This window comes from Podarcis vaucheri (genome assembly GCF_965113315.1).
Source record: "Podarcis vaucheri genome assembly, chromosome: 13".
NCBI lineage: Eukaryota > Metazoa > Chordata > Lepidosauria > Squamata > Lacertidae > Podarcis > Podarcis vaucheri.
The window spans coordinates 13,555,754-13,699,932 of NC_138751.1; the positions used below are offsets into that span (position 1 = coordinate 13,555,754).

At 43.0% G+C, this 144,179-nt stretch overlaps 10 protein-coding genes across 12 annotated transcripts; 2 read left to right on the top strand and 8 right to left on the bottom strand.

Annotated features, from left to right (window-relative positions):
* Positions 1 to 884: 884 nt before the first annotated feature.
* On the bottom strand, positions 885 to 1,838 carry LOC309516481 (olfactory receptor 4K3-like; the record flags this gene model as incomplete). The annotated part of the gene is made up of 1 exon (XM_082195247.1): positions 885 to 1,838. The coding sequence occupies one exon, from the start codon at positions 1,836 to 1,838 to the stop codon at positions 885 to 887; it is 954 nt and encodes a 317-aa protein (XP_082051373.1).
* A 28,572-nt stretch (positions 1,839 to 30,410) lies between these two features.
* Positions 30,411 to 31,352, bottom strand: LOC309516887 (olfactory receptor 4N2-like; the record flags this gene model as incomplete). Its single annotated transcript, XM_082195843.1, has 1 exon — positions 30,411 to 31,352. One exon carries the CDS (start codon positions 31,350 to 31,352, stop codon positions 30,411 to 30,413), a length of 942 nt encoding a protein of 313 aa, XP_082051969.1.
* Positions 31,353 to 40,751: 9,399 nt separating this feature from the next.
* Positions 40,752 to 42,217, bottom strand: LOC309516882 (olfactory receptor 4N5-like). The gene has a single exon (XM_082195838.1). The coding sequence runs from the start codon at positions 41,747 to 41,749 to the stop codon at positions 40,799 to 40,801; it is 951 nt and encodes a 316-aa protein (XP_082051964.1). The 5' UTR covers positions 41,750 to 42,217; the 3' UTR covers positions 40,752 to 40,798.
* Positions 42,218 to 44,284: 2,067 nt separating this feature from the next.
* On the bottom strand, positions 44,285 to 45,199 carry LOC309516899 (olfactory receptor 4N2-like; the record flags this gene model as incomplete). Its single annotated transcript, XM_082195857.1, has 1 exon — positions 44,285 to 45,199. One exon carries the CDS (start codon positions 45,197 to 45,199, stop codon positions 44,285 to 44,287), a length of 915 nt encoding a protein of 304 aa, XP_082051983.1.
* A 6,540-nt stretch (positions 45,200 to 51,739) lies between these two features.
* On the bottom strand, positions 51,740 to 52,746 carry LOC309516894 (olfactory receptor 4N5-like; the record flags this gene model as incomplete). The annotated part of the gene is made up of 1 exon (XM_082195849.1): positions 51,740 to 52,746. One exon carries the CDS (start codon positions 52,744 to 52,746, stop codon positions 51,823 to 51,825), a length of 924 nt encoding a protein of 307 aa, XP_082051975.1. The 3' UTR covers positions 51,740 to 51,822.
* A 3,828-nt stretch (positions 52,747 to 56,574) lies between these two features.
* LOC309516884 (olfactory receptor 4Q2-like) lies at positions 56,575 to 57,651 on the bottom strand (the record flags this gene model as incomplete). The annotated part of the gene is made up of 1 exon (XM_082195840.1): positions 56,575 to 57,651. One exon carries the CDS (start codon positions 57,649 to 57,651, stop codon positions 56,707 to 56,709), a length of 945 nt encoding a protein of 314 aa, XP_082051966.1. The 3' UTR covers positions 56,575 to 56,706.
* An 8,097-nt stretch (positions 57,652 to 65,748) lies between these two features.
* Positions 65,749 to 100,572, bottom strand: LOC309516482 (olfactory receptor 4K3-like; the record flags this gene model as incomplete). Its single annotated transcript, XM_082195248.1, has 3 exons — positions 65,749 to 66,000; positions 78,318 to 79,257; positions 99,659 to 100,572. 3 exons carry the CDS (start codon positions 100,570 to 100,572, stop codon positions 65,989 to 65,991), a joined length of 1,866 nt encoding a protein of 621 aa, XP_082051374.1. The 3' UTR covers positions 65,749 to 65,988.
* LOC309516910 (olfactory receptor 4M1-like) lies at positions 90,546 to 93,379 on the bottom strand. Of its 3 annotated transcripts, XR_014213064.1 has the most exons (3): positions 92,418 to 93,379; positions 92,122 to 92,236; positions 90,546 to 90,716 (listed from the first exon to the last, which is right to left on the bottom strand). XR_014213064.1 is itself a non-coding variant. In XM_082195867.1 (2 exons), the coding sequence occupies exons 1-2, from the start codon at positions 93,160 to 93,162 to the stop codon at positions 90,688 to 90,690; spliced, it is 774 nt and encodes a 257-aa protein (XP_082051993.1). In that variant the 5' UTR covers positions 93,163 to 93,379; the 3' UTR covers positions 90,546 to 90,687. The 3 variants fall into 3 exon arrangements, 2 of the variants coding, with proteins under 2 accessions (XP_082051993.1, XP_082051994.1); XM_082195867.1 differs by lacking the exon at positions 92,122 to 92,236; XM_082195868.1 differs by lacking the exon at positions 90,546 to 90,716 and having other exon boundaries at positions 91,956 to 92,236.
* Positions 100,573 to 103,987: 3,415 nt separating the features above from the next.
* Positions 103,988 to 112,734, top strand: LOC309516483 (vomeronasal type-2 receptor 26-like; the record flags this gene model as incomplete). Its single annotated transcript, XM_082195249.1, has 6 exons — positions 103,988 to 104,040; positions 105,335 to 105,626; positions 106,470 to 107,327; positions 108,805 to 109,029; positions 110,448 to 110,574; positions 111,818 to 112,734. The coding sequence occupies 6 exons, from the start codon at positions 103,988 to 103,990 to the stop codon at positions 112,732 to 112,734; spliced, it is 2,472 nt and encodes an 823-aa protein (XP_082051375.1).
* An 8,397-nt stretch (positions 112,735 to 121,131) lies between these two features.
* LOC309516484 (olfactory receptor 4Q3-like) lies at positions 121,132 to 128,973 on the top strand (the record flags this gene model as incomplete). The annotated part of the gene is made up of 3 exons (XM_082195250.1): positions 121,132 to 121,224; positions 122,191 to 122,521; positions 127,994 to 128,973. 3 exons carry the CDS (start codon positions 121,132 to 121,134, stop codon positions 128,971 to 128,973), a joined length of 1,404 nt encoding a protein of 467 aa, XP_082051376.1.
* Between the last annotated feature and the right edge of the window lie 15,206 nt (positions 128,974 to 144,179).

Genomic DNA, 144,179 nt, shown 5'->3' on the forward strand with positions numbered 1-144,179 from the left:
AATGTGGGTGAGCCTTCGGTTAGCAAGAAATGAAACCTGAGAACTCAGAGTCTCTGTGTCACTAGAGTCAGCAGGCAGGATAGAGACCCAGCTCAGCATGTAGAGAGAAGGAGCTCCCAGCATGTTGGAGGAGAAGCTAAATTTCGCAATTGTGAACCAGCATGTTGCTTAAGATCACTCTCTCTGGGGAGAGAAACTGGACGTAATAGAACCATCTATAGTAGAAGTGGGGCTTTTTTCAGGGGGAACTCACAGCAACTCTGTTCCAGCACCTCTCTGAGGGGCGCCATTGCCATTCTAAGAGAATAAAGGAAGTGTTCATTGTGAGTTCCAGCACCTCTTTTTCTAGAAAAAACACTGAGTAGTAGCCACTGATAGCCCTATCCTCCATAGATATGTCTAATCCACTAAAGATACCCAAGTTGATGGTCATCCCATATGGTCATAATTTCCATTGTTCAGTTGTGTGATGCACAAAGAAATGCATCCTTTTCCGCTCCACTGGTAGATTCTGCGTTCTAGAATTAAAAGGGGAGGGAAATGTCTATCTACTTTCTCTACACCAGGCATGTCCAAAGTCTGTTTCGGGGCCCTAATCTGGCCCACTGGTTGGTTTAATCTTGCTCCTGTGGCAATTTATTTCCTGGGGTAAATCCTAAAAAAACCCTCAACAACTTCAATCCTAAAAAAAGGTTAACACCTTTGGTCGGCCCTTTGGTCAGCCCTCACGGCCCTTCACTTCATCAAATCTGGCCCTCTTTGAAAAAAAGTTTGGACACCACTGCTCTACACTGTGTATAAATGCAAGTAATTAAGTAACTAGTGATTTGAGACTCCATAGTGACAGCCTAAATCCAGTGCTAGAGGAGACCATATCAAGCTGCTTAATGGTGGGGATGGCTCTGAGTGGAGACCTGTCCGGAAAGCCTAGACAACAGACTTCCAAGGGCAGCCTTCATCTCCTTGTTCTTCAAAGCATAGATAGTTGGGTTCAGCAAAGGGGTGATAAAAAGGGAAACAATGTCGAGCACTTTATCAATCATGAGCATGGTGGATGGACAGAGGTAAATAAACATTATTGGCCCAAAGTACATGGTGACCACAATCAGGTGAGAGGTACATGTGGAGGCAGCCTTGGTGCTCCTTTCAGAGGCGCTCCTGGAGTGGATCGTGTAGAGAATGAAACCATATGAGAGAAGCAGGCCAGTGAAACACACCAGTGACATAATGCCACTGTTGGTGACCATCATGACTTCCAGGGGGTAGGTGTCAGTGCAGGCCAACTTGATGACCAAGGGGAGGTCACAGAAGAAGCTGTCCACTTGATTGGGTCCACAAAAAGGCGCATTAATGATGAAACCCAGTTGCACAGTGGCATGGAGGAACCCACCGGCCCAGGAAGCAAGCCCAAGCCCCACACAATGGTGCCGGTTCATGAGTGTGGCATAACGGAGAGGATGGGCAATGGCCACATACCGGTCATAGGCCATGGCTATAAGCAGGAGCATCTCACTGCCTGCAAAGAGATGGAGAAAAAAGATTTGTGCCATGCAGCCATGGAAGGAAATGACATGGTGTTCGGAAAGGAAATCAAAGAAATTTGGAATGGCAAAAGAGGGCAAGCAGAGGTCCAGGAAAGCCAGTTGACCCAGCAGAAAAAACATAGGTGAATCTGAAAGGTGGTGATCGCTGAAAATTGCTGAGAGGATAAGAATGTTGGTGAAGACACTAGCCATGTAGAGGACGAGGAAGAAGAGAAATATGGAAAGTTGGACTTCCCAGGTTTCAGAGAGGCCCAGCAGGATAAATTCGGTCACCATTGTCTGGTTTGCCTCCATCATCCACTTCTTGCATATCACTGTGAAAATCGGGAAGTGAGAAAGAAGATGGTAATAAGATACTTCCATCAGAGTCTTAAATCAGTGAAGAGGAGCATCCTTTTGTCAGTTTCTGTTATTCTTGACTGTGTCCTGAGACTACAGTCATAGCGGATCATATGTTATCATAGGAATATAGTGAGTCAGACTGTTGCTCCATCTTACTCAGCAACAACTGCCCAAGGGATAGGGAACCTGTAGCCCTTAGACCACAATGGCTGAGACTGATGGGAACTGTAACCCAAAGGGCCGTAGGTTGCCTGTATTTATGATTTACACCCCTACCTCCCACCCCCACCCCTTTTAGGAAGGCAGCAAGCTGCCTTATATTGATCATTGGTCCATTTAGCTCAGTTATAGTCTGCAGTAACTGGCAGTGTTTCTTCAGGGTTTTAGACACAAGAAAATTCACATGTTGGGCACTGGATCTGTGATGTTCTGAATACAAAGCAGATTCTTTGCCTCTGAGCTATGATCCTTCCCCATCTTATCAGCTCCTCTAAAATATACTGCCCATTTCCCCACGTTTTATATAGACACATGCAGCTGAAGTCACCAACTATCAGTCCTCCTAAGAAGTAGACCACTTTGCAAAATGCAATGTAATAAGCGTCTTCAGAGCTGCTGCAAAAGGAGATTGCAGGAGATTCTAAGGAGAAGTTATCATCCATTGATTAGTATGAAGAAAGCACAATCAGCTTTGTGTCCTCTCACACCTTTTTTATTTAGCAGCAGCTCCACCACCAGAGACTGCATCTCCGGACTCCTTTTATAGACACAAGGAGTAGTCTGAATGTATCCCTTTGTCTATCTTCATTACTTAATTGTATCTATGAATGCTGTGTTGTTTAAAGGCTTATCTTAAAGTGGAATGCCTCTCCTCTTTTCATGTCTGCCTAAAACCATCCTAGTCCTTGGTTTCACCCCACCCCCCTCACCTCTTTTTCAGGAAATGTGGGCTGGTGGGCTGATGTTCCTCTTCCTTACCCATTCTATTCTTAGTGACTCTCAGATAGGTCTAACAATTTCTGTAAATGTTAATGGAAGAGAAGGGAAGATAAGAGAATGTTACAATGAGGAGTGCTTCACTGTCCCACTTAGCCATCTCTTCTTCCTGTAAACTCCATTGTAGTCTCGCTCTTCTAGCTCACCATCTTTCCACCCCCACCTTGAAAATAGCAAGAGGCAGTTAGCTTTCTGTGACCACTGTACATGAGCACAAGAGCACTCTTCTCTGCTGTGGATTCCAGCAACTGGTATTCAGAAGCATACTGCCTCCCACCATGGAAGGTAGAGTTTGGCCATCATGACCAGTAGCCATTGATGGCATTGTCCTTCATAAATCTGTCTAATCCTTTTTTAGAGCTATCCACATTGCTGACCATTGCTACTTCCTGAATTACTTTCCTTCATCCATCCTGAATGATCATTCAGTTTCATTGGTGTTTACTGTTTTTTTATATATGCTGTAAGGTTCACAGAGTCGCTGGGGTGTCACAGCTGGATGGGCGGGATTATTATTATTATTATTTCCTGAAAGAATTTTGTTTTCACTTTTGATGACCTTGGGGTTCCACTGAGGATGCTGACCCTTCCCTTTCATTTCTCAGCGGTCCTGTTTTCGCTACATCCCTTTTGGTGCCAAGATCACTATTAGACAGGACCACAGATGTTGCAGCCATGATATTCCATTATGCAAAGTAAAAAGAACCTGCTAGAGAGCTCATGGGTAGCTTGTGAGATTTATTGCTTCAGCATATTGTAATGTTCAGTAATAATGAATTGCACAAATGCACACAAACACACAGACTTTGTAAACCACATTGAGATCTTTTTTATGATCAAGTAGTATATAAATAGATGTCTCAGTGACTTCCACCCATTGCATCATGTTTAGAGTACCAGCTGTAGGGATTCTGGAAGAATTATTAATAGGTGTTCAGCGAGATGATCACGGTGTGATCTGGAATAGCAGTTCTAATTCATCAAATTATTATATTTTGCTTAGCAAGGAATATCACTTCCCTACCCTCATTATTCCAAAAGCATGCTGAGACTGAACAATTCCAGATCAGGCTGTAGCCATCTAGTGGAATGTTCTGTCTTCTGACAGTGGTCAACCAGACACCTATGGGAAACCCACAAAAAAATACATGCGTGTAATAGCCCTCTCCTGCTGCCTTTTCCCAGCATTTAGAAGCATGCCACCTGTTTCTGGAGGCATTATATATAGTCTTCAGTGTTCTGGGTGGACAATTACATCCTAATAATGCTGACCAGTAGCCATATTACCCCTATCACCAATCTACCCACCAAAAGGCATGTGGGGTGCTGGAGATAGAGAGGGGAGATTAGCAGATGAAACTGCAGGAGAGCTTTGTATTACTACAAAGTAATACTTTGCAGAATTTTGCACTTGCCTTTCGGAGAAATCTAATGCATCCTCAACTGGGTTTTTACTCACCTGCAAATCCGAGCAGAAGTGTCTTGATGTTTTCTTGATGTTGGAGGAGACCCCTGACTAGCTCAGAATCAGCGTGAACCTATTTGATCCAGTTTCTTCTTCTGCCTGTGAGTGGTGTGGGGCTGTGAATAGCTGTGTGGATGATATAGCTGTTTGAGAAGCAGGACGAAGAGCAAATTAACAGTCCATGGAATGTGTAGGATTAATTGCTCATTCTTTTTGAAAGGAGGCTGCTGAGGCTGGTGCCTTATCTGCTCCTAGGGAGCTAGTGGGAAAGGTAATGCTTTGTCACTGTGGCAAATGTTACATGATGTCCCTCAAGGGTGCATGGTGCTGGTTTAAGTTCTGGCTTGTTTCCCTTGGTAAATGGCAAAGGATCAAAGAAGATGGGAAGAGAGAACGATGCGATTTTCTACTCCTTTCTTGAATACATGATTTCACCAACTCCACCAATAGAATCATTTCAAACTGTTCCACTCTGGGTGGAAGGAAGGATAGGATTCCAAGTGAATAACAAGATTAACAAGATTTCTGAGAGGTAGATCTTTGTGTGAATCAAATGGTCCTTGCCTGAAAAATGTACCTAAACAGTTCTCAATCCAGAAATTCACAAGACAGACAATTTAAAAAACATATTTTTATTACACCGGGGAGGGAGAAAACGAGGTTTCAGTCACAATGGTCTAATCAATGCAATGGAATACCTCCATGAGTCCATTTTAATTCTAATTTCCTGATACATTTGTACTCCTCAATCTGAAGAAATAAAGGGCCCTTTCCAAGTGGAGAAGAAAGTAGTGAACTGTAACACTTAGCTATAGAAACCACAAGAAATTAGAATAGATGTCATTGAACTATCTCAGGACTGGAGATGTGTTCCTGTTCTGTGTATGCGTGTAAGTTGAAGTCAGTAGTCAAGACCAGGAACTCTGAGTCTTCTGGACTCATAAAACTGCCCTTGCAATTGTTTTGAGTTTCAGGACTGAAGGACACCCCTGTCTGAAACCCCGGGTAGCCATAGCCAGCTGGTTTAGACAATACTGTGGAGATGGACTAATGGTCTGATTCAATATAAGGTAGGTTCCTGCCTTCCTATGAAGAAGGTGTGGGATAACCAGCCTCATGTAACCAACATGCTTAAGTCTAATTGATGCATGAAGGGGTTAAAACCATAAAGTAAGCTGTCCTGCCAGGTTTAACTAGAGTCACTCACCATCACCTTTGTAGGAAAGGTTATCAAGCCCCTTGTTCTGCTTTCATTCCACCATGTGAACCCTACTAGTAAAGAGGTCTGAGTTCAAGAAGGACACTGGCATCAATAGGAGTATAGCATCTAGATCAAGGGAAGTAGTAGTGCCACTGTATTCTGCTCTGGTCAGACCTCACCTGGAGTACTGTGTCCAGTTCTGGGCACCACAGTTCAAGAAGGACACTGACAAACTGGAACGTGTCCAGAGGAGGGCAACCAAAATGGTTAAAGGCCTGGAAATGATGCCTTATGAAGAACGGCTAAGGGAGCTGGGCATGTTTAGCCTGGAGAAGAGGAGGTTAAGGGGTGATATGATAGCCATGTTCTAATATATAAAAGGATGTCACATAGAGGAGGAAGAAAGGTTGTTTTCTGCTGCTCCAGAGAAGCGGACACAGAGCAATGGATCCAAACTACAAGAAAGAAGATTCCACCTAAACATTAGGAAGAACTTCCTGACAGTAAGAGCTGTTCGACAGTGGAATTTGCTGCCAAGGAGTGTGGTGGAGTCTCCTACTTTGGAGGTCTTTAAGCAGAGGCTTGACAACCATATGTCAGGAGTGCTCTGATGGTGTTTCCTGCTTGGCAGGGGGTTGGACTCGATGGCCCTTGTGGTCTCTTCCAACTCTATGATTCTATGATTCTATGGTTGTACCAAACTCAGACCACATGGCTTAAACAATATATATACAAATGATTTATATACAAATGATTAAAAAACACTCACCACTTTGAAACCTAAGTTTTAATGCCCATGTTTTCAGACTGCTGTATGGACAAGCACATGAACTTGACCTTTGAAGTGTTTGTAAGCAAACCATGTGTAACTTAACAAATGTGTGGACTCTTTCTATGCTGAGGGAAGATGGAAACTTTGGGAGCAACTCAAAAGGGGACATTTAAAAAGTCTAACAGGCTATATCACCACATTTTACTTTGCTGCATATCTTGTGATTTTAAAACTCTGTTGGGATTCTCTAACCAATGAGTATTTGCCCCAAACCTAGATGACTGAGGAATACAGTGAGATAAAACACAAGCTGAACAACTCTGTATGTGGTTTATAAAAGTTCATTAACAGTAATAAATGTCATTTCAGCACATTCTAATACATGGGATTCTAAATATCTCCAATGCCAAAATAATAATGACATACGCAACTAAATAACTCAAACCCAAACAGTCCAAATACTTCTAAAATAAGTCTGTAAGAACAACTCTACATGTGTATACTTGTGCTGGTGCGATCCAGACGGAACTCCAACAATGGTGTTAACATTCTTGTGTGATTCACCTCATGTTCAACATATTGGTAATTACCATAGAATTTTCTGGATACTGCAGGTAATGTAGCTATCATCAGCAGTAGCCATTGATAGCCTTATCATCCAGGATTTTTTCTAATGCATTTCATAGAATCATAGAATCATAGAATCATAGAATCATAGAGTTGGAAGAGACCACAAGGGCCATCGAGTCCAACCCCCTGCCAAGCAGGAAACACCATCAGAGCACTCCTGACATATGGTTGTCAAGCCTCTGCTTAAAGACCTCCAAAGTAGGAGACTCCACCACACTCCTTGGCAGCAAATTCCACTGTCGAACAGCTCTTACTGTCAGGAAGTTCTTCCTAATGTTTAGGTGGAATCTTCTTTCTTGTAGTTTGGATCCATTGCTCCGTGTCCGCTTCTCCGGAGCAGCAGAAAACAACCTTTCTCCCTCCTCTATGTGACATCCTTTTATATATTTGAACATGGCTATCATATCACCCCTTAACCTCCTCTTCTGCAGGCTAAACATGCCCAGCTCCCTTAGCCGTTCCTCATAAGGCATCGTTTCCAGGCCTTTGACCATTTTGGTTGCCCTCCTCTGGACACGTTCCAGTTTGTCAGTGTCCTTCTTGAATTGTGGTGCCCAGAACTGGACACAGTACTCCAGGTGTGGTCTGACCAGAGCAGAATACAGTGGCACTATTACTTCCCTTGATCTAGATGCTATACTCCTATTGATGCAGCCCAGAATTGCATTGGCTTTTTTAGCTGCCGCGTCACACTGTTGGCTCATGTCAAGTTTGTGGTCAACCAAGACTCCTAGATCCTTTTCACATGTACTGCTCTCAAGCCAGGTGTCACCCATCTTGTATTTGTGCCTCTCATTTTTTTTGCCCAAGTGCAATACTTTACATTTCTCCCTGTTAAAATTCATCTTGTTTATTTTTGCCCAGTTCTCTAATCTGTCAAGGTCGTTTTGAAGTGTGATCCTGTCCTCTGGGGTGTTAGCCACCCCTCCCAGTTTGGTGTCATCTGCAAATTTGATCAGGATGCCCTTGAGTCCATCCTCCAAGTCGTTGATAAAGATGTTGAATAAGACCGGGCCCAAGACAGAACCCTGTGGCACCCCACTAGTCACTCTTCTCCAGGATGAAGAGGAACCATTGATGAGCACCCTTTGGGTTCGGTCAGTCAGCCAGTTACAAATCCACTGAGTGGTAGCATAGTCAAGACCGCATTTTACCAGCTTCTTTACAAGCATATCATGGGGCACCTTGTCAAATGCCTTGCTGAAATCAAGGTAGGCTACATCCACTGCGTTCCCTTCATCTACCAGGCTTGTAATTCTGTCAAAAAATGAGATCAGGTTAGTCTGACATGACTTATTTTTCAGAAATCCATGCTGACTATTGGTGATCACAGCATTCCTTTCTAGGTGCTCACAGACTGTTTGCTTAATGATCTGCTCCAGAATCTTCCCTGCTATTGATGTCAGACTGACTGGGCGGTAATTATTTGGGTCCTCTCTTTTCCCCTTTTTGAAAATAGGGACAACATTTGCCCTCCTCCAGTCTACCGGGACTTCGCCTGTTCTCCAGGAATTCTCAAAGATGACTGCCAGTGGTTCTGAGATCACATCTGCCAGTTCTTTTAATACTCTTGGATGCAGTTCATCTGGCCCTGGAGACTTGAATACATCTAAACTAGCCAAATATTCTTGTACTATCTCCTTAGTTATTCTGGGCTGTGTTTCCTTTACTGAATCATTTGCTCCAAATTCTTCAGGTCGGGCATTGTTTTCTTTATCGGAGAAGACTGAGGCAAAGAAGGCATTGAGTAGTTCAGCCCTTTCTGTGTCCCCTGTTTGCATTTCACCATCTTCTCCTCTGAGTGACCCCACAGTTTCTTTGTTCTTCCTTTTGCTACGAACATACCCATAAAAGCCTTTTTTGTTGCTTTTAACCTCTCTAGCAAGCCTGAGTTCATTCTGTGCTTTAGCTTTTCTGACTTTGTGTCTACATGTGCTGGCTATTTGTTTGAATTCCTCTTTGGTGGTTTCCCCCCTTTTCCATTTTTTTGTACACATCCTTTTTTAATCTTAATTCAGTTAAAAGTTCTTTAGATAGCCACCCTGGCTTCTTTAGGCACCTTCCATGTTTCCGTCTCATTGGTATTGCCTGACGTTGTGCTTTTAGTATCTCCCTCTTAACAAACTCCCAGCCATCATGAACTCCCTTTCCTTTTAGTATTGTTGTCCATGGGATCTCACCCAGCACTTCCCTAAGTTTTATGAAGTCGGCTTTCTTAAAGTCAAGAAATTGAGTCCTAGTATGCTTGGCTGCTCCTTTCCGCTGTATAGTAAACTTCAGAAGAGCATGATCACTCGCGCCTAATGATCCTTCCACTTCTACCCCACTAACCAGGTCATCAACATTGGTTAGGACCAGATCTAAAATGGCTGTTCCTCTTGTTGCTTCTCCCACTTTCTGGACAATGAAGTTGTCTGCAAGGCCAGTGAGGAATCTGTTTGACCTTATGCTCTTGGCTGAGTTTGACATCCAACAAATATCCGGGTAATTGAAGTCCCCCATTACTACTATCTCCCTTCCTTTTGCATGCTTGGCCATCTGTTCCAGGAAGGCATCATCTATGTCCTCCGTTTGGCTTGGGGATCTATAGTAAACTCCCACAATGAGGTCTCTGTTATTCTTCTCTCCCTTAATTTTGACCCAAATGCTCTCACTTTGGCTTTGAGGATCTAAATCTTGGATCTCTTCACAGGTATACACATCCCTGACATATAACGCCACTCCTCCTCCTTTCTTGTCTGGTCTGTTTCTCTGAAATAGATTGTATCCCCCCATTATTACATTCCAATCGTGGGACTTATCCCACCAGGTTTCAGTGATGCCTATTATGTCATATTTAGTTTGCTGTACCAAGAGCTCAAGCTCATCTTGTTTATTTCCCATGCTTTGCGCATTAGTGTACAGACATTGAAGTCCATTAATCATTCCCCCGTGTCTCTTATTTAAGGATTTTTTCCTCCCACCACTAGGTCCGTGTGCTGTTTTCTCCATTTGGTCTATGACATTTGGATGATCATCTTCATTAATTGATAGGCTCCTACCTTCAGGAGCACTGTCTCCCTCCCCCACATTAGTCAGTTTAAAGCCCTCCTGATGAGGTTTCTGAGATTTTTGGCAAAAACATTTCTCCCAACCGTTGTGAGGTGCAGCCCATCACTTGCCAGAAGTCCATCTTCAAGAAACTGCAGTCCGTGATCTAAGAATCCAAACCGTTCCTGTTTACACCATTTGCGAAGCCAGCTGTTCACTTCCACTATTTTCCCCTCTCTCCCTGGGCCACGTCGTTCAACTGGGAGGACAGATGAGATGACAATTTGTGCATTTAGTTGCTTCAATTTCCTGCCGAGAGCCTCGTAGTCTCTTTTGATCTTCTGGAGGCTATTGCTTGCAGTGTCATTGGTTCCCACATGAACCAAGAGGAAGGGGTATTTGTCAGTGGGTTTTATGATTCCTTGCAGTCGTTCAGTTACATCTTGGATCTTAGCCCCGGGGAGACAGCACACTTCCCGAGACATCTTGTCAGGCCCACAGATCACTGCTTCTGTTCCCCTCAGTAGGGAATCCCCTATCACCACTACACGCCTCCTCTTGGGTTTGGTCGGGGTTCTTCCGTGAGCTGTCCGTTCCAAGGTCGCCTGCACATTCCCTGAGGACTGACTTTGCTGCTCGTCTTCATATACCTGATCGACTGTAATGAGGGAGAGATCCTCAAATGGAGTCTGCTCTTCGTCTTCCATGCTAGGGGAGAGGACCTCAAAGCGATTGTGTATTTCTAAGCAATCAGAGTGAACCCTGGGCCTCCTACTTCTTTGAGTCACGTTTCTCCATATATCATTTAAGGCATCCAAAGTGGTGGCCATCCCTTTTTTTTATAATAGTTTTTTTATTGCTTTTTTCCAGGTTAAAAATACATCATCAATGACACAACAAAAGCGATTTTACAGAAAAAAGAAGAGATTATAGAAAGAAAGAAAAAACATTCACTTTTTCAAATCAATTTTCATGATCAACCGGACTTCCCCACGTCCTCCGTCCCCTGCTTTCTTTGCAATAAAAATAAACAGCAAATTAATACCTTATTTTGAATGTTTTTGTGTTTTCATTTAGTTATATAATCTACAATTTATATTTTTCTAAATCAGAACTTAATTTCCATCATTTACCAATCTCAATACTGAAGCATGTTTTTCCCGAAAGCTTAGCAAATTCTCAACATTCATATAACTTATAATGTTTTTGTAAATAATCCTTAAATTTTTTCCAGTCCTCTTCCACTGCCTCTTCTCCCAGATCTCGGATTCTGCCTGTCATTTCGGCTAATTCCATGTAGTCGATCAGCTGCGAATGCCATTCTTCCAGCGTGGGTAACTCCTGTGCCTTCCAATATTTGGCTATAAGGATTCTTGCTGCTGTAGTTGCATATAAAAAGAAGGTTCTATCTTTTTTTAACACTCTCTGGCCCACAATGCCCAGGAGGAAGGCCTCTGGTTTCTTATGAAAGGTGTATTTAAACACCTTTTTCAACTCATTGTAAATCATTTCCCAAAAAGCCTTCACCCTCGTGCATGTCCACCAGAGGTGAAAAAATGTTCCTTCAGCCTCCTTGCATTTCCAACATTTATTATCAGACAAAATCTTTGCCAGTTTGACTGGGGTCATGTACCACCTGTATACCATTTTCATAATGTTTTCTTTTAAGGCACTACATGCCGTGAATTTCATACCGGTGGTCCACAACCTTTCCCAGTCTTCAGACATAATGTTGTACCCAATGTCTTGTGCCCATTTTATCATAGCTGATTTAACTGTCTCATCTTGAGTATTCCATTTAAGCAACAAGTTATACATTCTTGAAAGCACTTTCGTCTTAGGTTCAAGTAGTTCTGTCTCTAGTTTTGATTTTTCCACCTGGAAACCAATTTTTTTGTCCTTTTTGAAAATCTCTAAAATTTGGGCATAATGAAACCAGTCTCGCACCTTTCCTTTCAATTTTTCGAAACTCTGCAACCTCCAAGTATCACCATCTCTTTCTATTATCTCACAGTATTTTGCCCAGCCACTCTCCATATTACGTAGTTTTATGGCCTTAGCCTCCGTCGGTGATAACCACCTCAGGGTCTTACTTTCAAGTAAGTCCTTGTATTTAGTCCAGACAATGAATAGAGCTTTCCTGACAATATGGTTTTTAAACAATTTATGAGACTTTGCCTTGTCGTACCACAAGTATGCATGCCACCCAAAAGCATTACTATGCCCTTCCAGATCTAGGACATCAGTGTTTTCTAACAGAAACCAATCTTTCATCCAGCAGAAGGATGCAGCTTCATAATACAGTCTTAAGTCCGGCAGGGCAAACCCCCCTCTTTCCTTTGCATCTGTTAATATCTTAAATTTTATTCGGGGCTTTTTGCCCTGCCAGACAAACTTCGTGATATCCCTCTGCCACTTTCCAAAACATTCCACTCTGTCCACGATCTGAAGGGTTTGAAACAAAAACAACATTCTTGGCAATACATTCATCTTTACTGCTGCAATTCTTCCCGACAAGGAAAGTTTCAATCTTGACCAAATTTCTAAGTCCTTTTTAATTTCCGACCAGCATTTTTCATAATTATCCTTAAATAAATTCAAATTTCTCCCAGTCAAGTTAACCCCCAGGTATTTCACTTTTGTAAACACATTTAATTCTGTTTCCTTCTGAAACCCATCTATTTCTAAAGGTGTCAAGTTTTTTGCCAAAACCTTAGTTTTTTGTTTGTTCAACTTGAATCCCGCCACCCGACCAAATTCAGAAATTAGTTCTAAAGCTCTTTTTGTACTGGTTTCTGGCTCCTGTAATGTCAAAACCAAATCATCTGCAAAGGCCTTAAGTTTGTATTGTTTTTCTCCGACCTGTATTCCTTCCACCAGCCGATCCCTCCTGATCAAGTTCAGCAACACCTCCAGGACAGAAATAAATAGCAAGGGTGATAGGGGGCACCCCTGTCGTGTCCCTTTTTCAATTTTAAACTCCTCTGTCACCACACCATTTACTATCAATTTAGCCTTTTGTTCTGAATAGATTACTTCGATACCATTTTGAAACGCCCCTCCCACTCCCATCCCTTCCAAATTTTTCTTCATAAATTTCCAAGATATATTGTCAAAGGCCTTCTCTGCGTCTATAAAAATCAAGACTGCTCTCGTGTTCATATTTGTCTGTAGTAACTCCAAAACGTCAATAATGTTCCTAGTGTTGTCAGACAAATGTCTACCAGGGAGAAAGCTGGCTTGGTCCTTATGAATTACTTCATTCAAGACTTTTTTCAGTCTGTTTGCTAAGATGTCAGAAAAAAAATTTGTAATCCACATTTAGGAGTGAGATAGGACGATAATTCTTGAGTTGAGTCTTTTCAGATTCCAATTTTGGTATCAGAGTAATAAATGCTTCTTTCCACGATTCTGGTGCCCCCTTCCCTTCCATAATCTGATTACATACCTCCATTAATGGCTGTGTCAAATATTCCGTCAGTGTCTTATAATATTTGGAGGTAAGTCCGTCTGGGCCTGGGGATTTGCCTGTTTGCATGTTCTGAATGGCTCTTTCAATTTCCTGTTGTGTTATTTTATAGTTCAGGGCTGTTTGTTTATCTTGTGTTAACTTTTGGAGGCCATAGCGTTTTAAGAAGTTATTTATTTCAGTCTCTGCTTGTGGTCCTTGGGTATACAGTTTTTTAAAGTATCTCTGGAAACACTTTCTAATTTCTTCTGGTTTCTGAATACATTCTCCTTCGACCTCCAGATTGGTAACAAAGTTCAATTTTTGTCTCTTTTTCAGCTGCCATGCCAGCAGCTTCCCACATTTATTTGCCGATTCAAATGATCTTTGTTTCATCTGTTTAATTTTCCATTCAATTTCTTGATTTATCAATTTCGTATATTGTGCTTGGTAGAATTTTATTTCTCTTAAAACTTCTTTTGATTTTGGATTTAGTCTCAGCTTTTTTTCTCCATCTCTTATTTTGTCCAAAATCTTGTCCTTTTTACCATTCCAGAGTTTCTTCTTAATAGTGTTCTGTTGTATCAGGAACCCTCTCATAACAGCTTTGCTCGCGTCCCAGATTGTTTTCTTTTCCACCGAAGTTTTCAAATTTATTTCGAAATAGTCTTTCAACGTCTTTTGGGCCTTCTTCACGATCTCCTGATCTCTAAACAAATAGTCATTCATTCTCCATCTGAAGGATCCGGCTGGTGTGAGTCTCAAGTCCATTTTCAAAGCATTATGGTCGGAGCAAGTTTTAGGGCAGATCTCTATTTTTTTTGTCTTAGGTGCCAGTCCTCTAGATGTCCAGATTTGGTCGATTCTTGTCCATGACAGATGGGCCTCAGAAAAGAATGTTCCCTCCATACCTAGAGGGTTCTTTGTCCTCCAAACATCAATCAAATCCATATTGTCTGTGAGTTCAAAAAAGGTCTTTGGAAGTCTGCCGTCCTTGTTCAAATTTTGGTTTTGTGACTTATCCATGTAGGTAGAGACTACCCCATTCATATCTCCCATCAAAATGATGTTGGTATAGTCAATATGGTCCAGCATTGTCTCATGCAGCCTCTTATAAAATTCCGATTTCCCATCGTTTGGTGCATATATTCCAACTATCAAAAAATTTTCTCCTTGTGATTGTATTTCAATCGCCAAAATTCTTCCTTGTTCATCTTTAAACACCAATTTTGGTGCCAGGTTCTCCTTAGCATAGATCACTACTCCTCTTTTTTTCACCTTGTCTGATGAAATAAACTCTTGGCCTAGTCTCTTGTTGATTAACACTCTCCTGTGGAGCCTAGACACATGAGTTTCTTGAAGGCAAATGACGTCCAATTGTTCTTTTCTTAGTATATGAAAAATCTTTTTCCTTTTTTCGGGAGAATTCGCACCATTAATGTTCCAACTAAGAAGCTGCAGAGACATCCTGGGTCAATTTATTTGTCAGTGGGGGTGTCTCCTTTATCTTCTTTACCTGGAGGTGGAACCAAGTTGAGGCCAAAGGAAGGAGGTGGCCAGGCTCCTGCTACTCCTTTCCGAAGGTCCTCCCCGTGATCGTTCAGGAACTTTTCTTGCTCCTCTGCTGTTCTGATTCTTACCTTCCTCCCTTTCAAGGTAAAAGATAGTCCTTGAGGGAATTCCCACCTATAAGGGATTTTATTGTTTCTCAATAAGCTTGCTAGGTCTTTGTATGTAGTTCTTAAATCCAAAAGCTGTTTTGGTATGTCTCTGAAGATTTCTGCCGTCTTTCCCTGAATCACCAATGAATTTTTAAAGTGCAGGCTGAGTATGTTATCTTTTTCTTGCTTGGATCTCAAAATGATCAAGCAATCTCTTGGTTTATCCTTCTTGACCACTCTTCCTAATCTAAAGGCGGTGACGATTTTAAAGTCCTTCTCTTCTGCCAATCCCCAGAATTTGGATATTTCTGTTGTCAAGAAGCCAATCAAGTCCTCTTTTTCTGATTCTGGGATATTTCTCAGCCTGAGATTGCTTTCCCTGTTTTTCAATTCTGCCAGGGACAGGTATGCTTGCTGTTCAGTAACCTGTCTACTCAGTGGTCTCACCTCCCCTCTTAATTCCTCTATCCTCTTTTTATTTCCGTCTGCTTTTGTGTTTACTTCTTCAACTAATTTTTGGTTTTCTGTTGTAGTCTTTTTAATATTACCTATTGCCTGTGTATTCTTAGTGACCTGGTCTGTCAATTTATTAATAGAGGCTGTCACCTGGTCAAATTTAGCAGATTGTTCATCAAATCTAGCTGCTTGTTCATCAGCTTTCTTATTCAATGCTGCCAGTTGGTCCAATATTTCTTTAGAGACAGGGTCTAACCCTCCAGCAGCCATCTCCCCAAGAGGTGGCTGTATAGGTTGTCCTACTTGCAGACCTGTCACAATTGGAACAGACGATCTACGTGGCTGTACAGGCAAAGTTGTTTGCAAGAGTTCAGTTTGTTTTGCTTTCTTTCCAGCCCTTGTTTTTGGTGCTCCACTCATTCCACAGCTGTCCCTGGATCAAGGTCAAATTGTAAATCCCATGGGAAACAATCCAAAAAAAAGTAAACATCCAGATATAAAAAACCAGCAGTTCTCAGAGACAAATAATTCTACAATCCAGTAGGGGGAGCTCCCCAAAAAAATTAGGAAAGAAGGATAAAGAGTTTCCACCATTAAGTTCCCACAAAAAAAGAATTAGATAACGTCCAGAACAGGGGGGGAACCCTCCATTCAATTTTAACTGCAGAGAATAAAAGTTCTTAACAAAGGTGCATGCAACAGTTCCTTTTTTTTCCCAAGTACAAAGTAGCCCAATATAGCTTTATATTTTATATACAGTTACCGCAGTCCGATGCTACTTGTATCCAGGCAGATCGAGAGCCAGGTTTCGTAACTTTGTAATCCACAGGTAAATAGAAAGAGGGACCACAGTCTTTATCCACTTACAAAGCTGTTATAACTTTTTTTGAGTTTTAGACAGTCTAGACCGAATTTGCAAAGTAAATTCCAGCTTCTTTTAACCTCCTTTCAATGCTTCCGCTTTAGAAGAGTCTTTGCTCGACACTTTAAACAGAGCCGGAAGACTGACTTCCTTTTTAGCGTCTCCCGCTTTCAGCCAGATTTCACCAAATTGAATTCAAATAGAGCCTCGAGTTTCTTACTCACGAGTAAGTTGTTTCAGTTCAGTTGTTTGAGGAAGAAAGGTCAGCGCTGATCAGCAGCAGCCGCGCGGCTTCACTTCCGCGGAAAGAGCGATGGATTCACAGCACCGCTACCCCCTCCACGTTCCGATACCCCTTACGGGGTCTCTTCTGCGTTTCCGAGGTCGCTTCTGGTGCCCGCCGAACCCCACGGCCACAGGCTCACTCTACCCGTGGTTTCTCTAAGTGGGTCGTCGCTGTGCCGCAGCGCACGACCCTTTTCCGCGGAGCCCCTCTTCAGCAACTGAAGAGGACCGCCATTGCTGAGCGCGCCGCCTCCGGAAGCCGACCCAAAGTGGTGGCCATCCCTTGTAGTAGCAAAATCTATTGTTCAATTGGTTGCTGTGCCAAGAAGCACTTCCTTTCCTCATTGATCAGATAAGCCCAAGTTCTACAATTACAGGAGAAGGAGAGAAAAAATGGACCCTATACACTTTCTCCACATCATGTATAAATGCAACAGGAACAGTAAAATAAACAACTAAAACAATTTACTGCTCTGTTGTGACAATCAAAATCAGTTGCTAGAGGTGGCTGCCTCAAGCTGCCTAACAGTAGGGCCATCAATGAGTGGAAACCTGCCCAGAAAGCCTTGCCAACAGATTTCCAAGGGCAGCCTTCATCTCCTTGTTCTTCAAAGCATAGATAGTTGGGTTCAGCAAGGGGGTGACAGACATGTAGAAGACAGAGAGCACTTTATCAATCATGAACCGGGCATACGGACGCAGGTAAATAAACATAATGGGCCCAAAGTACATGGTGACCACAATGAGATGAGAGGTACATGTGGAAGCAGCCTTGGTGCTCCTTTCAGATGCCCCCCGAGAGCGGATTGTGTAGAGAATGAATCCGTAGGAGAGAAGTAAGCCAACAAAAGTCACCAGTGACATAATGCCACTGTTGGTGATCATCATGACTTCCAGGGGGTAGGTGTCAGTGCAGGCCAACGTGATGATCAAGGGGAGGTCACAGAAGAAACTGTCCACCTGATTGGGCCCACAGAAAGGTGCATTAATGATAAAACCCAATTGCACAGTGGCATGTAGGAGCCCACAAGCCCAGGAGGCTAGCACAAGCCCCATGCAATGCCACCGGCTCATAAGTGAGGTATAACGGAGAGGATGGGCAATGGCCACATACCGGTCATAGGCCATGGCTATCAGCAGGAGCATCTCACTGCCTGCAAAGAGATGGAGAAAGAAGATTTGTGCCATGCAGCCATGGAAGGAAATGGCATGGTGTTCGGAAAGAAAATCAAAGAGATTTGGGGTGGAAAAGGAAGACATGCAAAGGTCCAGGAAAGCCAGGTTACCCAGAAGAAAGAACATGGGTGAGTCTGAAAGATGGTGATCCTTGAAAATTGCTGAGAGGATGAGAATGTTGGTGAATAATGTAGCCATGTAGAGGAGAAGGAATAAAACAAATAAGAAGATTTGGACTTCCCAGGTTTCAGAGAGGCCCAGCAGGAGGAACTCAGTCACCATTGTCTGGTTTGTTGACATTCCTTACAGTACTTGCGTATCACTGTGAAAATTTGGAAGGGAGAAAGGAGACAATAATGAGATACTTCCATCGCAGTCTTCGGTTAAATCAGCAAAGGGTGTGCCTTTGTATCATCTGACATTATTCTTGACTGAGTCCTGGGATTCCTAGCCTAGTGCTTCATGCATTATCCCAGGAACATATGTAGGTGACTTATAATGAGTCAGACCATCACTTCATCTAGCTCACTATTGTCTTCACAAGGGATGGGGAACCTGTAGCTCTTCAGATGTTGGTGTTATTCACCTCACATCATCATCCCAAAAACTGAGCATGCTGGCTGGAGCTGATGGGAGTTGGAGTCCCGCCCCCTGAGAGGCCTACCTTTTAAGATGAGAGCAAGCTGCCTTATTTCAAGTCAGATCATTGGTCCATTTAACTCAGTATAGTCTGTAGTAACTTGCTGTAGTACTTCAGGGTTTTTGACAAAGGAAGAATGCTGGAGATTGAACCTTGAACTTTCTACAGCTGAGCTATGACCCTTCATCTTATCAGCTCATCTAAAATACATTGCCCTTGTGTCCATAGTTTCATGTATGCACCCCAATTCCCTAATTACCCATCTTCCTAAGAAGCAGACCACTTTCCAAAAAAACTGTAAACAGAGGGAACTTGCTGGAACTCAGTTCTGGCACCTCACAGGTGTGTTCCAGAACAATGACAATGGGTGTCATTGCCATTCTAAGAGAAAGAGTGAGTTCATGGTGAATTCCAGCACCTCTTTTTCTAGAAAAATAGCACTGCCTGGAGCACAATCCCTTTGGGTTCTTTAGATCTGGTGCAGCAGAGATTAGGGGATATTCTAAGAAGAAGTCACCATTCAGAGAAAACTGTGGAGAAGAAAGCATAAGCCGCATGGTGACCTCCACAGCTCTTTACTTAGCGGCAGCTCCACCACCAGGGTGTGTGGCAGTGACTACATGTTAGGATTTTAGTTGTCACCCTCCACCTCTTTTTTAAGAGAAATGTGAGCTGGTGAGCTGAAGCCCTGGTCTTTCTCTTCCTCACCCATTCCATGGTTCCTTGCACATGAAGTGTAAGTAGAGTTACAACAATCACCCTGTTCTCACAGTGGCCAACCAAATTCCTGCGGGAAACCTGTAAGCAGAACCTGAGCACAAGAGCATTCTCCCCTGTCGTGGCTTCCAGCAACTAGTATGAAGAAGCATATTGACTCTGACCATGGAGGCAGACGATAGCCATCATGACTTGCAGCCTCTGATAGCCCTGTCCTCCATGAATGCATCGAATGCTCTTTTAAAGCCATCCAAGCCGGTGGCCATCATGGCCTCCAGAAGTACGTTATTTCATCTGTTTCCCCTTTCAGCTTCATTGGCGCTTCCCTATTTTATTTGTGGCACTTCTGTTAACCTTGGGGTTCCATTGAGGATGCTGATACACTCTTCTTCCTCAGCAGCCCTGTTTGGGCTACAGCGCTGTTGGTGCCAAGATCACTATTAGACAGCATTACAGATGTTACAACTATTGTGTTCTGCTGCTCGAAGTAAGAAGAACTAGCTAGGCCGGTCATACCCTAGGAGTTATTGTCTCAGAATATTGTGATATTCAGTAAGAATAGAATAGACTAGAAGAGAAGGTAATAAAACTTATATTCACACACACACACACACACACGTATCTCAATGACTTCTATCCATGACACCATGTTCAGAGGCAGAAACAAACTGGCAGAATCATTAACAGGTTCAGATGCATTATCATGTCTTATTTTGTTATTCTCTTACAAAGGAGCATCTTGTTAGGCACTGTCGGAAAACGGAGTCCTCATCTAGATGGTCACGTTTTCCAATATTTCTCTAAATGTTAATTTTCACATTATCTTTGAGTTTTCATACATTGCAAAAGGGACTTTCAGACCTACACTAGAATATGGCACAAACTTTAATGCTAATTTCTATGTTATTTGCTGCCAAGGGAAAAATAAATCATTGGAAATAGTATTGAAATAAGTGCTAAACCTAGGCTATATTTCTCTATAATTTTGGAAGTGGATTTTGCATCATTTGAAAGCTCAAATGTAATGTGAAAAATAACACTTAGGGAACTGTTGGGAAAGTGGAATAAACATGCATATACAAGCCACAGTCTGATCTGGAATGGTAGCTCTGATTTCTTAAGATCTTATATTTCGCTTTGCAGGGAGCACCAGTTCCCTAACCTCAGGATTCCAACAACATGCCGGACCCAAACCATTATTGATCAGGCTGTGCCCATATAACTGAGTGCTTTGCCTTCTGATGGCACCTATGGGAAACCCACAAAAAGGACATGAATGTAATAAGCCCTCTCCCGCTGCTGTTCCCCAGGAATCAGAGGCATGTCACCCCTGTACTCAATGTAATATATATTCTCTAGTCTTCTAGATGAATGAGTATGTCGTAACAATGCTGACCAGTTCCCACATTGCCCCATATTCCATCAGTAATTCAACCACCAAAAGGCATGTGGGGTGCTGGAGTTGGAAATGAGAAGTTTAGGTGACAGAAACTGCTGAAGAGCTCCTTGAAGGAGTCTGCAATGTGTCGTTCTTCCCAAAGGCACCTGCCTTTGGACAAATCTAACACCCCCTCAAATGGTCTATATCACCCACCTGCAAACCCCAGCAGAGATTCTTTGAAGTTTTCTGGAGCAACTTCTTCTCTTCAGCTCAGCATCAGCATGGAGCTGTTTGATTCAGTTTCGTCTTCTGCCTATGAGTGGTGTGCGGATGAGTTATCTATGTGGATGTGATCTCTGCTTGAAAGGCAGGCTAAAGAGCAAATCAAGAGACAGTGGTATGTGTGTGTAATTAATTGCTCATCCCCCCCGGGGGCTGCTTTAGTTGGTGCCTTATCTGTTCTTACAGAGCGGGGGGGGGGGAGTAATACTTTTGTCACTAAAGCAAGATTTACGCAGCTGCCCTCAAGGATGCATTGTGCATTGGCTTGACTTCAGGTCTGGTTTTCTGGGTAGATGGTAAGAGGTAAAAAGGGGGGATAAATAGGGGTGTGATTTTCTTTCCCTGTCCCAAATGTGTGTGATTTTACCACCTATCCCAATGGAATGATATCCACCTCTAATTAGGGGAGGAGCTTCTTTTTCATTAATGCTAATGCCCCTATAGCAACGGCATCAATTTCTATATCCTCAAGTGTTGTCCACTGGTTTCACTTACTTGATGACATTGACTTGTCTTGAGAGACAATGGAAGGGTGTGACATCTGGGCTAAAGTCAATCAATCAGAGGCATTGTGTGGTGTGGAGCTCCGGGGTGGCTTCTCTGACCCCAGATTTCTGAGGGGGTGCATCCCAGTAGCCCTACAACAGGCTCCCTTGCCAAGGCTCCCTTTCAGAACCACAGGGAGATGAGCTGTGCATGGGCTGGGCCTTCAGGTCTGTGCTGGCACTGCTTCCCCCTCATGGCTGGTGATGGGAGGCCTCCCACTTGACGTCCAAAAAGACTCCTGGCTCTTCCACTTCTGCACCAGCAAGATCACTCAAGAAGACATGTTAAATTCTTCTCACTCATTCTCTTTCCTCTTCCTCTCTTTCCTCCCCTCCCTCCAATCCCACCATTGTCTCTTTCTTGTTTCAGTTTGATCACTGCCTTCCTGGTCACAATCACCTCTCAGTCAAGCCAAGACAAGCCAGCTGGCTAAATCAATTGTGGGTAGCCAATCAGTCTTAAGTTCTTAGTAAACTAGGGACTTGTTACCCACTGCATGTGAAGACATCTGCAGATTGAGCGGATGAGAGCAATAATGGGTCCAGTGGGTCAAGAAGGTAATTTCTAAATTTGCTGTAGAGGGAAATAAGGGGCAGACCTGGAAAGGTAGCCCACCCAGGAAGGGGTGGAAGGTTTACAGGGTTTTCAGTAGACAACAAGATCAGCAATAAGATTTTTGTTTATACTTTCCCCCTTCTATTTTCTTTTTCTGTTACAAAATTGTACACATATAAATAATAAAACATGACATGACTGACAAAAAATAGGTAGGTAAAAAATAAATTATGGTGCAGGTAAAAAATAAATTATAGTACATAATGATGACGTGATTACAGTAAACCAGTGCAATGGATTTTTCAATAAATCAATTTGGTAAACACAGAAAAATAGGAGTGAGCTAAGGATTATTGCCTGCACCATCAAGTTATGTCTCTGCTCCTTCACAGGGAGAGTAATCCCCCCCCCAAAGGAAGCAGTCTCCCATCCATCCTGTCTAGGGAACCACCTACTAACAGTACCTCTGTCTTATCTGGATTGAGGTTCAGCTTACTGGCTCTCATCCAGTCTATTACCAAAGCCAGACACTGGTCTAGCACATCAACTGCCACACCTGTAGATGTAAAGGAGAATAGAATATTTATTAAAACATCAATAAATACTGATTGGATTAAAAACAATATTCAGGACCTCCTGATAAGATGATGCCCTGGCATAGTAAATAAGGGGTGTGCTGGTCTTTCCGGTACCCTGGTCCCCAAGCTGCATAGGTCTTTGTGTACCAGTGGCTGGTCAAGCTATTTTGGTAGCTGAGGTAGAAAATCAAAGAAATCCTAGGGTGGCACACAGCACCCCATTTGACCTGAGGCTACCCAGAGAACATCTGGTCTACATCCAGGCACAAATCAGTTTAGGGGTGGGTGGAGCTAATGTTGAATGAGGTTTCTTAAAAAGACTTTAAAAAACTTAGCTTCCCCACCCATCAGCTGTGTGCTGTGTAAGGAAGCACTTCATTTTCAGCTCCACTGTATGAGCCCGGGTTCTAGACTAAGGAGAAGAAACTTCTCTCTAACTGCTTTCTCCACCCCATGTTTAAATGCAAGAAGATCAGTAAATTAAATTTGTTGCTCTTTCGTGACACCCAAATTCAATTTCAAGAATTGCCTTCTGCTGCCTAGTGGTAGGTTCATCCCTAAGTGGAGACCTGTGCAGAAATATTTGCCAACAGACTGCCAATGACAGCCTTCATCTGTCATTGGCAGTCTGTTGTTTCCTGCTTGGCAGGGGGTTGGACTCGATGGCCCTTGTGGTCTCTTCCAACTCTATGATTCTATGATTTCTTTGTTTTTTAATGCATAGATACTTGGGTTCTCCACACTGTGAGCAGTAAATTCAATAACTATTGATTTTGCCTCTTTTGTGACAACCAAAATAAGCTGCCCGAGGTGGCCATCTCATGCTGACTAATGATAGGGCTGGCCTTGAGTGGAAACCTTCCCAGAAAGCCTTGCCAGCAGGCTTCCCATAGCAACCTTCATCTCCTTGTTCTTCAAAGCATAGATAGTTGGGTTCAGCAAGGGGGTGAAACAGGTGTAGAAGATGCAGAGCACTTTATCAGCCATGAATTGACTGTATGGCTGCAGGTAAATAACAATACAGGGCCCAAAGTACATGGTGACCACAATGAGGTGAGAGGTACATGTGGAAGCAGTCTTTGTGGTCCTTTTAGAGTGGTGCATGGAACAGATGGTATGAAGAATGAATCCATACGAGAGAAGCAGAGCAATGAAAGACACCAGTGACAAAATGCCACTGTTGGTGACCATCATGACCTCCAGGGGGTAGATGTCAGTGCAGGCCAACTTGATGACAAAGGGGAGGTCACAGAAGAAATTGTGCACAAGATTGGGCCCACAGAAAGGTGCCTTAATTGTAAAAACCAATTGCACAGTGGTGTGGAGGAGCCCACCAGTCCAGCAGGCTAGCACAAGCCCCATGCAATGCCGCCGATTCATGAGTGTGGCATAATGGAGAGGATGGGAGATGGCCACGTACCGGTCAATTGCCATGGCTACCAGCAGGAGCATCTCACTGCCTCCAAAGAGATGAAGAAAAAAGATTTGTGCCATGCAGCCATGGAAGGAAATGACATGGTGTTGGGCAAGGAAATCAAAAAGAGATCTTGGAGTGGCAAAGGAGGACAGGCAGAGGTCCAGGAAAGCCAAATGAGCCAGGAGAAAGAACATGGGTGAGTCTGAAAGATGGCGACATCTGAAAATAGCTGAGAGGGTGAGAATGTTGATGAAGAAAGTAGCCATGTAGAGGAGGAGGAAGAAGACAAAGAAGACCAATTGGACCTCCCAAGTTTCAGAGAGGCCTAGCAGGACAAACTCAGTCACCATTGTCTGGTTTCCCCATGCCATTGTCTTCTTGCAAATCACTGTAAAAACTGGAAAGGGAGAAAAAGGTGGTAATGAGATACTTCCATTATAGCCTTAGCAAAGGGTATAGCTATGTGTCAGCTGCCATTACAGTGGTACCTCGGGTTAAGAACCTAATTCATTCTGGAGGTCCGTTCTTAACCTGAAACTGTTCTTAACCTGAGGTACCACTTTAGCTAATGGGGCCTCCTGCTGCCACCGTGCCACTGCCACACAATTTCTGTTCTCATCCTGAAGCAAAGTTCTTAACCCGAGGTACTATTTCTGGGTTAGCGGAGTCTGTAACCTGAAGCGTCTGTAACCTGAAGTGTCTGTAATCTGAGGTATCACTGTATTCTTGACTAGGTCCTGGGACCCCAATCCTAATTGTTCATACATTAGTCATAGGAAGATGACATATACTAAGTCCATTCCTCTATCCAACTCAGTATTATCTGTACCAGGAGTTGAGAACTTGTGGCCCTACAGAGTCCAGCTCCTTGCCCGTGACCATTGTCCAAGCTAGCTGGAGCTGATGGGAGTGGGAGCTCAACAGATCTCTGAAGGGCTGTAGTGCACACACACACCTCTTTTAGGGAAACAGCAAGCTGAGTCAGACTATATTGAGTCAGACTATTAGTTCATATAGCTCAGTATAGTTTACACTGACTGGCAGTGGTTTTTCAGAGTTTTAGAGGATAAAATTCACGCTCCTACTTGGACTGAACCTGGGACCTTCTAAATGGAAAGCAGATGCTCTACTAGTGGGCTATGAACCTTCCCCATCAATGCAGCTCCTCTAAAATATATTGTCCTCCTTCAACACACACACACACACACACACACACACACACACACACACACACCATCTTTCCAACTATCTATCTTCCTAAGAAGCAGACCACTTTCCAAAATACAATCTAAATTTGTGGAATATCTGAAGAACTACCCATTTGGGTACTCCAGTTCTGCTGCAGAAGGAGATTCCAAGGAGAATTTACCACAGAGAAGAGCCCATGGAGAAGAAATAAGTAGCTGCATTGTGCCCTTACACAGTGGTTTCATTTAGCATCAGCTCCACTGGCAGGGTGTTTGACTGAGACTGCATCACAGGACTGTGCACACACACAAAGGTCGATATGATAGATCCATTGTCTATCTTCATTACGGAAGTGTATCCACTTCTTTTTTGTTGTGCAAAGACTTAACTTAATATTGTGTGTTGCTCTGATTGAATTATTAATAGGTCAGATGCATTAGCTTCCCCTATTTTGTGATTCCTTTCCAAAGTAACATCTGGTTAGTCACCATAAGAAGACAAAGTGCTCAGCTTGATGTCACAAGCTGAAATCACACTGCAGTTTATTCCATTTTCCCATTTCGCGAACTGTTAATTTCTACATTCACATGATGCAAATATCACTTCCAGAACTATAGTACCATTTAGTCCTAGTTTCCATGTTATTCCTTTCCAGAAAAAAATCATTTGCAAATAATAATAATAATAATAATAATAATAATAATAATAATAATAATAATTTATTATTTATACCCCGCCCATCTGGCTGGGCTTCCCCAGCCACTCTGGGCGGCTTCCAAAAGAATATTAAAATACTATAATACATCAAACATTAAAAGCTTCCCGAAACAGGGCTGCCTAATATGGAAATGAGCACTAAATATTCACTATATTCCCCTATAGTTCTTGAAGTGGCTTTTATGTCATGTGAAAGCTCTAATTACATGCAGAAATTAACAGGGAAACATCAGGAAAATTGAATAAACTGCCATGGGTATGTAGCTGCTTTCTGATGTAGAATGACAGTTCTAATTTCTCAAATGTAACACAAGTGCAGTAGACCTCTCCCACAGCTGTTCCCTAGGATTTAGAGGCCCATCATATCAGAAACTGGGTATAGTTTGTAGTCTTCAGTGTTCTGGGTGGACAATTACACGATAATAATGCTGACCAGTCCTCACACTACTCAGCAATCTATCCACCAAAAGGCATTTGGAGTGCTGGAGTTAGAGAATGGGAAAGAGAAGATTAGTTGATGGAAATGGCTGGAGAGCTTCTTGGAGATGTTTGCAATATGTCATTCTTCCCATTGTTTCACACCTGCCTTCTGGAAAAATGCAATACATCCTCAAGTGGTTTCTCACCCACCTCCAAAATCCAACAGAAATTCCTTGAGGTTGCTACAGCAACTTCTTCTGTCCTGATCAGCATCAGCATTGAGCTGCTTGATCCAGTTCCTTCTTCTGCCTGTGACTGGTATGGGGATGACAATATCTATGTGTATGATATATCTGCTTGACTGCATTAGTTGGTGTGTTATCTGCTCCAATGGTGCTAGAGAAGAAACAATACTTTGTCACTAAGGGATGTGATACACAGCTGTCCTCAGGGGTGCATCACTTGTTGGTTTGACTTCTCATTTGGTTTCTTGGGTAAGTGGCAAGGGATCAAAAACAGGGTAATCTCCAAACTGTGCGTGTGCACTCAACCAATTGAATGATCTCCAATTCTATTAATCTTCAAAGAAGGAAGGAAGGTTGTATATGATATTAATATTATCAAGACATTTTGTGGCTATATCATTACCCAGGTGCTCAGGTAATCTGGCAACCCTGTTACATATGTCACTAGGAACATGCATGTACCCATGTACCCAAAACACAGACCTCTGAGTGGTAGATCAAATGTTCACTGCTCTGAAAATGTGCCTAGCCTTAAACCATTTGGTCTGTGGGGAAATGGGGAATCATTGTTGCCCTTCCATTAAATCTATATCAACAAATACTAGACCACTACATTTAAATGATTCCATGTTCTGCCTCCAGAATCTTACCTTGAAGATCTATGTAGATCAGAGTTTTGTTTACCCAAGAGTATGGTTATTTTTGAAGGAGATAAAAAGGTGTAATTCCAGATCCACACATTTTACACAGTCAAGGCATCTATAAGCCATTTGACATTCCAATGTCATTTTGATGCTTTGAAATAATATGCCAATTTATCTTTATCCTTAATGGGGACTCTGGCTACATACACACTATACCTTTAAAGTACATTCAAAGCACATTGTTTCCCACAAATAATTTGGGGCACTGTTACTCCTCACAGTTACAGCTCTCAGTAAAGCCTCTCCTCCTCCCGGAGAGGAGGGGTTGTGATCTGTAGCCGTTCCCGCACTTCGCAGGGGGCGTTCCGGCCCCTGCTTGCCGTCATTGCTACTTCGCCATGCTTCCCGGTCAGTCTTCCAATTGGAGGGAAGCTCGGGGGTGGGGTTTAGCTGCTCAAATGCAGCCACAGCAGCTCTTTCCCCTCATTGCGCTGCCAGGTTTCAACGGGTCACCCACCCACCCACCCTTCCCTTTAGTTCATCGCTTCGTGCTTGACCTTACTATGGACCTCTGGTTGGTCGTCTTGGTTGCCCAAGGGGCCTGTAGGAATTTTTACCCAATTGGCAAATTGGTACCGGCCACTTGGTTTTTCGCCTACCTCGTAGCAAATCGTCACAACTTTCTGGTATTCACGGTTAGGCATTGGAATATGTTGTTGGTGTATGGAAGGGCAGGGTGTGGCCATCGCCTACCCCTTCACTTTATGGGTATTCCGTTAAAAGAATCTGGCGGTCGTGGATCCTGTCTGATGCCCTGCTGGTGGCTGGGGGCCATGGCACGACCCCCGGTGACATCAGGGGAGAGCTTACAGTTGTATTTGCATCAACAGGCTCCCCTTACTGGTGGTTAACCCTTGTTAGACTCACCCAACCCTGAGGGGGTGGAGTCAAGCTCTGCTGTTTATCCAATGCCTAAGCCAATACCTCTCGCATGCTGTAATCAATAAAGTTGTGACCTTTTCTAGCCCATTAACCTAATATACTGTGTCCTTGTGTCTTTCTTATCCCCAAGCAAGGGGTGTGTGTGTGTCCTCGAATCACAACTTATTCCCTGTTCTACAGGGCCCATTATTCATTGAGGGGAGAAATGTGCTTTAAATGTACTTTAAAAAATATATGGTGCACATATCCTCAGTGACCAGCTTGTAACTGTTATGGAAAAATTAATGAAATATCACTTTTACCAGTAAAACCTGAGCTGAGAACAGAGCAATACAACAGCCATGTTTAACCCCTAGTGAGCATCGAGACTCCTCCAGCCACATAGCAGGAAATCCTTCCCGAGGTTCCCCTCTGGATTAACAAGTATTGATAACTATCCCCACAGACTTGCCCAAAGAGCAGCTATCTCTGTATGAATGCAACAGGTTCTTGATAATGGATTCTGGAGTCAATGTATTCACTATTTCAAAGGGTATCTCAAACTGGTTTGGAAAAGGCAAATAGCAGGTATTGCAGGCATCTTAGTTAACAGACTCGTAAATATGCTGGAGAAACATGAACTCTGAGCATGACCTGATTTACAGGTACAACCCTTTTTGTGCTATTTAAAGCTGCCATTTGGGGGGTAGCTTTTCTCTTACAAGGGTGGGTACTATCTGAGGGTTAAAAAATTGTAACATGTTTTTGTTCTGAGCTTCTTGTCCATCTCCTTGCATGGACAGTGGGAGACTGCTTGGAAACAGAACAATAATGATCAACAGCTTGCCTTGCTTTCTTTGTTTTATCTCTGACTAACATAGCTGAAGTGCACTTCAACACCCCTGCCTTGTGGCAAAACTGTGGGCCCAAGATCTTGCTCATATCACACTTCTGTGGCAGCATGGGCTTACACATGAGTTAACACATAATGTATGTGTGATCAGGGATGCGTGAGTGAGGACAAAATGCTTTTGATTGTTGAAGATCTAGCCCTGAAACCTGAGAAAATAATAACTAACATCTGAACACTGTGAGGAAGGAAAGAAAAAAGAACGAATTCCTTATTCTTCCTCTGGGGTAAAGGGCAGTGAAAAGGGTCACATTCTTTTCCTCTTTGGGAAGAACAAAATACTTCCCTGCTCATCTAAAGGCCTTGGCACACAGACACTGGAAGCTGCCATAGTAAGAGCTCCAGAGACTCAAGGCAGAGACACCCCAGCTATTAGTCTTAAGGGAGCTCATTAAAAAAGTTTGCATTGTGCATCAAAGAGAGTGAGAGTGCAGGTGACCTCTGGGATGGGAATGGAAATGGTGAAGCAGTAGGCCTTGATCTGGGCCCCAGTCCAACAACCATTTATCCAAGGAATAAGGCAGAAGAGCGTGTCCATGGAGAAAAATTCACAACCATTTGTGCACTGTTTCAACTAGCCATGCCTTATTTCAGGATAATCCATTCTTCCCCCTTTCCACTCAAAAAGGAATTCAGAATCCCTTGGCTGGTGAACATGCTCAGTACTTATTCAGCGGGGGTTGGGGTTGGGGGGGGGGCTGCCTTCCCCTAGGACTATTTTGCATTTTATAGTTGTACTTTTGCAAATGTGGCGGTTCTCCCAGCCTGATGATGATGGTGTAAAAACTAGAATTAAACTTGAATGCAAAGCTCACATTTCTTCAGGTTTAAAGTACATACTGTAGCTTCCTGGGAGCTCTAGTTCCACCTCACAGATCTACAGTTCCTATCATCCATAACAAACTACAGTTCTCAGGATTCTTCGGAGGAAGTCATGTGCTGTAGATGTGTGCTGAACGTGCTTTAAATGTATTGTCTGAATCTATATTCTCAGTTAGGGTTGCTATGTCTCCTCTTTTTCCAGGCCATGTGCTCTTTTTTAGGGGTAAAGTTTCTGTCCAAATGGATTTTTTAAATTTGCAAAAATGTCTTTGGCTATAATTTCTGCATGAGACATAGACTTAACTGGTGCTTGAAGACTTGCTTTCCTCTTCTGTCCCCCTGAGCAATGTATCACAGCTTCTACAGCCTACATATAGCAGAGGTATTTAAAATAAGAGTTGTTCTAGAGTCCTTTTCTTTGCTCTTCAAAACATGTACTGTTAATCTACTGTCGTCTTTGGAATTCACTAAGCAAAGGGTTTGTAAGAAATCTAATGAATAATGATTAAGTGCAAAGAAGCATAAGAATAAAAGCAAATATAGCAATGCTATGCCATAGTTATCTTTCACTTGTCTGGAAATTTTGTATTTTTTTCAGCAGTTTCCACATAGCAACTTTGATCTCCCTGTTCCTCAGTGTGTAGATCATGGGGTTCATCACAGGGAAGATCACTGTGTGGAAAAAGGCCACCACCTTGTCAAACGGGTGGTCATGGAAAGGACGGCAATAGATATAGATAGCTGGGCCAAACATAATGAAGATAATGATGATGTGGGTCATGCATGTAGAGGAGGCTTTGTTCTTCCCTTGGCTTGAGCCCTTCCTCAACTTGACAAGGAGGGCCACATAAGAGATGAGGAGGAAGATGAAACATCCAGTAGTGACCAGACCACTGTTAACAAACATGACAAACTCTAATGTATTAGTGTTGGTGCAAGCCAGCTTGATGATCTGGGTTATGTCACAAAAGAAGTTGTCCAACTCATTGGGGCCACAAAAAGGCAGTGGGGCAATGAGAATGACCTGGATTATGGAGTGTATGAAACCTGCAGCCCATGCACACACCAGCATAGTCCAGCAAACCACCCTGGTCACCACAGTGACATAGTGCATTGGGTGGCAGATGGCCACATAGCGATCCACAGCCATGGAAATAAGGAGAATGATCTCTGCCCCACCGAGGAAATGAATGAAGAAAAGCTGAGCCATGCAGTCTCTGTAGGAGATGGTTCTGCAGCCAGCCAAGAAGTTGGCTATGATCTTCGGAGTTGTGACACAGCTGTAGCAGATGTCCATGAAGGCCAGGTTGGCCAAGAAGAAAAACATGGGGGATCCCAAATGGGGGTCATGCCTAATTGTCATAATGATGAGGACATTTCCAGGTAGGATGATGGCATAGAAGAGCAGGAGTAGGGTACAGAAAAACAGCTGCACCAACCAGACCTCTGATATTCCCTGGAGAACAAACTCGACCACTACTGCATGAGTCCCATTTTCCATCCTTGCAGATTATAGCCTTGAAGTGGAACAATGATGAAGACATTAAATAGAAAACAATCACAGAATTCCACCCCCCTCACTTGTATGCATTCCTCTACATGCAGCCAGTTAGTACGCTGGCCAAGAAAAGATGAACCTTCTAAGCTATGTCTGGATCAACTCAATTTTGCACAGAGAAGTGTAGGTGTTGTGGCACATCTCTGTGGGATGTCATTTATGGAAAAAGAATGGGTGAGTTGGCAGATAAGGAGACCTATACAATCTGTTTTAGAACTTCCAAAATTTTATGCTTCTTATAACTCCAGAACATATTTTAAAAATAGAGAGAGTTTTGGATCATTAGATCAGGGTTAGGGAACCTGTGGTCCTCCATATGTTGTTAGTCTACAACTTCCATCAGCCATGTTGTCAGTGAATGACAGGCGTTGTAGTTCAGAAACATCAGGAAGAGCAAAGGTTAACTAATGTGGGATCCATAAACTATATGCTCTTTCCTGGCTGTTGGTAAAATTTATTCTCCTCTCTGCAAATGAGCCTTCACCTTCCTCAAAGCTCCATCATACGTGCCCTTAATTCTTAAACCTGATCATGTTTGTGTATTGCCAAGCAACACTATTTATATAAATCAGCAAGTGATGGCAGCAAGACACTAGTAACACAGACAAAACCATAAATTAACATAGACAAAACCACAAAGTTGCCACCCACTTCAAATGTTCCCACATCCTCTCAAGGTCTAGATGTGGTAATGAAAGAGTGTGTTCCTTGGCCTTACTCACAGGTACTCCAGTGGTGCGGTTGATTATTCTTTTGTGTGCTCCACCCAGGTGCAAAAGTTGAGAGTGTTGCAAGTTATACCATTCCAGCAACTGCCAGCAGGAAGCTCTGATCAATTCCCCCCCAAATTGGGTGTGTTGCGGTACTCCAAGCAGCAGGGAGCAGGAAAAAGGCTCATGTCGATCCATTTGGTCTCTGCAGCTTTAGCTCATAAATACAGCAGGTCAGGATCACTCTTGTGTGATTCCAGCACCCATCTGTGATTCCTGTCCACAGAAATGGACAAACCTTCTTAGTAGTGATTTCAGCCAGAAACAAGTGTGTGATTTCAGTCAACAGGAACTACAGCACAAGGATCTCTATGGCATAACTTAGCAAATCTAGCATTTGAAACAAGGACAGTCCAGCTCTTAGACACCCTGCATCAATACGACCTAACAACAGCCAATGGGCTCCTCATTATAAGGGAAGAAAATGATCCCTGGTTTCCTTCCTGATCAGATCTTCACTCTTGTATGCTTATGCTCTGGGTAACCTAGAAATGGATAGATCTGTTGATTTTTCTCTGCTGCTCATTTTCCCAGTATTAAATTCACTCCCCCAATTTCCACACCAGTACGTGAACTCTCCTTAAAAAAAGTTCACATGAAAATTTGTACACATTTTTCTATGTATTTCTCCCACTTTTCACATTTATGCATGTATTCTCCCCCCTCCAATATCTATGCTTTCTTTTGTTTAAAAACGAGGTGCCAATACTCATATACTGTATGGGTGAAAGTGTTGTGGGTGCTTGTCCAGAAAGTCCTTGTCCAGAAGGGAATGTGCCTGTTCCTTGAAGGGCTATAGTGGCAGAAAGAATGGAGCCAAAAAAACAGTTCACCTCATTCCTCCCCCAGTGACCCAACCTACCTACCTTCCTCTTTAGTTGTGACTAGTGAGAAGGAGAAGAAGGGGCAAGAAGAGCTGCAGAAGAACAAGGAAGGATAAGGAAAGGGCTGTAGAATGGAGAGAATGCTGCCTATTACCAGTCCCCAATTGCCCTGGCTAATTTTCTGGCAGTCCTTGAGGCACCACTAGGCTCCCTCATCCATCTCCATGGCTATATGGCCTCTGGCCCTAGGAGAGCCAAAAGTGGGGAGAAGTTGTTGCCTGTTCAAGGACATCCAGGGTCCTTAGGAGCAGCTCCTTCCATTGCCTCCCAAGGACCTTATTAAAAAGTTAGCACTAAGAACTTTATTAAAAAGTCAGCTTTGAAGCTTCAGCTGCCAGGACTTCAAAGTACAATGCAGGGATGTTTGGAATTCCTATAAATTATCAGTTTTTGGAGGTTCGGAAGTAGCATGGGGCTGTTTAAAACTCGTGCTGCACTTTGAATCTTCAGGCAATATGCTGACAAAGCAGACCCTCAACAGGATTGAACCCCACTGTTCCACCCATCAGGTGATGTCACCCAATTACATCAGATGATGGACAGGTGGGTGTGGTTTGCAGAATATGGCCTCATGAGTCATCTTGGACTCCCTGGAGGGGCAAGACTGACCCATGGGACAGAGGTTTCCTATCCCCGAGCTAACATTTGCCCAACAACACTAGAGACTGAATAATCCCTGGCTTTGCTGACATGATTGTGATAGCATTTTAACTAAACTGGGAGTGGGTGCCAGCCAACAAAATGGCTGGGGCATGTTCCACAGGGGGGGAAGCACTGGGACAACCAATCTCAGTGATCACAGGTAGGAGGAGGAGTTACGCTAAGACCAGACCATGTTGTTACAGAGGAGGCAGGTTTAGTTGTTGTTTGAGGACTATCCCTGCCTCCAGGTCTGGTCCTGACTGGATGGATACTAGAATCAGCAAGGGATACCCACATGACCTGAAGGTGCTGCTGTGCAATGCCAGGTCAATGATTCATAAGACCACTGCTATCCATGACTTGATCATGGATGGAGGACTTGACCTGGCATGTGTAACAGAGACTTGGTTGGATGAAGCAGATGGGCCTGTCCTTGCCACTGCTTGTCCACCAGGTTTCTCTTACGCACAGCAACCCAGGCCTTGTGGGCGGGGAGGGGGGGTTGCAGTGATTTTTAGGAAGTCATTCGTCTGCACCAGGTGTCCTATTGGGAAGACCCAGTTCTCTGAGTGCATGTTCTGGAAGTTGGGCAATAGGAGCAGTACAGGATTCCTTTTGGTGTACCGACCTTCCCGCTGCACCAAGGATTCCCTGCCCGAGCTGCTTCAGGTCATGGCGGATGTTCTCCTGGAGACACCTAGTTTGGTTGTCCTAGGGGATTTTAATATCCATGCCAACACGACCTTACAAGGGGCCGCTCGGGACTTCGTGGAAAACATGGCCTCCATGGGGCTGTCCCTAAATACGTCTGGCCCAACCCATAGCCGCGGACACGCCTTGGACCTGGTGTTTAACTCTATGGATGTTGGTGATCTGCCACTGAGTAAAAGCGAAACGAAAGAAGTGCCATGGTCAGATCACTTCCTGGTGCAACTGGACTTCTCCGTGACCCATCCCCTCTGCAGGGAGGTGGGACCGATTCGGATGGTCCACCCCACCATTTAATGGATCCAAATGGTATCCAGAGCGTGGTAGGGGATGCTTTATCCCATGTTGATGGCCTTTCAGCTGATTCCCTGGTGGCCCGCTGGAATGTGGAGTTAACCAGGGCTATTGACTGTTTGGCTCCGAAGCACCCTCTCCAATTGCATGGAGCCCGGACAGCCCCGTGGTTTTCCACAGATCTGAGGGCAATGAAACAATCATTGAGATGGCTAGAGCACCGGTGGCGGATAACTCATTCTGAAGCTGACCAGACACGGGTTAGAGCTCAATGTCGAGCCTACCAAGTGGTGGTAGCGATGGCGAAGAAGACTTTCTTCACCGCCTCTATTGCATCTGCAGAAAACAGCAGCAGGAGACTTTTTCAGGTGGTTCACAATTTAGCCGAACCACCTGCTATCGGGGCCCAGTACGGGCCACATGATCTCCTCCAATGATTTCGCAAAGTTTTTTTTGCAGATAAAGTCGCTCAGATTCGGGAAGAAGTAGACTCCACCGTGGGAGCAGGGCTGGGGCGGGAGAGTGCTAGAGAGTGCGAGAGTCCTGTCTAGTCAAGTTGCGTGGGATCAATTCCAATCTGTTACCTCCGAGGATGTGGACAGGCTGCTTGGACGAGTGAAACCAACCACCTGTCTCCTTGATCCTTGTCCATCCTTGCTTATAAAAGCTAGCCAGGAAGGGCTGGGCGATGGGCTTCATAGGATGGTGAATAAACAGCCCTGTTTAGGGAAGCTTTTCATGTTTGATGTATTGCAGTTGTCAGGGGTTCAGGAGCAGCGGCGCAGGAAAGGGAGGAAACAGAGAGCAAGGGGGAGGAGTCCGAAGGAAAGATGAGTGATGACAACGACCCGAGATCTCCGAGTCTTTCCAGTGAATCGGAAGATTCACAGAAAGGAGCGCCAGTGGTCAGAGCAAGGGGGGGCCTAGGGGGACACCCCAGGAAGAAGGGACCAGAGGGGACTCAGAGAGCAGCAGTTGGAAATCGGGGCCAGCGTCCCCAACAGAGCGCAGTGGGGAGGAAGGGCGCCAGGTATCGGGATCCAGCAGCTCGCCGCAGGCGGGGGGGGGGCATGAGTCAGGAGTGGCCACACCTCCATCGGGGACCGAAGAAACGGTCAAGAGGAAGGTGGAAGGTTGGGCGCGTGCGCCAAGTTCAAATGCACAGGAAGGCGGCACAGTAAGCAGCCCGGATAGGGAGCCAGATCCTAAAGCCCACCGCAAGGAGACAGAAGGGTCCGGGGGGTCAGCGTCAGAAGAGTCCAGGAAGGAAGAGACCCCGGGGGGCAGAGGGACCCAGAGAAGGAAGGAAAGACGGAAGAGGTGGAGTAAGGCTAGGGTATTAAGTTGGTGTACAGGAGGCGGAGACTCAGACGGAGCTTCGCCGGTCTAGCTTCTAAGACGTAGAGCTGCACGCTGCGGCTTGAAAATGGAAACTGTAACTCAATAAAGACTTTTATACAGTATTGCCGGCTAGCGTGGTCCTCTGTGAGCTGGGATCTGGAAGCAGCTCTGACAGTAAGCTCCGTCTCCCAGTTTTGGCACCTAAGGCTTCGCAGCGTGAGTAGGCGCAGCGAGGGGAGAAGATTGGTGCCTCTTCGCGAGCTCATGAAAGTCAGACGAGATGACTACAGAACAGCAGATAGCGAACCTGCAAAATGCAGTGACGCAACTAAACGCCGAGATACTCGCTTCCAAGAAGAGGGAGTAGAATACCTGCTCGCCAGAGAGGGCACCCCAGCCAGTGCCAACAGCTGGGTGCGGGGCTACGCTTTGGACGAACCTCTGCTCAAGGACGAGTTTCATGCCCTCTTTCCACACAGGCCCATGCCAGCCGACTTTTTCGACGACTGGCTTTTCACACCCACGCTTTCAGCCAGCACGTTCCAGGGGTTCGACTCGGACGAGGAACCCACGCTGGGCACACATTCCCCAGGAGGGTCACCCTCGGGATCTGCCTCAGAACCCTCGTATTGGTGGGATGATCGACCAGAGGAGCAGTGGTGCAGGAAGTGGCTGGAGGGTCCCGGGCGAGCGACGTACCCAGGAGAAACCGAGGGAGAGACTGACTTGGACGTGTTTGGGGAGGACGTTGGTTTCGAGCACGGCGGCACAGAGATGGAAGCAGAGGTGATCGACGTCGACGAGCGCAAGGAGGAAGAACCGGACTTCTCCAGTTGGATGCACGCCACGGGAAGTGAACTGTATCTGGCATTCACCCCCATAACAATGGCGCACCCAGCATCCACACCTGAAGGAGGGGAGGGGGGAAGGGGGGGCTTCGAGGGGGGGATGGATGTCAGGGGTTCAGGAGCAGAGGCGCAGGAAAGGGAGGAAACAGAGAGCGAGGGGGAGGAGTCCGAAGGAAAGATGAGTGATGACAACGACCCGAGATCTCCGAGTCTTTCCAGTGAATTGGAAGATTCACAGAAAGGAGCGCCAGTGGTCAGAGCAAGGGGGGGCCTAGGGGGACACCCCAGGAAGAAGGGACCAGAGGGGACTCAGAGAGCAGCAGTTGGAAATCGGGGCCAGCGTCCCCAACAGAGCGCAGTGGGGAGGAAGGGCGCCAGGTATCGGGATCCGGCAGCTCGCCGGAGGCGGGGGGGCATGAGTCAGGAGTGGCCACACCTCCATCGGGGACCGAAGAAACGGTCAAGAGGAAGGTGGAAGGTTGGGCGTGCACGCCAAGTTCAAATGCACAGGAAGGCGGCACAGTAAGCAGCCCGGATAGGGAGCCACGTCCTAAAGCCCGCCGCAAGGAGACAGAAGGGTCCGGGGGGTCAGCGTCAGAAGAGTCCAGGAAGGAAGAGACCCCGGGGGGCAGAGGGACCCAGAGAAGGAAGGAAAGACAGAAGAGGTGGAGTAAGGCTAGGGTATTAAGTTGGTGTACAGGAGGCGGAGACTCAGACGGAGCTTCGCCGGTCTAGCTTCTAAGACGTAGAGCTGCACGCTGCGGCTTGAAAATGGAAACTAACTCAATAAAGACTTTTATACAGTATTGCCGGCTAGCGTGGTCCTCTGTGAGCTGGATCTGGAAGCAGCTCTGACAGCAGTGTTTTAATATTTTTTTTGGAAGCTGCCCAGAGTGGCTGGGGAAGCCCAGCCAGATGGGTGGGGTATAAATAATAAATTATTATTATTATTTTATTACAGTGGTGCCCCGCAAGACGAATGCCTCGCAAGACGGAAAACTCGCTAGACGAAAGAGTTTTCCGTTTTGGAGGTGCTTCGCAAAACGAATTTCCTATGGGCTTGCTTCGCAAGACGACAATGTCTTGCGAGTTCCTGCTGGTTTTTTCCCCTTTTCCCACCCTTTTTCTAAGCCGCTAAGCCGCTTATCAGCTGATCCGATCAGCAGATAAGCCGCTAAAAGCCGCTAAAAGCCGCTAAAAGCCGCTAATAGTGCTAATCCGCTAATCCTTCAATAGGCTTGCTTCGCAAGACGAAAAAACCGCTAGACGAAGAGAATCACAGAATGGATTCTTTTCGTCTTGCGAGGCACCACTGTGTTGTTGTTGTTGTTGTTGTTGTTGTTGTTGTTGTTGTTGTTGTTGTTATAAACAATCTCTTCCTTTGGTAGACATGATTGTTGCATTACTGTTAATTTCTCTCATCTACTTTTGATCAGCTTACTGCAACCTGGGCCAGATTTTGGTCTGATGAGGCCCTAAGCTACTGAAGGTAATGGGGCCCTTTATATGTCTAGCTGTCCTTTATCAACAAGAAATTGTTGCTGTTTTTTGTGTTGAATATATGCTATATGGTAATTTATGGACCTAATAGGTCCATACACAACACAAAACACTGTTCCTGTATGTAGGTTTTATTTTATTTGTTTTTTTATCTTATATTTTGGAAATGTACATCCAGGTTTTTTCCTTTACATTTTTTGAGAGCCCCAAGAGAGTGGGGCCCTAAACTATAGCTTGTTTAGCTTATACGTAAATCCAGCACTGACTGCAACTGTTAGCTGGATTGTCACTCTTTGACTCCTGCCTTTCTTGATGACTCTGCTTTTGCTTGATGGGCTCTGAAATCCAGTCAGGCCTGCTCTGGATCCTTATCAGCAGTGAAGAAATTTGCTCTTTTCCACATTGGCAGAATGCATTACCCCAGTTATGAGCTGGCACTGCAACATGTTCATATAGAATCAGAATAATCTTTATTTGCATCAGCCACTAGCCAAAGCAATAAAATAAAATGTACTGAAGATAGAGGTAAAAGCTTAACAATAAAAAATACATTTGGGGGGTTTACATCAATAATCAAATAACCCATCTTATTCTAATTGCCATATCTTATGTAGCCATATCTTACAAGGAAGTTGTGTGATTGGTTATTTAGATTAGTGCTGCCTAATTTGGCTTTGTGGTGCTGTTAAATAGTAAAATATGACTGGCTACTGTCATGAAATTCTACTCAATATCACCCAGAGCAGAACTCCAATGTATAGTTAGCAGAGTAAAACCTTAAACAAGTTGTCGGATTCCCAGTAAATAGACAAGAGGCAAGAGGCAATTGTATTTCATCCAGCAGAGCTTTACTGCTACTGAAGGCAAATGAGCATAATGGTCACAAATCCAATACATTCAGGACTGGCACTGTCCATAAGAACTCCAGTTGCAGCAGACTTAACTTAAACTTATAATAAATTATAATAAGTCTAAACCTTAACACTAAGCATACTATGTACAGAACACCACACCAGAAGGAAAGAAAGACAGCAAGGACAGTGAAACCCAGGCCCAGCATCTCTGAAGGAATAACCCAAACATCGTGAACCTTCTGCTTGTTTCTTTCACACAGAGAAGCTTCCAGAAACCATCTTGAATTAATTAGAATAGGAAAGATCTCTACATATCAGATCAATACTTTCTGTACTAAGAAATGCAAACTCACAGCTATATGGTATAAGGATATCAGGGCATTCAATATAGGTAGATCATGAGTTTGGATTGCACAGAAATCTATCAGTTTTTTGTTTTCTGTGCAATTTTAATAATACAGGGTTCCTCTATAGGAGGCTTAGGCACATGAACCCTAAATATGTCACTGGACACCAACTCCCATCAGCTTCAGCCAGCATGGCCGTTGGTCAGGAATGATGGGAGCTGGAGTCCAGCAATGTCTCGAGGGTCACAACGTACCCACCTCTGCTGCATAGATTACACTTGAATATTCTTAGAATGTCTAATGATTGGAACAAAAATGGATAAACTTTACTCTTCTGATAACTTATTACAAATACTCATCATTATTTGGAGAATGTTCTCAACATTTCCAACACTTGTAAGAGTGTGTAAGTAGGAAGATGTGAAGGAAACAAATGTGCTTCAAGTGTTTCCTGATAGTTTTGTACTGTATTTGGGAGAAAATGTATTTTACAAAGCATAAATTGTATTGTTAACTTGTTAACTGCCTTTAAAAGTGTGTGTGTGTGTGAGAGAGAGAAATGTGAGGTGGGGGTGTCTTGCTGTCATTTTGTTGCCTGAGAACATGGGAGTGTGAAGACTTCAAGCAGGCTCTGTCCGGAAAAAAATGGACTAACGATTTATGCATTGCTATGAAAGTCTGTATTTTTGGAGCAAGAAGACCAAACCCTCTCTTGGGCTCAAGGGAGAGAAATAAATTGTATTGAACTCAGTATATAAATAATACAGCTTGTTCAGTTGTTGCCACCCTGACAAGTAAAGATTCATCTTCAATTTTTGTTTAAGGAGTCTATTTTACCACAAAGGTTTGGGGGTGAAACTGCAGCACAAATCTGAATGACTCAAAAATAGCTAACATTTTCCAGCATGAAGACTGGTTTTGGCAAGTTATTCAAAAGTTATTAAAAATATGTGCTATCTTTACTACACAGTTAATTGGACTACAGTGTTGAAAATCCATTTCATTCACTTATATCACTTTATTTCATAGAAATACTTCATTTCAAATCAACCCTTAAAATTTACCTTTGATGATATGCACTCACTATAAAGACACTACTGTGTTACTACAACATTAATCCAAGAAACTGGGATGGTAAAGTAAAATAGAACATAAAGTGATCACTGAAGCACTACACTCTATTTTCCTTTCCGATATCTGCCTAAATTTTATACTTCATCATCAGTCTCCACATAGCAACTTTGATCTCCTTGTTCCTTAGTGTGTAGATTGTGGGGTTCATCAAAGGGAAGACCACAGTGTGGAAAAAAGCCACTATCTTGTCAAAGGGGAAATCTTGGAAGGGACGGCAGTAGATGTAGATAGCCGGACCAAACATGATGAAGACAATGATGATGTGGGTGATGCACGTAGAGGAGGCTTTGCTCTTCCCTTGACCAGAGCCTGTCCTCACCTTGACCAGCAAAGCCCCATATGAAATAAGGAGGAGGATGAAACATCCAGTAGTAACCAGACCACTGTTAACAAACATGACAAATTCTAATGCATAAGTGTTGGTGCAAGCCAGCTTGATGATCTGGGTGATGTCACAAAAGAAATTGTCCAGTTCATTGGGGCCACAGAAAGGAAGTGGTATGATGAGAATCACCTGGATTATAGAATGTATGAATCCTCCTGCCCATGAACCTGCAACTAACATCCAGCAAACCACTCTGGTCATCACAGTGGCATAGTGCAGTGGGTGGCAGATGGCTACATACCGATCCACAGCCATGGCAATAAGGAGGTTGATCTCGGCCCCACCCAGAAAATGAATGAAGAAAAGCTGCGCAATGCAGCCCCTGTAGGAGATGGTTCTGCAGCCAGCCAAGGCGTTGGCTATCATCTTTGGAGGGGTGACACAGCTGTAGCAGATGTCCATCAAAGCCAAATTGGCCAAGAAGAAAAACATGGGGGATCCCAGATGGGAATAATTCAAAATGGTCACAATGATAAGGATGTTCCCAGGTAGGATGATGACATAGAAGAGCAGGAGGAGACAACAGAGGAACAGCTGCAGCTCCCAGATCTGTGATAATCCCTGGAGAACAAACTCTGTCACTACTGTAGAGTTCAGTTCCATCTCCACTACTGTATGGTTCCATTGTTCCATTTTTAGAGTGCATAGCTCTGCAGTCAAATAATGATGAAGATATTAAACAGGAAAAATCTGCAAGGTGGGTTTCCCCTCTCCACCCTTTCATCTCAAGGTTATATAAACAGTGCATACAGCCCATTGATTGGCTGGTTTGTAAGAAACCAGTGGTCCAGTTATCGTTTGGGTATCTTGTCCAGCTATTGCTTTTTCAAAAGGCAAATGAAAAGTCAATTTCAAATGAAAAGAAGTTTATCATACTGGTATAGTTTTCAAAGTGCCAGGAATAGGTGCACTTTCTTGACTAAAGCTTGGTAATCTCTTTTTTTACCAAACATATATTTCCTCTAATAAACACTGGCTTCCGTGTTTTCCTAAACCCAGAGTCTCAGTGTGATTATATCTGGGGTAAAGCATGCTCCTCCAAGAGGGGTTCAGTATTCAGTTCAGCTTCGGCTGAGCATTCACCTCCACATTCCAACAACATAATCTGGGACCATTGTCCATACTGTCTGGGCCTTGATGCAGCCCAGCAACACCAAAAGGACCACAGGTTTTCCTTCCCTGTTCTAGTGAAAGAATTGCAAGGAGGGATATTCTCTACTGGTTATTGGCTGAAATAAAAAAATGAGAAAAATAGAGCGGTGAAATTTCTATTTAATAAGCATCAGTTTGAGGCTCATCTGTGCATTTCATATTTTAGTGCTCTTTCACTTGCTGCCCAACTTAATGCAGTAGAAATAATGTTATGATTGGCTACTAATGTCCTCCTTGTTAGGCTACTGGTGTGCTAATAGTTTAGGCTGAGTGCTCAGTATGTAACGAACTCTCTCTCTCCTCTGGGCAATATATATGAGTTATATACATCTTTTGAATTAGATACCCATCAGATCAGGAAGAGATAAGAAATATCCAGCTGTGGGCAGAAGTGGGTAGAGAGAACGAGCAAAAATATTTGATTAGAGAGATCCTGTGCTTATAGTGCCTAAATGGAGTTAAGAGAGTACAGAAGTTGTTCTCTGAAGATTTATTGCCTGCTTTAGGAGCGCCTGCTTGCTTCCATCATTCTTTGCTTGGATATTTGTAAATAAAGCAAATATGCTGAACCTTCCATTCCATGTATAAATAATGGGACTGAATAATCATAGGAAATAGATACACATACATAAAGGTTCTCTCTCAGATACCCACATTATGGACCTGTGAAGTAGAAAATATGCAGACACATGAGTTTTCCAGAAGAGGGACCTCAAAATATTGCCTTTCTTTTTCTGAACCCCAGTCCCTCCAAGAGAAAAGGCATGATTGTTCTTCTCACATTAAAATGGGTTCAAGTTTTAGACTATCTTTTGCAACATAGAAAACAATGAATGTATGTTTCCTTTTAAACTACTAATGAGAGAAAAAACAGTTTAGATAAAGAATATAAGAACATAGGAACATAAAGAACATAGGAAGCTGTCTTATACTGAGTGAGACCATTCGTCTATCTAGCTTGGTATTATCTGCACTGACTGGCAGTTGCTCTCCAGGATTTTAGACAGGAGTCTTCCCTACCTGGAGAACCCAGGGATTGACTCTGTGGCCTCTGTACCACTTCACTATTGGTAGCAGACAGAATTCAGAACCTTGCCCATCCCATCAAAGACCTTGTGGCTAAAGGAGTGAATACAGTCACTTCAGCTCCCTCACCCTATTCCTTTATCGCTCCTCTTGCTTTCTTGTAGAAGGAAGGAAGGAAGGAAGGAAGGAAGGAAGGGGTATGATGGGAGACAGAGAAGGCTGAAGTGTGAAGATGTAGCTGTCACTTACCCCCTGCTTCCACCAAGTGTATGACAGCCCTTGAGGCAGCGGCAGGTCTGCTCATCCTCCCATGCTATATTACTTCTGGCCCTGGGAGAGCTGAAGGTGAGGAGGTGTGTATCAAAGGATAAGCTGGGCTCTTGGGTACAACCCTTCCACAGGCTCCCAAGGGCCTTATTATAAACCAAACTTCTTTTTCATTTATTTCCAATGCTTCAAGGCTACTTCAAGGATGTTGATTGGAAGCTTGTGGCTGACAACCCCATTTTGCAATCCTAACTACACTTATTGGGAAGTAAATATATTTGCATAAACATGCTTAGGAAAGTATGATAAGGTGGGGGTGTCATGATGATTTTTGGGGGGGCAGTACACAGGCTATGGATTTTCTCTTCTGCTACATTCCTCAAAGGAGACACATATTTGAGAACAATGACCAAAACACCAGGAGTTCTATTGCTTTTATTTTGTTTTTGTTTTTATATAAAGGTTTTGCTTTCTCGGTGAAAAATGGGTGTTTTTTATTTGGAAATATTTATATATGATTTTATATTAATATGATTTTTGTCATGTTAATACCATGGTTCATCCAAGGAACACGAAACAGTATTCATGTTCCCCAATGTACATTCATTGGAGTGTCAGAAAGCGATGATGTCTACCCTATTTGCATAAGATCTACACATCCATGAGAACCCTGTGCCCCATTAATCTTGGGAAGAGGGACTGATGGTGAAATCACTAATTTCTTTATTTCTTCATCAGTTTCCACATAGCAACTTTTATCTCCTTGTTCCTCAGTGTATAGATCATGGGGTTCATCAGAGGGAAGACCATGGTGTGGAAAAAGGCCACCACCTTGTCAAAGGGATAGTCCTGGAAGGGATGGCAGTTGATGTAGATGGCTGGACCAAACATAATGCAGGCGATGATGATGTGGGTGATGCATGTAGAGGAGGCTTTGTTCTTCCCATGGCTTGAGCTTGTCCTCACCTTTATTAGCAGGGCCCCATAAGAGATGAGGAGGAGGATGAAACATGCAGCACTTACCAGGCCACTGCTAACAAACATGAAAAATTCTAATGTGTAAGTGTTGGTGCAAGCCAGCCTAATGAACTGGGCGACATCACAGAAGTAGTTGTCGAGCTCATTGGGGCCACAGAATGGCAGAGGGATGATGAGAATGACCTGGATTATGGAGTGCAGGAATCCTCCAACCCATGAACATACCAGCATACCCCAGCAGACTACTTGGGTCACCATAGTAGCATAGCGCAGTGGCTGGCAGATGGCCACATACCGGTCGATGGCCATGGCAATGAGAAGGAACATCTCAGCTGCACCAAGAAAATGAATGAAAAAAATCTGAGTGATACATCCCTGGTATGATATAGTCCTGCGGCCAGAGAATATGTTAGCCATGAGCTTTGGTGGGGTGACACAGCTGTAGCAGATGTCCAAGAAGGCCAAGTTGGCTAAGAAGAAAAACATGGGGGATCCCAGATGGGGGTCCTTACAGATTGTCACAATGATGACAAAGTTTGCAGGTAGGATGATGATGTAGAAGAGCAGGAGAAGAACACAAAGGAACAGCTGCATCTCCCAGAGCTGTGACAACCCCTGGATAACAAACTCTTTCACCACAGTGTGATTCCCATTTTCCATCCTTGCATATGTAGTCCTGCAAAACAATTATATTCGGATTGTTAAACAATAAATGATTGCAATCCCACTGCCCCCATTTATACTTCTTATTATAAATGCAACCAATTGGTAGGCCGGCCAGGAGCAGATCAAACTAACTCATGGGTTCATGTTACATTCAGTTCTGTGGCTTTTGCGCAGAGAAATGATGATTGCCTAACAGCACTGTATGGGATAGATGTCTCAGTGATATGTGCTCCAGCTGGACTAGATGGCTATAATATGTTCAGAAAACTAAACCCAGGAGATGAGTCACATGGACTCCTGAGCAATTAGAACATGATGTCACTGATAGTGAAGAGGAGAAATTCAATTCAGTGTGCAGTTAAAGCCAAATTGACCACATTAGCACTTTCAGAAACAATAAACCACAATACAACTATTGTTTGAAACATGCACTTATATGAATGGATTGAGCCTGGGGCCTTCTGAAGTGCAAAACAGATTACCACTGAGTTATGGCCCATTTCCAAATCTAAGGATAACAAGACTGAGATTCATTGCTGCTGCTGCTGCTGCTCCTGCTGCTTCTGGACCCTATTCCTTCCTTCCTCCAACCACAGAGATTCTCAAGACCATGATAGAATGATCAGATCTGACTGAAAAACTTTTGCTGCCTGAAATGAGGAATAAGATCTGGCTTCCTCAACCTCGGCCCTCCAGATGTTTTGAGACTACAATTCTCATAAACCCTAACCACTGGTCCTGCTAGCTAGGGATCATGGGAGTTGTAGGCCAAAAACATCTGGAGGGCTGAGGCTGAGGAAGCCTGAATAAGATGGTGCCCCCACCCCATAATACCACACTCAGCTGCTGACAAAACTGGCAGCTTAGCATTGCTTTGATACCAGAGAATCCTCAACTACACATCAACTACAACTAGCTTAGGATGCAAAGGGAAGACCATATGGAACACACAGTTCTGTCCTCCACATTTCCCACCCTCCAGCATTTGCCACCTGAGGCAGCTTCTTCAATTTGTCTAAATGGTAGTGCTGGCCACACATGCAGAGCTCAGGGACTAGGGAAAGAAGGATTTGTCATTTTCAGTTTCTTGGTTTCTCATTTTTCCTATCTTAAATTCAGTTTCCCACATTTCAACATCAGTTTGATATTTGTTTAGAAAAAGAGTCCTAATCAAAATCAATCAGCATTTTAATACAAATTCATTCTAGTTTTTGCATTGAAAGTAATGGCTGTCCCCTTAAAGCAAGAACAGGGAGCCCCTAGTCCTCTAGATATTGCTGGACCACAACTGTCACCATCCCTGACCACTTGCCGTGGTACCTGGAGCTGGTGAGAGCTGAACAACAGCTGGAGGGCTGCAGCTTAGTCAACTCTGCCATAAAGGCTTGAGGCATCCAGAAAAAAGCAGCCACCATGCCACCCATCCTGATCCTCCACCAGACCCCTCCTCCGTGTTCTCTTTACTTCCTTAGTAGTGATTAGCAAGGAAGATAAGAACATAAGAAGGGTCTGCAGGATGAGGCCAGTGGCCCCAGCATCTTCTTCTCAGTGTGGCCCACCAGATGCCAGCAAGCAGGACAACTGGTATCCAAATTAAAACAAATGATCAATAGAGGAGCAAGGGAGGAAAACTAAAGCCATGCAAAAAGACAATGTAAAAAAGAGCAGAGATGAGACAAACACTTACCCTTTGATCCCTTTCAATTTGCAGACAGCCCTTCTGGCAGAAGAAATCTTCCTCATCCTCATACTTATATTGCCTATGGAAGAAGTGCATCCAAGGATATACTGAGCCCAGAAGAAACACCTTCCAGTGATCCCAGAGGACCTCATTAAAAAGGTTAGCAATTTCTTTTATTTCAGTGGTGCTTCAAGGATATTGATAATCAGCATGAGGTTTGAGAACCCCATTTTCTAGTCACTTCCCCATTTAATTGTTTATTTTTTTTATTAAACCTCAACACAGGGTAAATAACAGCTCTCCTTTTTTGTACATGAATTAATTATATGATACATATATGGCTATGGACTATGGGTAGTAATAACACAGTTTTGTTAAATGATTATTTTTTAAATATTTTTATTAATTTTCTCAGTAACAAACATCACAAAAAATAAACATCAAGAAAGGACAGGTCAATCTGCCTCAGTATTGTCCAAACTGACCTGCTCGTATCATAATGCAGTGTTGTTGGAAATAAAATTGTCTCTGCAGGGGTCTTACAGATTAATAATAATAATAATAATAATAATAATAATAATAATAATAATAATAAATTATTTATATCCCGCCCTCCCCAGCCAAAGCCGGGCTCAGGGTGGCTAACAACAATAAAATAATACAAGATTCTAAAATCATTTCATTATAAAATTAATTCAAATCAAATTGATGGCAACCATTGGGCTAGAGTTCTGTGAAGATTGCCAAAGGAGGGAGTCAGGCTGTGCCTTGACCAAATGCTTGATGGAACAGCTCTGTCTTGCAGTCCCTGTGGAAAGATGTCAAGTCCTGCAGGGCCCTAGTCTCTTGTGGCAGAGCATTCCACCAGATCGGAGCCACAGCCGAAAAAGCCCTGGCTCTGGTTGAGGCCAGCCTAACCTCTCTGTGGCCTGGGACCTCCAAGATGTTTTTGTTTGAAGATCGTAAGTTCCTCTGTGGGACATACCAGGAGAGGCGGTCTCGTAGGTATGAGGGTCCTAGGCCGTATAGGGCTTTGAAGGTTAAAACCAGCACCTTAAACCTGATGCTGTACTCCACTGGGAGCCAGTGCAGCTGGTATAGCACCGGGTAAATGTGATCTCACAGCGAGGACCCCGTAAGGAGTCTCGCTGCAGTATTCTGCACCCGCTGGAGTTTCTGGGTCAGTCTCAAGGGCAGCCCCACGTGGAGCGAGTTACAATAATCCAGTCTGGAGGTGACCGTCACGTGGATCACAGTGGCTAGGTCAGGGCGAGAGAGGTAAGGAGCCAACTGCTTAGCTTGGTGGAGATGAAAAAATGCCGCCTTTGTTATAGCTTCAACCTGCGCCTCCATGAAAAGGGAGGTGTTGAAGATTACACACAAACTCTTAACGGACGGTGCTGGCACTAATTACGCCCCCACAAGAGATGGGAGTTGCCCCCCCAATCCCATATTGTCCCGACCCAGCCAAAGGACCTCTGTCTTCGAAGGATTTAACTTCAACTGGCTCCCATGTAGCCATCCAGCCACAGCTTCCAAACATCTGATCAGTGTGTCTGGGGGCGAGTCAGGATGGCCATGCATCAACAGATAGAGTTGGGTGTCATCAGCATACTGATGGCAGCCCAACCCAAAACTCCAGACAAGCTGGGCGTGGGGGCGCATAAAGATGTTGAAAAGCATCAGGGAGAGTATCGCACCCTGAGGCACTCCACACACCAGGGAGTAGCGCGATGACAGTTCCCCCCCCCAAGCGCCACCCTCTGTCCCCGACCAAAGATAAACAAGTGCAGCCATTGAAAGACTGTGCCCTGGATCCCCACGTCAGCAAGGCTGTGGTCCAGGAGTTCGTGATCGGCCATGTCGAAGGCTGCTGACAGGTCTAGAAGAATCAGCAGCCCCGACCCACCTCGATCCAGCTGCCTGCGGAGATCAAGAATGAACGATGATTTATTGAGCAATGAGCAGATGATTAGGAAGTCCCAAAAGACTCTAAAGGATTACTTTGAGACAAATGTTAATTCTGAGATGGAAATAAGAGTCGTTTGGGATGCAAGTAAGGCAGTAATGAGAGGATTCCTCATACAACAAAGTTTGATCAAGAAAAGGATACAGAATGAGAAAAAAGACAATATTCTTTCTCAATTAAAAGATAAAGATAAGAACTTGAGATCTAATCCGAAGAACCAGCAGATTCAAAAGGAAATTAAAGCACTACAGATCCAATACTCCCAGATTATAAATCAGGAAATAGAATGGGGGGGGGGAATGATGAGACAGAGAAACTTTGAATTGGCAAATAAATGTGGAAAATTGCTGGCTTGGCAGTTAAAAAAGAGACAAAAACAAAGTACTATTACTAATATTGTATCAGAAGGAAAGTCTATGGAGAATCCTGCAGAGATAAGATGTTTTAAGAAATACTATAAACAACTGCATAAAAATGGAAAAGAAGATAATGGTAAAATCGAACAATTTATCCAAGTACATGGATTGCCAAAAATTCCCGAAAATAAAAAGATCCTACTTAATGGACTGATCACAAGACAAGAGGTTGAGAATGCAATAAATCAGATGCAGCTTGGTAAAACACCAAGGCCAGATGGTTTGTCAGCAAAATACTATAAAACTTTTAAAGACTGGCTTATTCAGCCATTGATGGACATATACAATAAGATATTAGAGGAGACAAAGCACCTCAAACCTGGAAGACTTTATAACCCTGATTCCAAAACCAGACCAAAATAATCATAATCACCACCTATTTGCAGCATTTGTAGATTTTAAAGAAGCCTTTGACTCCATCTCAAGACCCCGACTCTGGGACAAACTCCAACAAATCATCCATAGACCGACGTCTCCTGCTATTAATATCCAAACTGTATAACAACACACGACTTCGTATAAGATGTAGCCAAGAAGGTCAACTCTCTAATTCCATTAGAACAACAAAGGGAGTTAAACAAGGATGCATCTTGGCCCCCTTTTTGTTCAACATCTATATAAACTCCCTAACAGACCACCTACAAGAAGCGGATATACACGCCCCAAAATTAGCAGATAAAAAACTGCCTATCCTACTCTATGCAGATGATGCGGTTATACTGTCCCAGACTCAGAAGGGCCTTAAAAGAGCTCTTAACAGCTTATCACAATATTGTAGAGAAGAGAAACTAGTAGTGAACTATCAAAAAACAAAAATCATGGTCTTCTCTAACAAAAGAAAAATATATAGATGGAAATTAGACAATTGGGAGATTGAAGAAGTGACATGCTTTAAATACCTAGGAGTTATATTCCAAGCATCAAGGAAGAAGACTGCCCACATAAATTACAGTTACAGATAAGTAGCCTTGTTGGTCTGCCATAGTCAAAATAAAAAAATTCCTTCCAGTAGCACCTTAAAGACCAACTAAGTTAGTTCTTGGTATGAGCTTTCGTGTGCATGCACACTTCTTCAGATACACTGCAGATACACTACACTACATACATGCATACGAAAGCTCATACCAAGAACTAACTTAGTTGTTCTTTAAGGTGCTACTGGAAGGAATTTTTTTATTTTCACATAAATTACAGTTCCGCTACAGCACAAAAAAGTACAACAGCAATTCTAAGATACCATCGTACAATGGGAGGAAATTTTATTCCTGCCACAATTAAACTATTCGCTGCAAAACCAACAGCACAAATGCTATACGGCACACCACTCGTCTCCCTCTCCAATCTAGACCCATACGAAAAGATACAATCAGGTTTCCTTAGATCACTCCTACAAACACCTAAATGCGTCCCAAACGCCGCCCTACGACTGGAAGCGGGCTTGTACAGCATCAAAACCAAAGTATGGATAAGAACCTTATGCACTTGGCTAAGACTGAACAACTCGCCGGTTGGACTACTTTCCCTGATGCTTCTTGACAAATTCCAATCTAGTTGGTTGAAGGGCACTCTCAGAAAATTGGCCACATACGGTCTCTCCCCAGAGTATTTATTAAGTTTAGAAAGGGGAAGGGCCAAGAATATAATCAAAGAAAGACTCAGGGACATTGAAGCCCAAAATGACTTTAGTCAACTTCCGATAACTCATAAACTCCTATTCGATTCCCAAAGCCCCCATCTAGCAAACTATCTTAAAGTTCTACATAATGCCAAACACCGATGGGCATTTTCCAGGGCCCGCTTTAACGCTCTCCTTTCAGCTCTTCTAGAGGAAAGATACAACAAAATACCGATCGAACAAAGATTATGTCCCTGTAACAGCAACGAAATAGAAACCGTCGGGCATGTTATCTTATATTGCCGATTATATCGAGACTCAAGAAAAGAGCTGATCGAGCCGATTCTGAGGAAAATACCTCGTAGTACAGACGACACCTATATCAGACACCTCTTAGCTGACAAAGAACCCAAAATCTACAGGCCTGTGGCGAAGTACTGTTACATCGCAACAAGAATAAGACAAGCAATGATGTCAGCAACGGAGTTCAAATTGCAAACATCGAAGGAACAATAATAAACAGTAGTGATATTTGAATTGAATCCTCAAAACCTTAAAAGTCGAAACCTGGTCATAAACATAAGTACCAATTTTGTGATTTGGCCATATATCCACTGCTATCTGTAGTACAATAGTACTTATATTGCCATATTTTATTTTATAAATTGCTTGTTGGTCATTGACCGTATTAAAGATATTTGAATTTTGAATTTGTTTTTTATAAAGGTTTTGTTTCCTCAGTGGAAAAAAGTGGGGTCTTTTTTATTTGGCATTATTTTTATTTTATTTTATGTTAATACCATGGTTCCTCCAAGGAACACAAAACAGTATCCATGGTCACCTGTTCCCCTATACTCATTCATTGGAGTGTCAGAAAAGGGTGCTGTCTAGCCTGTGCCCCATGAATCTTGGGAAGAGGGACTGATTGTGAAATCACTAATTTTTATATTTCTTCAACAGTCTCCACATAGCAACTTTTATCTCCTTGTTTCTCAGTGTATAGATCATGGGGTTCATCAGAGGGAAGACCACGGTGTGGAAAAAGGCTACCACTTTGTCGAAGGGAAAGTCCTGGAAGGGACGGCAGTAGATGTAGATGGCTGGACCAAACATAATGCAGGCGATGATGATGTGGGTGATGCATGTAGAGGAGGCTTTGTTCTTCCCATGGCTTGAGCTTGTCCTCACCTTTATTAGCAGGGCCCCATAAGAGATGAGCAGGAGGATGAAACACGCAGTGCTTACAAGGCCACTGCTAACAAACATGACAAATTCTAATGTGTAAGTGTTGGTGCAAGCCAGTTTAATAATCTGGGTGATATCACAGAAGAAGTTGTCAAGCTCATTGGGGCCACAGAATGGGAGAGGGATGATGAGAATGACCTGGATTATGGAGTGCAGGAATCCTCCAACCCATGAACATACCGACATACCCCAGCAGACAACTTGGGTCACCATAGTAGCATAGCGCAGTGGCTGGCAGATGGCCACATACCGGTCAATGGCCATGGCAATGAGAAGGAACATCTCAGCTGCACCAAGAAAATGAATGAAAAAAATCTGAGTGATACATCCCTGGTATGATATAGTCCTGCGGCCAGAGAATATGTTAGCCATGAGCTTTGGTGGGGTGACACAGCTGTAGCAGATGTCCAAGAAGGCCAAGTTGGCTAAGAAGAAAAACATGGGGGATCCCAGATGGGGGTCCTTACAAATTGTCACAATGATGACAAAGTTTGCAGGTAGGATGATGATGTAGAAGAGCAGGAGAAGAACACAAAGGAACAGCTGCATCTCCCAGAGCTGTGACAACCCCTGGATAACAAACTCTTTCACTACAGTGTGATTCCCATTTTCCATCCTTGCAGATGTAGTCCTGCAAAACAATTATATTCGGATTGTTAAACAATAAATGATTGCAATTCCCCTGCTCCTTTTAAAATCGGGCTCCGGCGGCACGGCGGCAGCAGGAGGCCCCATTAGCTAAAGTGGTGCTTCAGGTTTAGAACAGTTTCAGGTTAAGAACGGACCTCCGGAACGAATTAAGTACTTAACCTGAGGTACCACTGTACATTATTTACACAATGAGTCCTGTCTGAATGGCTGATTCTGCTTCCCTCCTGGAGCCTGATTGGTCTTTTCCTGCAGGCCAATCAATTGTTGCATTCTAGGATCCTACTTGCCTATTGTTCTAGGATCCAAGCTTAGTACATAACACAGAGCCAGTGTTTTGTAGTGATTAGAGTGTGGGATTAGTATCTGTGAGACATTCTGAAAAACTTTCTGACACTAAAAGCTGTTTAGCAGTGGAACCGATTCCCACAAGAGGTGGTGGACTCTCCTTCCTTATGGTTTTTTAAACAGAGGTTGAATGGCCTTCCAATTCTAAGATTCTGGAAACTAAATGATAGCTAGTGCAGTCAGGCCAGGATCAGTGTTACATGATCAAACCGTCTTCCCCAGTGAACAACCTGACTGTTGAATTCTCCACCAGTTAAAGCTTCCTAACCTTATCCAGTGGCAACTCCACATATAGTAGTAATCTAACTTAGAGGTTACCAGAGCATAGACAACAGAAGTTAGGCTATCCCTGTCCACAGGGTCACCAGCTGAAGATGATGGAAGGCACTCTGCATCACTGAAGCCATCTGAGCCTCAAACAACAGCAATGAATCCCGATGTACCTCCCTCACAGGGTAGTGAGAGCTAAATGAGGTGGGGGAGAACCATGTATGGCTTCTTGAGCTCCTTGGATAGAAGGTAGAACATAAATGCAAAGAAACAAAACAATCCTTTCCTTGTTCTCCTCTATTCCCAAGTTTGATAACACCTCTGTCAATTATATGCATGTTTTGCATTTATCTAGAAATAGGAATCAGGGACACATACAGCACTGATGCAAGAGTACAATATTGATACAAGCAAATGTATCATACATACATGTCTGTGTTTGTTTTTGCCTTCTAATGCCACTATTCCTTTTTTCATACTTCATTTTCTGTTCACAATCGGCCAAATTTACACAAGGAATATTGTCATGATGATAGGAAAAGTATTTCCTTTGCAATTCAGGTAGAGATGGGTAGATCTATCAGTTTCAGGTTCTCTCAGTTTCTTTCCAATCTTAAATTCTCTATATTTACACATCACTCTGTGGTTTTTTAAAAAAGAAAACCACATAAATATTTATCATCATTTTATTGCAAATTTCTCCTAATATACATATTTTTGTATGCAATTTTGCAAAATATACACAGATTTCTGCAAAAGAATTTCCTTTGATCTAATCAATTTCGTTAAATATTATTTACACTTATGTGCATTTTAATGCACATTTTGCTGTATTATAATCTATTCTGTACATATTACTTAGGTGTAGGACTAGGATGGTATTCACCTCTAGTCCTATTCAGTGCAGACACGTTGAAATTATTGGACATGGCAATCTTTTATTCATTAATTTCAATGGGTCAACTCTGGGTAGGACTTAGGTGACTATAAATCCTATACTACAAAATTAAAACAGGTGTGAATTTCAAAGGTTGTCTTTTCTTTGGTTTGCATATTGTTCAGAAAACTAAACCCAGGAGATGAGTTACATGGAGTCCTCTGTGATCTGAACATGATGTCACTGATAGTGAAGAGGAGAAATTCAATTCAGTGTGCAGTTAAAGCCAAATTGACCACATCTGCACTTTCAGATACAATAAACCACAAGACAACTATTGTTTGAAACTTGCACTTATCTGAATGGATTGAGCCTGGGACCTTCTGAAGTGCAGATTACCACTATGGCTCATTTCCCAAATCTAAGGCTAACAAGACAAAGATCCAGTGCTGTTGCTGCTGATGGTGGACCCTACACCTTCCTCCCTCCAACCACAGAGATTCTCAAGACCACGAGCAGATCCGGCAGAAACCTTTTGCTGCCTGAAGAGATGAATTAGATCTGGCTTCCTCAACCTCGGCCCTCCAGATGTTTTGAGACTACAATTCTCATCATCCCTAACTACTGGTCCTGCTATCTAGGGATCATGGGAGTTGTAGGTCAAAAACATCTGGAGGGCCGAGGTTGAGGAAGCCTGAATAAGATGGTGCCCCCACCCCATAATACCACACTCAGCTGCTGACAAAACTGGCAGCTTAACATTGCTTTGATACCAGAGAATCCTCAACTACCCATCAACTACAACTAGCTTAGGATGCAAAGGGAAGACCATATGGAACACACAGTTCTGTCCTCCACATTTCCCACCCTCCAGCATTTGCCAGCTGAGGCAGCTTCTTCAATTTGTCTAAATGGTAGTGCTGGCCACACATGCAGAGCTCAGGGACTAGGGAAAGAAGGATTTGTCATTTTCAGTTTCTTGGTTTCTCATTTTTCCTATCTTAAATTCAGTTTCCCACATTTCAACATCAGTTTGATATTTGTTTAGAAAAAGAGTCCTAATCAAAATCAATCAGCATTTTAATACAAATTCGTTCTAATTTTTGCATTGAAAGTAATGGCTGTTCCCTTAAAGCAAGAGTAGGGAACCACTAGTCCTCTAGATATTGCTGGACCACAACTATCACCATCCCTGACCACTGCCATGGTACCTGGAGCTGGTGAGAGCTGAACAACAGCTGGAGGGCTGCAGTTTAGCCAACTCTGCCATAAAGGCTTGAGGCAGCCAGAAAAAAGCAGCCACCATGCCTCCCATCCTGATCCTCCACCAGATCCGTGTTCTCTTTGATTCCTTAGTAGTGATTAGCAAGGAAGATAAGAACATAAGAAGGGTCTGCAGGATGAGGCCAGTGGCCCCAGCATCTTCTTCTCAGAGTGGCCCACCAGATGCCAGCAAGCAGGACAACTGGTTGAACCAAATGATCAATAGAGGAGCAAGGGAGGAAAACTAAAGCCATGCAAAAAGACAATGTAAAAAAAGCAAAGATGAGACAAACATTTACCCTTTGTTGCCCTTCAATTTGCAGACAGCCCTTCTGGCAGAAGAAATCTTCCTCATCCCCATAGTTATATTGCTTATCGAAGAAGTGCATCCAAGGATATACTGAGCCCAGAAGAAACACCTTCCAGTGATCCCAGAGGACCTCATTAAAAAAGTTAGCAATAGCCAATTTCTTTTATTTCAGTGGTGCTTCAAGGATATTGATGGTCCCATTTTGACAATCCCATTTTCTAGTCACTTCCCCATTTAACTGTCTTATTTATTAAACCTCAGCACACAATGTAAATAATAGCTCTCTTTGTTTGTACACGAACTAATTATATGATACATATATGGCTATGGGCTGTGGGTAGTAATAACACAGTTTCGTTAAATGAATGAAATGTATGCTAGCCTTTCCCAGCCTAGTGCCTTCCAGATGATGACAACTCTCATCAGCCCAAACTAGCACATGATGGAATACTCAGAAATGTATTAAACTTCAGAGACTTCCCTATGGCTTGAGTAAATTAATGATTTCAGTGTAGAGTGATAATCATATCAGGGCTTTTATTCAGCTGGAACTCGTTGGAACTCAGTTCCAGCAGCTCTCGGGCACCATTGTCATAAGACAATGGAGGTGTTCAGGGTGAATTCCAGCATCTCTTTTCCTAGAAAAATAGCAATGATCATGATAATGATTTCCTATAAACCATCCACCATACTAGCAAAAGAACAGGGTGGGTCATAAAATCATATATCAGAGGAGTCAAAGCATCTCACATTTTATCAGTTCATGGCTGTTTAGATAATTACTTTGGAGACTTTCCAGTTAACACACTGTGTACATCTTAGCTGCTGTGAATGTCTTTATAGGGAAGAATGCAGGGAATCACATGTCTACCTTCCCACCAGAAATTGTTTCCCTGCTTCTCAGCTTCCTCATGGCTGACTTCACATCTTTATTTCTCAGAGTGTAGATCAAGGGATTCAGCATGGGGGTGATGATATTGTAAAGGACAGAGACCAGCTTATCTACTGAGAAAGTGGAGAAAGGCCTGGCATAGATAAAGATGCAAGGACCAAAGAACAATGTCACCACAGTTAGGTGGGAGGCACAGACATTGAGTGCTTTGCGACGTCCCTCAGGGGAGCGGATCCTCACCAGAATAGTGGCATAGGAGGTCACCAGGATGACAAAGCAACTGCTTGAGATGAGGCCACTGTTGGAGACCATGAGGAGTTCAATAACATAGGTGTCAGTGCAGGCCAGCTTGATGACAGGTGGGACATCACAGAAGAAGTTGTCCACTTGGTTAGGTCCACAGAAGGGCAGCCTCATAGTAAGGATGGTCTGGACTGTAGAGTGGATGAAGCCTCCGGTCCAAGAAGCTGCCACCAACCAGCTGCAGAGTTGCCTGTTCATGATGTTGGGATAGTGCAGAGGTTTGCAGATGGCCACGTACCTGTCATAGGCCATGATGGTGAGGAGGAACATCTCGGCAGCACCCACAAAATGGAGGAAAAAGAGTTGAGCCATGCAGGCATCAAAGGAGATGCTCCTTTTCTCAACCAAGAAGTCCATCAACATCTTAGGGGCTGTGACGGTGGAGTAGCAAAGATCCAGGAAGGAGAGGTTACCCAGCAGGAAGTACATGGGTGTGCTCAGCCGAGGGTCAGAGGTCACTGTAAGCATGATGAGGGTGTTTCCTGCTAGGGTGGCTGTGTAGACCAGGAGGAAGACCACAAAGAGGGCGGCTTGGGACTGCCATGATGGGGAAAGGGCTGCCAAGAGGAATTCATTGACCCGAGTGTAGTTTCCTTCCAGGTTCTCCATTTTTCCTATGAAAGCATGGAGAGAAATTTATTTAGTTATTTATAAATTGCTAGCAGAGTAGATTACTGTCTCACTAACAGGGAGGCCTTTTAATTAATCAAAAACTTCAATATCAATAACAGTGATCATCTCCACTATTGGCCAAAATTCAATTCAGCGCTCTCACATAGAACAAGGGAAAATTGATAAAGCTAATGTTCCAGCATTGTGTAGGAAAAAATGGACACCTGAGCTACAGTCTGCTTTCAATTTTGGAAAGCCGAGAAGTACACCGGACCTCTACAGGGAATACTCTTTGTGACCTTTATGGACCTGAAATCTGCCTTTGACTCCATCCTCAGATTCCAACTATGGTCCAAATTACAGCTAGTACTAAGAATTAACGCCTCCTACATCTTATTAAAGCCCTGTACTGTGGAAGCAATTTGCAGGTTAGGTGCAGGTTGCAGGGCCTGCTCTCTGACTGTATTGAGATGGCCAAGGGAGTGAGAAAGGGATGCATTGTTCAGTTCGTTTTTGATGACTTAGAGGCAAGCTTAATGGACCCTGAGGGCCATCTTTCAAAAATGGGGACGAGAAAGACCCCTCTCTTGCTGTATGCGGATGACATGGCCATCCTCTCCTGAACCAGACCTGGCCTGAACTACCAACTAAGGAAATTCTCAGACTACTGCTCTGGTAATGGGTTATCCATCAACTATGAAAAATCAAAAGTCCTGGTGTTTGAGAAGAGATTCTCCCCGAGTAAATGGGTACCAGAGCAGACCAAATTCTTCCGGTACCTAGGGCTTTTATTCCATCATTCCAGGTCCTGGAAACATCATTGGCAGACAGCCTATCAAAAGGCGGAGGTAAGCAAACTGGCTATACTTCAATTCTTTTATCCAAGGGGAGGCCATTATGTTCCACCAGCCATTAAGGTATTTAATGCAAAATCTGTCTCTCAACTCCTCTGCGCCTCAAATGTCTGGTTCAATGGCTCATTCTCCAGGTTTGATGGCTTCCAGGCAAAATTTCTCTGATAAAATGTGTTCCAAATGCAATACTATTTTTAGAAACAGCTGAATGTCCTCTATCAACTAAAGCATGGTGGGCTGCCCTGAAGTACTGGCTCAAGATCTCAGTCTTTGGCCTAGGGAAGGGGTTACCTCCATACCTAAACAACGAGGAGTTTACCAGCTCATGGATGAAAATTATGGTTAGAAAAGCCACTTTGTATGCCACAACAGCAGCAAGAATACTCATCGCAAAGTATTGGAAGACACAAGATCTACCCACCCTGGAAGAATGGCAGATGAAGGTGATAGAGTACATGGAATTGGCAGAAATGACTGGCAGAATCCGAGACCAGGGAGAAGAGGCAGTGGAAGAAGAATGGAAAAAATTTAAAGACTATCTACAGAAATATTGTAAAATTAATGAATGTTAAAGGGATGTTGGACTGAAAACAAGCGGTGTTGGTTAAAAGATTAATAAGAATATGTAAATATGGATTGATAATGGTGGAAAATATATATTTATTATAGGTTAAGATGTTGAGTAAGGATAAATGATAGAGGGTAAGGATTTGCTGAACTAAATATCTGAATTGGAATACAAAAAGGGAGGTGTGAGGAGGTTAAGAAACTAGTGGATGAAGTATAAGATATGAAAATACTAAACTTTTTTCTGTTTTGTTTTTTGGTGTTTTTTCTTCTTTTTTCTATTCTGTTAACTGTTCTCTATTGTGTATTTCTATGTGTTTTGTTTTGTATTTTCTCATTTTTGTAGTTTTTTTTGTTTTTGTATTCTATATTTAAACTTTGAAGCTTTTGATTGTTTATGAAACTTTAATAAATATTACTTTAAAAAAAGAAAAAAAGCCACTTTGATTGGTATACCACCTTCTCTCCTGTACCATCTGGGCTATGATACTGCCCTTGAATCTCTGAGGCAAAGGCTCTGGGACATATCATATAGTGATCTCCAATCTCAATCTCATGTTATCTGTGGCCCATTAGCAGTAGGAATTTACTATGGGTTCCATTTTTCAGACACCTGCATATCTTAGAAATTTGTCTGTACCAACATATCGGCATCTTTTCACCAAAGACAGATTAAATGTATTCCCATCAGAAGTGTTAAATGGCAGACTGAGAGATATTCCTTATCAAAATAGGATCTGTGTATGCTCTCAGGATGTCAACTGCATGAGGCACATTTTATTGCATTGCGGACAATATTATCAAGCTAGGGAGCTATTGATTAAAGCACTATTGGCAAATCGACCGGGTCAATCTGAAGCCTACTATACCAAATATCTTCTGGATGACAAGTCCAAAGATATCACGGTGGCTGTGGCAAAGTTTATTTCAGTAGTCATAAGAATCAAAGATCAACATGACTAAACAAATAACGCTTCGGTCTCCCTTCCCTGAGGGGTTGTCTGTATGAATCTGTATTTTATTCTGAATCCATGTTATGGGTCGTTGGTCCACAATAAAGATTTATATATATTGCTAGCTCATTAAGCAATATCTTGGTGATATACAATTAAATCATTACAACATCATAAAATGAGCTACTTTGGGAGAAAAGGCGGGAAATAAAAAATAAAACTACTTAGAGTAGATCCACTGAAATAAATAAACATGACTCATTTAGGACAATATATTTCAATAGGTCTGCTCGGAGGAGCATTAGCATTGCATTCAAACCAAGATTAGTAAAATCCAGAAATCATAAAATTTAGAAGAAATGGCCAGTGCTTAATCAAACCATTTATCTAAAAATTCTTGTTTTTAGAAAGTGACCCAGTACTTCAATGGTAAGTGCTTGTCTGATTTCGATAGTCACAGTCTTGCAAAAATCCTGGTGCCACTATGCTAAAAACCTTAATTTGGTGAAGATACTGCTTAAAATAACCTGGTCCCGTGATGGCTTGAACATTTTCGTGATTGTCCCTGCATCTTTTTGGCAATTGGAGGATATGGTCTAGAAGATACCAAAGCCTACAGCATTATGGCTAAGCTATTCCTTTCCAGAAATAGGAATAGCTGAGATGTGTCAAGGGCCATTTCAAGGTTCTGTTCTACCCTGTTTCTTCTGGTTAGGCATGGATAGGATTTCACTGTTAGTCTTGATTGATTCCACTGTGTTCAATGGGACAGGAAAAGTGTGAACCGAATTACATCCTTTATGCACCTGCAGTTGATTTGACTTTTTAAAGCATATATAAGATATTTTAAAATTCTATCTATATTGTACAATGGGGGAGATGGGTGGCTGGAGAAGAGAGGGTTAATGGAGCCAGGAGAAATTGCCGAAGAATTGCATATTAGTCCTGATGTAGCAGCCCAATGTTGCATTTGTTTGGAAGATTGGTTGTTATCAACAACCGGCCTTTTAAATGACTAAGGAATATCTGAGATGAAGAGTTCTTTCTTGGCAGTATTAAAAAAGTAAAGGGACCTCTGACCATTAGGTCCAGTCGTGACCAACTCTGGGGTTGCGGCGCTCATCTCGCTTTATTGGCCAAGGAAGCCGGCGTCCAACTTCCAGGTCATGTGGCCAGCATGACTAAGCTGCTTCTGGCGAACCAGAGCAGCACACGGAAACGCCGTTTACCTTCCTGTACCTATTTATCTACTTGCATTTTGATGTGCTTTCGAACTTCTAGGTTGGCAGGAGCAGGGATTTGAACTGCCGACCTTCTGATCAGCAAGTCCTAGGCTCTGTGGTTTAACCCACAGCACCACCCGCGTCCCTCTCTTGGTACTATTAGAGTGTTGCTATTTTCAGATTAGAGTCAGTCACATTCTGGCAAACTCATCTTGAGCAATTACAGCTGTTTGGAGGTCTTGCAGGACAATACACTTCCCAAAATATTGCACTTTCTGTGATGAAGAAAATGCAGAGGAAAGTGTGAGTTTACACTTCATTGATGCAATGCTGCCTAACCTCCCCACAATTAAATCAGGATGCATGCACAATAAACAAGTCTGGAAATGTTCACTGGGAACCTGAGGGGGGTACAGTGGACACTGACTGTCTGCTAGTATGCTTACTTTTACCTCTGTTCAGATTGTATCTTTTTAAATAAACACACATATTACAGAATGCCAGAAAGCCTCCAGGGATCTCATTCCAAAGGGAACCAAATCCAGGCAATCTAGTTCAACAGGCTGTGTAGGTTTCTGAAATGTACAAGCTTGCAAACCCCAGAAAGATGAAAATATCACAAGCAGCTACCCCTCTGCCAGATGCCTTCAGCTCCCTGTGAGATGTTTTGTCTCTGCTTGGTTAAACTTTGCTTATATCAAAAATCTTGTCCCATTTCATCTCCTTTAGTCACAATCACTTCATGCCCCTGAGTAGTGAGAATTTTGAGAAGTGTACCATTTATTCAGAATTGATTTCCTTTAGAAGAAAGTCACTGAAAGTTGATATCATTTTGGAATGTTTGTGTTTACTTACAACTATGTAAGTCAGAGACCCAGTGTCGAAACACTCTCAGGCAGCCTTTCCTAGCCTGGCTTCCTCAAGATGTTTTCAATTTTCCACCATTTCCGCCAATTTGCTCAGGTAAGCATGGCTGTACTGTGATGGTTGTTGCAGTCCAAAATATCTGTACAACAAGAATTCAAAGCCCCTTGCTTCAGGATCAGGTACCTTTGGGGACAGTCAGCACTCTAGCATGGTTATGGTAAAGGTACTGCTGTGACGGGAAAGGAAATAGTGTTTCTGTGTGCTCTGGTTTCCATCACGGTGTTCCGTTGCACCAGAAGCGGTTTGGTCATGCTGGCCACATGAACTGGAAAGCTGCCTGTGGACAAACACCAGCTTCCTCGGCCTGAAGCAAGATGCAACCCCATAGTCACCCTTGGCTTTGCTATTTTGGTGCTTTTAGAGTGTTGCTATGGTTTTATAGGTCACTCTCTGCTTTCTCTGTGTGTCCCTCTCTGCCTTGCTTTCTCTCTGAATGAAACTGACTAGACTAGCAGTTGACTCTGGCAATGGGAGAGTATCCTCCTCCATTGCACCTTAAGGCAGCAGACTAGTTTAGTGACTTCATAGAAACATAGGAATCTGCCTTGTACTGACTCAGACCTACAGGTCAGTCTGGCTTAGTATTGTCTACACTGATTGGCAGTGGCTCCCCAGGGCTTCCCTGCCCTTCCTAGCAATGCCAGGGATTGAACTTGGGAGTTTCTGCATGCAAAGTGGTTGTTCTTTCAAGGCAGGCTGTGTGGTACACAGCTGTGATCTCCAGAGCAGGGAGATAACTGATGGGTGCTGCTAGCACCTCCCACCATCAATGTAATAATAATCCCCATTATTATTATCCTGAGTTAGTTGGCCACCTGAAGCAGTTGTCTCATTTTGCCTAATGGTAGGGTCAGCCCTTCTTCTGTGCTTGACAGGAGACAATTGACAATATTGCGGAATAATCACAACCTACCCCTGAAATCTTTCAACACAGAAGCATATATCACCGCAAATACTATAACAGAAATAGAACATTGATAGGCAATGAGATGTCCTTTAAATGTTATTCAACACCAACTCCCATCAGTCCCAACCAACATGGTTAGTGATAAGGGGAGTTGTAGTCTGGCAACATCTGGAGGAAATGATGGTTTCTGTTTGAAGGGGGGAAATGATTAGCAAATTTGTTTCAGGTCTCCCCCATCAGCCTTGTTCATTCCACTTGCTCTCTACTTACTCAGTTCTGAAGTTGTATGGAGAATGTCTCTCCCCAACTGATCACATCTTGGAATGAGTAGTGAGAAGTGGTCTTCTATTGTCACTCAACGGCATCGAATGCTTTCTGCAAGCCAGAAAATGAGAACAACGAAAAGACATCTCAATTTATCCATTTGGATCTTGGCGAGGCAAACAGGTGCTCTGGGCATTAAGGAGTTGCATGACTCTGATTGCAAAGGGAGTTTGTTTCCGCTGTTGCTGCTCTCATGTCTCCAATGAGGGAAAGACAGAAAACTTTGAGAAGTTGTAAAGGAAATTCCCCCTCAGCCTAATTTACCTTTAATTTGCACTGAAGTCCAGTAGAGTAGATTTGTACTTTGCAACCAGCTTCTTGTTTTTCATGTTTGACATTTTATATGCTGTATTGACTTCAACTTCCATCATCCCTGACCATTGGCCATACCTTCTGGGACTGATGGGAGTGGGAGCCTGTGATGCTCTGGTGTATATATAAATGAAAGTGTGTAAATATTAGAATAATTACAGTAGACTAGTATGTGATAGTATATATATTTTGCTAAATCTATAGGTGAGTATAATTTCTTTCTTTTTCTTTCTTTCTTTCTTTCTTTCTTTCTTTCTTTCTTTCTTTCTTTCTTTCTTTCTGGTGTCGTGGTTAAGAGCAGTGGACTCTTAATTTGGTGAACCGGGTTCGATTCCCCGCTCCTCCACCTGCAGCTGCTGGGTGACCTTGGGCCAGTCACTCTTCTTTGAAGTCTCTCAGCCTCACTCACCTCACAGAGTGTTTGTTGTGGGGGAGGAAGGGAAAGGAGAATGTTAGCTGCTTTGAGACTCCTTCGGGTAGTGACTCCTTAGGGTAGTGAAAAAGTGGGGTATCAAATCGAAACTCTCTTTCTTTCTTTCTTTCTTTCTTTCTTTCTTTCTTTCTGGACATGCACTGGAAGCCAGTGCAGTGCATTTCAAATAATGTTTATTAAAGATTTTCTTGGTTTACAAAAGTATGTGTATTGTCTCTTTTCTCAGATTGTATAATACTTGAAATAAGGTGTTAGGCTGGGAGAGGGAGAGATTGTGTTTGGAATGTTGGAAGTAAATAGTAACTGGATAAGAATTTTGATAGGGAAATTGACTACTGGTGGTTTTTAGTTGAAAGGAGCAGTGATAGTTGGAGTTTCATGGGGGTGGGGTAAAGTGTTTGGGTAGCTGTGGTAGTATTAGTGAGAGAGTGGGGTCGGTGTTATTAATGGTCATGGTTTGGGGACAAATGGTGAGTGTATATTTAGCCTGGATATATTTAGAATGGTAGAGTAGGTAGGAGTGTTCATATGAACCGAAGTCACATCTTAAGTATGTTACCGAAACCATATGCTCCTTTGCACTGAACTATTGTAAAATCATTTACTATCTCTGTGATCAATAAAATTGTGGGTGACTGCTGACTGAGGTGGGACTCATTCAGTATCTGTGAAGGCAGAAAAATAAATAATTTTTAAAAGGCCTAATAGAAATCCAGTTCAGGGCTCTAAAACTTAGTGAGAGTGGGTTACAGGGGGGCTGAAGTCGATCTGAGGGTGATGCCAGAGAACCACATAGCTGAAGGGGAAAATGGGCAGGACAGGTGGGGTTTTTTGTGAGATACAAACCAGAATGATACAGACAGAAGTAGGTAAAGAGAATAAATGATTTTGGCTTTAAAAAATGTAGTCCCCTAGTGAGGATTAGGTATAGAGAGAGTGATTTGGGGGGGAGAGATATAGTTTCTGAAACAATGACTAAGCCTCCACCTCTGTAACTTTGCCAGATGAAATCAGTGATGAGAGGGTTAACACTGTAGCTTATTGATGACACTGTTCTCATGAGTCAATCTGCCTATTATACTTTAAATGGATTTCCCCACTGCTTCCTTTTTTCTCTTGGTCTTCCTTTTCCACTTTACTCAAATTGGAAAATGTCAAGGTTAGGGCTCTGTAGAGGTGCCATTATTTTCCATCACAGAGTTGGGCTGGGTGGGAGGGTTTAAACCTTGACAATTATCCAAGCATTGTGATGTTACAAATAAAATTATGTCTGTATATCTTTATGTTGCCCACTTCAGATTTCACTGCTGACTCTCTCACCCACCCCACCCCAAAATATTTGCAGAGCCACTCCTAGTCTTCTGGTCTATGGAGAAGCTCACCAACTATATTATATTTTTAAGTTACATACAACATTTCATTCATACACACACACACACACACACAGGACACCATTGTTTTATCCCGTATATTAATGCTATTTATTTGAACATTGATATTTTGTTTAAATATGCATACTCAGTTTATTTGATTACATGTTGTATTTTCATGTGCTTGATCTCTTTATTTATTTGATTGCATAGGACATTTTCATCATTGTCAGGGAGTAATAATTGTGATTCAATCTCAAGCTTCTGCATAGGAAAAGAAAACCAAAGTCCTATAATATCAGTTTTAAAATGAAATGTCATTGTTGCTTAAGCATTTGCAGGTTAGATTTGTATATTGTTGCTGTTGTTATTATTTAAATTTGTTATCCACCCTTCTCCATAAAAGCAAAAGCATGGCTGTTTAGATAGTTTCTTTGGAGGATATTCTGTGAAAGTCTTTAGAATCACGTCTCTACCTTCCCATCAGAAATTATTTCCTTCCCTGTCAGCTTCCTTATTGCTGACTTCACATCTTTGTTTCTCAGAGTGTAGATTAATGGATTCAGCATAGGGGTGATGAGATTGATATTGTAAAGAACATGGGTCAGCTTGTCTACTGTGATAGCAGATAAAGGCTCAGTGTAGATAAAGATGCAGGGTCCAAAGAACAATGTCACCACAATTAGATGGGAGGCACAGACATTGAGGGCTTTGCGTCGTCCCTCAGGAGAGCGGATCCTCACCAGGATGGTTGCATAGGAGATCACCAAAAGGACAAAGCAGCTGGCTGAAATGAGGCCACTGTTGGAGACTATGAGAAGCTCAGTGATGTAGGTGTCAGTGCAGGCCAGCTTGATGACCGGTGGGACATCACAGAAGAAGTTGTTCAATTGGTTGGGCCCACAGTAGGGAAGGCCTATAGTGAGGAGTAATTGAACCATGGAGTGGATGAAGCCCCCAGTCCAAGAGGCTGCCACCAGCCAGCTACAGAGCTCCCTGTTCATGATATTGGGATAGTGCAGAGGCTTGCAAATGGCCACATACCTGTCATAGGCCATGACAGTGAGGAGGAACATCTCAGCAGCAGCCAAGAGATGGAGGAAAAAGAGCTGGGCCATGCAGGCTTCAAAGGAGATGCTCTTCTTCTCAGACAAAAAGTCCACCAACATCTTAGGGGTTGTGACATGGCAGTAGCAAAGGTCTAGAAATGAGAGGTTCCCAAGCAGAAAGTACATGGGTGTTCTCAGTCGAGGGTCTGAGGTCACTGTCAGCATGATCAGGCTGTTTCCTACTAAGGTGGCTGCATAGACTAGGAGGAAGAACACAAAGAGGGTGGCTTGGGACTGCCATGTTGGAGAAAGGGCCACAAAGAGGAATTCATTGACTCTGGTGTAGTTTCCTTTCAGGTGATCCATTTTGCCTGCAAAAGTGGAAAGAAGCATTTTTAATTATTTAATTATTTAATAAGAATTTTGATAAGTGGCCAATTCATTAAAGCAGATCATGGGGGTGCAAAATAAAATAAGGAAACCTTATAAAATTGGCTGCTTGGGGGGGAGGATAGCCAGCTATAACCAAGCAAGCAAGCAAGCAAGCAAGCAACCAACCAACCAAATAAATAAATAAATAAATGCTGTCTCCAATGCTATTCCTACTTAGAGTAGATCCATTCAAATGAATGGCCCATCATTTTCATTGGCTCTCCCCTGAATAGGACTACCATTGAATTCAACTCTAAATCACAAAACATGGATCAGATTATCAAGACTGAATCTAATCAATTCTCTAAAAGTGCTTGGTGAAGCTAAAAATATTATCAAGAGATGGACAAGTAGCCACTACCATAAAAACTTTCAGTTGGTAAAGAAAATAAATCAACAGGAGATAACTGTGAGACAGTCAGGAAGTCTTGGCCAAGTGATTATACTGTTCTAACCTGTACACTAGGGAAAATTTGTTCCTTTGAGTAACCTGGATCCAGGTTGTTTAAGCACTTTATTCACCAACAATAATACTGTTACCTCCAAGGGGCTTTTAAAAGCGTGCAGTTGGACCTAAAATGTGGATGGCATATACGCAACTTAAATCAGGGTAGAATGTGCTCAGTGTTCAAGCTTAAAACAAACTGTCCAAAACACCTTCTTAGTTTTTGGCCACAACCTCCTCTTCTTCACCATCTTCAGGCTGGTAACATTTTGCCCCATCCTTATAAATACTGCTAAAGTGATCCTTCCCCCCTGCTTTTGATGACTTTAGTTACCAACTAAGGCAGATTCCTAAATGAATTAACCATCACTGATAGAATGTAAGCAAGGATTGAACTATGCTTTGCAGTTGTTCAGAGCTGCCCTTCTTCTTCTTCTTCTTCTTCTTCTTCTTCTTCTTCTTCTTCTTCTGGGTGTCTGATGGGGAGTTGAGGTATTGCCTGGTTAGCTCAGTAATATTCTGGCCTAGTAACAGAATGACAGACAGTGCACAGCATTCAACACTATTGTAGTATGTTAATAAGGAGGTGCTCTGGCCAAATGCTGGGATGCAGCATTCTGCACTAGCTGCAGCTTCAAGTGTAGCCTTACATAGAGTGCATTGCAATGATGCAGGGGTCAGCAAACTTTTTCAGCAGGGGGCCGGTTCACTGTCCCTCAGACCTTGTGGGGGACCGGATTATTATTTTTTTTGGGGGGGGGATAATGAATGAATTCCTATGTCCCACAAGTAACCCAGAGATGCATTTTAAATATAAGGACCCATTCTACTTATGCAAAAACATGCTGATTCCCGGACCATCTGCAGACTGGATTTAGAAGATGATTGGGCTGGATCCGGCCCCCGGGCCTTAGTTTGCCTACCCATGCAATAATGCATTCTAGAAGTTGCCAAGGCTTGCATGGCTGTGGCCAAGCTGTTCCTTTCCTGGCAAAGCCATGGTATGTCCCACAGAGGAACTTACGGTCTTCAGATAAAAACATCCTGAAGGTCCCAGGCCACAGAGAGGTTAGACTGGCTTCAACCAGAGCCAGGGCTTTTTGGGCTGTGGTTCCAATCCGGTGGAACGCTCTGTCACAAAAGACTAGGGCCCTGCGGGACTTGACATCTTTCTGCAGGGCTTGCAAGACAGAGCTGTTCCACCAGGCCTTTGGTCAGGGCGCAGCCTGACTCCCTCCTTTGGCAATATTCACATAACTTTATCTTAATGGTTGCCATCAATTTGATTTGATTTTAATTAATTTTATAATGAAATGTTTCTAGAATGTTGCACTATTTTATTGTTGTTAGCAGCCCTGAGCCCAGCTTCGGCTGGGGAGGGCGAGAGATAAATTATTATTATTATTATTATTATTATTATTATTATTATTATTATTCAGATACATTACAGGGCCCCGTTAGTCCTGCCACCCCTGACTCCTGTCTGGTTTCTTTGACCCGTGATGGGGCTTCTAGGTGGTTTTTAAGCATAGTTGTCAATTGACACTCATTACCCCTACAGTTCAAAAAGTCCAAAATCAGGCCCAAAGTTCAAAATCATGTGAACGTTTGAATTTCCAGATACAATTGATCAATATCTGAAGACTTTTATTTTCCCACTCTTCTGCCATACAAACTACACATACTGTATAGGTGCCTGGAGACATTTACTGGTGTAAGCTTTTGGACACTGACAGCAATTGCCTGGGACTGCCAACTTTCACAGGTTGAATGTCAATAGCAACAACATTTTAGGTATACAGTGTAATATCTCTCTGTCTGTCTGTCCATTCAAGCATTTTATATATCTGGTCTCCAGAATGTCAAGGTGTCTACAGAATATACAAGGTGTAGGAATCAGTAAAACTGTCAATTTCATTTTAGCAATTTCCCATTTTTGCAGCATCCAGTTCACTATATTTCTATATCAGTTTGACGGGATGCAAAATAATAATATACATTTGGGGGTGCCAAATGTGGCCTCATAAAGGCCTCTTATTATGAAAGATTACCAAGGTCTGCCCCTGCACAATTGGCTAGGGAACTACAAAGTCAAGTTTTACAAAATGCCAATAAACCTCTAGTAACTTCCAATAGAAACTAGATCCAGTTAAGCACTATATCCCTGGAACTACTCAGCGCTTTAAACGGGATGAGGGTAACAAGTTCTGTTTTCTTTATTTACATATTCATAAACAGCACTTTCAAACGCAATATCGTAAGGTAATATATAGTCTAATTAATACCATAAAACCATAAAAGCATCAATAAGAGCCAAGGCACTGCTTGTCATGAGTTCACTAGCACAGCAAGGAACTGTTCTAAGCACCCTTATAGATAGGCTAACACAATTAGTAGTGGGATGCCTTCTTCACTAAATTTTCACAACATACAGTGTACCTCGGGCTACAGACACTTCAGGTTACAGACGCTTCAGGTTACAGACTCTGCTAACCCAGAAATAGCGGCTCGGGTTAAGAGCGTTGCTTCAGGATGAGAACAGAAATTGTACGGTGGCGGCGCAGCAGCAGCAGGAGGCCCCATTAGCTAAAGTGGTACCTCAGGTTAAGAACTGTTTCAGGTTAAGAACGGACCTCCAGAACGAATTAAGTTATTAACCTGAGGTCCCACTGTATTCAAGTCCTTACACAGAAAACTCTTCTAATGATCACCCACGATGGCAGTGGGTATCATTTAACACTCTCCTAATGAAGCAGTTTTTAAGGTATCTTCAGTAACTCTAGCAAACATGATTAACACCACAGTCCTAGAAAAGTGTGCACTGGAATGCAAACTTTATGTCATTAAATTATACCTTACCTTTTGAGGACCCAGGTAGTTCTGCATCAGGACATTTTAAAATTCTATCCATATTGTACATTGGGGGTAGGGGATGGGGATAAGAGAGAGCTAATGAAACCAATAGAACTGCCACATAATACCTTATTAGTCCTGACAAATGTCAAATGTCTCCTTTAATAAGGTGATTGGGAGATTGCTATCAATAGCTGGCTTTTTGTGTGGTCCAAGCAATATCTAAGATTAAGATCTCTTTCTGGGCCCTTTCAGGGTGTCATCATCTTCAGGTAGGATTCAGTTACTTTATGGCGAATTCAGATTGTACATTTACAGTTGTTTGGGAAATCTTGCACTCTAGACATGCTTACCCCCAAATATTTAACTTTTTTCTGATAAGAAAAATGCAGAGGGAAGTATGTGGCAACACTTCCTTGATGCAATGTTGCCTAACCAAATTACAAATGAATTGGGCTGACTGCTCAATAAACAGGTCTTCTGCAAGTGCCCAGAAGCTCTGCTCCCCACTCTAGCTAAGAATTGTGCAATTGAGATGCCTACCTAAGAGGAGAAACTGCAGTTGGAGGGGGAAAACATACACAGAGAGAAGGCAAGAGATAATTTTGGGACTTGGGAGTTAACAGGGTTTGGGGGAGTACTGGATAGCTCCCTGTGAACCTGATGTTGGCGGGTGCAGTGGTCCTTGACAGTCTATTAGGGTTTTTAAGCTATTCCAGCACCTATGCTCAGCTTGTATTTTTGCAAATAAACACACATATTACAAAATGCCAATAAGCTTCCAGAGATCTCCCTCCAACAGGAACCAGATCCAGGCAACCTGGTTCAAGAGGCTGGGCAGACTTTTGAAATACACATACTTGCAGAAAGAGAAATAAACCCAATCCCAGAGAGAAGAAAATAGGAGAATCACAGACCCTTCTTTCCAATTGTCTTCTGCTTCACATGAGGACTTATTGTCTCAGTTTGATTCAACTGTGTCTGCCTCAACAATCTTGGGGACTGGATGTGGTGTGTGAGATGAAGCAGCCAGAGGGTTGCTCTCCACCTATCCCCAGCATTATCACCACCACCACCATCCCTTATTATTTGGCTCCCCCCCCCCCGAAATGTGACCCAGAGCAACTTTGAAATGGAACCACCACGTGCCACCTCAAGTGATTGCCTCACTTTGCCCTGCTTCTCTATTTGACAAGCATCATAAGACAATTGAGAGAATTATGGAATAATCACAAAATGCAAAATCTCCCCTTAAAATCTCTCAACCCCAAAGCATCTATCATTACAAATCCTATAACAGAGAATTAGAACAGGGCTGCCAATTGGATGCCACCCAGGGTTTATTCAACCCTAGCTCCAATCAGTCCCAGGCAACATGCTCAAGGATGGTAGCTGTGGTCCAGAAACATCTGGAGAACACATTAGCTAGCTGTGAATTACAAGACAGGTTCTAACCCTTTTCTGCAAGCTAGTCTGTGTCTGAAGGAGGGAAATTGGTTAGCAAATTTATATCAGGTCTACCCCATCAGCCCTGTGTGTCTCACTTGCACTCTCTTCCTTACTCACTCTGAGGTTGCACAGGGAACATCTCTTCACAGCTAATCAAATCTTGGAGTGTGAAGTGAGAAGTGGTCTTGCAGTGTCACTCAATGACTTTGAAAGCTGGCAAATGGGAACAATGAAAAGTCTTATTTAATTATCTCTTTGAGTCTTGGCACATATGTGTAGGCATTAAGGAGCTGGTGAGTGTGGTTGCAAAGGGAGTTTCTTTCCAAAGTTACTGCTCTGGTATTCCCAGTGAGAGAAGGGCAGTAAACTTTGAGAACTTGCAAAGGAAATTCCTCCTCAAGCCAGTTTTCCTTTAATCTTCACTTAGCAAGTCCATTAGAATGGATTTGTACATTGCAGCCACCTTCTTGCTTTATAAATCTGAAAGCAATCCACAGTGTTGCAACACCAGTGTTCACGGGGCTTTACAGTATTGAATAGACCAAGACTCTGCCGACATTCCTGTTTTGCCTAAGGTGGTGAAATGAGACCAGCTGCCTGTACTCTTCCCATAGCAGAGGTTCTGGTCTAAACCAATTGTAGGAGAGTATTTTATTTACCAGAAGCAAGATGGTATAAATAGGTGAAGGGGAACTTGTGACCATTCAGCTCTCACCCAGAAAAATGAAGTAAAGGCACTTATAACAAAACAGGAACTTTATATGTTTATATAAGAGGTTGTAGCTTAACAATGATGTTTAATAAGTCTTCACTGAAGACATTCTAGTGGACAGAGAAATGCTTCCTAGGACTGGCTATTGTTTTATTCCACCCAAAGAACACTTCCAGCCCCTCCAAATCTTAAATCTCTCTTTAGGTAAAGAGAAAATTGTCTGGCCACAGACTATTCCTAACGCCAACACTAACCCACTCTGTTTCCTCTATCCTATCTGAGTCTGCTAGCCAGAGCCCACATTGACCACAGTGCAGGGACACATGGTAGACACGGAATGCAATCAGCTTTTTATTAACAGAAAATAACAACACAGTAGAGTCCTCTGGTTTCTCTTAATCCAGCTGAGATGTTGCTGAAATTGATCACTAGCCCTGACCTTCCCCCTCTAGCCTCTCACTCTGGATTCGTTTCAAGCAGACAAAGGCTGTGTTGAGGGGGGGCTCCTCCTCTAGACCTGTTTGGCCTGTTGTTCGGCAATGTGCAGGACTCTCCTCAAGTGGGGTGTCAGAGGGGGAGGAGAGCCAGCAGAATTGGGACTGTTCTGTTGTTGGGCAGCAAGGGCAACCTCTGACTCCTCTTTGTCTGAGTCTGTGCTCACACTGTGACTCTCAGTCTCTAACCCTATCCTGGAATGCCCTCCTTCTTCTGACCATTCTTGATCACTCAACCCCCTTGCTTCTTGCACCTCTGAGCTTGTCCCTTTTGCAGACTGCTCTTCAGTGTCCCACCACCATGATCCAGGATCTAAGTCATCTTCTGTGTCCTTCCTGAGGGGATTTTGGGTGGGCAGCTTCCAATGCTCTTCCTCATCCAGCCAGTCCTTGACATCCCATTCCCCCACGCCTCTTGATTAGTTGATCTACTTGTCAGCTTCCACTGGCTGTTGGGTCACAAAGAGGCAGACCCAAGGGTTGTCCATCACAACATTCATATAAATATATATTTGGTATATTTTTATGTATACACACTGCACCATATATTAGCAGGTTCATTTTTTATTGAATACTTAGCTTATTGTTATTTTTGCATATTTTAAACCTCTTTGTTTATCTGAGTATATGCAACATTTACATCACAGTCAGGAATTAACAATTGGGATTCAGTCAGAAGCTTGAAGGTAATCAACCTAAGAAATGGAAACCATACTGCCATAATATCTATTTTAAAATGAAGATTCATTACTGTCTAAGGACTTGCTCATTAAGTTTGTAATTTGCTGTTGTTGTCATCATTCAGATTTCTTAACCACCATAAAATCAAAAGAATAGTTTTGGTCCTAAAATCATACATCCAAAGTTTCAATGCCCCTCACATTTTTTTAAAAAAAACACATCAGTTTAAATAAAAAAAAATCCTTCCAGTAGCACCTTAAAGACCAACTAAGTTAGTTCTTGGTATGAGCTTTCGTGTGCATGCACACTTCTTCAGATACACTGAAACAGAAGTTGCCAGGTCCTTCTATATAGTGAGAAGGTGGGGAGGAGTATTACTCAGAAGGGTGGTGGGAATGGGAGATTGGCAGATAGCTGAGATGAGCCTGTTGACAACTCTTAACGACTGTAATAGGTCTTACGGGAAAAGGCAAGGGGTGAAAAGGTGAGAAATGGCTTAGTCATGTATAATGGGATAAGAATCCAATGTATTTGTTCAAACCAGGCCTCTCCATGGTTTTAAGTTTGGTAATGAGTTGCAATTCAGCAGCTTCTCTTTCCAGTCTATTTCTGAAATTCCTTTGTAGTAAAACAGCTACTTTGAGATCTTGTATAGAATGTCCTGGGAGATTGAAGTGTTCTCCTACTGGTTTCTCTGTTTTGTGATTCTTGATGTCAGATTTATGTCCATTTATTCTTTGGCGTAAGGTTTGGCCTGTTTGTCCAATATAGAGAGCTGAAGGACACTGTTGGCATTTGATGGCATACACAATGTTAGACGATGAGCAATTGAATAGTCCCAAGATGGTATGTGTGATGTTGTTGGGGCCAGTAATGGTGTTGTCCGGGTGTATGTGGCAGCAAAGTTGGCATCTGGGTTTATTGCAGGCTCTGGTGCCAGTGTCCGTGTTAAGTCTGGTTGTAGTATTATTGTGGGTTAGGAGTTGTTTAAGATTGGGTGGCTGTCTGTAGGCAATGAAAGGTCTTCCTCCCAGAGCTTGAGAAAGAGAACTGTCATTGTCCAGGAGAGGTTGTAGATCTCTGATGATGCGTTGTACTGTTTTAACTTGGGAGCTGTATGTGATGACTAGAGGTGTTCTGTTATTTTCTTTTTTGGGTCTGTCTTGCAGCAAGTTCTCTCTGGGTATAAGTCTGGCTCTGTTGATCTGTTGTCTAACTTCATCTGCTGGGTATTTTAGTTCTGAAAAGGTTTGCTGTAGATCTCTTAGGTGAGAGTCTCTGTCTGTAGAATTGGAACAGATGCGGCTGTAACGTAGTGCCTGGCTATATACAATGGACTGTTTGGTATGTTTGGGATGGTAGCTAGAGGCATGTAGATATGTTTGTCGGTCAGTTGGTTTACGATATAAGGTGGTGTCTATGCGCCCATCCTGTATTTTTATAGTAGTGTCCAAAAAAATGTATTTCTTGCATAGATTGATTCATTGTAAGGTTGATTGTGGGGTGAAAATCATTAAATTTCTGGTGAAAGGTGTCCAGGGTCTGTTGACCATGTGTCCAGATGATAAAAATATTGTCAATGTATCGCAGGTACAAGAGAGGTTTGAGTGGGTAGGAGTTTAGGAAACGTTGTTCTAAATCTGCCATGAAGATGTTGGCATACTGTGGGGCCATGCGGGTGCCCATTGCTGTGCCGCTGATCTGAAGGAACAGGTCATCACCGAATTTGAAGTTGTTGTGGGTAAGGACAAATTGGCAGAGTTTGGTGGCAAGGTCCGCTGTGGTTTTATCTGAAATGGTGTTCCTTATAGCTTGTAAACCATCGTTGTGTGGGATGTTGGTATACAGAGATTCCACATCCATAGTAGCTAGTATAGTATTGTTGGGAAGATTATTTAAAGATTGTATTTTTCTCAGAAAATCTGTGGTGTCACGTACATAGCTGAGAGCACTGATGGCATATGGTTTCAGAACAGAGTATGCCCCACAGTATGCCAACATCTTCATGGCAGATTTAGAACAACGTTTCCCAGGAACTCCCCAGGAACCTGATAGAGGTGCATTGGACCTGGACAGTCTGGGGGAATATTTAGGATACAACTTCACCTGCACCCAGCCTATATATTTCTGAATAAACACATATACTGGAAAATGTCAGCAAGCCTTTAGAGATCACCTTCCAAACTGAACCAGATGCAGGCAATCTGGTTTAACAGGTTGTGTAGGCTTTTCAAATACATAAGCATGCAAAAAAGAATGAAAGAATCCCAGAAGAATGAAAAAGGACAAACAGAGATTCCTCTTTCAGCTCCCTATAAATACTTTTCATTCCAGTTTGGTTTACTTTTGTCTGCCTCAACAATCTTGGAGAATGTCTGTGATTGTGTCAGAGGAAAACCAGAGAGCTGCTGCCTCATAGCAGTAATATTATCACCACCATCACAAGTATCTTTAATTAGCTGCTTTTTTCACAAAACCTAACCCAAAGCAAGTTATAAAATGGTACCAACATGTGCCACTGAGGGTGATTGCCTCACTTTGCCCAATGGTAGTGCCAGCCCTGCTTTTGTGCTTGATAAGGACTGCTAGACAACTGAAAGAATTATGAAACAATCACAAGATGCAAAATGCCACTCCTTAAAATCTCTCAAAAGTACCTATAGTCACAAATCCTATAATAGAGAATTGGTGGCAGCCAGTGGGATGCTGCCCAAGGGTTATTCATCCCCAGCTCCAATCAATCCCACACAGCATGGTCAATGGTGATGGGAGTTGTAGTTCAGAAACATCTGGATGACACCTATCTGGGAATTACAAGACAGATTGTAACATTTTTTGCAGCCTAGTTTGTGTTTTAAGGGGGGAAATTGCTCAGTGAATTTAGAGCATGTCTACCCCATCAGCCCTGTCCATCTCACTTGCTCTCTCCTTACTCACTCTGAGGTTGCATGAGGAACATCTCTCCACTGCCACTAAGATCTTGCACTGGGAAGTGGGAAGTGGCATTCCAGTGCCACCCAATGCCTTTGAAAGTCAGCAAGTGAGAATAATGAAAAGACTTCCTGATTGATCTTGGCAGGGCAAACTGATGTGCTGAGTATGGCGGAGCTGAATGATTGTGACTGCAAAGGGAGTTTCTTGCCAAAGTTACTGCTCTGATGTCTCCAGTGAGGGAAAGAATTTGAGAATTTGTAAAAGAAATTCCTCCCCAGTACAGTTTACTTTTAAGTGGCATTTATCATGTGCCATGTGTAAGGTTCCATGGTGTAATGGTTAGCACTCTGGACTCTGAATCCAGCGATCCGAGTTCAAATCTCGGTGGAACCTACTCCTTAGTTTTAAGGGACTACTCCTTAGTTTTTAAGGGTCTAAACCACAGAGCCCAGGGCTTGCCAATCAGAAGGTTGGCAGTTCGAATCCCTGCGATGGGGTGAGCTCCCGTTGCTCGGTCCCTGCTCCTGCCAACCTAGCAGTTGAAAAGCACATCAAAGTGCAAGTAAATAAATAGGTACTGCTTTGGCAGGAAGGTAAACGATGTTTCTGTGCACTGCTCTGGTTCACCAAAAGCGGCTTAGTCATGCTGGCCACATGACCCGGAAGCTGTACACTGGCTCCCTCAGCCAGTAAAGCGAGATGACCACTTCAACCCCAGAGTCGTCCACAACTGGACCTAATGGTCAGGTGTCCCTTTACCTTTTATGTGCCATAGGATGTATTTGTACTTTGTAAGCACCTTCTTGATTTAAAAAATGTGAAAGGATTTGATGTTGCTGCACCATAATTGTCCACAGTGCTTTACAACATGAAAGAGAGAAGAGCTCTGCTTCCAAGTATCTTACAGTTTAAAATAAGGAAGGGTAGAGAGAGATAAACAGGGAAAGAGCATGTAAATGATTCAGTAGCACCTGCTTGGATTTGGCTACAGGATAGGTGACAGAAGGGCATAGGGATCTAAGGGGTTCACAGAAAGTGATTTCTAGTTTCCCCTTCCATGTTCAGAATAGGCAAGCTGGATCAGAACCATAGTGTGGGGAGAAAGGGTAAAAGAACATGTATGTCATGTTCCCAGAATAATTGGAGTAGGGTGGTTGTTTAAAAACAATTACTTTGGTAGTGTCAATGAAATATGTTTCTGGACTCAAGAGTGTTCCCAGTTCTGCAACTTAAAATATCACATTATCAGGTTTATTAAATTTTATATATCAAAAACTGATATTTTTGTTTAATACACATACTAAGTTTAATTAATTACAGGTTATATTCACATGCATTTAACCTCTTTTTTATTTGATTGCCAATGATATCTACATCACAGTCAGGCAGTAATAATAGGGATTTGACCAGAAGCTAGCAGGGCTTTTGCATAGGAAATGAAAACCACAATGCCATAATATTGGTTTTTAAAAATGAAGCCTCCTTACTGATAAAGGACTTGCTGATTAAGCCTGTAGGTTCTTATTGTTCTTGTTAATTAGATTTCTTACTAACTCCTCAGCATTAAAAAAGAATATGATGGGTACTTAATTCATATTTCAAATGTGCCAAAGCACATTGTTAAAAGATCAGTCCAATTTTTATCAAAAATTGTTGCTTTCAACACTCTCCAATTACATGCTACACCCAACTATGCTGCTGTGAAGGTCTCTATAAGCAATAATCCAGGGAATCACATGTCTACCTTCCCATCAGAAATTGTTTCCTTCCCTGTCAGCTTCCTTATGGCTGACTTAACATCTTTGTTTCTCAGAGTGTAGATCAATGGATTCAGCATGGGAGTAATGATATTGATATTGTACAGGACAGGGGTCAGCTTGTCTACTGAGATAGTGGATAAGGGCCCACCGTAGATAAAGATGCAAGGACCAAAGAACAATGTCACCACCATTAGATGAGAGGCACAGACATTGAGGGCTTTGCGCCGTCCCTCAGGGGAGCGGATCCTCACCAGGATGGTGGCATAGGAAGCAACCAAGATGACAAAGCAGCTGATTGAGATGAGGCCACTGTTGGAGACTATGAGGAGTTCAGTGACGTAGGTGTCAGTGCAGGCCAGCTTGATAACCGGTGGGACATCACAGAAGAAGTTGTCCAGTTGGTTGGGCCCACAATAGGGAAGCCCTATAGTGAGAACTAACTGGACTGTGGAGTGGATGAAGCCCCCAGTCCAAGAGGCTGCCACCAGCCAGCTACAAAGCTGCCTGTTCATGATATTGGGATAGTGCAGAGGCTTGCAAATAGCCACATACCGGTCATAGGCCATGATAGTGAGAAGGAACATCTCGGTAGCACCCACAAAATGGAGGAAAAAGAGCTGGGCCATGCAGGCATCAAAGGAAATGCTCTTCTTCTTGGACAAAAGGTCCACTAGAATTTTAGGGGTTGTGACTGTGGAGTAGCAAAGGTCCACGAAGGAGAGGTTCCCCAGCAGGAAGTACATAGGTGTTTGCAGTCGAAGGTCAGAAGTCACTGTCAGCATGATAAGACTATTTCCTGCTATGGTAGATGCGTAAACCAGGAGGAAGACCGCAAAGAGGATGGCTTGGGACTCCCATGTGGGGGATATGGCCATCAAAAGGAATTCATTTATTCTTGTGTGGTTTTCTTTAAGGTGCCCCATTTAGCCTGTAAAAGGGGAAAGTAAACATATTTTTTTATTCATTCATTCAAAAATATTTTCTAAGCTGCCAGCTCATTGAAGAAATCATCTTAGTGTGCTATAAAATTGCTAAAACATCATAAAATAGGTTCCTTGAGAGAGAGGACAGGGAACAAGTAAGTAAACCAAAGCTAAACCCAATGTTTTCCCCTTTCGGAGTAAACCAATTGAAATGAATGAACATGTCTAGCTTTCATTTGTTTCTAAGTGAAGGGGGTAGTTTTGATTCACTTCTCTATGAATGAAACATTTATTCCAGAACTGATCTTCTGCATAGCTTTTTCTGGAAGATGTTTGAATAGAATATATTGTGTTAAAAAGCCAGGGATTTTTTCTGGGGGTACTCAAGGTTATGCAGTACTGACACCTTTCTTTTTAGAAAAAAAGCACCGTTTAAAACTTTATTCCACATCCCTTTACTTATTTATTCAAACCTCTGTTGTTGTTGCTGCTGCTGCTGCTGCTGCTGCTGAAAACTGTCTTTTTCTTCTGTGTCCCTTCCTTCCCACTTTGCTCAGACCATTTCCATCATTTAAAACTGCTATTTTCTGTTCTGTGTCTCCTCACCACTGCTTTGCACAAACTTATGCTGTTGCGTGCTGAGGTCCCCCAAAACCCCTACCCCAATAACTCACACATCACACATAATTTTTGTTTAAGGTTTTTGGCATACTTTTGGCCACAACTTTATTTTCATACAAATTGAGAGTGGTTGCTTAGGCATTGGTTATGACTATCTGTCCCCCCCGCCTTGGGGACAGCGCTGACTCCCGTGAGTCAGCGTGTGGAGGAACAAGACCAGGGACAGCTGGGACTGCGACACAGACCCTCAGCTATTCCCTGCTTGTTCCTTGGGAACTTACACGGCCCGCACCCTGCTCCAAGGGTTTGGACGAAGGGATGGTAAGCCCCAGAATTCCTTTAACGGAATTCCCAGCAGCAGCAGCATTGGAGGGGCAGGCACAGCCAATCCATACCCCTCCACCAACCAATTTAACCAATGCCTAACCGCCAACCTTACAAGTTGTGACGATTTGCTAAGCAGTAGGCAAAACCCAAAAGGCACACACTAATCAGCCAATTGGAAAAATTCCTACTGGGCCCCCGCACCAAGGCGAACGACCCCATGACAGGCAGAGCAAGGTCAAGGCGCAAGCCCAAGCAAGGGAGGGCGGGCGGGAGATCCGATGTCCACAGCGAAAGAGAAAGCTGTGGACCTTGCTTAAATAACCACTGATCCCACCCCTAAATTGGCAACATCAAATTTACCCCAGTAACACCATCCTCCAATCTGCTCCAGGCCCCTTGAATCTAATACTGCCTGGCAACCAAGTGGAGTTTTGTTCGGCCCCATCCGCAACACGTGCTCTCTTTTAGTGAGAACACGCTTTGCGTGCTGAGGTCCCCCAAAACCCCTACCCCAATAACTCACACATCACACATAATTTTTGTTTAAGGTTTTTGGCATACTTTTGGCCACAACTTTATTTTCATACAAATTGAGAGTGGTTGCTTAGGCATTGGTTATGACTATCTGTCCCCCCCGCCTTGGGGACAGCGCTGACTCCCGTGAGTCAGCGTGTGGAGGAACAAGACCAGGGACAGCTGGGACTGCGACACAGACCCTCAGCTATTCCCTGCTTGTTCCTTGGGAACTTACACGGCCCGCACCCTGCTCCAAGGGTTTGGACGAAGGGATGGTAAGCCCCAGAATTCCTTTAACGGAATTCCCAGCAGCAGCAGCATTGGAGGGGCAGGCACAGCCAATCCATACCCCTCCACCAACCAATTTAACCAATGCCTAACCGCCACAGAGCCTTAGCTCACCGCCAAACCACTCACAAATGCAACCCTTCCTTCAATCCCAAAGCAACCATAGCCAACCAGGTGTCGTTCCCTATAGGGGAAATATTCACCCTAAAGCTGGCAGCAGCCTTGAAGGTAATCACAGGGTGCAAAATCATGGAACCACCTGAAGCAAAGCCTATTTTACTTTATTATTTTAATTATTATTTTATTTTATTTTATTTTATTTTACACTTCCTTATTAACATGCTTCCCGGCCTCTTTGGTGGTAGTTTGTCTAGGCACTGGTTCCTGACTAGCTGCACCTGACCTCAGCAGGGCAGCACTGACGACTGGGCCCCACCATATCGTCAGTACCAGCAACATTGTGGGGGAGCAATGAATCCCAAGGCAATCGCATCCCGCCAGGTGTCGTTCCCCATAGGGGAAAGATGCACCCCCCATCTGCCCCAAAGAGGGGAACAGTCTTGAAGAAAATAGCAGGGTGCAATATCACAGAACCACCTAAAGCAAGGACCTATTTTATTTTATTTGTTATTTTATTTTATATGTTATTTTATTTTATTTGATTTACTTTATTTATTTTATTTTCCACCGCCATATTAACATGCTTTCTGGCCTGCTCGGTGGTAGTTTGTCTAGGCATTGGTTCCCGACTAGCTGCACCTGACCTCAGCAGGGCAGCACTGACGACTGGGCCCCACCATATCGTCAGTACAAGTAAACAGCGTGGGGGAGCAATGAACCAGGATCAGACTCAAGCTCACCCCAAATGCTCCCAGGGACTCTTGCGTGGCCCTACCCCTCGAAAGGGGTTGACAAAGCATGGCAAATCCTTGGTTTCCTTTAATGGAATATCTTTGCGCATTGGAGGGGACAGGTGCTCCAACCCCCCCTCCAGACCACCTTGAACCAAATGCCTTAAATTATTTTGAGTCCAGGGAGAGCTGCCATCAACTCAATCCAAGCCCTCTTGCATGCAGGAATGCAAACTTATGCTGGAGGAAGACAGCAAATCATTCTTGCCCAGCTGTACCACCAGCACTGCGGGAGGACCTGCACAGGTCACACTCGACCGCACCAAAGGAAGGACCTCCTCCCAAAGCATTCCCCATCTGGACATCCAGTATATGTCCACATGGACAGGAAGACTGAGATGGCGCCCCAGTCCAGACTTGTCAGCGCGCTTGCCAGCCCAGTGTACAATGCTGTGGCCCAAATGTGCACCACTGCTCCTATGAGAAAAGGATATAACAGACAAGCATCAGCACAGACATCATTGTGACACTTCCTGATATAACCCTTGTCAGCGTCAGACTTCCAATGACCCGTATTCACAATCCTGTCTACAGACAGGCCCCCAGTGTGCAGCCGTTGCAGCAGCCCTATTCGGAAGGAATGAGGCGTGTCCAGTGGTAGGCAAGCCGCAGGCCGTAATAACTGGTGCACGGCGTAAGCACATTAATGCCTGGCTAACAGGAACCCATTTTCATGCACTAGGAGTGGGCCAGCCCCCAGGGGAATGAAAAGCCAATTTTTTCTGGTATCCATAACCGTGCAAGGGCCCTCCTCATCTGTAATGGGAAGCCTGATTGTGGCACTCCTGCCCACTAAGTCTGTTTTAGAGTTCCCAACTCTAATGACAAGCTCCAAAGCAGATAAGGAAAAGTCCTGAAGCAATAAGCCTCCAGACTCTCAGCCCTGTGCTGGCTCCAACAACCATTTCCCCAACCCTCAGTGCCCAAAATGCAATGGAATACTGAAAGGAGTCTCGCCTTGATCTTTTACCAGCAGACAAGTTTTAACTTGTTGCAGATCCTGCCTAGGTAAAATTGACCGACTTCCTGCCCACTGTCCTATGAGGTTGGAGCCTATTCCAACCTTCCAAGGCCCTGCACATTACAAACTTTATGCAAGGGTCTCTGAAAAATAAAGCTTCAGTATAACAGACATTGCAGCGGACTGAATTCTTATAGTTATAACAGGACGCCCAATCTGCGGCAGGTGGACCAAATACTGCAGGATCTGCTCAGAGGATGGGGGCCAGTTCATCTGAATGGCCGAGGACTGCCAGCTTAAGGCTAAGAAATCCATCCAGGCCTTCCCATAAGAGCTAAAAGCAGAAGGGGAAATGGAAGCTGCTGCTCTCTGTAATTACTAATTGTTGTCAAAATGCCACAGGTGGTCTGGAAAAGTCTGGCAATAGCTGAGTCTGGAGCCCAGGATCTGAAGCGCTCCATCTGAAAATGGGATAGAGTGTCAGAGACATCATTAGAGGATCCCGTAATCAGGAGAGCAGAAAGCACAATAGTAAACCTTAAGCGGTGCAGCTCAAAAGCATGAGCGGAGGGGCGGAGACTCTGCTGGAGCGTGAGAACTGTTTAGCCAAGACGCTCACCACTACCTGGTTATCAGACCAAAAGCAGATCCGATGGTCACTGAACTCCTCGGGCCACATGTGAACTGCTACTACAATGGGGAAAACTCAAAAGTTAGGTCACATGATTGCCTCACCATACCGGGCTTGAGGCCATGGCTTTGCACACCAGCAGCCCCTGAAATAAAAAACCAAAGGGCAAAGATCCAGCAGCATCAGCATGAACCTGAAAAATCCCTGTGCAAGTATCCTGCCATGGCCAACTACTATTGCATACATATAGGAATTGCAACCATTGCATGAGATCCCATTGCATGAGAAAGGTAAGGGGACCTCAGGCCGCAGGCAGCCTGGCCTAGTGGGAAGGGAAGGGGCGGCCTGGGGCAACCACTCTGCATGCAAGATTAATTAAGTGACCCAGCAAGATCGGATCTGATGAAGCATCACTTGCTACAGAGGAAGTATTACAAAATAACTTCCTTCAAGGCAGACAGCTTCTCCATAGGCAAGTGGTATGTTTTAGCAACGATATCCAACTGGATCCCTAAATAAAATGGGAATATGGGCAAAAAGTATTGAGGTATTGCTTGCCAGCTTCCAGCCCTGCTTGGGCAGGGGGCATCTTGTGCTGCCATCATAATACGTAAATTTACAGGGCCGACGCTGGCCAGAACCGCTAAAAAAGTCCCGACAAAACTGCCGCCGTGCCAGCTTCCTTTTCAGACACACACTGTGCAATGCAAAAACACACTCCGTGCGGTGCTCACACAATCCATGCAATGCAACTATACTCCGTGCGATGCAGCTACACACTCTGTTCAATGCAACTACACACTCAGTGCAAAAAAAAAAAAAACAAACACTCCGTGCAATGCAAAAACGCACTCCATGCAATGCAACTACCCTCCATGCAATGCAACTACCCACTCTGTGCAATGCAACTACACACTCCATGCAATGCAACTACACACTTCATGCAATGCAACTACACACTCCGTTCAATGCAACTACACACTCCGTGCAATGCAAAAACGCACTCCGTGCAATGCAAAAACGCACTCCATGCAATGCAACTACCCTCCATGCAATGCAACTACCCACTCTGTGCAATGCAACTACCCTCCATGCAATGCAACTACACACTCCGTGCACTGCACACACCCTCTGTTCAATGCAACTACACACTCCGTGCAATGCACTCTCTGTGCAATGCAAAAAAAAAAAAAAAACCAAACCACACACACTCTGTGCAAATGCCACTACACCCTCCGTGCAATGCACACACACTCTGTGCAATGCACACACACCCTCTGTGCAATGCACTCACACCCTCTGTGCAATGCGCACAACCTCTGTGCAATGCAAATGCAAATCTCTCACGCAATGCAATGCAAATGCAGCCCGTGCAGCGCTGTGCCCTGTAACGCACAGAGCAAACTGCAGTGCGGGCACACAAAGGTGCTTTCTCCCGCTTGCATATTGCAAACGTGGCGCCTGTTACATCCCTCGCAGTGAGGGAACCACCAAAAGGCCCTCGACACTGGACCTAAGTGTCCAGGTAGAGCAATGGGGGAGCATGCAGCTGTCCCATATAGGGACCAATCCTGCAACCTAGGCATTACCGGCACTATGCGCTGACCAGCTGAGTTATCCAGGATGATCCCTAAAGACCCGGGACAGCCTCACCCTGACCCCTGTAGAGGTCCAAGGTGATGTCTGAATCATGATCCCTGCTCCTCTTTGCCCTCCTCCTGGATTGCAGCCTTCGAAGATGCTTTCTTCTGGAAGAAGACACCTGGGGCGTCCACAAGTCATCCCCTGCAGGAGAGGCAAGCTCTTGAGGCATTTGCAAAAGCCCAGTCATAGTCCGCAAAAACTAAACAATGTAAGGAACTGGTGAAACCAATGCTTCATGGACCACATGGGGACACCATTCAGGCCGGAAACGCTTCCAGGCCATCGAATTCTAGGGCAAAGCCCTAGGATCACCTGCCAGGCCAGGCATAAATGTTTCCAGTGAAATAGCAGAGTTGAAGCAGCCCACAGCTTGTCCAGGTACCCCTGCTTGCCCTTTTAGAGGGAAGCACCCCTTCAAGAAACCCAAAGTTCTTTTATGGACCGAACTACCCAGCAACAGAATAGCCCAAAAGGAGCAGTTTGTTTTGTTTTGTTATAACAATGGCTAAGAGGGGGATATGAACCCTGTCTCCCAGGTCCTAGTCCTACACTTTAGCCACTAAACCACAATGGCTCGCCTCTAAAATGGCAGTCGCCACTATCAGGGCAAAACAAACTTAAAGAAAATAAACTTGTTCAGAAACAGCATAGTTCAAGAGCATATACAGAGTGCTCATAGTCATTGGAGGCACAGAGAGCCTCTGCCGCCCTCTGATATACATTAGCAGCAACTGAGCCTGCAAGCAGGTACATTCTTATAGAGAGGTCAGAGACTTAACAATTAACTGCTACCTGTAGCATACTTAGGCTCGGAAGTTATGCCCAGGCCAAATAGGGCTCCATGCCTCTGCTCTTGAGAATCTTAGTCTCATAGCAATATTAAAGGAACTCAAAATAGTGCTCCCGCCCAAGGCTAGATTAAAATTTGGCCAACAGCGCTGCACACACCCAAATAAAGCCAACCTTCGGGGGTGCTGTAAACGAAAGTGATTCCAGCTAAGCTGGGAACAGCCCTGACTAGCCCCACAATTTACAACAGGAGAAATGGGGGAAACCTTTTTGCGAAAGAAAGGCAAGCCACAGATACAGGGAGAATCTTCCCACAGGGCAGGGTAAGGGGTGGGGTGGGAAATTGAACAGGAAAAAGGGGAATTAAATTATTTAAGGGACTAAAGAGGATTAAAAGAAGGGGGAAATAAAGAAATGTAACCAGACAATGAGAAGTTTGCATCACTGTCCTCCAGACAGTCCAAGTGCTCCATGTGATCCGATGTCCACAGCGAAAGAGAAAGAGAAAGCTGTGGACCTTGCTTAAATAACCACTGATCCCACCCCTAAATTGGCAACATCAAATTTACCCCAGTAACACCATCCTCCAATCTGCTCCAGGCCCCTTGAATCTAATACTGCCTGGCAACCAAGTGGAGTTTTGTTCGGCCCCATCCGCAACACGTGCTCTCTTTTAGTGAGAACACGCTTTATAGAATCAAAGAATCATAGAACTGTAGAGCTGGAAGGGACTGAGGGAATCATCTAGTCCAATGAATTTCCAATGAAGAAGAGTGAAAATTGATGTTTTAAACTTTTCCCTCTTCCATATTTCAGTTGCCTCGTGTGGGAAAGATAAAGGATACAAGGCCCTCTAATATTCCATTGTATCTACTACCATCACTCCTGGTACCATTTGTTGTCTTTAACATGAGGTTCTAGATTCAATGTGGTAATCTAGAAAGGATATTTTAAACATCCATATGTGCACAACATCCATCAACTGAACTTAAGATTCTCTATGTGAATAAGCAAAGTGACAGCTTGCTTTTAAGATTCTCATATTAAAGATGAGCAACACATATCAGTATGGGTTGTATATACAAAGGGGGCTGCAGAACAGAAGAAGGTATGAAAATGATGGTGATCACACAGAAAGGGAGAACTAAGAAGAGAAAGGAGAAGGGTGGAGAGATTAAAAAAAAGAGTGAAGCTGAAAATGGAAGTGGAAAGGGGGGTTGCCAACGCCCCCCCCCCAAAAAAAAACCAGAATGAGTAGGAGGAATGGGAATGAGGTTGAATATGAAAGCACTGGCATAGAAAGGTATACAGCATGGGAGTTGGGCAGAATGTGAAAACGGTGCTTAGATGTTGAAGTCTTTGGGACGGGGGGGGGATGCAAGAGTTACATGCAGTTGTTTGTGTGCAAGAGAGGTTGTAGAAAATGTGAGGCAGGCATGAGGTGAAGGTGAAAACAGAGGAGCAAAGCATTTTGTGCTTACAGGAATCAGTAGACAATTAACAGAATTGTGGAATGATCACAAGCCACAGAATCTCTGCCTGACCTCTCTGAAGTCAAAATCATCTATCACTCCCATATCCTGCGATAGAGAATTTGAATAGATATAACCAATGGAATATTGTCAATATGTTAATCAACTCCAACCAACCCAGCCAACATGGTCAGTGATGATGGAAGTAATAATAATAATAATAATAATAATAATAATAATAATTTATTATTTATACCCCACCCATCTGGCTGTGTTTCCCCAGCTACTCTGGGTGGATTCCAGCAAAATATTAAAATACAATAATTTATCAAATATTAAAAGCTTCACTAAAGAGGGCTGCCTTTAATCCAGCAGCATGTGAAAGGCATAACATTGATAAGGTCTGACGTAAAATATAGATTCTAAACCTTCTTTGCAACTCAGCTCATGTCTGAAGGGGGGTAATTTATTTATTTTAGCAAATTTGAATCTGACCTACCCCATCAGCCCCATCCATCTCACTTGCCCCTTACTCACTCACTCTGAGGTCACTTGAAGATTGCACAGAGAACTTCTTTCCACAGCTGATCCAATCTCAGTCTGAGAAGCAGCATTCTGGTTTTGCTTGATGACTTTAAACTCTCCATGCCAGATGGAAAATGGGAACAACAAAGAGGATGCTTGATTTATCCCTTTAGATCTTGGCAAGGTAAACTGGTGCTATGGGCATTCAAGAGCTGGATGATCATTGTTACAAAGGGAGTTTGTTTCCAAAGTTACCGCTCTGACATCTGGCTCTGGGGTCCCCAGTGAGGCAAAGGAAACAAACTTTGAGAACTTGCCACCATCTGCAAAGCACAGCAAATTCATCCTCATGCCCCGTTTAGATTTGATCTGAACTCACTAAATCCAGTTGAGTAGATTTGTGCACTGGATTAGCCTCCGTGTTTTACAAATACAGTGGTGCCTCGCAAGACGAAAATAATTCGTTCCGCGAGTCTTTTCGTCTTGCGATGTTTTTCATCTTGCGAAGCATGGTCCGTCGCAACTGCGCCTCTTCAAGCGGCTTTAAGAAAAAAGCGCAAGACGTTTTCATCTTGCGAAGCAAGCCCATAGGGAAATTCGTCTAGCGAAGCAACGCAAAACCGAAAAACCGAGTTTTTCGTCTTGCGAGGCATTCGTCTTGCGGGGCACCACTTTATTAAAGAAATTGTTTTGTTTCATCATCAGTGTACACAGTGATTCACATCATAAAAGAGAACAGGCCTCTGCCTCCAAGGAGCTTACAGACTAAAACTTGATTCAAGAAAAACAAAGGAAGGAAGGCTAGAGAAGGAAAGACAGGGGGAAACAGAGAACAAATCTTTAACTTGGGTTCAGCTACAGGATAAAACCCTAGTGGGCTTTGGACCCCCTGGCAGGCCAAGAACAACCCACAAACCAGAGCTCCCCCTGCCCCCAAGTTGGAGGAAATTTGTTTTCTGCTGCTCAGGAGAGTAGGATCCAAACCAAGGAATTCCAATTAAAAGGTGGGGGTGAGGCTTGTCTGATGGTATGAGCTGTGCAACAGTGGAGCAGCTTTCCTTAGAAGGTACTGGACTCTTTATTAGAAGCGTTGAAATATAGGTTGATGTCTGCCTATCCCTACCAGGGATGGTTATTTATTTATTTATTTATTTATTTAACTTTGATCCTGCTGTGAGAAAATCCTAAACGTGGATAAACGGACTGAGACCTTTAGCTTGGTTAACCAAGTATATTTATTGGGTCGCGTTTGCAAAGGCGGGCTCCCATCACATCCCCGTGTGACCGAAGAGCCCCGTTCAAGCAGTGCATGAAGGTTTTAAGCCCTAACTGCCGCCCCTCCTTCGGAGGCTTGGCTTACAATCTTCCTGTCACAAAACAACACATCTCTAATACAATGTCCAATCTATACTACCCATTTAACTCATTGCCTTTTTAGGGATTGCCAGGTCTTAAGCTTATTTCCTTCCCCTTTTCGCTGGAGGAACATGTGCCTGTTGCACAACCATTTCAAGTTCTGAAATTTTCCACTGCCAGCTTTTACGTGGCACATCCATTCTCTTTGTGATGTTCGGGGCAGGCCCTATTCTCACACTGCCATTCCTCGAAGGACCTTAGGAAAGCTTATGTGGTTCTCCCCCCCACCCTGCCCTGCCCAATTTTATCATCCCAACAACCCTGTGAAGACGTTTATGCTTAGTGAAAAGGCCTCTCCTCCTTCCAGAGGGGAGGTGTTGTGGGTGGGAGACAATTCCTGCGTCATGCGGGGGTGTTACGCCCCTGCCCCATCCACATGGCTGGTGCGCCATGCCCCCGGTTGAGCACCCAATCAGGCGGCTTGGTGGGGGCGTGGTTTGCTGCTCAAGACGCAGCCACGCCAGCCATTCAGCCCATTTGCTCACGGGTTCATCTTTCAGATCGGGGAAACGACATTCGGCTAGGTAACATCATCAGCAGTATTAGGGATTGGTTACAGCTGTGAGGGTATTGGGGGCATGCCTCTTGGGCTCGGGTGGCGGTTAGGCATTGGAATGTGTTGTTGGTGTGTGGAAGGGCAAGTTACGGCCATCGCCTACCCCTTCAAATTTGGGTATTCCGTTAAAGGAATCTGGCGGTCGTGAATCCTTTCCGATGCCTGTGTGGTGGTGGGGGGGGGCATGGCATGACCCTCGGTGACATCGGGGAGAGCTTATGGTTGTATTAGCATCAACAGGCTCCCCCTACTGGTGGTTAACCCCTCTGCAGACTCACCCCTCTTTGAGTGGGTGGAGTAAAATCTTTTGTGGTCCAATGCCTAAGCCAATACCTTCTCACTTGCTGTAATCAATAAAGTTATGGCCTTTTCTTGCCCATTAACCTTATATTCTGTGTCCATGTGTCTTTATTCCACCAAGCGGGGGTCGGGTCCTCGAACCACAACAACCGGTCCCATTTTACAGCTTAGTGAAAATCAGTGTGATTTTAAAGTGGTGGGAGCTTCTAGGCCTTATGAAGATTTTTTTTGAGAGTGATGCATAGAAGGAATAAAATGAACGCCATGGGATAACTGGATGTGCATGATAAGACATATAAGAACATTTATTTGCTTGCAGAACGCACTGCACTTTAAGCTTCTAAGTGGGGAGAAAGGAAACTTAGTAGAGTTGTGTGTGTTGAGCTGGTAATTCCACCTTCTGAATTAAACAGTGGTGAGGGTTTATGAGGCAAGCAGCAGACAGAGAAGAGGAGATTGTTCTGGCACTTTTTCTTATGCCGTGAACAACTTGATGCAGATCACTGTCATGTAGAAAAATGGGTGTTATTGCATTTTTATGGACTGGATCCCGAGCTGCTTCTTCTTTCACAATATATATGTTAATGGCAATGTATATTAAGCAACACGGGACACGGGTGGCACTGTGGTCTAAACCACTGAGCATCTTGGGCTTGCAGATTGAAAGGTCAGCGGTTCGAATCCCCACAATGGAGTGAGCTCCCGTTGCTCTGCCCCATCTCCTGCCAACCTAGCAGTTTGAAAGCACGCCACTGCAAGTAGATAAATAGGTACTGCTGTGGTGGGAAGGTAAACAGTGTTTCCATGCCCTCAGGTTTCCATCACAGTGTTCCATTGTGCCAGTAGCAATTTAGTCATGCTGGACACATGACCCAGAAAGCTTTCTGTGGACAAACACCAGCTCCATTGGCCTGAAAGCGAGATGAGCGCCGCAACCCCATAGTCACCTTTGACTGGACTTAACCGTTCAGGGGTCTTTTACCTTTATATTTTATTGAGCAATAATGTATATTTGTGTACAACTACCAGTCATTGTACAACACATGGAAGATATGCACATAATCTGTTCATGAATGGGAAATTGTGTGTACTCCTCTCCCATACATATTGGGGGACATGCATATCTCAGCTACATCTTATACATTCTCCAGACATTAGGCATACTCTCTAACAGACTTTGAGGGATGTACATGTGTCAGACTATTTTGTACATTCTCCAGGCATAATGTGTAATGTCTGTGGTATCTTAATTTCATTATGCAAACTCTCCAGCAGTCCTCAGGTAATGTACACATCTCAACAGTTTTTATTATTTCACAGCAGGGTTTTGTATTCTGGCATTGAAAAGATTTCTTCATTTCACACTGCTTAAGGACGTTAGCACCATTTAAAAAAACAAGCTTACTCCATGAAACTGAGCTCAGTAGAACAATAAAGAGAGCTTATTAATAGTTCACTTAACCAACATGTACACCTTTAATATAATTTACTTACAGGCATTTTATCCCATGTACTTGTTGAAAGGCAACTGATAATTTGTTAGATTTTTTTTAAGGACTGCTTCTAAAATTTTATTTCACAGGAGTCTCTGAAATAAATTTATTCTGTTATAGAGCACACTAGAATTTAGTTGGAATTTACATGATCAGCTTTAGTGCAAAAAAATATATGCCATTTTCAGTTAGAATTTTCCTATAATTTGAGCGTAAGCTGATGAGGTCAAGAAACGACTATTCAAGAGGTAATTGAATAGAATATTTTATATGGATGTATTTCAAGAGTGTGAATGTGTAGAGGCAGAAAGGGCTTGGGGAGATCAATCATAAGCGAAAGAAGCCACTGGAAAATTGTGGAGAAATGGTGTTTCCTTATGATGTTTCCTTATTAAAACTGACCATATCTTCTCACCCTTGGTCATGCAAGGAAGACCCCAGGATGACTACCATTCTATTGATCTCATGTTTTCTTGCACAGGAGGTATCTGTTGACCACCTTCTTCATAGCTGTGGTGATCTCCTTGTTCCTGAGGGTATAAATAATGGGGTTTAGGAGCGGAAAGATTATTGTGTGGAAGACAGAGACCACCTTGTCAGGAGCATATTCATCAAAGGGTCGAGCATAGATGTAGATGGCAGGGGTAAACATGAAAATGACTATGGTGATGTGCGAATAGCAAGTCGAGAGAGCCTTGCTGGCTGACTCACCAGTGGTGTTCTTCTTCAGCATGGTGAGCAAGAAGATGTAGGAAACCAAGAGGGCCACAAAGCAGACCACAGAGATGAGGCCACTGCTGAATATCATGACCATCTCCTCAGCAAAGGAGTTGGCACAGGTGATCCTTAGAACCTGGGTGATGTCACAGAAGTAATTGTCCAATTCATTGGGTCCACAGAATGGAAGGCGGAGGATCAGCACAACTTGGATGAGAGAGTGGACAAAGCCGCCAGCCCAAGAGGCTATCACCAGTAGGATGCACAAGCGCCGGCCCATCATAGTGGAGTAGTGCAAGGGACGGCAGATGGCAACGTAGCGGTCATAGGCCATGACTGTGAGCAGGAACATCTCAGAGGCACCCACAAAGTGGAGGAAGAAGAGCTGAGCAATGCAGCCCCAGAAAGAAATGATCTTGCGCTCAGCCAAGAAATCAACTAGCATCTTGGGGGCAGTGATGGAAGAATACCAGATGTCCAGGAATGCCAAGTTGGCCAATAGGAAATACATGGGTGAGCTAAGATGAGGGTCACTCCGGATGGTGATGATGATCAACACATTGCTCGGCAGGACAATCATGTAGAAAGTGAGGAACAGGGCAAAGAGGAAAAGTTGGACCCCACGTTCATGAGACAGTCCTGTCAGGATGAACTCAGTCACTTGGGTGCTGTTCCTCAGACCCTCCAAGTGGGTAGACTTCAGCAACCTAAGTTTGGCCACTGCTGTGGTGTCCTCCATACCTCAAGTGAAGTTTAAGTGATCTGCACCTAGATAGGAAAGGGGGACCAGAAAAGAAAGAAAGGGCAGTGGGGAAAGAGGAGGAGATAATGAAGGAGCATCTCCACCCCCATCGTTCAGTCCGGATACTGAGGTCCAGCTCCAAGGGCCTTCTGGCAGTTCCCTCACTGCGAGAAGTGAAGTTACAGGGAACAATGCAGAGGGCCTTCTCAGTAGTGGCGCCCACTCTATGGAATGCTCTCCTATCAGATGTCAAAGAAACCAACAACAACAAAATTTTATTTATACTCCGCCCTCCTCGGCCAGGGCTGTGCTCAGGGTGGCTAACACCAAATATAAATTACAATAAAATGTAACAGGGGGGAAAAACAGTTAATTAAAATACAGCTTAAAATATGGCTATCTGATGTTTAGAAGACATCTGAAGGCAGACCTGTTTAGGGAAGTTTTTAATGACTGATATCTTAATGTATTTTTTAATCTCCTGTTGGAAGCCACCCAGAGTGGCTGGGGAAACCCAGCCAGATGGGCGGGGTATAAATAATAAATTATTATTATTATTATTAAACTTTGAATTAAAGAAGGGCTTCTCGGTGGCTGCTCCAGGACTCTGGAACTCCTTCCCTGGAGATGTTAGACTGGCTCTTTCCTTCCCTGCAGGTGAAGGCTTTCTTATTCCAATAGGATTTTGGTACCTGACTGCTTTTAAGGAAAGGTTGAGTGCTGTGCTGCTTTTATTATAATTTTCTGTATGTTTTAATAAATCATATATCTCTTGATTTCTATGCAGTGATGGGTGAGTGATTGGATCAATAAATAGACACATGAGTAGATCAATTTACCCTAGTCTTTTTACACACACACACACACACACACACACACACACACACCACCCCATATTATGATTATGTTTATATCCCACCTTTTCTCCTGACAGGAACTCAAGGTGACATAGAGAAGATAGGACCAGCTTCCCTTGTTCTTATTTATGTGTTCCTATGACTTAGCATAACACAGCTTCCTTTGTTCCTTATTTCACCAAGGACCTGATTAGGTGCCAACCACAGCAAATAAACCTCATTTTCACTTTTTCATGGTGTTTCACCCGAGAGCTCCACTTTACATTTTCAAACAAATCGCCAATATAAGGGAAAGTAAGAGGGAGCTGGTGTCATCACAGGAGCCAACTCTTAGGGGCCGAGGTCCCTTCAGCCCCCCTACCAAGTTGATGGGCATTGCCATTCAAATGGTGCTTGTGCACTGCATCTCGTGAGTGGAAAAGTATTTGTAAGCTACTCTGAGCAGCTTCCTATGGGTAGGAGCTATAAATATTTATATTAAAGTGGCAAGCCTGATATTGAGGACCTCATGAAAGATGTTCTAAGTCAGCCAAATTGATCCCTTTCAGATGTAGTTGGACTATAACTCCACCTGTAGTCAAGAAGCTGAAAGTCTAACACATGGAGGGCACCATGTTGACTATTCCTGTGTTTAGCAAAGGATTTAGACAACAGAAATTACTTCTCTGTCTTTTGCTGCTACTTGAACACAGGAGCCAAAGGTCCATCCGACTGGCAGCCCCTCTCCAGATTTTCAGAAAGGTCCATTTTTCCCAACCCTATCTGAAGATGTCAGGGGCTGAACCTGTGACTTTCTACATGCAAACAGATGTTCTGTCACTAAGCTGCAGCGCTTCCTCAAGTATGTCTCTGTCACGCACCCGTAAGAGCTCCTTCCTAAAAGCAACAACAGAGTCTTGTGCAATTTTAATGGCTGACATTTTATTATGGTATAGGCTTCCACGAACTCAAGACTGCAAAAGCTTATGCCATAATAAATGTATCAGTCTCTAATGTGCCACAAAACTCTTGGTTGATTTTGCTGCAAGAATAATTACATGTCTATAGAGATTTATAAAGGAGGCTTTTCTCACACCTCATTCCTTTTCTCAGTATTTTCTTATTTATATATTCCTTGGTGAACAGCAAATAGTTCAGCAGTGTAGTAGCATCAGTTGAAAGCAGACTTCTCCAACCAGGTTGCACAACTACAGGTTCCTCCATCCTGGGACATTGACTATGCTGACTGGTGCTGTTGAGAGCTGGAGTCCAACAATATTCTGGACTGAGGAGGAATGGTCTAGAACATGGGAGGCCTGGGTTGAATTCGCTAATTCCAAAATTGTGAGCTCCCACAAACTCTTTGGAGGACTCATGAAATAAATGTGAAATGAACAAATATTCTTTCAGTTTCATGGTTTCCCCAATGTTAACAATTCTGTGCTCAATTATTTCAAAACATTCCTGGTTTAGCTTGCTAGTGGAAAAGAAATCGCTTCCTTATTCACACCTTCCACACACCTTATTTAGGATGTATTCAATACCTCAAGCAAGTTGGCTGAAATAGGAACCTATTACTCCTCTCATTTGGACCTTCCTCATCCATTAGTCAGCTGTTTCAACATTCTTGCTCTCTGATTTCTTTCCATCCTAATATCTATTGTCAGCCTTCAGTCATACCTGACTAATACTTTACACACACCATACTCACTTCTTAGTCACACACCTTTTTCTGACCTACTTCAGACAAAACTCCCGTTAATGAGGGGCGATCAAAGAAAAATTAAAAACAGTACGTCCTAGCATCAATTCTGTAGAGTGCTATGGAAATAAATTTCTGAAATCAAAGAGGTATTTCTTGCCGCCTGTAGCAATCATACTCTCTGTAGGAAAAGGCATTACCTTAAAACAAAGGGCATCCTGTAAGCCTTTTATGGGGAAGAATCACTTGCAGGACTATAGGGACTATGGATTAGCAAGAGTCTGCATGGCACCTACCAGCTAAAGTGAAGCCACTTCTTTCCGCCAGCACAGCATTTGCTCTACCTGAGAGAGCATCTTCTTAGCAACATATGATTTGATCTACAAAATGCAACGCCCTTAATGGGCTTGGAAGTTCTGGATCGGCTGGGGCCCAAGAGAGCATGAGCGACTTCTGGGCGACATGCAGGTTGCAAGGGGAATTATTAAAAGTGCAACTTGAGTTTTCCCATGGGGTACTCAGAAGGAAAAAACTTTGAGGAGCTCCCCTGGCTACTGAAAGTTACAGTGGGAGATGGGAAAGGCAATGGGCCAGCATCCAAGAATTCCCTGTCTGATTCATTATATCATCGCAACAAACGTGTGAGGCGGGTTAGGCTGAGAAGCAGGGCCTAGCCCAAGGTCATGCAGTGTGCTTTGTAGCCAAGCGGGGATTTGAACCATGGTCTTCCAGGTCCTAACCACTATACCACACTGTCTGTCAGTATTATGTAGGGATTGAAAAATCTGTCAATTTCAGTTTCCCTCAGTTTCTCATTTTCCCAGTGTTAATTTCAGTTCCACACATTTCCACAGTTCACAACCACCACTGTCCCTTTAAAAAGTCACCACAGAAATTTGCCAGCATTTTAGTGCACATTTTCCCCATACAAATACACATATATTGGAATGACATTTTACTCAATATACACATTTCTAACAGTGTGTACTGCATTTTTTTAACAATATGCAATGTATTTTTCTATGTTCTTTTCACCAATAGATGCAGTTTTACACATAGTAAAGGTAAAGGTAAAGGTACCCCTGCCCGAACGGGCCAGTCTTGCCAGACTCTGGGGTTTGTGCGCCCATCTCACATCTATAGGCCGGGGGCCAGCGCTGTCCGGAGACACTTCCGGGTCACGTGGCCAGCGTGACAAAGCTGCATCTGGCGAGCCAGCGCAGCACACGGAACGCCGTTTACCTTCCCTCTGGTAAGCGGTACCTATTTATCTACTTGCACCCGGAGGTGCTTTTGAACTGCTAGGTTGGCAGGCGCTGGGACCGAGCAGCGGGAGCGCACCCCGCCGCGGGGATTCGAACCGCCGACGTTACGATCGGCAAGCCTTAGGCGCTGAGGCTTTTACCCACAGCGCCACCCGCGTCCCCTAGTTTTACACATACATTCCCCTAAAATACAATTCTGTACCTTTTTGCATAGGATTGCACCGGTACCTTTACCTTTTTTACTTTTACCTTTTGCACTGGTAGTTTAAGATTTCAGCAGGAGCTGCTTGGTTTGGGATTAAGATGGAAAGGGAGGTAGAGTGGTTTGCTATTGGTTCATCTATTTCTTAATAATACAGTAACACACACACACACACACACACACACACACACACTGTACTTTTCTGTGTATAAGACTAGGTTTTTTTCTTTAAAAATTATTCTAAAAAGTGGGGGTCTTATACATGGGTAGTGCATAGGACAGACATTTGATTGGCTTCTGCCGTGGCTTTCAGCAGCTATTGGGCATGTCATTGGTTGCTGCATCAATGGCTGGTGTTGATTGGCTGATGCTGCGGCAATTGGGCGGGGCCATTGGCAGCTTCTGGCAGAATGGGGGCAGACAAGAGGTGAATTTTGTGACATGTGCCACCTCCCCCCATTTTCTTAAATTTGAGTCCCCAAAAACAGGGGGCATGTTATACATGGGGATGTCTTATACATGGGAAATTATGGTATGTGAGAAACCAAGTTTTCCAGGAAGCTTACAGTAATAATAATAGTAATAAAAACCTAGAAGAACAGAAATGTATAATACAACATAAAATGGATTGCAGAAGCAAATTAAAAAAAAAACTATCTCAACCTTGGAACAAAAAACATACATGGAGTTGTAGTGCTGTTATTGTTGTTACTGTTACTGTTGTTGTTGTTGTTATTTTAAAAATCTATTTATTTAATTTTACAGATTAATATTTACATTCACATAATAACATAATATATAAAAACAAGATTCCCAAGAATCCCTTGGACTTCCCTCCTCCCCTTTGTGGGTATTATTGTTAATACTTTCCTTCTGCATCTTTTATATTAATCCAAATTTGTGTATCTCCATTATGTCCATAGTTCATTGTAACATTATGTTATTCCAATTCCACTAATGATTTTAACTGTTTACAATGGTTTTTAAGATAAATTATAATTTTTTCCCATTCCTTGTTAAAGCCTTGGTCATCCTGATTTCTGATTCTTCTGGTCATTGTTGCCATTTTGGCATAGTCCATCAACTTAATCTGCCATTCTTCTCTGGGAGGGACTCTGTCTTCTTTCCAGCTCTGGGCTAATAACATCTGCACAGCCGTCAGTGCGTACATAAATAATATTTTCTGCTCTCTTGGAATTTCTGCACATAACACATATTTGATCCTGTTTTATACATTATTGCTAATTTACTCGGAGTTAGATACCATCAATACATCATTTTCATATGATTTTCTTTCAAACATACAACATGCTGTAAATTTAAAATCACATTTCCATAACTTCTCCCATGCTGCAAATTGCATATCATACTCAAAATCTTTCACCCAGTGTATCATTACAGATTTAACCTGTTCATCTTTTGCAAACCATTCTAGTGAAGTGGTATTATTAATAACAATTACATCATTTTGTTTGGCTCAGAGGAGACCCACTGAAATTCTCCAGATATTTGGAACCATCAATTTTGCCTACAATGTTGATGTATGTAGACAATATTGTACAGTATTATACAGCAGCCATCCAGGATTTCAGGCAGGGAATCGTTCCATGCCCTACCTAGTGTTGGTGGTGACTGAACCAGGGACCTTCAGGTTTGAAAGCAGATGCTCTCCCACTGTGCCACAACCCTTCCCTTAATGTTAAGGCTGTGAATGCCATTGCTTATGTAGCATTTTTTGTATGTCATTACAAACACACAATTCCCTGGAAAGATGCTAGGTCTGGGAAATTGTGGTGGATGCAAAGTGGTGTGGAAGTACTTGTTATCCCTAGCAGTGGTAGAAAACAAGTAATCTCAGGAAAACAAGAAGGAAGCTATTTCTTAGTGCCACTTGGAAAGGTAAGGGCCCCCAAACCCTGAGAAACCATTAAGGAATTGCTTTCCTATCCCTTAGAAAATTGTGGAATGTGGCAGCTCCAATTTCTCTCCCCCCAAATAGGGTTCAGAAAATCAAGAGGTTGCTGGAGAAATCAGTAAGGCCTAGACTTTTGGATAATTGACAAATCAACTTTGCTCCGCACAAAAGTTAACATTTGTATGAAACAAAGGATGGAGATAACTATAAACTGTCACATAACACTAAGAAAGCTGCTGAGCAAACCTATTTTAGTTACTTCTTGCAACTTTTGTAATTTTCCAGTATATTTGAGAAAGTGACTTGTGTGCTTGTCGTATGTCAACTTCTGTATAAATATTTTGCACTTACAATGTTCAGAGCGCCTATGGCACAGGTGTACAAGGCTTCTCTCCTGATACTCATATCAGAAAATAAAGTGATGCCCCGGCATATGCTTCAAATGATTCTCTCATGGGCTGATTTCCACAACGTGGTCATTTGTACACAGCTTCACCTTGAATGGTGAAGAAACCATACACAATACGAATGGGAGTCAGTTGCAAAGTCTGTCAGGGAGTCAATTTCTTTTGCTTCTTTCCCTTGAGCTTTTCTAATGCAACTTTGAAATCTTTGTTCCTCAGGGTATAAATGAAAGGGTTCAAGATGGGAGTGATGACAGTATAGAGAACAGAGATGGCTTTGTCCATGGGGAAGCTGTGGAAGGGATGGATGTAAATGTAGATGCAAGGCCCAAAAATCAGGGTCACTACAGTGACATGGGAAGCACAGGTGGAGATAGCTTTGCTCCGGTTGGGTGCAGACCCTGCTCTGAGCTTGGCCAGAAGGATGGAGTACGACACAAGCAACACCACAAAGCACATTAAAGTCACGAGGCCACTGTTGGACACCATGAGTAGCTCCACCACGAAGGTATTAGTACAAGCCAGTTTGACCACCTGTGGCACATCACAGTAGAAGTTGTCCAGCTTGTTGGGGCCACAAAAGGGCAACTGGGTAATAATGGCCACTTGGATGATGGAGTGGACAAAGCCACCAGTCCAGGAGGCACACATCAGACCACCACACACTGCCCCATTCATGATGACCATGTAGCGCAATGGGCAGAAGATGGCAATGTAACGGTCATAGGCCATGATGACAAGAAGGAAGATCTTGATGCCGCCAATGAAGTGGAAGAAGAAGATCTGGCAAATGCAGCCCACATAAGAGATGGTGTTGGTCTTTGATAGGAAACCAGCCAACATTTTAGGAGCAGTTATGCTAGAGTAGCAGAAATCAAGGAATGAGAGGTTTCCTAAGAGGAAGTACATAGGGGTATGGAGGATAGGTGCATAAGCCACTAGGCTAACGATTAAGAGGTTGCCCAGCATGGTTGTGCCATATACAGCCAAGAAGAAAGCAAACAAGAGGACCTTCACTTCTGGCTTGCTGGTCAGCCCAAGAAATACAAACTCTCTCACAGTGGTGCCGTTCTCTGCTTCCATCATGTGTGTTGAGGCCCCACTGATGGGACTCTGAAAGAATACAGGATAGTTATCAATAAAAGCTATGGAAGAAAAAATTAAATAAAGAAAAATTGTTCTATTGATGTTGTGGACAATGTTTTATCACATTTTGATAGGACCATGAGAAACTGCATTATATCAGTTTAGACCATTGGACCATTCAGCTTAGTATTGTCCACATGGGATGGCAGTGGCTGTCCAGGGTTTCAGTTTGGGGCATTCTCAGTCCTACCTGGAGATGATGGGAATTGAACTTGGAACTTCCTGACTGCAGATACTCTACCACTGATCTATAGTTATAACTTGGTTGGATGTGTGTGTGTCATGAAACAAGCATCACTTTGTGGGCTGTATGCAGCTGGTGGTATTTCTGAGTACAGTGGAACCTCGGGTTACGTACCATCCTCCTTACAAATGCTTTGGGTAAGGAGCTCTGCTTACCTGGAAGTAGGTCTCCTGGTAGCGAACTTTGCTCCGGGATGCGAGTGGAAGTTGCGCAGCGGCAGTGGGAGGCCCCCATTAGCAAAAGGTTAAGAATGGTTTTGGCTTACGAACGGTCCTCCAGAACGAATTAAGTTCATAACACGAGGTACCACTTTACTCGTTTTGCTCTCATTCTTAAAACAAAATTGCAGTGGGCAGAGCTGCTATTTAGATCTCCAGTGTTTCTACTTCATTCCAACCCCTCTCCCATTTTATATTTCCCCTTTTCACGTGGGCATTCCATGACAGTGGTCAGTTCTCACTGGGATGCTTTGGAGTCCGCTTCCCTTGGAATACTTTCCTTCAAAAATGTCCCGAATGCTTCGAAGTTACTCTGTGCCTTCTGGTACCTCCCTCTCATGAGTGGTGCTATTTTGGTTACATAAGCAATGACACTCAACAGCCTGAACATTAAGGGGAGGGTCAGGGCTCCATGGTAGAGCATCTGCTTTGCACCTTGAGCCACAGGGATCAATGGTGTGATTCAGTATAAGGCAGGTTGCTATGCTCATATTGGGATACAGAGGGAAATATAAATTTGCCCTGTGCCACATCAGAGGCCACTCACATCGGATCTGGCCAGCTACAGACCTATCAACCTCTTACCTATAGTTAGTAAATTATATTGCAAACACCTCCACAATAAGTTAATCAACCTGATTGATGTTGAGGCTATCCTTGCGGAAGAGCAAGCAGGATTCAGGCAAGGCAGATCTACTATAGACCATTGCTTCATCCTAACCCACCTCACAGATAAGTACGCCAAGCAATCTCACGGTGTGCTGTATGCTGCTTTCGTTGATTTGAAAGCTGCTTTTGACTCAGTCTCATGAGTAAGACTATGGGCTAAATTGAACACCTTGAGCATAGACAAAACATTATTATATCTGATTAACTGCCTTTATAAAGACACTGTGCTGAAAGTGTGTTGCTCTACAAATGGCCAACTTACAGGATCTGTACCAGCCACAAAGGGAGTCAAACAAGGATGCATTTTAGCTCCAGCACTCTTTAACCTATACATAAACGACATGGTCCAGTGCCTAAAATCTCCAGAGTTCCATTTGAATGGTGGAGCTAAGGTTGCTGTTGTTTTTCTTTCAAAACAAAGAAAAGAGGGGTGAACTTCTGCCTACACCTCTGCATCAGATAAGATACATAGTAAGCATTTGTAATGCCCCTACAGTGGTACCTTGGGTTACAGACGCTTCAGGTTACAAACGCTTCAGGTTACAGACTCCGCTAACCCAGAAATAGTACCTTGAGTTAAGAACTTTGCTTCAGGATGAGAACAGAAATTGTGTGGTGGTGGTGCGGGAGGTCCCATTAGCTAAAGTGGTACCTCAGGTTAAGAACAGTTTCAGGTTAAGAATGGACCTCTGGAACGAATTAAGTTCTTAACCCGAGGTACCACTGTAGTTATGTAATGTTATTGTTGATTTTATGCTATTATGCTATGATTTTTTCTTCATTTTGGAAGTATAGAATAATTGCAAAGAAATAAATACACAAACTACTTGACTACGTCAGGTTTCCCCTTGCCATGCTGTTTTTGACCTGGATGTCAATTCAACAAAGTATTGTTTTACATCAGAGATGGGCTAACACCTGTCTTATATGACACAACTCCACACACACACACACGCCTGCTCCTACCTACATATTTTAAGTCTACAAAACACGAGTGCTTACTCAGGTTCTCTTAACTTGCTGCTTCAGGTCAAGGTCTACCAACACAATAATTCTATCCAACAGCCTCAGCAACTAGCACAGCCATTAGAAATGCTGTAATAAGCCATGATAATTGACTGGTTTGCAGGCATTTACCTCCATTGTCCTAGTGGTCTTCAGTCTAACTTGCAGCTTCATTTAGGAGTGTGGAGCTGTTACATTTCCTGGTCCCACCACACAGAGACTCCACCAAGATGGAATATGTTTGTGGCTGCTGATATATCACTTCTGAAGGCAAAGGAAACAAGTATAAGCACAATGAATGAATAGTTCATGAGAAGTTAGTGACACCATATCCCAGAGCTTTGTTGCAAAGGGAATTATTAATTTGTGACTGTGCGGTGCTCATTTGCAGACAGGAAGTGAAAGAAACTTCATGTCCTCAAGAGGGTAAGGAGACAGGGAGGGTGCATTATTCTGTGTGTCAGAAAGCTCAGTTTCTGCACATGTACAAGACTTTTTGCATCATCCTAAACCACCATAGTTCTCAATGGAGACAATTTGTACCTTGAGTGATGAGAAACATTCTAAAGTCAAATAACATATTTTGCTAAAAGGAAAACATGGAATATGTTTGGTTCTTCTTTAAGTATTAAGGGACTTTTTTTTATTGGGACCACAATGTGCAGGGAGGGATGGTTTCACATTCCTCTTGCCACCCACGATCCCTCTGCAATGAAGCAGGAATTCCAAAACCTGCACCACCACAAAGGAGGACCTTTCCTTGGTTTACCAACTGCATAAGGTCCAAAGAGGTATATATAGGAGGAGGTGTTCCTTCAGGTCTCCTGGTGCCAAGCCATTTAGGTCTTTTAATATTAAGTATTGGACTTTGAATTGGAGCCCCAGCTTTTTATTATCAGACATGCAACAGAGAGAATGACCATCACACTGGTTTTTTGGACTTCCAGGACCACGTGAGTGGATGTGATTAAGAATGTAAAAACAATTCTACTGGATTGAACCAACAGCACATCTAGTCCAACACGCTATATTCCCTTGGTGATTACAGACAGGACATGAAGCCAATAACCCTCCTCCTGTTGATTATCACAGCCACTGGCCTTTCTGACAGTGGGGGCAAACCTGTGATACACCAACTCACACCTCTGAATAGTTAACATTAACACTGTTGATATTTCAAAACTCTAATGATTAATTTGACTCTAGCCTTACAGCAATGATGGAAAACTTGCAGCCCTCCACGTGGACACCAACTGCCATCATCCTCAGGTAGTGTAGATAATGGTCAGGGATGATGGGAGCTGGAGTCCAACAAAATCTGGAGGCCCACAGGTTCTTCTTCCTAAAGGGGATCAACAATGTGAGCAATGTAACATATGCTTCCAGAAATGGTCACCTCCTCTCTGGTTCCACCCAAGGACATTAAGGTACAATTGAGTGAAACTGAGCACAAGTGAGCCTCCTGTCACTTCTAAGAGAAGAGTTGCAGCATACTTAGACAAACATGTTTTCTTACACAGTGTGCCTCTGGAGAGAAGATTATTAAACCTGTAATTATCTGAATGTACTCCCGATCTTGTTCACTCCCAGTCTTGATGGTTCTCACCAGACTTTGGAGAGATCATAGTCAACATCAATAACCAACACTGAAGGCTTATATAAAATGCCCTTTTGCCATACAGAACTGGGTGGGGAGGGACTCTGGAAGTTTTTTCTCCATGCTTTATAGTTTGTGGGCAAAGTCCTTTGATAGTTTTCCATGTGATTTCCCACCCAGAAGGTGAAATGATTAGCCCAGGTGCAGGTTTGCTACCTCAGTGACGTTTGTGTTGGAAACTGCAGGATTATTGTCAGGAGAAAGGGGTTTGCCCCCCAGAATGCTTGGGCTCTTCCTGTTTCTTCTAGTTATTCAGCCTCAAAGATACAGTAAGGCAAATCTGTCAATGTGCACTTTTGACAATCCAGTCCATATCCAGCACCAGTATTATCAACCAAGTAGCTTCATCATTGGTGGAATTGCTTCTCAACTCTTATTCTTCTCAGAAAGCATAATATTCAATGGACCACCCCAAATGAAGCAGATAGAGGGACTTGCGTAAGTAAAGGCACTTGGAGACAGCAGTTCTTTGGGAGTGGGGCTAAATTACATCCTGAGGTCTTTGGTGCAGACACTGCTAGTGTTTTATCCATGGTTTTGCAGTAGCTGTGTAATCAGTATTGTAGACCCAGTTCTGTCGAACTTCCTCTGTGCTGAGATTAGATAGCCTACTTCCCTGGTGAAGACTTTAAATAATAAATAAGTAAATAATCAGTGGGCATTTTAATATCAATTTTATGGTTACTTTTCATTGATTTCATTTCATTTCGTAGCCTTATTGTACACTGCTCAGAAATTACAGTGTTAAGCAGTATCAAAGTTGTTCAAACTAACTAACAAGCAAGTGCTGATTAAGATATAGAGACCGATAAGACTGCTCGGTTTGGTAATGACAGTTTCTACCTTTGTCTCTTCTTATTTAGGGTCTCACAGAGAGCAAAAATTGACATGTGATTCTTCTTGCAGATCAGTCCCAAAGAACTACCAGCATGTCCTCTCCTTGGTGTTTGCTGTGAAGGAGATCAGTGAGAACTCTGAGCTCTTACCCAACATCACTTTGGGTTTCCATGTCTATGAGAACTACTTTGATGCAAAGATGACTTACCAGAACACCTTGAAGCTTCTCTGCGGTCAGGATAAAATTGTGCCCAACTACACCTGTGACACTGAGAAGAAGATGGTAACCATCATTGGGGGGCTGGACTTGGAAACCTCCCTCCACATAGCCACTATCTTAGGCACTTACAAGACTCCACAGGTGGGTCGCATGCATGGTATAGGGGGGATTCATCACTAGTTTAGGTTAGGTTTATTAAATTTATATAGCACTTCCCAATAAAAGAAAGTGTCAGGAATTGGGCTGAGGGGGACTGGAATGAGGAGGAGTGGTGGAGATCGCCCCCCCTCCTCTTGAACCTTCCAAAGAAGAGGAAGGCAGTGTTGATTTAAAGCAGTGGTTTGACAGATCAGAGATCAGAGACAGGTGAACAGAAGAGTTGGGAGGTGTTGGGAGAAGATAAGGGGGAGACAGAGACAGAGCAGCAAGCTGATACATTATCACTGGAAAGCATTCCTGACCCCCCTTCTCCCATAACCTGGCATGCACTGAAAGTGGAAGAACAAAGGACTCAGAGACAATTAGCCCCTATTGGCCACCGTAATGGTAAGTGCTGTTGCTAAGAAGTGAGAGGGGGTGGAGCTCAGTTGGAGCAATGTCATTAACCTAAGAGTCAGCATACCTATGCCTCTTGCTGGGAATACTGAATAAAGATGCAGTCAGAGCTTCTTTGTCTACTTTCCTTGGCTGTCTGCCGTGAGTGGGGAAAGATTGGAATTAACTGAACTCTGACAGAAAGGACCAAAGTGAGTTACAGCTAGACTTCAAATGCAACAATAAGACATGAACAAAAACAATTTTAAAATGTCATGTGCTGTCCAAATGACTCTGGCAAAGCCTCTTCTTTGCCTGGATGGAGGACAAAGGAGTGTGTGAAGAATGTAGACGATTTTACAAAGATGAATTGTTGGTGGTGGTGATGTTTCGTTTTCATTTATGAATAACCCAGCTGAAAACACACACTCCGCTCCTTGTTTTTCTTAGGTGACTTATAGCTTATTTGCTCCAACAGTGAATGATCGAGCCAAGCTCCCTTTCTTATACCAAATGGTCCCCAATGAAGCATATCAGTATGAAGGGATCGTGCAACTACTTCTGCACTTCCAGTGGAACTGGGTCGGGCTCATTGCAACGGCTGACGATAAAGGTGAAACTTTTTTGCAGAACTTGATAGCAAAGCTTTCCCTGAATGGCATCTGCACTGCCTTGACTTACAGAATACCCATCATGAAATACTTTTCAGACATGGTGAACGACTTTGATATCACAAAGAATGAGATCTTTTTCTTAAGTAAGACCACCACATTCAGTGTCTTTATTGTAAATGCAGACATTCAGACCATGCTTGGGTTGAACTGCTATTTATCTCTTGAGACATATATGGGAGGTGTGTATGCTGGCAAGGTGTGGATTATGACTGCCCACTGGAGTTTTGAATTACAGACATTTCAAAGGGCATTTGACACAGATCTGTTCCATGGTGCCTTGTCTTTAGCAATTCACTCCAGTGAGGTGACTGAATTTCAACATTTCCTTCAAAGTCTAAATCCCCACTCAACAAGAAGAGATACTCTTACTAGAGTCTTCTGGGAGCAGGCATTCGGCTGTTTACTTTCAGGTTCTGGAGAAGAGGATGTGGAGGTACACTGCACAGGGGAGGAACAACTGGAGAACCTTCCTGGGCCTTTATTTGAAATGAGCATGACTGGCCAGAGCTACAGCATCTATAATGCTGTGTATGCCATAGCACACGCTTTGCATTCCATGCACTCCTCAATATCCAAATGTAGAGCAGTGACCAATGGAGCTATGATGGAGTCTGAAATCCTGCATACATGGCAGGTAATTAATGTCCTCCAAAATAGCTACACCATTTTGGATGTGAACATTTATAAAAGTATTTCTAGACTGCCATGTCTATCTATCATCTATCTATCTATCATCTATCTGTCTATCTATCTATCTATCTATCTATCTATCTATCTATCTATCATCTATCATCTATCTATATCTATCTATCTATCTATCTATCATCTATCTATCTATCTATCTATCATCTATCATCTATCTATCTATCATCTATCTGTCTATCTATCTATCTATATCTATCTATCTATCTATCATCTATCTATCTATCTATCTATCTATCTATCTATCTATCTATCTATCTATCATCTATCTATCTATCTATCATCTATCATCTATCATCTATCATCTATCATCTATCTATCTATCATCTATCATCTATCATCTATCTATCATCTATCTACCTACCTATCTACCTATCTACCTATCTCTATCATCTACCTATCTGTTAGGTTTACAGCATTATACCATGTGAGGTTTTGTACAATCAAGCAGTATATAAATTTCATTAAATATATAAATACATAAATAACATAAAGGTAAAGGTAAAGGGACCCCTGACCATTAGGTCCAGTTGTGGCCCACTCTGGGGTTGCGGCACTCATCTTGCTTTATTGGCCAAGGGAGCTGGCATACAGCTTCCAGGTCATGTGGCCAGCATGACTAAGCCGCTTCTGGCGAACCAGAGCAGCGCATGGAAACGGCGTTTACCTTCCCGCCGGAGCGGTACCTATTTATCTACTTGCACTTTGATGTGCTTTCAAACTGCTAGGTGGGCAGGAGCAGGGACCGAGCAACGGGAGCTCAACCGGTTGCGGGGATTCGAAACACCGACCTTCTGATTGGCAAGTCCTAGGCTCTGTGGTTTAACCCACAGCACCACCTGCGTCACATAAATTACATAGATAAGGTTAAAACTAGAATCAAATGGCTGCAAAGCCCTCTCAGCCTAAAAATATCTTCAAGAGGTGCCTGAAACTCCAAAGTGAGAGTGCCTGCTTGATCACAGCTGGAAGAGTGTTCTGCAGATGGGACTGGTGACAGTAAATGCTCAACTTCTAGTTAAGATCAGTCGGGCCAGTGTAACACAGAGAAGACTCAACAGTGCTCCTCAGGATTATCTCAGTTGGTATATAAGGACACAAGAGGTCCTCAAGGTATCCAGGGTCCAAGTAGTTCAGAGCTTTGTATATCAACCCAAAACCTTGAATATGGCTTGAAAACCTATGGGCAGCCAGTGTAGATGATCTAGCAGATGTCTGCCCCATCAGCAGCCTCAGCTGTTGGATCCTGCAAAAGCTGGAGCTTCTGAACGAGGCCCAAGGGCAGCTCCACAGAGACAGCATTCTAGTAATCCAGTCATGAAGTGGTATCACATGACAAGTAGGGAAGTGTGTCCCACATGCCCTTTTCCATTAACATCTATATTTTGCCTTCTTCACTTTCATTCTAGCTTCACCCTTTTCTTCAGACAATCTCATTTAATAACAGTGCGGGGGACACAATATCTTTCAATGAGAATGGTGTGTTGACAGCTGGCTTTGATATTATAAACTGGGTTACTTTCCCAAACAAATCTTTTAAAAGAGTGAAGGTAGGAAGGATGGATCCCCAAGCACCAGGCAGAGAGTTCACTATTAATGAGGATATTATCACCTGGCACAGCGCGCATAATCAGGTAGGATATCAAAGTAGTTCTAAGGCATATTGAGAATGCTGGGTAAATTCTATACAATATCCTTGAATCTCTGGACTTAGCCCTTGCAAAAATGTTTTTATGCGCATATGAATCTTGCCAACAGTTCCAGGATCTGTCTGTGCTCTTTTCCCTGTTGAATTCATACGAGGAACAAGCCTTAACAAAAATAATGATATACATTAAAATTTGCTTCTTTTTCTTTCTTTTTTTTGGTAGTTTAGTGATTTGTGAGCACAAACTTAATATATTAGACATTTCATTTTAACGAGAATGTGATTGGCTTTTCACCAGCTAGCATGGTGTTGTGATGAGAGTGTTAGACCAGGACTGGGGAGTCCCAGGTTCAAATCCATCCAAGCCATGAAGCATCATTTGTTACCTTGTGCTAGATCACCTCATCCTTGTGCTGAAGGGGGCTCATTAACCTTGTTTGAGTCTACATCTGCATATTGAGCTGCAAAATCTTTGAAATATTCAATCAGGCACTCTGCAGTGAGGCTATCAATGCCAGTGTGGTGTAGTGGTTAAGAGCGGTAGACTCGTAATCTGGTGAACCGGGTTCACATCCCCGCTACTCCACATGCAGCTGCTGGGTGACCTTGGGCTAATCACACTTCTTTGAAGTCTCTTAGCCTCACTCACCTCACAGAGTGTTTGTTGTGGGAGAGGAAGGGAAAAGGAGATTGTTAGCCACTTTGAGACTCCTCAGGGTAGTGATAAAGTGGGATATCAAATCCAAACTCCTCCTCCTCCTCCTCTTCTTCCTCTTCTTCTTCTCTTTCTGCAGGACTTTATTAATAGGGGCAGGAAATCTCAGGCCAGGGGCTAACTAGGGCTTTTGGAGCTTACTTTCTCCAACCCAACCTGCTCACTGGGTCTACTTCAGTTTTCTTCTTGGCTGGAATGTGCCATTGAACTCTGATAAGGCCCCTTGTTTGGATGAAGCATGGAAAAGTTGGTATATGTGTGCATTGTACAAAGCTAAACAAAGTTTCCATCCACCAACAGCATGTGGCTCTCAGAAGGCTGCCCAGAAAGGAATGCAGTTCTTTGGCTGAAGGAGGTTCCAATCCACACCCGTGATATAAAGTTTCAGTCAGGTCCAGGCTAGTGCTTCTAGGCAATTCTCATATGCAGCCTAAACCTGCATATCCATTTACAGGGAGCTGTCTGTGGTCCTGGTCTTCAACTTTCTGCTCTTTATTATTTGTGGATTCCAGCTAGGAACAACATCTTTGTAAATGGCAACGCCATGAAGTGAACCTGGCTTCATTAGGTACCAATGTGTAATGCTAGACTATGATTCCTCCCTAGGGTAGAAAATACAAGCCCTCTTTCTTTCTTTCTCTCTCTCTCTCTCTCTCTCTCTCTCTCTCTCTCTGTGTGTGTGTGTGTAGGTTCTGCCTCTTTCTTTGTGCAATGACAACTGCCATCCGGGCTATAGAAAAACAAAGAAGGAAGGACAGCCATTTTGTTGCTATGATTGTGTTCCATGCCCAAAAGGGAAGATGTCTGACAACAAGGGTAGGATGTGCAATGCTCAGTGCAGAAAAGCATAGTAGGATAAGCAAAATAGCTCAGTTCTGATTTATTTCAATTCTTCCTCCCTCCCTCCCTCCCTTCCTTATTTTATTTTTATTAGATTTATTTCCCATCTTTCCCCATAAAGTCTCAGAACAGGATCCAACAAACTTTATAACACAGGTAGGGACTCCCAGGCTTTTTTTAAAAAAGTAAAGGGCCTCTGTATGGTTAAGTCCAGTCAAACCTGACTATGGGGGGGCAGTGCCCATCTCACTTCAGGCCAAGGGAGCCAGCGTTTGTCCACAGCTTTTCCAGGTCATGTGGCCAGCATGATTAACTGCTTCTGGTACAATGGGAAACCATGACGAGTTCCAGAGTGCATGGAAACGCTGTTTACCTTCCTGCTGCAGTGGTAGCTATTTATCTACTTGCACTGGTATGCTTTTGAACTGCTAGGTTGGCGGGAGCTGGGTCAGAGCAACAGGAGCTTTCCCCATTGTGTAGACTTGAACACACTTAATTTAACTTTAACAGAAAAACAATGAGATTTCTTCATATTTTCCCTTTGCCTGTTATACTTTCTGCCACTTAGAAGATAACTGAATCATAATTTGCCTCTAGAATTTAATAATTCTGTTGTTTATTGCCCTCTGTCAGCTCAAACAGCAAGATCTTTGGGTTATGTCAAGACTAACAAATGTATTGTGGCATATACTTTAGTTGACCAGACTCCCTCTTTGTTCAAAGCCAGTTCAGAAATAATTCTAAGAAAGCTATGTCTTTATTTGTTCTGATTTCTGACCTGCATTTAGAAGAATCTCCAAGGGAGTTGCCGCATGATGATGCTTCATGCTGATTGTATAGGCATAACCAGACGCTGGACATTATCTGACATGTTCAATTAGTGTAAAGATTTATGCTTGTACCATAGAACTTACCCCATCCTCCCTCCTCCCCATGCACCCTAAATCAAATCTTGGGAATTCCCACAACCCTCTGGAGCAGATCTGAGGAAACTACAGGGCACACCCAGGGAGAAGAGAAGGTGGAAGTCCCATTATGCAAGAGTAAATCTTTGCACTGATCAGATGAGTTTGTTGGATTCTGCCTTTGAAAGAAAACCTAGTTGTTTCCTTCAGCATGGAATAAAACAATTATGGCATGTTATGACGGCAAAACAGTTATGGCATGTTGGAGTTAAAGAGATCTTATCTCTTCGTTTCTTTGTCCATTCTACCCCCAGACATGGATGACTGTTTCACTTGTCAAGAAGCTCTGTATCCAAACTCCAATAAAAATGGATGCCTTCCAAAGGATCTACACTTCCTATCTTTTGTTGAACCTTTGGGCATCAGCTTGGCCATTTTGGCTCTGACTTTTTCTGCTGCCACAGTTCTGGTGCTTGGAATCTTCATCAAACATAGGAAGACTCCCATCGTCAAAGCCAACAATGAGAACCTCACCTACACTCTTCTCATCTCCCTCCTGCTCTGCTTCCTCTGTTCCTTGCTATTCATTGGCCATCCCCAGTTGCTGACTTGCTATCTACGACAAACAGCTTTTGGAGTAGTCTTCTCCATGTCCATTTCTTCCATCTTGGTAAAAACTCTTACTGTGGTTCTGGCTTTCATAGCCACAAAGCCTACATCCCAGATAAGGAAATGGATTGGGAACCGGTTTTCAATCTCTCTTGTTCTCTGCTGCTCAAGTATTCAAGCAAGCATTTGCATGATATGGCTATGTGCTGACCCTCCTTTCCCAAATTTGGACATGCACTCCTTGCCTGAAGAAATCATTGTGGAATGCCATGAAGGATCAACCAACATGTTCTACTATATTCTTGGCTACATGGGATTGCTGGCTTTTGTCAGCTTCACTGTAGCTTTCTTTGCTCGGAAGCTGCCGGATACTTTTAATGAAGCCAAGTTCATCACCTTCAGTATGTTGGTGTTTTTCAGTGTGTGGGTCTCTTTTGTTCCAGCTTACCTAAGCACCAAAGGGAAATACATGGTGGCTGCAGAAATTTTCTCCATCTTGGCCTCCAGCGCTGGATTGTTGGGCTGCATCTTTTTCCCCAAAGTATACATAATTATTTTGAGGCCTGAACTGAACAGAAGAGAGCAGCTAATAAGGAGTAACAAGAAGAAAATAAACATCTGAAACTATTGCTGGTATAGTATTATGAAATTGTAATGTTAACTGGAAAGTTAATATGGGAATGTGGATTTACAACTTTTGGGGTTTGGTTCTAGTTACATTAATATTAGTAGGATTGAAGTGTGATTCAGTTTGCTTGGCTCCAACCCAAATTCTCTTCATTCTTGGGATGAACAAATCTGTTATTTGTGGTTCCTCTCAGTTTCTCATTTTTCACAACATTCCCATATCAGTTTGCAAAGTCCTCACAATAATTCATCAGTGTTTTAGTTTTTGTTTCTCTTAATATGTACATTTTTGGAAGCTTAATAAAATGCATTTTTTATATGCTATTCTCATGAATGTACACATTTTTTGCACACATGTTTTTGGTTCAAGAACTACATTGCAACATTTGGAGAAGTATTGATTTCAAAGGAGAGCTGTGTTTTGGTTTATGTATTGCTTTGGTAAATGCAAATTAGGAGCATTAAAATGTGAGCAAAACCAAATTTCTCTCTCATCTTTACTCCATGTCTCGCAGAATCTTTTCTGTGAAAAAGAAAAGTCATTAAAATATTTTTTTGTAAGAAATTTATTAGGATTTTCAAAATATTACAAAATAAAGATTAAAAAAAAATACAAAATAAAAATAATTAAAAACAACTCAGTCTTTCCATTACTTATTTTTCATTCGCTTGTTTCCCGGACCTCCTCATGCCTCCTTTTTTGTATTCCAATTCAGTTTGTTGGTTCAGCAAATCCTTCCCCTCTTTATTTATCCTAATCTTTAATCTTAAAATATTGTAACATTAAATCTTTACCAATTAATAATCCATTTTTCATATTCCCTTATAGTATTGCAGCTAAAAACCACTTAATTTCTATCCAACATCATTCTAACATTCATTAATTTTACAATATTTCTGTAAATAGTCTTTAAATTTCTTCCAATCTTCTTCCACCAACTCTTCTCCCTGGTCTTGGATTCTGCCCGTCATTTCCGCCAGTTCCATATAGTCAATCACCTTCATCTGCCATTCTTCCAGAGTGGGTAGATCTTGTGTCTTCCAATACTTTGCAATGAGTATTCTTGCTGCTGTTGTGGCATACATAAAAAAAGTTCTATCCTTCTTTGGCACCAATTGGCCGACTATGCCCAGGAGAAAGGCCTCTGGTTTCTTCAAGAAGGTATATTTAAATACTTTTTTCAATTCATTATAGATCATCTCCCAGAAAGCCTTAATCCTTGGGCACGTCCACCAAAGGTAAAAGAATGTACCTTCAGTTTCTTTACATTTCCAACATTTGTTATCGGGCAAATGATAGATTTTTGCAAGCTTGACTGGGGTCATGTACCACCTGTATACCATTTTCATAATATTCTCTCTTAAGGCATTACATGCCGTAAACTTCATACCTGTGGTCCATAACTGTTCCCAGTCAGCCATCATTATATTATGTCCAACATCTTGTGCCCATTTAATCATAACAGATTTCACCGTTTCATCCTGAGTATTCCATTTCAACAGCAAGTTGTACATCCTTGACAAAATCTTAGTTTTGGGTTCTAACAGTTCTGTTTCTAATTTTGATTTTTCCACGTGGAAACCAATTTTCTTGTCCGAATTATATGCCTCCATTATCTGAAAATAATGAAGCCAATCTCGCACTTTATTTTTTAGTTTCTCAAAACTCTGCAATTTCAGTTTATCTCCCTCTTGTTCCAGAATTTCCCAATATTTCGGCCATTTGGCCTCCATATTGAGCTTTTTCTGTGCTTTGGCTTCCATCAGTGACAGCCACCCTGGGGTTTTATTTTCCAATAAATCCTTATATCTTATCCAAACATTAAACAATGCTTTCCTGACAATATGGTTCTTAAATGCGTTATGTGCTTTAACCTTATCATACCACAGATATGCATGCCATCCAAATACATTGTTAAAACCTTCTAAATCCAAAATGTCTGTGTTTTCAAGAAGCAGCCATTCTTTCAACCAGCAAAAAGTTGCTGATTCATAGTAAAGTTTAAAGTCTGGCAGGGCAAATCCACCTCTTCGCATCTGTTAGAATTTTAAATTTTATTCTAGGCTTCTTGCCCTGCCAGACAAATCTAGAAATATCTCTCTGCCACTTCTTGAAACAGTCCATTTTGTCCACAATTTGTAATGTTTGAAACAAGAACAACATTCTAGGCAATACATTCATTTTTATCGCAGCAATACGACCCAGCAGTGAAAGCTTCAAATTTGACCAAATTTCTAAATCTTTTTTCACTTCGGCCCAGCATTTTTCATAATTATCTTTAAATAAATTCCCATTTTTTGCTGTCATGTTAATCCCCAGGTATTTCACTTTCTTAACCACTGTTAAGCCTGTCTCGTTCTGAAACCTCTCTCTCTCAATCGGTGTTAAATTTTTCTCTAAAACCTTGGTTTTTAACTTATTCAGTTTAAATCCTGCAACCTGACCAAATTCTTGAATCAGTTCTAAAACCCTTTTGGTACTAGATTCTGGCTCCTGTAACGTCAATACTAAGTCATCTGCAAATGCTCTCAATTTGTACTGTTTAGCTCCAACTTGTACACCTTTAACCAACTGGTCCCTTCTAATCATATTCAGCAGGACCTCCAGGACCGATATAAAAAGCAATGGGGAGATTGGGCAACCTTGTCGTGTCCCTTTTTCTATCTTAAATTCTTCCATCACCACATTATTTACAATTAGTTTAGCCTTTTGTTCTGAATAAATTGCACTTACACTGTTTTCAAAACCTTGGCCTACGAAAAGTCATTAAAATATTGTCACTGGGCCAATATGTGTTCCAGTTCTCTAACTTAAAGCTTTATCTACAACTCTTCAATATGCATTAGGACAATAGCCATATGTTGTCACTGGATTTCTTCTAAAGCAAAATTTAGATGAGATGTGGAAGCTTATTCACCGGCAGAATAAATATAAGTAAAAAATAAAATCAAAATCAAAACAGTATCAATATTTTCCTTCTAATTGAGAGAACTTATTTAAAGAAACTGGGAATGTTGAAGTACTATTATATCCCCCCTGCAAAAAACAAAAACAAAAACACCAAAAAATACTGGCTGGATTAGTTTTATTTTTCTTGGTTACAGTTTCTGTTGTATCTCTGCATCACAAACATGCAATAGATAGGTAGAACTCCTAGTTCAATTCCTGGCAGCTCCTGGTTAGCAGGTGCCATATCAACATGGGCAATACTGATCAAGATGGACCAAGGGTCTGGCTTAGAGTAAGACAGCTTCCTATTTTCATAAAGTTATTCTGAACACAGTGGTTGGGAGAAAATTCATTCCCCATGCTTCTCCAAATGATTAAATGTGATAGCTGGCAAATCCAGAAGGAACCCATGGTAAAAAATACTGGATGCAGGAAAGGTCAAGAGTGGTTCAGAAAGAGGGCCTGCTCATCAGGTATATTGGAAGGGTGCTATATATGGTGCCCCAATAGGAAAATCTCTCAAATATCCATATTTGCACATGCTGAACTGTTTTGGAGCTGAATATTTCCCAAAATTTCTTGAATCATTATTTTTAATTACCCTCTGGGGCATTCAACAGTAGCAAGCGTTCCCCGGAGTTTTGACACCTTTGTCAACAATTTTCAGAAAAGGTCACTAGGATGTTCACAGAGGATTCATAGACCTCTATTGCAGGAGGCTCATCCAATTTGTTGCACAAGGACATCCCATGGATTACCACCTGTGTGGTTCAAGGGCAGGCAGAGCAAGCAGGTAAGTAACAAAGGCAGAGGAGCCTCTATTGCATCACTGACTTCTTGTTACATCAGACTGCTTTGATAAAGCTGCTGTGCAGGCCTCAAGGAATGTGGGCAGATGGGGAATGCATCTCCTGAAAGCAATCTCCAATTTATTTAAAATATCAAGAACAAATGAGACCCACAGGAAAATGTGGCATGGCTTGCAACTTTCAGGAACATAAAAAGTTGCTTTGTAGAAAATCTGACCATTGGCCTGAATAGTTCTAGAACATAAAAAAGTCTGGCACTGAGATGCTGGGAATTGAACCTAGGAACTTCTGCAAGCAAAGCAGATGCTCCACCATGGATCATGACCCTTCCCCATCCACACAGTAGATCCATGATTCTTTATTTCCTTGAATAAAAAAGTTAGCTTCACTGACAAGAAAGCCCTGCGTCTTTCATGCTGACTTGCCTACGACTCCAGCCCTGAGGGTAGGTTAGTTTCCACACACACTCACAGATCCCTTTCTATCCTTCATTCAGGCATCCAAAATGCATTGTCAGAATTCAAAGATGCATTCTTGCCAGGCCAAAACATTCTGTGCATGAAGCAGAGCAAGTGAAGGGTATGGCCTAAGGAGGTGTGTGCTGCCCGGGGAATGTTCCAAAGGCCAGGCAGAAAGGCCTAGAGGGCCACATTTACCCCTAGGTCTGAAGTTCCATACCCATGAGCTGGATGGTAAAATTCTGAATGACAGGGTGAAGAAAGAACATTTCTGAATGCTCCCACCCGAGTATCAAGGAGGGACACTGCACAAACATTTTGCATTGCATCTAATGTTAGTCATACTTGAAACAGACCTGTGGAGGACTTCCGGTTTGGTTCGCAAACAGTACGGGAGCGCGGAGAAGTTGCTGCGCGACTTCTCCGAACTGCGCGGGGATTTTGAGGGGCAACACAAAGACACTGTGACCCCCAAAACCTCCAGGGGGGCCCCCTGGAGGGAAATGCTTCCAGCAGTGTCGGAATGGTTCGAAGCTTTTTGGGATTTTCCCTGTTTTTGGGAGGACTCCGGAGCAAAGGGACCGAAAGACGCATCTTGGTAAGCTCTGCGACCCCGCACAGCTATGTCTCGAGCTCCTGCTGAAAAGAGGCGACAAATCTCCGAAATCTTTTGAAACTGTCACCTTTGGTGTTACCAAAATAAATGTTGGAGTGTAAAATTAGGAGATTAGACTCCAAGGAGAGACAGATGTTAACGGATTAATTTTAAGGAGCCTGACTGTTTCTCGGAGTTAAGATGGCGCTGGGAGTTAATTGGAAGAGCGAGACAAAGTAGCTAACTCTCACCTGCTGTAGAACAAGAGAGGGAAAGACCTCGTAGGAAACTCCGCGGGGCAAAGTAACCAGTAAAAAGGTACATAAATGAAATGAAACTTTAAAAAACTTTGTATCAAACTTTAAAAACTTTGTATCAAAAAGTGGATTGCTGGAGAGTCTGAATAGAAAGCTAAAAGCCGAAGAGAGAACCGGGAGAAACGAGCGGAGGGACGTTTAGAAGTGGAGATAACGAACGGAGAGGGAAGAAAGTGTAAAGCAGCGGGGGGAGTCGGCGAGGCAAGAACCCCCCCATAGCTCCTGTGACGGGGTATAAGAATGAACCCGACTCTACGTACCTACCCTCCCTGGCTTCTTCCTTAGACCCCCAGCGTTTTCCAGCCTGTTGCCGTTGTTATCCCAACAATAAAAGAGACACATTGCGCAAGCCCGGGTGCGTGAGATAATACAATTCGCCGTGGAGGGCAGAGGCTGGTTAGCGGTTGTGCGGCTGGGCACACCCGAAACTGGTTTACTCCGAAAGGCTTAAAGATTTTGAAAGACTTCTTCTTCTCATTTTTGTATCCTTTCCGCTTCTGGAGTGACCTTGTGTCGTGAAGCCGGCCCCTTTCCTGGTGTTTGCCACCCCCTTTATGGAATAAGAACTGGACTTCTTTCCCTTTTTTGGAATTGGAATTAGACACTTAATTTTTGATTGCGAGTTTGATCCCCTCTTTTTATCCGTGAGGAATTCACTTAGACTTTGGCGAACAACTTCAAAGCTCCTAAACCTTCGTCCGCGTATCTACCCAGCTGGACTTCCGCCCGCGTATCTATTCAGCCCTTCTTGCCTGCCCCCCCCTCTTCCTCCCCCACCCCACCCTATTTCCCCGTTCTATTGGGGCTCTTGACCCCTCCCCTCGATCTCGGACTGCATTTAAGGTAACACTGGTAGGACATTGGCAGGGCAGGAGCCAGTACTACATGAGAATGGACAAAATTAAATAAGTGGAGGAGACCTAAAGAGAAGCCCCCGTGTTACCTGCGCTATTTGGACCATTTTATCTATCCATCACACCTTCTGGGGGTTTTTGGTGTTTCTCCCCCCCTCCTTGCATTCCTTTGGTACCTCCTAATTCTCCCCCTTCTCTCTACTTCTGGTTTCTTGCATCTTACCCTCTTAATTGAAATTTATCTTTGCTATTACGTAATTGCAAAGATTCCTAAAGTGGAGGAGAAGGCTCCCAACATTGGGTAAGGGAATAAATTGTGTACTGACTGTGAAAAGGGAGGAGAAATAAGTTAGATAACATAGGAAGAGTGTGTTGACTGAATTAAGGGATAGATTATAACTCTCTCTGTGATAACTATAATATCCAAGATTGTCGGTCCCGCTTTGGGAAACAACAACAAAAAACAAAAAACAAAAATACTTTTAGAATAACTGATCGTGGGTGGTGGGGAGGTGAGAAGGGGAGGGAGGTGAACAGATGTCGGGGAAAGACGGGAAGAAAGCTGGGGGAACCCCAATGGACAGGCGAACCTCAAGACAAGAGGAAATAAAAGACCTAGATGCATTATGGTTGAAAATAAAAGAGGAATTCAGACAAAATGAGATACGTATAGAAAAAAAATTAGGAGAGATGCAAGAATCCTTCGATAAAAAGATTGAAGTGGTCACAGGGGAACTCTCAAATAAGATAAAAGACCTTACAGTTAGAACAAAGTCCTTAGAAGAATTAAATAAAAAAACGCAGAAAGATTTGAGAGATCAGAGAAAAGAAGTTGAAAAAGTTAAAGAGAATTTTGGAGAACTGAGTAAAAATCAAGACCAGATCTTAGATAATTTAGCCTTGATGGAGATGAAACAAAAGCACTTAAATTTAAAATTTAGAGGAATAGGGGAAGAAAGAGAGGAAGATATAAAAGGGAAAATAGTTAAAGAGCTGGCGGAGTGGCTTGCATTGAAAGAAGATGAGGTCGTACAAACGATAGAAAATGCCTTTAGAATAAAAATAAAACCTAAACAAATCAGATTGAAAAAAGTTCCAGGTGACTGTCTAGTGATCTTCAAATCGATAGAAATGAGAAACTTGATTCTAAGAGAAAGTTACCAGAAAAAACTGGTAATTGATGGGAAACCAATTATCATTTTTAAAGAAATACCAATCAGACTGCTCCGAAAAAGGGAGGGTTATAAACAAATAGTTGGTACCCTAAGGAAAAACGGCATACAACATAGATGGGAATTCCCAGAAGGGATTTCCTTTTTCTACAAAGGGAAAAGATTTAAGATAACCGAAAATCAGGAAGTCAGTAAATTCCTACGTAGATATGGAAAAGATCTCGGGGGGGTGGGGGAAAGAAGTGGAGACGGGGTGGGGGGGAGAGAAGAAAGAGGGGAGGCGAATTTGAGGGAGAGACTAGAGAGGGAAGGAGAAGCAGGGGGTAGGGGTGAAGAAGAGGAGGGCGAAGAAGGGGAGGAAGGGGAGGAGGAAGAGATCGAAGAGCAGACAGAAGACAAACCCAACCGAATCTAAGCCGATAAAACTTAGATTGGGAATTCACTGACTTATTGGTAGATAAAGGTGATAATGAATCTTAAAATCGTATCATGGAATGTAAATGGTCTGAACGAAAAAGTTAAAAGGAATAAAATTGTGAACGTGTTGAAAAAGAAAAAAATGGATGTAATCTGTATCCAAGAAACCCATGTAGCTAGAAAGCATAAACGTGTCTTGACAAACAAGTATTTGGGTACGGAATTTATAAACTCTATGGAGGAGAAAAAAAGAGGAGTAGCAATATATGTGAAGGAAAAATGGGAACCAAAAATGATATATAAAGATGAGGAGGGGAGGATACTAGGGGTTCAAATTAACTTTCAGGGAGAAAAGATCAACGTAGTGAATATCTACGCTCCAAATACAAATAGACCTGAGTTTTTCAAGAAATTAGAACAAGTTCTAATAGACCTAGACGATAACAAGACGATACTACTGGGAGACTTTAATGCGGTGCCGTCACCAGAAATAGACAGACAAACCGAAAACAGGAAGCGAAACCAAGGAAAATTACCGAAATCATTTCAAGATCTGGAAGAAAACCTAGACTTAATAGATATATGGAGACATCTACACCCGACAGAAAAACAGTTTACTTTCTTCTCAGAAGTACATAAAAGTTGGGGCAGAATAGATCAAATTTGGACCTCACGAGCACTTACCTTAAGAGCAATAAGTTGTGAAATACACCCAAGGACACTATCAGACCATAACCTGATAACTTTAGAAATTAAAGGTGTCACACAGGGAAGCTTTAGATGGAGGCTAAACGAATATCTATTAGAAAACGACGATGTCATGGAGAAGGCCAAAATTACCCTAAAAGAGTACTTTGACTTGAATCTGAATACAGGAACAAACATAGAAGTGGTGTGGGACGCCAGTAAGGCGGTAATAAGAGGTCTATTTATTCAGCAAAATAATTATAAGAAGAAGATAAGACAGCAGGAGAAGGAAGAGATACGCAAGCAACTAAGAGAACATGAAAAAAAACTAATAGATCACCCAAAGGATGAGCAAAGTATTCGGACAATAAAAATGTTACAAACACAATATTCGATGCTGACGAGCCAAGAAATCGAGTGGAAAATTAAACTAATGAAGCAGAGATATTTTGAGTCAGCGAATAAAATAGGGAAATTTCTAGCCTGGCAACTGAAGAAAAGACAGAAACAGAATACAATAAACAAAATAAAAGTAGAGGAGGATCTGATAGTTGACCCCATAAGAATACGAAAGAAGTTTCTCGAGTTTTACGAGGAATTATATAAGAGAGGGGAAGAGGATACAACACAAATAGACAGATATCTGAAGAGACATAAAGGGAAGACCATCACAGAAGAAGATAGATCTCAACTAAATAAACCCATCAGTACAGAAGAAGTCCAAAATGCTATAAAAAAAATGAAAATAGGCAAAGCCCCAGGCCCGGATGGTCTTTCGGCTAAATATTATAAAGTTCTAGAAAATCAACTATTACCGACGCTTTGTGACACTATCAACAACATCTTAAGAGGAGGGAAAATACCTGAGTCATGGAGGGAAGCCTATATAACATTAATTCCCAAACCAGATACAGATAAAATGTGTATTAAAAACTATAGGCCAATATCTCTATTGAATAACGACTATAAAATATTTGCCGACATTATGGCAAATAGATTAAAAAAATGCCTGATACATTTAATACACAAAGATCAAGCAGGCTTCTTACCGAATAGATTTCTGAAAGACAATGTAAGGCACATTATAAACTTAATTGAATATCTGGAAATTAACAACGATATACCAGCGGCCTTGATTTTCATAGACGCAGAAAAAGCGTTTGATAATGTCTCTTGGTCATTTTTACTAAAGACTATGGAGGAAACGGGAATAGAGGGAGAATTCCTGAAAGGAATACAGGCAGTGTATTCAAAACAATCGGCCAAACTGGTGATAAACAATAACCTTACAGATACATTCCAAATTGAAAAAGGAACCAGGCAAGGCTGTCCCCTCTCCCCGCTTTTGTTCATTATGGTATTAGAAGTTCTAGCAAATAAAATAAGATCGTCATCTGACATCCAAGGGATAAAAATAGGATCAAGAGAGTTTAAACTAAAAGCTTACGCGGACGACCTGGTGTTGTCCTTAGAAGAACCGTTAAGAAGCACAGAGAAGGCGCTGGAAATATTAGAAGAATATGGTAAGCTAGCTGGATTCAAACTGAATAGATCAAAGACCAAGATCTTAACAAAGAATTTGAGAAACGAGATAAAAGATAAATTAGAAAGACAACATGGAATTGAAATAACCAAAAAAGTAAAATATTTAGGTATTTGGCTCACACCTAAAAATATAAACTTGATCGAAGATAACTACACAACAATTTGGAACAAAATCAAAAAAGATCTGGATGTCTGGAACAGAGTAAACCTTTCGTGGCTTGGCAGGATGGAGGCAATAAAAATGAATATTCTTCCTAGAATGCTGTTTCTCTTCCAAAATATTCCGGTTATCAGAGGGATTAAAATATTTAAAGATTGGCAGAAAGTCCTCTCTAGGTTCATATGGCAGGGAAGGAGGCCAAGGATCAGATACAAACTACTTACAGATAGAAAGGAGAGAGGAGGACTTGCGGTTCCTAACCTAAGATTATATTATGAAGCGGCCTGCTTATGCTGGGTAAAAGATTGGATAACTCTGGAAAATAAGGACCTATTAGAACTCGAAAGTGTAGAAAACCGGTTTAGCTGGCATGCCTATCTTTGGTCAAGTAAGGGGAAAGTACACAAGAGTTTTTCGAACCACATCGTCAGAGGTCCGATACACGAAGTTTGGGAAAGAAACAAAAAATTGTTAGAATCTAAAACACCCTGGTGGCTGTCCCCAACAGATATCTTATCATTTAAAAAAACAAATCTGGATGAACAAAACTTAACATATGAAGATTTACTGATAAGCTCCCATGAAGGCTGGAAATTAAGACCATATGAGGAATTGCAAGGGAAGTTGAAGGGCTGGCTACATTACCATCAAATCAACGCAAGATGGATGGAAGATAAGAAAGTAGGAATGAGCGAAAAGAAGTCAAGATTTCAAATTGAAATAATTGAAAGTAGATCTAAGTTACTATCTAAAATGTATAATATTTTACTAGAATGGGATACAAAAGATATAGAAATTAAAGAAGTCACGGTAAAGTGGGCAAGGGACTTAGGACATAATATTGAACATGAGAAATGGCTAAAATTATGGAACGAGGGAATAAAATTTACAGCAAGTGCTGCTATTAGAGAAAACCTTGAAAAAATGATATATAGATGGTATCTAACCCCAGAAAAATTAAATAGGATGTATAAGACCGGTAACAAGGCCTGCTGGAGATGTAAAACAAATGAAGGGAACTTCATACATATGTGGTGGACATGTGAGGGAGTAAAAAAATTTTGGAATCAGATATATGATGAATTAAAAAAAATATTCAGACTCACATTCCCCAAAAAACCGGAGGCCTTTTTACTAGGGATGGTGGGAAAAGAAATACCGGGAAAAGATAAAACCCTATTCCAATATGCAACAGCTGCGGCTAGAATGTTAATTGCCCAGAATTGGAAAAACCCAACTTTGCCAACGATCAAAGATTGGCAGCTGAAACTTTATGGCTTTATAGAAATGGCTAAATTGACGCAAAGAATTAGAGATCAAAAAAATACAAAGTTAAAAGAAGACTGGAACAAATTTATAGTTTATTTCGATGGTAATTATAGTAACCTACCAACTACAGTAGGTTTGACCTAATCTTCCAATGTTATAAACAAAAAATCTATACCAGCTGTTTGATAAAATTATTAAAGGTAGGAATCCGAAATCAGGTGGGAAGGAAGTCGCTACTAATAAACTGTTTGTATGTATGTTCCTTTTTTTTTTTTTTTCTAGTTCTGTATGCTTACTTAATATCTTTTTTACAGGTATTGTTTTTTGGCTGTGTGATCTTTTGTTTCTTGGCTGTATATGATGATGAAAACCTAATAAAAAGTATTATATAAAAAAAAAAGAAACAGACCTGTGGAAATTAATAGTGATGACTAACTTAGGACAATTAATTTCAATGGGTCCCCACTGAGTATGACCAATGTTGAAGGAAGCCCTTTCCCTGAAGTAGTATGTGTGAGTTCCATATCTGCTAGTGAAAATAACACTGCTGCCATCTTGATCATAACTGCTTTATTAAATTGCTCAGTTTTACTGTTTCATTGGAGTGTTGCTGAATGCAATTCATGGCAGAGTTGAAAACATATCAAACAGCCTGGATGAAAGGGTCATGAAATAACAAGTTTGAAGATTTTATTTGTATATACAGTCATACCATGGGTTACAGACGCTTAGGGTTACACGTTTTCAGGTTACGGACCCGCCAAAACCTGAAAGTACCGGAACGGGTTACTTCCGGGTTTCGGCACTTGCACATGTGCAGAAGCGCCAAATCATGACCCGCACATGCGCAGACGAAGTGTTGTGGGGTGCGAACGCCTCGGGTTGCAAACTTGCCTCTCGCATGGATCACATTCGCAACCTGAGCGTCCACTATATGTCATGATCAATACATCGGAGATGGGGCAGTATCGGATACATCCTCTTGAGATTGGTACAGTGGTACCTCGGGTTAAGAACTGAATTCGTTCTGGAGGTCCGTTCTTAACCTGAAACTGTTCTTAACCTGAAGCAGCACTTTAGCTAATGGGGCTTCCTGCTGCTGAGCGATTTCTGTTCTCATCCTGAAGCAAAGTTCTTAACCCGAGGTACTATTTCTGGGTTAGCCGAGTCTGTAACCTGAAGCATCTGTAACCTGAAGCGTCTGTAACCCGAGGTACCACTGTACTTAATTTGTTCTGGAGGTCCGTTCTTAACCTGAAACTGTTCTTAACCTGAAGCACCACTTTAGCTAATGGGGCTTCCCGCTGCTGCTGCGCACCAGAAGCATGATTTTTGTTCTCATCCTGAAGCAAAGTTCTTAACCCGAGGTAATATTTCTGGGTTAGCGGAGTCTGTAACCTGAAGCGTATGTAACCTGAAGCGTATGAAACCTGAGGTACCACTGTACTAAAGTCATCTGGGTTTTTAAGCTGAGGACGTTTTTTTCGCCCTTCCAACTTTTGAGAAATGACCGCTCCCTGCTTAAAACGGGGGGCGCCCTTTGCGTGGGCGCATGCAGCCCCTAGATCTGGAGCGGCCCCAACAGCATAGGCTTGGCTTTGCCTTCCCTCATAATCTGGCAGGTGACAGTAGAAGAGATGGGAACAGGAAGTCCCTGGGGTCTACATGGAGACTATGGAGGAGGAAGCCAACAGGTAGTGCCCCCCTGGACTCATTGTGAAGTTGAAATGGAGGCACATGGAGGCTGGCTGAGGGCAGATTGTGGTTGGTGGGACAGTGCCCCATTCCTCCTCATGGACTAACCTCCATCACATCTCACTGGTTCATTTTTAAGGGAGAGGTGAGTTCCAATCCCAACTCAGTCATGCTGCGCCCACTGGGTTATGTAGGTTATTGTCCTTGGGCCATGCTAGCTCACAGAGTTATTGTGAAAATGAGATGGGAACATTGGAGACCCTTGAAGGGTTCTGATACAAAACAAATAAAGCACACCAATATCTACTAGCATCAGATCTTCTGCCAAGTGGGGCGGGAAAGGCCAACATATTATGCAGCAGATAAGATCTTTTAAAACAGCTTCTAAGCCTCTTCGATTTTTAATTGCCTCATTTGGGACCACACAGCAGCCAGTACACTCTCTCTAGGCTGCTAAGCAGCATCAAGAAGAGTTAATCCATGTTTAGTCACATAGGGTGGGAACCAAAGACATCTATTGCAGGAGGAGTATATAAAAGGAAACTCCAAGATATGCCACCTCTTTGCTTCAAAATGGTCTGGGAGAAATTTGAGGAAGGTGCTCATTCTTACTCGTATTCTCAATATTCACAATTGCATGGAGGATTCCCACCCCCCTCTACTCAGGATCTCAGTTTTTCCTCACCACCATCCACCCCCACAAATGAATCCTGGAGATAATCACCATCCAACCAACCAACCTCCCGCCCCCCCTCTTTCTCCTTTTGCCCACCTAGATACGTTTAAAAGATCACAAAAGTTGGAGAATTCAGGATTGCCTTGGAATAGTGTGTTGATAGCAGAGATTGAAGGAGGTATGGACACTGGATTGCCTTCTATTGATATGAAAGTGACCATGGTAGTTATTTCTAGCAGTGCCATGACTCTTGCATCCAGTCATTTTGCTATCATAGTTATCAGCACAATACTGTTCAGAAGTAAATCCCGCTGAGTTCTGTGGTAAGTTGATTTAGGATTGCAGACTATGTCTCTTCTTCTTGACCCAGCAATGGGAATTTATTTTTATTTCTTTATTATTGTTTTTACCCTGTATTTTACTTTGTGAACCACCCTGAGATTTTATGATGCAGGATTGTTTATAAATCTATAATATGATGATGATGATGATGATGATAATGAATTCGTAGTCATAATTTAAGTTGTTGTTAATGAGATTTTGGATCTGTTTTCTATTTGCAGCTCCCAAAGTGACTTGCAAGCAAGAAAGTCCAACACAATTAATAAAAATAGGAAAAAACTAGAAGAATGATAAAAGTAGAATCCTTAGTATGTAAATTCCAAAGTGTCGTTGAACACAACAGGACTATGCAGACTTCTTTGAGCTGAGGTCTATTTAACATAGTGAGACTTACTTCTGAGGATACATGAATAGAACTGGGCTTTATGGACAGCAGAAGAGAACACCACCATTTCTACCATAGTAGTAACTCACTTGCCAAAAATACATAAATCCCCACCTTTTAAAACAAAAAACTGATAAGCTTTTATCTGCATCTGAAACTCCAGTAATGAGGAAACCAGATCTGGTCATTGCTGTGCCCGATATTATGGATAGTCTTAGTTGTATGCACTCCAAAATTTTGCTAGACACAGAACTTGACGTCCTGAAAAATCTCAGTTGTCATTCACAATCTAGTTTCTAGATCTTAATACTGTAAATATATGCTTGAAATGGTTAGTGGCATATCAAAAGTGATATTCTACTGTCAGGGACTGGGTTTCTGCACTCTACAGTCTTACCCAAACTCTTTATGCATAGCAGAAACAAAAGGAGTGTGTTTGTGTGTAGGGGGGCTGTAAATCAACAAACTCATTAATCTGCCTAATTCAGGTATAGTGCTGTTTTAAACAGAGTCTTTTTCTTAAAGAGATGAATATCACTTTGAAACAGTTTGTTGCATGCAGTAACTTGGGAATAAAACAGAAGAGATAGGACTAAGGACAAGTTCTCCCATAAGGCAAAGTGAGGCAGCCTGATGAAAGGGCGTAGCATTCATTCTACCCTATGATTGTCATTGAATCCCCTACATTTCCTGCTCCGTATCTCTTAAGTTCTCCTGCACCCCTCAGATTTGGTGGAAGATATTGCCCCACCACCAGTGCTGAAACGAGATTCAACAGCCAGCTCAGTCAGATTCTGCCTATGGAATGGGGGATGCCCTCATGTCCTTCCCATCAGGCAGCAAAATGTATTGGGTTGTCCCTATGAACATGGGCTGAAGGAATATTACCACCTTGTGCCAATTCTCTCTGTCTCTCCTACTAGAATCAGCCCTCATCATGAATGGAAGCACGATTTCAGAGTTTATTTTGCTGGGCTTCTCTGCCTCCCGCCCTTCCCAGATCTTCTTTTCTGCCATGGTGTTTGCCTGTTACACCATCGTCATTCTGGGCAACCTGTTGATCATAGTGACTGTGATGTCTGAGACACAGCTACAACACATCCCCATGTACTTATTTCTCGCCAATCTGAGTCTTGCGGACATGTCCCTCAGCTCAGTAGCTACTCCAAAGCTAGCTGCAGATTTGTTGAACTGTGGCCGTACCATTTCCTATGGGGGCTGTATGGCCCAGAACTTCTTCCTCCATGTCTTTGGTGGTGCAGAGATGCTCCTCCTCACCCTCATGGCCTACGATCGCTATGTGGCCATCTGCCACCCACTAAGGTACAAAGTCATCATGAATAGCCAGTGTTGCCTCAGGCTTCTCATGCTCTGCTGGGCAGGGGGCCTCATTCATTCCACCATCCAGATGGTCTTGATTGCCCACCTACCATTCTGTGGGCCCAATGTCCTGGACAACTTCTTCTGCGATATCCCAGAACTGATCAAGCTGGGCTGTGCGGACACATATGCCTATGAGATCCTCATGGTAGTCAACAGCAGCTTGCTAACTCTGCCATGCTTTCTGGCCTTGCTCCTTTCATACATCACAATCCTGACCAGCCTCTGTGGCCATTTCAGACAGGGCAGCGGGAAGGCTCTCTCCACCTGCAGCTCCCACCTGACAGTGGTCTGCCTCTTCTACGTGCCCTGTGCTATTGTGTATCTCAAGCCCTTCTCCAGCTCCCACACCAACAAGCTGGCCTCTGTGTTCTATGTGGTGGTCACACCTGCCCTCAATCCCTTCATCTACACCCTGAGGAACCAAGAGGTAAAGGAAACCATGAGGAAGTTGAGGCTCAACTGTAGACTCCTCCTGGTGCCTCAAAGGAAGCAGATGTGTCAAAGGAACTGTTGTACTTAAGAGATATCATAACCAATCTGACTTCAAACAAATGGAGCACCGCTTATGAGCATTCATTTTGCTTGTGAAATGCACATACAGTGGTACCTTGGGTTACAAACACTTCAGGTTACAAATTCCGCTAACCCGGAAGTAGTACCTCGGGTTGAGAACTTTACCTTAGGATGAGAACGGAAATCGTGTGGTGGCGGTGCAGCGGCAGCGGGAGACCCCATTAGCTCAGATTAAGAACAGTTTCAGGTTAAGAACGGACCTCCAGAACAAATTAAGTTCTTAACCTGAGGTACCACTGTAATCATATTGAAAGGCATCGGAGGCAGCTTGTCCTTCCTACTTCAGTACTCTACCAGCCCTGTTTCCTCCTCTTCCCCATCAATCTCAGTCCTATCCTTATTTATCTGTTCAACTTGTCTTTCTTTAGTTTATCATACAAGCACCATACTCTACCAAACTTTTTTGCTTGTTTTTGTTACGATATAGAAGCAATGTGGCAGCGAGCTACTAGCTTGAAAGCAAAACATAAATGGGAATGTTGGGACTGTTCCGTGGGAAACAGAGGGACAGTCTATTCACAGTGCGAAGCACTGGAATTAGCTCAGAGTGTAATATGAGCTGTACAGGAAGTATAGGAGGAGTTTGTCCCTCGGCTGCTGGAGTTTGAAGAGAGCAGACGTGTTTTTCTGTAACACTGCAAAGACAGAAATAAAGGCATGTAAATACGTTTCTGTCTATCTCTTTTCCCTGCCTGGGGGGGGGCAGGAAAGAGTGGTGTGTTCTTCTCACGCTGAGGAGGATCACCGATCGCGACCTCTGCCTGGATCTTGCCGGAGAATGCAGACAGGGAGGTCAACCGGAGATCAAGCTGGGTGCCTGGAGAATGGCCAGTTTCTCCTGATATAGGCTTGATTCCAACAGTTTTCCAACCCTTTTTCATTCTATTCAAGTTATTGAATCCTATTCATTATTGTAAAAATAAAACAACATATATTTTTTTGGCTGTGTTTTAATGTTAGTTAGTTGCTTGCACAGTGTCACTTCCATTATTCCTCCCTCTCCGCACCAATCTTGGCCCTTGTTGGTTAGGTTTGAGCTTCATCAAGACAAGCAATGCTACAGTCCCTAGAGTAGTTTAACAATCAATGCATCTTCCCAGGGAATTGTCACTGTGGGAGGGAGTCTCTTAGTGACTCTAAGCACTCTTAATAGACTATAGTTCCCAGGATTCGTGGAGGGGGAGTCATTACTGTTTATAGTGGTATGATACTACTTTAATTGTATAGGGCAGATGACATTTACATGGCTGGACTGTAAGCTGCTGCACAAAGTTAAGAGTCACATCCATGTCTGCACCCACTCTTTGCCTATGCTAGCACCCATCACTGACACAGGACCCCTAAAAGGGAGGAATATGAAAGCTGGAATGGAAAAGTTTTCCCACCTGTTCTCTTTAGTTGTCCTTCCCAGCTAATGGAGAATGTTGATGATCAAGGGTTAATGATATAGCTCCTCTGTAGAAAACAAAGCTCAACATTCCAGGTTGGTATTAGCAAGTTTGCTACAACAGGGTCTTGTTTGCCTGCCTTCTTCATATAAAACCTTACTGATGTGGAAAGCAGGTATAAAATGTTGTCCGTCTAGATCCACAAACATTTATGCGTCACAGGCAGATGGGACTGACCAGGACCTTTGATGACCTTGATGACCTTCAGCTATTATGGCTGTTCTCACTGATTACCACAGAAATGAAATATACTGTACTGTAAATTCTCTTCCTTCTCCAGGCTTTCCTTTATAGGCTGGGGGTCACAGCCCCACCCCTAGGACCACCCGCAAACAGCGAGTATTGAGCAACCAGGATTGATGATGGGTTCTATTGGCATAGAACATAAAGCATTCAAAGTGACTGCAGGGTGTCTGTGCAAAGTGACTACTATGGATGTCTGTGCTAAAGGGCCATAGATCAGTGATAGTTGCTTCAGCTGTATGTGTGGAGTGTCAGAGTACATAATGTGTGGAGTGTGTGCCACATGTATGCATGTATGTCTCTCTGTGTGCGTGTGCTCCTGGTCTGGTATTGCCTGCTTATGTTAGGCCCACTTGCATGCAGGCCCCAGAAGGCTGGCCATGAGGAGAAAGGTTTCCTCATTTGTATGTACATTTGAGAGGGGAGCATGCACACTTTCCATTTACTCCAGAGGTTGATCACACCCAAGTTGCCCTCAGGTCCTGCTTGAGGACTTCCCTTAATGGGAAGTGCAGTTGGCCATTGTAAGGACAGTATGCTGAACCAGGTGCTCCTTGGATCTAATCCAGCTGCAGTCTTTATTTGTCCTTATTAAGTGGAGAAACTTAGCTTCAGCACTCCAATAGCCATAACCCACTCTGCTCAATTCTTATCACATGCTCACACAGGCCAAAGCTCTTCTCTCTCTCTCTCCCCTTCTGCCTCATTCAAAACTTTGTTCTTTTTCACACAAAGACTTATTGCCTTTCCCATGGGTTGAGGGAAAGACAGATGTGTTCATTTAGCAACGTTGTCGCACATAGCAGAATAGCTATTTCCTGTCATTACTGAGATGAGCTTTGAAGAACCATCACTGTTTTATTCCCATGGCATCACATCACCTATATATTGCCTTATGAAAGAGTATGCCGGCCTAGCTCTGTCCAACTGGCATGATAAGCTATCAATCTTCATCTTTACTGCATCCCAAGCTTTAGATTCACTAAACTGGAAGGCAATGTAGAGGTCAGCATCCCAAAGTCACAAATCTTAATGCTGTGATGACCCATTGGTCCAACTCAGTATATTCCCTGGCAGGGCTAGATCAGCCATGAACTAGCAACAGCTGCTCATTGCTTCAAACAGAGATCATACCCCAGTCTCCTATATGGAATCCTTTAAGTGGGTATAGCATGGAATGGACCTAGAATCTTATGCATGTGAAGCATGTGCCTTAACTCTGAGCAATGATGAACCAGCCTGGAGACTGCACTTTGATGTCCTTTGAGTAATACGTTTATGCATATAGCCCTTTCTAGACATGACTTGGCAAGCCTGCAGCTTGATTAGTAGTAGTAGTAGTAGTAGTAGTAGTAGTAGTAGTAGTAGTAGTAGTAGTGTAGCAGCAGGAGTTTTCAGAACAAAGGAAGAGAGACCAGGGGCTCGAGGAATAACACCTTTATTTATGGCTGCAGCCAGACTTCAGTCCCAAGCAGAATGGAGTCCCGATCTCTGTTCAGATCAATCTTTTATAGGTTTTTCAGAAAGCAAATCTGTATGACGCATTAACATGTAGTGCAGTCCAGAACTCTGACATGATTTATGAAGCAGGACGTTCTGTTAGCCAGAAATTGACATGATTTATGAGACCTTTGACATATTACAAGATTAGACATACAGGATACAGCTTGGCAAGCAAGCAGTAGCAGTTCCTCCCTACAGGCTTTTGGTCTTCAAACAAGTCCCTCAACTTTCCTTAGCTAACACACTTTCTCATCCCTTGAGTCTGCCAATCTTCTTATAGCGTCCAGCTGGTCTGGTCATGGTAACCTTCCTGAGGAATAGTTCACTCATTACTCCCTTCCTGTAGCATTCTCACAAACTTCAAAGAGACAGCCTAGATAATGTTACTTCCCTAGAATATCATATAAATCTTCCTAATTAGCATTAGCAAGCTTCCTTACTGCTAAACTGTGCCAATTCCAGAGACCAGGTTCAGTCGATCAGAGCAAACTTTTTACCTCTTTGTGAACTGCAAGCTTTGCTGAGAGAAAGTTTCTCCTATTTACAGGCTCCGGCTTGGGGTTCATTTTGCAAAGAGGCTTGTTACTTTTTACACAAAATTGGGGTTCAAAATAAGTTCTGTTCGGCCCTTGCTTCAGTAGTAGTAGTAGTAGCAGCAGTAGTAGCAGTGCCCCACCCATCTGACTGGGTTCCCCAGCCACTCTGGTTGGCTTCCAACATACAGTGGTGCCCCGCAAGACGAATGCCTCGCAAGACGAAAACCCCGCTAGACGAAAGGGTTTTCCATTTTTCAATGCGCTTCGCAAGACGAATTTCCCTATGGGCTTGCTTCGCAAGACGAAAACGTCTTGCGAGTCTTGCGATTTTTTTCGCTTCCCCCACTTTTTCTAAGCCGCTAATAGCCTTTTAGCCGCTAATCCGCTAAGCCTTTAATAGCCGCTAAACCACTAATAGCGCTAATCCGCTAAGCCTCTAATAGGGTTGCTTCGCAAGACAAAAAAACCGCTAGATGAAGAGAATCGCGGAATGGATTATTTTCATCTTGCGAGGCACCACTGTATATAAAAGCTGCAAAGATCTGTCATTTTAAACCAAATAAAGTACCCTCCTCCTCTCTCTCTCTCTCTCTCTCTCTCTCATGCACACACACAGAATTTTGTTTACAACATGAGTAAATTATGCAATTACAACATATTGACCGCTCCCCGCTTAAAACGGGGGGCGCCCTTTGCGTGGGTGCGTGCAGCCCCTAGATCTGGAGCGGCCCCAACAGCACAGGCTTGGCTTTGCCTTCCCTCAGGTGGGATACCTGGAGGTCTCCACCTACCTCAGTCAGTTGTCCAATCCCACCTGGGGGAAGCGTTGCCAAGGAGACCAGGCCAGGTAGGGGAGGGATTACCTGCCCACACAATAGAGGGAGGATCTTACCTAGGAATCCTCACTTGGCTCCAGAGCTTCTCCCACCCTACCCACCCTCAGCTAATGTCTTATTTTGCAGGTTAACTTTTCTTCACAGGTTTTGCAGGTTAACTTTTCTTCACAGGTATGCGGGCGCTGCTACGTTAAGGTTGCTGTTAAAGGGCCGGAAAGGAATTTCCCTGCATTGGCAGGTTTCGCCTTTCCTGTAGCAAAACGTCACAACTTTGGCGGTATCAGGCCTTGGGCAGAATCCTTTTGTCCATCTTCTTCTTGCGGCGGCGATACCAGGGTTCCCCGTTAAAGGGGCTTTCTGAAGGGAGGCTTTGGCTGTACACCGAAAGGTCGTCATTGCTTTCTCCTGTGGCGGCGGCATTACGGGGGCGGCCATTTCTGCTTGAACATATGTTCTCCAGAGCCGGCCCATCCCCCCCCACTGGATAACCCTGATGCTCCCTAGGTCCCCAGCTGGGGACCGGGGAGGGAGAACGCCCAATGCCTGAGCCAAGGTCTACCCACGTTTGAAATTTAATAAAGTTGTGGCCAATTTAATCCCATAGCACCTTGTCTTGAGTCGTTATTCCACGTGACGGGGGGACCGTGCATGATCTGGGGACTCCGCCTGTCCACGCAATAAAAGTAGTCATGAACAATAAAACATCAAAAATGCACAACAAATGATTTCCACATAAATCATATGAGCTTTTAAAAATAAAAAAATATATCAATAACAGCAACCCCTTCCACTGCAACAACCCTGGAACAAAGATGGAAGGGGAGTTGGCATGGAGAGGATGAAAAGAGTGGAGGGAAAGCTTGCATTTGGGGGTGCGAAAGAGGGGAGGCAAAGTTTGCACGGAGCTGGAAAAGAAGGGATCTTTGCCAAAAGAGGGAGAAAGCAGAAGAGAAAGAGCACAAAAGAAGTGGGGTTGAAGATCAGCATTGGCAAAGTGTAGGCTTTGGCTTTTCCCTCTCCTCATCCTTCAGCTGCCGCCCTTCTCCAACCTTGGTGAAAAGCAAGCAACGTAGCTGCGTCACAGGGTCCTCTGATCAAGAAGGAGTCAGAAGCTGAGCTGGAAGTCAAGGCCAGAGAAGGAGAGCAGTGGGCTGCAGCCAGAGGAAGATTTAAGTGGGAGTAGCACTATGAGTTGGGGGTCAGATCTGCTGCCCTGAGGTGGTCGCCTCAGGCCCTGCCTTCAGTCAAACCCTGTTTTTAGGTAGGCAGCCAATCTGTGGGTGCTCCCTAAACATCAGGGACTTTGGATTCAGATCTCGGCATTTACCATTTCCGCCCTTTCCTTTACTGCTTTCAGTTGGACATTAATCTCCAAAATCTTCTGTATCAGTGTATTTGTATTCAATTTGTTTAGCTTTTTTAAACCTTCACCAAGCATTTTTAAACCTCCTTGTTCTCTTTCAAGTCATAGCACAATGTGCATTTTAACTGTCCCCACTGTTCCATCTCTATGTTATTACCAAAGGGTTTTTTGCCCATTTAATCATACATTCTTTAACTTGTTCCTCTTCCATTTGAAATTTCAACAGAAGTTTGAATATTTTTATATATTAGAAGCAACTTGTTCATCATCCTTACAGTTACATTTCAAAATCCATCTCGCTTTGTTCCAAGATGATATATAATGTTCCAAAATGATATATAATGATATAGCTGCACTGTAGGAGATAAAGCTCAATATTCCAGGTTGGTATTAGCATGTTTGCTATAACAGGGTCTTGTTTATCTGCCTTCTTCATATAAAACCTTCCTGGCATGGAAAGCAGCTACAGAATGCTGTCCATCTCAATCAACACACATTTATGTGTTACAGGCAGATGTAACTGACCAGGACCTTTGATGACCCATCTCTATAACCTCTCACTTCTATTATTTAGTCAATGGCTGTTCCCACTGATTACCACAGAGATGAAAGATACTGTAAATTCTCTTCCTTCTCCAGGCCTTCCTTTATAGGCTGGGGGTTACAGCCACATACCCAGGACCCCCTGCAAACAGTGAGTATTGAGCAACCAGGATTGATTATGGGTTCTATTGCAATAGAACATAAATCATTCAAAGTGACTGACCTAGCTGTATATGTATTCCAGATTCTTAATATAGCACATTTAATAAAGTGGTTCCTAAAGTCCACATTTACTTTATTATACCACATGTATCCATTGTATCCGAACCTTGAATCATGTCCTTCTAATTCCAAAGTCTCTTATTTCTCAGTGTCACCCATCCTTTCAACAATACCAAACAGCAGGTTGCAAAATACACCCTTAAATCAGGCAAGCCCAATCCTGAGCTTGTCTTTGCATCTTGCATAAGTTGGAGTTCAACTTGTGCCTTTTCCACCTGCCGTACAAACTTAGATATGTCTTTTTGCCATTGTTTAAATGGTGTGTCCATAGTCAAAATAGGTATTATTTGAAACATGAATGTCATTCTAGGCAAAACTTTCATCTTTATCACATAAATCCTACCTAGCAATGACAATTTTCATTTCTCCCATCTTAAAGTATCTTTTAAAAATTTCAGCCCATGCCTTAACATAGTTATTTCTAAACAATATTCAATTTGCATTTGTCATGTTAATACCCAAGTATTTTACGTTTTTCTCATTTTGAATCTGTATATTCTCCATCAAAGTATTTTGATCTTATATTGTCATATTCTTTGTTAATATCTCCATTTTCTGGTGAGTAATCTTACAACTCATTCAATTTATCCATGAGTCTCTTCTCCCTGTAACAGGTTTTCCAAAACTACCATCAAATAATAAGCAAAGGAATGCAGTTTGTAAGTTTCTTTTTAAATATATGTTGTTGTTTTGTTTAGTCGTTTAGTCGTGTCCGACTCTTCGTGACCCCATGGACCAGTGCACGCCAGGCACTTCTGTCCTCCACTGCCTCCCGCAGTTTGATCAGACTCATGCTGGTAGCCTCAAGAACACCATCCAACCATCTCATTCTCTGTCGTCCCCTTCTCCTTGTGCCCTCCATCTTTCCCAACATCAGGGTCTTTTCCAGGGAGTCTTCTCTTCTCATGAGGTGGCCAAAGTATTGCAGCCTCAGCTTCACGATCTGTCCTTCCAGTGAGCGCTCAGGGCTGATTTCCTTCAGAATGGAGAGGTTTGATCTTCTTGCAGTCCATGGGACTCTCAAGAGTCTTCTCCAGCACCATAATTCAAAAGCATCAATTCTTCGGCGATCAGCCTTCTTTATGGTCCAGCTCTCACTTCCATACATCACTACTGGGAAAACCATGGCTTTTACTATACGGACCTTTGTTGGCAAGGTGATGTCTCTGCTTTTTAAGATGTTGTCTAGGTTTGCCATCGCCTTTCTCCCAAGGAGCAGGCGTCTTTTAATTTCGTGACTGCTGTCACCATCTGCACTGATCATGGAGCCCAATATATATATAAACATATCAAAACACTTCAGTGATTTCTTTTAAAAGGAACAGTAAGCACACAACTTATGCAGGAGTTTTGGGGGTCACACTTAAAATCAAAACCATGTACAGTCAAAGCACATGGAGTGCAATGGCAGGTAGGATGTCCAGCCTCTTTACCCCAAACACCCACCCCTTTCTGCCCTCTTTTAAAGTGTTAATTTTATTTGTTTCTAAGCAAATTAAGCCAGTGTGCATCTGTTAAATGCACTTGTTGCAGGCTTACCGTAAAGGGAATGGAAGTCAGTATTATTCAGTTCAATGGGTCTTACTCTCAGATAATAATGTACAGGGACCTTCACACACCTGATTCCCTACAGATGTTTGGGACTCCAACTTCCACCAACTCTTCCCATCACAGCTAATGAGAGTTGGAATCCAAAATATCTGGAGGCTAGTGAAGGCTGGTGCCTAGAACTGCAGCCAAATTACTTGAGTTCTGGAAGACGTGAATTAATGATATCATGCATATATGTGTTCCATGTGTGAACCAAGTACAGTAGGTTATAGCTAGATAACTAGATGACATACCGTATTTTTCGCCCTATAGGACACACTTTTCCCCCTCCAAAAATGAAGGGGAAATGTATGTGCGTCCTATGGGGCGAATGCAGGTTTTCGCTGAAGCCTTGAGAGTGAGAGGGGTCAGTGCATCGACCCCTCTCGCTCTCCAGGCTTCAGGAAGCTCTGCGCAACCCTCGGGAGACCGGCTCCGATGGCCGAGCAGAGCTGCCTGCAGTCCTGGGCTCAGCGCAGCTCTGCGCGGCCATTGGGAGCTGGGCGCGAAGCCCCGCCCGGCTCCCAATGGCCGTGCAGAGCTGCCTGCAGTCCCGGGCTCTTCCAGAACTTGCTGCACTATAGTCTGAATTAGATTCTCTGTCAAATGATATATAAAGTTTATGATTTTTTTTGTAAAAATGACTGGTGTTATAGCCATCAAATCTAAGAAATACAGTACAAGTTTTCATAAAGTTTTTCACAATTTTGGCCACTAGTGTATATTGAGGTAGATTTTTACGTGGATTCCCCATATCATTGCAGTGTTTGATGCAAATGTAACCGGTTGGACACATAGCAATAAAAAATAAAAAACCACACAGCTTCTCATGTTCAAAGGTGAATGTCAAAGCTTTTGTAGCCAAATAACACCATTTGTGCACAATAATCAGGAGATATCAGGAGGCCCACAGAATGTCAAAGTACAAAAAAGAAGTACACCTGTTGGACTAATTAATTGGGAGGGAAAACAAAACCGTGAGACCTAAGCTTCTTGAATTGCCATAGAATGTTGACTCACTGTTGAGGGTGTGGGGAATGGAAAGCACACAGGAGATGGAATAGAATGGTGTGTCATGCAGGAGAGCATGTAGTAGATGGCACAGAAATATCATCTTTGCCTGACTTACACCAGGTGATTCAATTTCTGACTGGCTTTTGCTGTAACTAGATAAGAAAACAGATTTTTCTATAAGAAATATTCATTGGGAATAGGTTGGTTTTTCAGCAATGTTGCTTCTATAGGGGAAAGCCACCAGGGTGTTTCTTGCTCTAATAAATTTTTATATTTTCCCCATACCATAAAGATTGGTTTTCTTATTAGATGGTTCTGAAAGCCTTTATGCACCTTGGCTTTTTCATACCATAAGTATGCATGCCACCCATACCTATTGACATATCCTTCCAAATCCAATATATCTGCATTTTTCAATTTTGCCCATACCTGGAGCCAGCAGAGACAGGACACCTCATAATATAGAATAAAAATAGCATTCTTGGCAATGCATTCATTTTTATAAAAGATATTCTTCCCCCAAAAGATAGATTCATCCTTCTCCGAGTTTTTCTTTATTTCTTTCCAAGTATTTATGTATCTGTCTTTAAATATATTAATATTTTAGATGTCAACCATTCACCCAGATATTTAACTTTCTTATGTATACCTATATCTGTAAGTTGTTGTAAATCCTTTTTATATTGTTCTGTCACGTTCTTCACCAAGGTCTTAGTTTTATTTTTATTTAATTTAAAGCCTGCTACCTGTCCGAATTCTTGGCTCCTCAACAGAACCTTTGGTAAACCATTCTTATGGTCTTCTACACTAATCACAAGGTCAGACCTTACCCGTTAAGATGGAGTACATCAATCTGGGAATGCCGCCCATCTAAAAGAAGGAAATCTCTGATCCTAAACCTCTACCGCCTTGCAGGATAGCTTTGTGGGAAGAACAGGCTAAGGAGGAAACTCTACACAAATCCAGAGCAGAGTCCCTAAAACAGCTGGATAGTTCTTTGTACACAACCTTCCAACTGGTATAAAACATATTGTTCTGCTTTCCTTTGGACCACATAAGTGAGGTGCAATACGGGGGCAGGGGTGAATAAGGAAAAGGGGGGCAGAAATCCCCTAGATGGGAGGCCTAAGGTATGCAGCGAAGCCACATCTCTCATTGCAAAAGGCCCTTGGAAACTGCCCTTCATTTCTCCTTGCAGATCAAACCAGGCAGCTCTGCAGCTGGTGAAGGGTGAAATTGGTGGTAGCGGGGGCTTAGAGGAAATAAGAACAGCCTTGTAGTAGGGTGGCGGGGGCATAGCTATTCTGCTTTTGTGCACCAGAATCTGGGGGGGGGGGAGAACTTGGGAATTCCTGGACCTTGATATGCCACCCTACTCAGTATCCCTCCCTGCTAGGCAAGGGAAACCAAGGTAGAGAAACACTTGCATTGCACAGGGTTGGAATAGATGAAGGGCCTTCTGAAATGTCTCAAGGTAAAACAGGCTGAAACTCCAGGCTGAAAGACTGTGAGACTTAACACAGGAACTTCAGAGACACCAACCTTGCTTTAATTAATGCGTCCCAGCAAAAAGTACAGCAGAGATATGACACGTTCCTTCCTTGATAAAAGACATCAGTTGGGGAAAACTTCCACCAGGAGAATTCAATCAAGCCAGGATCAGTCATGTTTCCCAATTTAAAAGATAATGAAATGGGTTGAAGCATCAAGCTCTATTTCCCCACCCCACCCACAGCTGCTCTATCCAGCCCTTTGAAGTTTCCCAAGCTTCCTTTCCCTCCCTCCAACACTCCACTTCTCAAGCCTGCCTCCCGGACCCTGCCTTCCACGCTACTTCCATCCTAGAATGAATTCTTGAACATCACTGAAAAACTCAAATATGAGAAGTAATTGGTCTACATATAGTGAGCTGTTAACCAAAGAATAACATTAGGTGAATCTAAAAGATTATGAGATAAGGGATTTACTAACGGATTGGCCACAGTTTCACCAATCAAATGGTATTTTTAAGATAGATAAAAAGAAAGGTTTTAGTTGTGAAATACCAAAATTTCAAAAAGATTTCTTAGAAAATAATGTTACAATATATGCATCACTTGCTTTTAGAGTGGCACACAAAAGATGAACAGGTCAAGTTAGTAATGATACACTGGGCAAAAGATTTGGGACATAAGATCCAGATGGATGATTGGGAAAGGTTTTGGAAATCAGATTTGAAATTTATGGCATGTTGTACATTGAAAGAAAATTATATGAGAATGATGTACTGGTGGTATTTGACTCCTACTAAGTTAGCAAAAATGTATAGGAGATGTACTGATATCTGCTGAAAATGTAAAGAAAAAGAAGGTACCTTTTATCATATGTGGTGGACTTGTAAGGTAATAAAAGCTTTCTGGGGGATGATATATAATGAAATGGGGGGGGGGGAAACGCTTAAAATAACTTTTGCCAAGAAACCAGAAACCTTTTTACTAGGAATTACATGTACCAACATACCAAAGGAACAGAAAAGACCTTTCAAAAGCTGCCCAGATGCTACTATCTCAGAGACGGAAAGAAGCTAAAGTCCCTACCAGAGAAGAATGGCAAACCAAGCTGATGGACCATGCTGAGATGGCAAAACTGACTGGGAAACTCAGAAGCCAAGAGGATAAAAACATTATAAAATAATCGGAAAGATAGAAACAGAAGCAGGCTTTTTATTTCACTGTAGTGTAAAAATTACTATGGATAATATGGTTGATATAAAAATTAGAGTATGGACGAATATGCGGTAGTAGATGTTTAAAATGAGACCCAATGGAGGGGATTGGGGAAAGCCCTGAGATTGAGAGAATCTCTTTATATAGATATTTTTTCCACTCTGTTTATTTGTACTTTGTATTTTTAAAAGCAATGAAAATGATTTCAAAAACAGCAGCAGCAACCAGTTAAGGTCTAATTAATCACTGTGAAGAGCCCCAGAGAATGTTTGGTGTAGCTTAAAAAGAACAGGAGATTCATCTTTAGACTCCCATTCTAGCAATGGTTTTATATATTTTAGAGATTATTATTTTGTGCTAAGCCCCAATGCTTTGCAGCATCCCGAGACCTCAGTGGTTCACTAGAAACTGAGCATTTTGCTTTATTCTTTCCCGTTCCTCAGTATTCTTCAAGGAGCAATTTGCAGCAGTATTTTTAAAGCGTTCATTGCTTATAAAGAAAAAAAATATACAATGTATTTATTAGCAGAACTACATATTGAGAGATGATATTAACAAGTATATTAACAAAAAGTTGTACTGCGAGGTGCTGGAGATTAGGTACACAACTGCATTTCTCCCCGCTCCCCTGCAGATTTCATCTATTGTTGTTGAGAGCCCAATTTCTGCTTTCGGTTCCTTGGGATAATGCCACCTTCTCCTGCAAACCTCCATCTCAACCCTGCTGATACATAATAGTAATGATTATAATTGTCATGGTCTGGTTCACGGGCGATCGACAGGGGACCACAGGACTGGGAGCAAGATGGTGGGGTGGGAGCAGGAATGGGGGTCCAGAAACCAGGAGTCAGGAAGCCAAGAGTCCGAGGGACAGAGAGCCGGGAGTGAAGAAGCCAAGGGTCGGAGGGTCATGAAGCAGGGAATCAAGAAGCCAAGGTTCAAGGATCAGGAAGCAAGAAGCCAAATGCAGCAAGGCAGGGAGTGTGTTGCTGTGGCAAAGAGCCAAAGGGAAATACTGGCCTTATATCCCTTCCCAGCTCTTGCTACCAGGTGCTGTGAGATACCAATGGGCCTCACCTGTGAGGCCGCGCCTTGCCTCTTCAGAATAAACTTAGAAATGTCCCAGTCCTACAAAGTCCTATTGGTCACAGGGATTGGCTCCTGCACGCACATCTGACAATTATTACAATTATTATTATTATATTTATACCCCGCCCATCTGACTGGATTTCCCAGCCTCTTGAGTGTGACTATGAGAGTTATCATTGTTCACAATCAAGTGCTATATAAATTTCACAGTATAAAAAATAATAATAACGTGTCTACATAATGAAGGACACCCAGAGCCTAACCACCAGAATTAGTGGGAATGAGAGTAGCCAACTGCCCCTATCTACTAAGGTCAAAGCACACATTAGCAAAAAGATCAGAAGCTTTCTCCTCTCCAGAAATGTAGACACATGAGGAAATCAATTTAACAAATGCTTGGATAAGTGTCTCCATGCAAAAGTAAGCCTCATTTGCGTTCAATAGGGCTTACTCACCATAGCTGTCAACTTTTCCCTTTTCTTGTGAGGAATCCTATTCAGAATAAGGGAATTTCCCTTTAAAAAGGGGAAACGTTGACAGCTATGCTACTCGCCCAAAGTGTGGATAGGATTACAGCCTTAGAAACTTGCTTTCTATGCTCTGAAGAGTACATTATTTAGCTGCGAGTAACAGGTACACACTGTACTTGCACCCATTAAATATAAGCGATCTACATCCTGTAATCATTTGGTGGCTAGTGGCTATTTTATCACGTTGAATGCTATGGTTGATACTCATTCAGATGATAAATGCACTCAGAAGTATAGGGAAATGCCGCATACCAAGCCAGACCATTGGGTCCATCCAGGCCAGCACAATCAATACTAGAATCATAGAATCATAGAGTTGGAAGAGACCACACGGGCCATCGAGTCCAACCCCCTGCCAAGCAGGAAACACCATCAGAGTACTCCTGACATATGGTTGTCAAGCCTCTGCTTAAAGACCTCCAAAGTAGGAGACTCCACCACACTCCTTGGCAGCAAATTCCACTGTCAAACAGCTCTTACTGTCAGGAAGTTCTTCCTAATGTTTAGGTGGAATCTTCTTTCTTGTAGTTTGGATCCATTGCTCCGTGTCCGCTTCTCTGGAGCAGCAGAAAACAACCTTTCTCCCTCCTCTATGTGACATCCTTTTATATATTTGAACATGGCTATCATATCACCCCTTAACGTCCTCTTCTCCAGGCTAAACATGCCCAGCTCCCTTAGCCGTTCCTCATAAGGCATCATTTCCAGGCCTTTGACCATTTTGGTTGCCCTCCTCTGGACACGTTCCAGTTTGTCAGTGTCCTTCTTGAACTTTGGTGCCCAGAACTGGACACAGGACTCCAGGTGAGGTCTGACCAGAGCAGAATACAGTGGCACTATTATTTCCCTTGATCTAGATGCTATACTCCTATTGATGAGGCCCAGAATTGCATTGGCTTTTTTAGCTGCCGCGTCACACTGTTGGCTCATGTCAAGTTTGTGGTCAACCAAGACTCCCAGATCCTTTTCACATGTACTGCTCTCAAGCCAGGTGTCACCCATCTTGTATTTGTGCCTCTCATTTTTTTTGCCCAATTGCAATACTTTAAATTTCTCCCTGTTAAAATTCATCTTGTTTGTTTTGGCCCAGTTCTCTAATCTGTCAAGGTCGTTTTGAAGTGTGATCCTGTCCTCTGGGGTGTTAGCCACCCCTCCCAGTTTGGTGTCATCTGCAAATTTGATCAGGATGCCCTTGAGTCCATCATCCAAGTCGTTGATAAAGATGTTGAATAAGACCGGGCCCAAGACAGAACCCTGTGGCACCCCACTAGTCACTCTTCTCCAGGATGAAGAGGAACCATTGATGAGCACCCTTTGGGTTTGGTCAGTCAGCCAGTTACAAATCCACTGAGTGGTAGCATAGTCAAGACCGCATTTTACCAGCTTCTTTACAAGAATATCATGGGGCACCTTGTCAAATGCCTTGCCGAAATCAAGGTAGGCTACATTCACTGCGTTCCCTTCATCTACC

Excerpts from the sequence above, each read along its gene's own strand:
- LOC309516910 (XM_082195867.1), bottom strand. The coding sequence starts at position 93,162 with ATGGAGGACACCACAGCAGTGGCCAAACTTAGGTTGCTGAAGTCTACC. Across the intron at positions 90,717-92,417 it reads GCTGAAGAAGAACACCACTG|TGATCTGCATCAAGTTGTTC; the intron begins GTGAGTCAGCCA and ends TCTACATGACAG.
- LOC309516882 (XM_082195838.1), bottom strand. The coding sequence starts at position 41,749 with ATGGAACAATGGAACCATACAGTAGTGGAGATGGAACTGAACTCTACA.